This window comes from Girardinichthys multiradiatus, chromosome 3 (assembly GCF_021462225.1).
Source record: "Girardinichthys multiradiatus isolate DD_20200921_A chromosome 3, DD_fGirMul_XY1, whole genome shotgun sequence".
Classification (NCBI taxonomy): Eukaryota; Metazoa; Chordata; class Actinopteri; order Cyprinodontiformes; family Goodeidae; genus Girardinichthys; species Girardinichthys multiradiatus.
The window spans coordinates 43474613-43618791 of record NC_061796.1 but is presented as its reverse complement, the minus strand read 5'-3'; the positions used below and the strand labels follow the sequence as shown (position 1 = coordinate 43618791).

Below are 144179 nucleotides of genomic sequence, written 5' to 3'. Positions count from 1 at the left end.
GCTTCTGTGTTCTTTTTCTGTCTCTGCTCTGTTCTCTCAAACCCCCAGTCGGTCGTGGCAGATGGAGGCTCACACTGAGCCTGGTTCTGCTGGAGGTTTCTTCCTGTTAAAAGGGAGCTTTTCCTCTCCACTGTCGCTACATGCATACTCAGTATGAGGGATTGCTGCAAAGTCAATGCCAGTGACTGCCCACTGTTGCTACATGCTCGCCCAGGAGGAGTGACTGCTGCAAGTCACTGACTCGATGCTATGTGCTGGGTTTCCTTAGACAGAAAAACGTTTTAACCAATTTGAATAAATAACTGAATCTGACTGCACTGTTTGGTTGTTGGGATTGGTTGGAGTGCATGTGCCTGACTGTTGTGAAGTGCCTTGAGACAACATGTGTTGTGAATTGGCGCTATATAAATAAAACTGAATTGAATTGAATTGAACCATGGAAAATCATCAACAGCCAGAATGATGGGCCATATGCCGTGAAAACAGCTCTGGGCTGGGTGATTAATGGACCAGTAAGCAGATGTCAGGATAAGGATTTGTGTGTCACTGAAAAACAAGATTTTCTTGTCAATCGGATATCTGTATTGAACATTGAAGACATGCTGGTGAAACAATACAATGCAGATTTCCCAGAACCACAGTATGAGGATAAACAAGAACCATCCCAGCAGGACAAGCAGTTCATGCATGATGTAACTACACCAGTACAGCTCATTAATGGTCATTATTACATCAAGCTGCCTCTGAACAAGGCAATGACAAGGTAATAATGCCATACAACCGGGATATTGCTGTCCAAAGGCTTATCTCTCTAAAGAGGAAGCTTAGCAGAAACCCAGACTTTTGTCAAGACTACAAGGTTTTCATGGCCAACATACTAGAGAAGGATTAGGCTGTAAAGGTCCCAGAAGAACAACTTCGTCGCAGTGATGGTCGGGTATGGTTCATTCCACATCATGGAGTCTACCATGCAAAAAAGAAAAAGCTGAGAGTAGTGTTTAATTGCACTGCATCTTATCAAGGAGTTTCATTGAATGATGTATTACTGCAAGGACCTGATCTCACAAACACCCTCATTGGAGTGTTGCTCAGATTTAGACAAGAACCTGTTGCCATGATGGCAGATATCGAGTCTATGTTCTTCCAAGAGCGAATTCCAGCTGAAGATGCAGACTTGCTGCGTTTTCTATGGTGGCCGGATGGTGACATGACTAAAGAAGCCGCAGAGTACAGAATGTGTGTTCACCTGTTTGGAGCCACGTCTTCTCCTAGCTGCGCTTCATATGCTTTGAGAAGAACCGCTCATGGAGCCAAAAATATCTCAGCAGAAGCAACACAGGCAGTTATAAAGAACTTCTACATGGATGACTGCCTAAAGCCAGTGCCAACAGAAGAAGCAACTTGTAAAAGAACTGATGAGATTGTGTCAAAGAACTGTTTGCTATGCTTTGCTAGCTTCAAGGCTAGCTTTGACTAACTTTCCATTAATCAGAAAATTTTATAGAGCCAATTGTAAAACAGAATTCATGATTCTGATTGGTATATTAAACTAGACACAAAGACACCTGGAGAGAACATTTATGTTTGTGTTCATTTTTTCACTGAGTCAGAGCAAGTTACACATATATTAATGTGTGGGAATAAAATCATTTAAATAAATCTCTGCCTTTCAGATTTATTGTATTTTCCAACTTCAACACATTTAGTGAATTCATCATAAAAGCAGGACTTCTAACACTAAACAGAGACTTGATTTGAGCTGAGGTTTGAACAAGGGTCCATATTAGGAAAAAACTTTATTCTAAACAATGTAATGTTTTGTCATCCGCTTATTTACCCCCTTTACGAAAAACTGTTTATCTTCCAGTCTAGATAGATTTATTTAGAGGACTCTTCACATTCTGAGAATATTAAAACATGTCACCACTGCCCATGTATGCATCCATCTGATGTAAGGGGTATATACTGGTATGATTGTAAATGTTTATAATCAAATGTTGACATAACAGTTGCAAGAGTTATTTGGAATAAAGTCAATTACATTTTTAAAACAGCTTTTTTGAAACTCGTATCAAAAATGTGTTACTAAAATGTATTACATGCAACACTGAAAGGTTAGCTGCAGTGCTACAAAACACAAACCGAATGGTGACAGAGGTTCAAATGAGAAATTAAAACCACACATTGTCAACATCCTCATTTTTAAAAAAGCCTTCTAAATTCTGCAGAACTGGACTACTGACACATCATAAAAGCAGAAGGAGAAAGCAGACGTTTAAGGAGGATCTAAAGACAGCACTACAGTTCCCTATCAGCCTTCATCTGATGTCAGTGTTGAAACTTTAAGAAAATGGACAGAAAAGCTCAAAGTCTGGATGGTACGCATGAGAACCTAAATGTTTCTTTACCTGTAGGTAAGACATACTATCAGGAGGTTTTTGTGTCCAGTTGTACTATATTGTCAATCTTTTACTTGATACTTGTTGTGTTACTGTTTTTAAACAGAATATATAATTCAAATTTAACATGAGAGAGACATAAAACAATTACTAGTAGGAAAACTAAAAAATCTGCAAAGAAAAGTGAGGAACAACAAAACTAATTTATGATAAAAAGCCAAAACCATTTTTGTTTTTTAGGACATTTCTCCTGGATTAAACAAGGTATTTGGAGGAATTTGGATCTGGGAAACAATATAGACATTTATTTAATTCTTAAACCAACAGATGAATATACTGAATAAAAGCCAGAGTAATGGAAAGTGAAAATTACTATTAGTTGCTGCTCTGTTGTAACCTTCTTTTCAGAGGAACATTTGTATTTGATTTTTGTGTCTTTTAGAGGAAATTGAAGAACATCACTATGTGAATGAAGCAGTTGGTGTTGAGGAGAACGTGAGATCAGCTTTAGGTATGATAAGATGGTTTAATTAAATTGCATAATGTTAAGCATAAGACTTCTTTAACTACTAAATATGTCTAATGTTTCTGTTCTAGGAAATTACATTCAGAGTTACTGAATGACCCTAACAGTGTTTACGTTTGTTGAAATACTAAAACAGATTTTGTTTTAACTGTATTTTTATCAGGTCACAGGTTTCCTTCCTTCTCACAGTTTTCACCACTGCTAGCAGCTTATTGGCTGATTCTGTTGGTAGTTATCCCACTTCATATCCACTGTGAGTTCATTTTACGTTGCTTACATTTTAACAAAGCTATCAGGGAATATTAATTTCCACAAACTTCCTATTAAGCACTTCTTGTCACATGAGGTTAATGCTTTAACGGTCTTAATTTACTGGACTGTGAAAGAATCATATGCAGAGTTTTAATTGTGACAAACATGTAAAATGAGTCCATCCTTTTTTTCAAATATCAGTTTGAGCTGCAGGTTGTAACACCTGATAGAATATAAAATAATCAATTTACTGCAGATCGTTTCCCTATTCTTACAGATGAACAGCAAGTGATCAGCTCAAAGTTGTTTAGGTCACCACAGATAGAAAATATAACTGATAATTAAAATTGCATTAACATCATTAATGTGTTTATTTTTGTCACTGTCTTAGTTCACATTAAGGTTGAGTTTGAGCTGAAACTGCTAAAAGCCAACAGAGCAGCTCTGATGGCGAAAAACCAAAACCTGACAACAGAACTTGAACAAGTGAAAAACCAAATGGACAACCTGAAAAACATCAACAAAAACCTCACAGAACAAATGGAACCCATAAAGAAAACATGGAATGAGCAGAACATCAGTCGAGCTCAGTGGAGCATTGATGAATACTGTCGCATGGAAAACAACAGTATGTTCAGATCTCCTTTTGATGAAATATTACCCTTAATGATAATCATATCGGCCAGTCTAAATGTTTACTTGTTGATCTCTATTTCAGAGAGAACGTGTGTTTCTTGTCAGAAAGGCTGGCTACAGTATCAGTCCAGCTGCTATGCAGTTAATAATGTTGAACCTCAACATCAGAAAACCTGGGAAGAAGCACGAGAAAACTGCAGAGGAATTAGTTCAGATCTGACTGTTGTTGATAATGAAGCTGAAAAGGTAAAGATAGAGATGGGAAACTGTTTACATGAACTACAAACATAATTTCTGCAGAAACTGTTGGTCATATAAATGAAATAAATATGTTATCATTTTTACTCATTCTCCACAGGTGTTTGTTAAAGACATGAGTTGGGTTAATAACAGAATTAAAGGATACTGGATCGGTCTCAGAGTTGAAGAAGGGAAATGGAAATGGATCGATGGAAGTGATCTGACCAATCAGTGAGAGACACATTATTTATTAAACTTTATATAAAATAAATATATCAGCCTTGATCTAACAGATGTTTGTCCTTAGAACCTGGATGCAGCAGCAGTCTGCAACTGATGGTCAATGTGTAACTTCTCACCAGAACCAAGAATGGAGATCAGTGAGGTGTAATGAAACAAATGCATGGATCTGTCAGAAGAAGGCTTTATCTGTTTAAACATGAAATATTCAGATTTCTGGAGGATACTTGGAAAACCTTAAAATAAAATATATTTAATTTTTATTTTACATTTTTTTCATCTAAATAGTTATAATTTATTACTAATTATAATATAATTAATATTATATAATTAGATAGATTTATTTATAGTAATTGCAATAATTTAATCTGTGAAATCTTTTGCATCCCACCTTTAATGCACATATTTAATTTGTATACTGAGGAAGATACCAGAATGTAGAAAAAGCATCTCCCTTTAGGTGCCACTCAATATTTATCAATGTAAGACCTTTAAAATGCTTTTTGCAGTTTGTCAGACACAGTTGACTCTGCTTAATGTTTTCTTGTAACCTGCTCACTATGACTCCTGATATTGATCCTGGGCTACACAAAGAGGATCATAATTCATATGTTTATATTAACAGGAACAAGTTAGATCCATCAACACATCTTAACTGTCTTCAGTTAATATGGCGCTCTGCTGTAGGTCAGATTATTGTCTGTTTATATTAATTTACTTTTAAAATATTTACACAGTTACACACAGTTCTCCTAATTTAAAGCGGACAGGTCATGTCTGTTTCTCAAACTAAACCAAGTTTATTTGCCAACAAATTAGATATTAACTGAACATTTATTAATTTCTTTTTTATGCCAAGAAAATTAAGAAAACTATTTCATCATTTCACTACTGAGATAATGATTTTAACACTGAAATTTGATTAATTTTATAATTTCTCTCTTGTTTTTATTTATTGTTTTTTTTTCTCCTCATTGCTGCCCTCATGCATTGTTCTGAATATTTTGAGTTAATGCAGGAAGTTTCAAACAATAACATAAAAATAACAAGAAAAATAGAAGAGAAACATTAAAGAATTTTAGTTGCAAGGCTGTTGAAATTCTGCAGATTTTTTCATAATGATTAAGTACCTTCTTTAACAAATATTAATGTAACATGTCATCAACTTATTTTCATTATTGTCCCTGACTGAAAGCTAACTTTTCATTTTCAGTCAAGAGGTCATTTATAACAGACCCCAGTGAGGATCTTTGTAATCTGTCAACAGTTCATTATTTCTGTGAAACATCCTTAAATGGATCAATCTAATGTAAGCAATATATTGTATTGTCATCCAGACTGGTCTGAAATGATAATTCCCATATTTTGTTGAATTCATTATTTCAGAATCAGAATCAGCTTTTGTTTTGCCAAGGTTGTACAGACAAACAAGGAATTTCACTCCAATACACTTTGCTTTCAATAATAAAGAATATATTTTTAAATGTACATATATACACAATTGACTTTACAATAGAATATAAGGTGAGATCCGTCCAAGAATGCATGGTGTTGTTCTGAAATTCTGACTGTCAGGTGTTCATCAGAGAAAAAGCCTGGGGGAAGAAACTGTCTGGCGGCTGGTTTTAGCAGACAGCGCTCTGCGGACCTGAAGGCAAAAGCCTAAACAGTTTGTGTGCAGTGTGTGTGGGGTCTGCAGAGATTTTGGCTGCCCTTTTCCTGACCCTAGACCTGTATAAGTCCTGGATAGAGGGAAGTTCAGCCCTGATGATCATCTGCAAACTTCACAGACGGGTCCGCTGAGGTGCAGTCATTTGTGTAGAGGGAGATGAGGAGTGGGGAGAAAACACACCCATGGGGGGTGCCGATTGTTGGAATAATTGTATATAGATTTATCTTATATATTTCCTCTTTTTTAACTTTACTATTTGACCTTTATAACCTTTCATGTTGTATGTGTGAGTAAACATGTGATGAGTTGTTTGTAGGCAAGGAGGAAAGGTGGAATCGGGATGATGCAGTCACAGTGAGAACTCATCACAAGTATAACAGCTGATTGTGCTGAACAAAGAACGCACATACCTTAAGATTATGGAGTCTATGCAAGCTTTGTTTTGTACAAGATAATGGTGTGACCTATGTCACGTTGCTGCTGCATCTTCCCCCATCCTATAGAGCAGCAACGTTCATTGTAACTAGGGACTACCCTAAATAAAAAGAGGATCGGACAGATGGTTTTCAGAGCGGTAGGAGATTTGTAACTGAAAGTACATCTCTGTCCGTTCTCCTCGCAGCGAGTAAGAAACTAATTCTTTGTCTTTCTCTTCTTTTTGTGATGTTATAAGTATTTTAGGTTGTTTGAACCTGACATTTTTGGTCCTTCCGAGTCGGATTCCAATTACGCCTGAGGATTCCAGCGGGTTGGTGGACTCCAGTAAAGACCGTGCGCACGGCAGGCTTCATCAGGGAGACTCTCAGACCCTTTCCGGGACTGGACCTCGGCCCGCCCGCTGGAGTCTGACGGCTGACGGAACTCCGAGAGAGGGAAAAGACAAAGTGGTGAGTTTGGATTAAAAAGTGTGACGAATGACTGGGGGTCATTGCGTGATGTAAAATCCTGTGTATCCTAGGCCCTAACAGGTAAAAGTAGGACGGCAGAGTCCTGGAAAGTATTTAAACAAAAATACCGAAAATTCGGCGTTTAAAAAAAAAAAAAGTGTGAATGTGAGAAATGAATGGAGGATTTAAACCACTAGGTTTTGCCTCATACCAAAGCAGTAGGATTGTAAGTGACTAACTTTTGTGGATGCAAAGGCAAGATTCTCCACTCAAAAGAGTTGAAGTGAGAATTACCACAAAAGGAGATTTTTCTGTCACCCTACTGAGTAGAATAATCCAGCATTTAGAATAATACCCTAGGTATTGAAATACTGGACCAAATTTAAAAAAAATGTGAAAAGGGTGTTGGACCACTTGTTGCTGAATATTGGACTACTTGCACAGACACCAGGCCTCCTGCTGCTTTCAGCCATTTTGTATCCAGGACATGGCGGCTGATATGACATGCCCCAAGTCTGACGTCACAAGACGCTATATAGGAAGGCGGACATTTTTAAAACTCGCTTTCAGCTGGCTATCTTGACAAGGTTACAACGCAACTGGAGCGTCCTCTGAGAAGAAGAGATCCCACGTGGAGTCTTCATTTATTTCTCTCTCTCGTTGGCCAACGAACAATTCATAACTGAGGGTTCTGGACAAGGAAGGCCAGAAATTTCACTTTGCCGATCGAAGACGTGAGTTTAACACGTAACTACAAACACGGAGTTCGAGGAAACGAACCGCCATCGTGTTTCATCCCTAGTCGACTGCTGATGGTCAGCTCCTATTTTTTCCTTTTCGTCAAGAAGACCAAAGGACGGGACTGACCGCTCTCTTGGAGTGTAACTGCGGACGCGCACAACGCTTCAAACCCCCCCGTTTTCCCTCTCACACGCTGACCCAGAAGGAGGCTTCACCAAGTAAAACCCATCTTTTATTTAATCTTTTATTTCTTTATTAGAAGGCCTGGGCAGGGTCAGAGGTGTAGACCGATCAGAATCGCTGGTTAGGATCTCATGTGTTCTGAATGATATGTGCATGTAACCTTGCTTATTGAAACTTTGATGTGTTATGTTGATATCGGGAGCTGTCGCGTTCCCAGAGCTGCTTGTGTTTCACCATCTGACAGTCAACGTGGGTGCGTTGTAAGACTGGACTGTTAAAACGACCTCATGGTAAAATTCTCCATTTCCCTTTTGTCTTCAACCTCACTGTGCTAGATTGCCGCCAAAAGTTAGAATCCTTTGTGCTCAGGAGTTGGGGGGAAGTTTTATGATCAGGACATCACTGAGTACAGTCGGAGCTGCACTCCAAACCCCCCACTCGCCACCACACCACTTTTCATATTCTCATTCCTTCTTATGTTTTTGCCATAAACTGCTGGTTGATTCAATACATACCCACTGCCGTTTGTTGAATTTTGCTTAGTTAGATGTGTTACCCCTGTGTTTGTAGAACTTTGCATGTTAAGTAGGTGAAGATTAATAAATATTCACATAGATAAAGAGAGAGCGTTTTGTGTTCATTGTGTGCGAAAGTGATTCGTCAGTCAAAATAAGGTTAACGTTCCACATGTTTCGGCAGAAACGGTCGATTAAACAGTGACATCTCCGGCAATAGTTATTAATTATTACGAAGTATTTAACGGTTGTAATTGTCAAAGGCGTTGAGCCGCAATTACAACACCAGAAACATCTCTGGTCTCGATTCATAAATGAGGATTTTGGTTAAGAAGTTGATTTTGTCAGATTATGATTTGTAATTATAATTATTGATCAAGATTAATCAATCAATAATCATAAACCCAACAAGGGGCAAGTAAAAATAAACTAAATGATGAATTACAATGCAAAGACTGGATATTTATAGAAGCACAGGATCCAAACAAATTAAAATATTTAGATAAATGGATAACCACATATAATTATGATAGTCGATTAAACTCTCAAAAATTAGTTAATCTACAGGATGCAATAATTAAAAGTACAAAACGTGACCCAAGAAAAATGGAAAAAGAAGGTTATGAGGATGTAGATTATTGGTTAAAAGTAGCTAAAAGGAGAGAGGAAGGAGTAAAGAAGTGTAAGGAGGAAGAGAAAGAAAAGGAAGAAGAAAATCGTAGGAAACAATTAATGTTTCATAGAGCGGAAGATAATGAGACTGGGTGTGTCGGGGCTCGATGGAGACAACCAGGAAATGCAGCTATACAACCACAAGAAGAGCACGAGCAGGAAGAACAGATAGATGAGCAACGACAGGCACATGCAACAGCTGTATCCTCATCTATATATCCAGGCTTGCCCCTACAAGATCCACCACCTGAATACTGCACTCCACCGCAGACTAGATCTAATAATATCTCCCTAAGATGGTCCAGACAGCATAGGAAAACTTTTTCTCCAACTTTAACTCATTCCCCAAGAGTAGTCCCCACAGCTCCCAAATTATCTCATGACGAAAACTCTAGTCTAGCAGAAACATATCCCATGATACAGGTGGCCAATCCAAACGTTGGAAATAATCAACCACCTGCCATTTTGGTATATAGAACATGGACAATGGAGGATGTTAAAAAGGCTGTGGAGGGAGTAACCTCCCCCAGAGAGGATCCCATTCAGTGTGGAGGAGATCTTATCATTTGAATGGTGAGGAAGTTCAACAAGTATGGATGACAGTCACAGGAACTGACTGGCATTGGAATTTGGAATCCTATACACAATAACGCAGTACTTGCACATAATGACCAGGAACTAACAAACAGAGTGAGGGGATTAATCGATAGGCTTACAGTCAGATACAGATGCAGAGCTGACTACGCAGAAATAGCCAGAGTGAAACAAAAAGAGGAAGAACCTTTTGAAGAATATAGGATTAGACTGACAAATGTGTTTAAAATACATAGTGGTCTACAAGAAGATGCAATTAAAGAGAAGCCTTCCTCTCGTCATGCGGCTGCCAAGCTCTTATCTGCACTTTGGTCCGATCCAAACCCAGAACGTGATAATCCCTGCACAGCTGCTTCAGATGAGAAGTGAACCAAGGTTTACTATTATTGTATTTGCAGAAGGTCCTGGTCTGCACACACATGTCCTCACAGAAACTGATGTATGATGTCACCACCTCAGTAAATTGGTTCAAATCAGTGGCTGAAGTTTCAAAAAATGTCCAAACTGTGCAGTCAAAGCAGGCCTGGAACATCTGCTTTGATCAAGTATAAGTGATATTTTTAAACGGATCTTATTAATGATTAGTTATAAAATTAAAACATATAAACCTAAAAGTTGATCAGAAGGTGCACAAAAAGATGTTGTTCACAAAATTAATCATGACTCATGTTCAAAGCACAAAGCTAACATCACATTTGTCAATGAGCTATGAAATCAACGCCTTGTCTGTCCTCTTCCTCGTTCTTCTATAGAAGGCAACTGTCTTTATTACAGTCTGTTCACAGAACATGACACCTAGATGTGATGGATCTAACATAATCACTGGAGTTGGATCATTTAAAGTCATCAGACCCGCCTAATAGTTACATTCTTTCTTAAACTTAATTAAACTAACCTTCTAGTCAAGAGCACCAGTATTTAAATGTGCCACATTAGCAATGGAAATGAGTGCGGCGTGTAGTGGACTAAGCACGCAACCTATATATAGATGCTTGCTCCACGACGCGGTTGTCCTCGGTTCACATCCCGGCCTCAGTGACCTTTGCCGCATGTCTTCCCCCTCTCTGCTTCCATTTTCTGTCTCACTACTTTGAAAAATTAAAGGCCACTAATGCCGCAAAAAAAATCTTTAAAAAAAAAAGTGATATTTCTCCTGCTTTGTCCAAAACCAGCCTCTCCTATCAGCTTGCTAGCTAATCAAATAGCCTAGCTTATGATAGGATCACTGACAGGACAGATGCGAGGAGGGAAAAGGAGATCACTTAGGACTGAGAGGGCAGATTTTTCAAAAACCTCTGTCAGGATGTTATTGTCAGATATAAATCTAATTCATATTTTACTGACATTTTAGATTTGAGGGGAGGACAGGGACAGAGGAGGAGGATAGAGCAGGCCATGACCTTACTGCCAGCACCAGTACCAATGGGAGGGAAGGGGATACAGCATGTTTTAGTTCAGACCTTTTTCACTGCACAAAACCATGCCAACCACATTCTCAGTGTATAATAACCCAAACTCTTGCTAAATGGTCATTGACATTCCACCAGAAATTGTTTCAGGATTTCCCATGGCTACATTACAGTCCAACAGTTAGAGGAGTCTTGTGTTTTTACTGCAACAAAGAGTTCTCACACCAGACCTCTTTTGGACAAAAAGCTGATGTTGCTTTCATTAGTTCATAATTCAGAAACTGGAAAAAAGCCATTAAAAAATTAATGGGATGCCAAAGCTCTCAGGCCCACCGCCACTATGTAAGTGTGAGTGCTCATCATTCAAATCCAATCAGTGCCCACTTGTCCAGCACATGGGGTAAACAGCAGGAGGTGGCAAGGCATTGCTTAACGAAAATTGTAAAATTGTTAATTCTGTGCAACATGTTGTGAAACAGGGACAAACTATAAGAGGCCACACTGACATAAATGGTAATCTGCATCAGCTCTTAAAACTTAGGGCAGAAGATGATCCCATTTTGTTGAAGTGGTAAACAGAGCGTAAAACAATGTACACAAGCTCCACATTGCAAAATGAAATTCTAAACATCATGGCCAGTACTATAATTCGAGGCATCACAGATGAAATCCAGACTCTTCCCATTTTGCAGTTTTCACTTATTATTGATGGTACTCAGGATGTTACTGATGCTGAACAAGAGAGTGTCTGTTTGCGCTATGTGGACCATGACCTTCTCCTTCATGAGGAGTTTGTTGGGCTATACAGAGTTACTGAGACAACAGGTCAGGCCATCGCAAAGGTGGCAGCGGATGTTTTGTTGAGGCTTAATCTGCCAATGTCTGGTTTACGTGGGCAGACCTATGATGGTGCCACAAACAAGGCAGGGAAGTACACAGGTGCACAGGCAATACTGAGGAGGAAGCAGCCACTAGCCCTGTATGTACATTGTGGTGCACACTGTGTCAATCTGGCTGCTTTGCCTCCCCATTGATCCAGGACTACCTTTCTTGGGTCCACCAGTTGGGCATCCTGTTTGGGACGTCGGTGAAGTTCAAGAGTATGTTTGAAAACATCGCTACATCTAAAGACGCTCCTCTGACCACATTGAAACCACAGTGCCCAACAAGGTGGACTGTTCGAAATTCTGCTATAATAGCTGTGCTAGGGCAGTATAAGAGGGTACTCTGCAGCTTAGAGGAGATAGCCAAAAGTACATCTAATGCAGCCTCAACAGCGAGTGGTTTATTTCAGCACTTCAGCAGAGGAAACACTGTGTTGGGCCTCACACTTGCCTCTGCTGTTGTTGGAGAGCTGGAATGCCTTAACATTTCACTGCAGAATAAACTCAGACAGTATCTGGTATACAGGCTACAGTTAATCATGTGAGGTCTTCTCTTAAGGGAAAGAAAAATGACAAGAGCTACCTTGCACTGTAGGAGAAAGCTACAACATTGGTTGACTCAACTGAATCCATTGACCCCATTCAGGTGACACATTCAAGCCGCTTTGTGGGGAAAGCAGAGGATCACTACAGTTCTTCAAAGTGTTGGATAGTGTGGAGGTTCAGTTTTGTCAACGCTTTGACCAGATACGTCTAAAAATTCTCCAAAAGGTAGAGAATGCCCTCCTCACTGGGGAAGTAGATGAGTCATTAGATCAGTACCCTGAGCTGAACAGAGATTCTCTCTCTGTACAGTTGCCTCTCTTTCGCAACAAATACTCGTGTATCAGCAGTGTGGAGGCAGCAGAGGTTCTCAGGGGACTGCCAGTGGAGGTGTGGAGCTTGTTTGCAGCAGGTTGAAGTTCTCATCAGGATTTTGACGGTGGTGCCTGTGTCTTCGTGTGAAGCTGAGAGGAGTTTTAGTAGCTTGCGTCGGTAAAGACTTGGCTGCGGGCTACTATGGCCCAACAAAGACTCAACAATGTAATTGTCTGTAATGTCCATAAAGTAAGACTGGACAAGCTGGACATAAATAAGATCTGCCAGGAGTTTGTTGGACCCAGCGACACTCAAAAAAGTACATTTGGTTCTTTTGTTTAAAGTAGTGGAGCTTATTTTTTGTTAGTTGGAAATGTTTTTGTGCGATTGACAGACACTGTAATTTAGTTTTTCACAGACAGATTAAATACAGCAGATACACTGATAAATGGTTAAAAGATTTTATTTATAGGCAAACTGTTACAATGTAAACTTCAGTTGGCATATTTTGTGGCATAGTTGTAATATGTTGTTGAATTTTTGTTTGTTGACACTAAAATAAATATATATTTCTGAGGAGTTTGGTTTTGTTTGATTATTTTTGAAGGTATTTCCTTTAAAGTTTTGAACTGTGAGCTTCAATGTCTTCTAAAACTACGTTGATGGACTAAAGTGTAAATTACAGCAGGGTGCAAAAACATTCTGTTAGATATAATCATAAAGATGGACCATTGCTATCTTCCCCCTAATACCATTGTTGACATTGCTGATTGACATAGAAAAACCTGTATAGGGGTAAAATATGGACTAATAAAGAGCAATGCTATAACTACAAATATTACTTTCAATAACATAATTTTAACATGCTGAAAAATTGCCAAGGAGCAGGAAAGAGAGAGGCAGAGAGCGTTTTTTTTCAAGAATTACTCTCTGAAATTTATCTGTTTAGTGTGTCCCCTAAAATAAAATGGGATTTTCGCCCCTGCGTCAGAGGGTGCTGCACCTGAGAAGCCATAACAAACAACCAAAAAAATGAATAAAAGCCTTGGTAATACCACTCATAATGCTTTTCCTATGTAACACCATTTACTGGTATACTATCAACATGGTGCATTTCCAGAATGACATACTTCCGGTTCGGTCTTGTTGGAATTATCTGATAGATATTCTAGTCTCATCTATTCGTATTATTTTTATTTTTGACAATCCAAATCTGTTGATACGTATACACAAGACTTTCTCTTTCTGTCATCTGTCATTCTATCTATGCCTCCTTCTCACCTCAGTGCTGTTTTTAGAGCTAAAAACAGCACCTGCAACCCGTTTCAGGTTTGATAATTACATTTGCATATCCTCCTCCAATAAATTTGCACGTTTGGATCATTATCATGTTTTGCATATTCATGAAGGCAAACACTCAAAAAAGTTTGCACCCGCTGTTCTGCTGATTTTACAGACACAACCCGATTAGCCCCCTAGGTTGTAGATTAGCTTTGTGGATGCAAACAGGTTTGCTTGTGGTTTTGTACATGCAAACCATTTGAACATCAGGCCATGGAGTGATATATTGTTTGTTTTTTGTAATTTTGATGATTATGGCTTACAGATAATGAAAACCCATATTCTGTTTCTCAGAAAAATTAGAATACTGTTAAAAAGTTCATTATTGGACACTCATGGTGTGACACCCTAATCAGCTAATTAACTCAATTAACTCCTGAGCCTTTAAACAGTCTTTCACCCTGGGTCATCAACACAATCGTGGGGAAGACTGCTGATTGGACAGATGTCCAGAAGACAGTCATTGAAACCCTTCACAAAGAGGGTAATCCACAAAAGGTTATTGCTGAAGAAGCTGGTTGTTCACAGACTTCTGTATCCAAGTGTATTAACAGAAAATTGAGTGGAAGGAAGAAGTGTGGTAGGAAAAGGTGCAACAGGGAGAAACAGAGCCTTAAGATGATTGTGAAGTGAAATCCATTCAAGAATTTTGGGGAGCTTCACGAGAAGTGGACTCAGATTGGAGTCAATGCATCAAGAGCCACCATACACAGATGAATACTAGACATATGCTACAAATGTCACATTATTCGTGTCAAGCCACCCCTGAACCAGAGACAATGTAAGAAGCGTCTTATCTGGGCTAAGGAGAAAAGGAACTGGACTGTTGCTCAATGTTCCTAAGTACTGATTTTAAATGAAAGTAAATTTTGCATTTCATTTGCAATTCAAGGACCTAGAGTCTGGAGGAAGAGTGGAAAGGCACAGAATACACGCTGCTTGAAGTCGAGTGTGAAGTTTCCACAGTCAGTGATGATTTGAGGTGCCATTTCATCTGCTGATGTTGGTCCACTGTGTTTTCTAAAGTCCACAGAATGCAGCCATCTACCTGGAAACTTAAGAGCACTTTAGAGCGAATGCTTCCCTCTGCTGAAAGGAGCTGTATGAAGATGCTGATTTCTTTTTCCAGCAGGACTTTGCAAAATCTGGTTCAATGACCACGGTGTTCCTGTTTATGATTGGCCAGCAAACTCCCCTGACCTGAACCCCGTAGAAACTCTATGGGTTGTTGTTAAGAGAAAGATGAGGGACACCAGACCCAACAAGGCAGATGACCTGAAGGCAGAAATTAGCATACTTTTTAAAAGCCTAACATGTGTGCTTAAAATAAATTTTTTTGATTGGTCTAATGTAATATTCTAAATTTCTGACACACTGAAGTTTGGGTTTTCTTTACCTGACAGCCATAATCATCAAAAATACAAGAAATGGCTTGAAATATTTCACTCTATGTGAAATTAATCTCTATAAAATAACACTTTTCACTTTCTGAAATGACAAGCAATATTCAATTCTTTTGGGTTGTACCTGTATTTCCTCTTTTGATATGACTTTTAATAAATTAGCTCATAACATATATCAATGCATTTTTAGTTAATTGCGTGAAGGCAATAATGATGATGATAAAGACCATGTTAAACCTACATTAAATTATTGGTTCAGCTTTCTAACATCTAGACAGTGAGTGGAAGTCAGACAGCAGATACAGATTCAACATGTAGTCTCTATTACTTATTGTCCTACACAGCCAAGAGTGGAATAAGGAATTTCTTGCTGATGGAACCAAAACTAATCATGACTGTGGTCAGAACTGGAGTGGCAGTACTTCTACAAGAAGAATTTGACAATATACCCAAACAACTGTATTATTTTCTGAAAAACCCAAGTAAATATGTAACAAAACACAAAATAATTGGCTTTGAACTTACATTTTCTTTAAAGGATAGTATCTGTGGATGTTGTCTACTAAATGATAATTAAGCCAGCAGCTCACAGATTTGAAGTAATAAAACTGTAATAAGAAAAATAGTGCAACAGGTTTCAGGACATCAGAGGACTCTACTTGTTCTGTTTTGGAGCCACTTCCTCAATTTCTCTACAGCATCTGTCACATGGAGGCTGATTACACATATGTTTTGTCTGGTTTATTGTTATTCAACCTTATTTTTCTACAAGCACTTCATCAACTTCTGCTCTTTTTAGTACAGATATCTGATCTGGATCATTTTAGGGAAATTCTAATACTTCCACAATTTAATGCATAACTTTAAGCAGAAAAGTGCTGCTTTCAGTTTACACACAAATGTGTTTATTGATGCTCTTAAATTCAAACATGGTAATCAGATCTGTTCTGGACAGAAACTGTAGTCATAGTGAACTGAACAGTGAATCAAACACTTAGACATAAAATGCTTTGCAAAAATATTTATACCCTTAAAGGTTTTTCAAATTTCTCAAAAAAACACGTCTAAACACTCAAATCTGAAGAAGTACAGGTCCTTCTCAAAATATTAGCATATTGTGATAAAGTTCATTATTTTCCATAATGTAATGATGAAAATTTAACATTCATATATTTTAGATTCATTGCACACTAACTGAAATATTTCAGGTCTTTTATTGTCTTAATACGGATGATTTTGGCATACAGCTCATGAAAACCCAAAATTCCTATCTCAAAAAATTAGCATATTTCATCCGACCAATAAAAGAAAAGTGTTTTTAATACAAAAAACGTCAACCTTCAAATAATCATGTACAGTTATGCACTCAATACTTGGTCGGGAATCCTTTTGCAGAAATGACTGCTTCAATGCGGCGTGGCATGGAGGCAATCAGCCTGTGGCACTGCTGAGGTCTTATGGAGGCCCAGGATGCTTCGATAGCGGCCTTTAGCTCATCCAGAGTGTTGGGTCTTGAGTCTCTCAACGTTCTCTTCAAAATATCTCACAGATTCTCTATGGGGTTCAGGTCAGGAGAGTTGGCAGGCCAATTGAGCACAGTGATACCATGGTCAGTAAACCATTTACCAGTGGTTTTGGCACTGTGAGCAGGTGCCAGGTCGTGCTGAAAAATGAAATCTTCATCTCCATAAAGCTTTTCAGCAGATGGAAGCATGAAGTGCTCCAAAATCTCCTGATAGCTAGCTGCATTGACCCTGCCCTTGATAAAACACAGTGGACCAACACCAGCAGCTGACACGGCACCCCAGACCATCACTGACTGTGGGTACTTGACACTGGACTTCTGGCATTTTGGCATTTCCTTCTCCCCAGTCTTCCTCCAGACTCTGGCACCTTGATTTCCGAATGACATGCAGAATTTGCTTTCATCCGAAAAAAGTACTTTGGACCACTGAGCAACAGTCCAGTGCTGCTTCTCTGTAGCCCAGGTCAGGCGCTTCTGCCGCTGTTTCTGGTTCAAAAGTGGCTTGACCTGGGGAACGCGGCACCTGTAGCCCATTTCCTGCACACGCCTGTGCACAGTGGCTCTGGATGTTTCTACTCCAGACTCAGTCCACTGCTTCCGCAGGTCCCCCAAGGTCTGGAATCAACAATCTTCCTCAGGGTCCGGTCACCTCTTCTCATTGTGCAGCGTTTTCTGCCACACTTTTTCCTTCCCACAGACTTCCCACTGAGGTGCCTTGATACAGCACTCTGGGAACAGCCTATTTGTTCAGAAATTTCGTTCTGTGTCTTACCCTCTTGCTTGAGGGTGTCAATAGTGGCCTTCTGGACAGCAGTCAGGTCGGCAGTCTTACCCATGATTGGGGTTTTGAGTGATGAACCAGGCTGGGAGTTTTAAAGGCCTCAGGAATCTTTTGCAGGTGTTTAGAGTTAACTTGTTGATTCAGATGATTAGGTTCATAGCTCGTTTAGAGACCCTTTTAATGATATGCTAATTTTATGAGATAGGAATTTTGGGTTTTCATGAGCTGTATGCCAAAATCATCTGTATTAAGACAATAAAATACCTGAAATATTTCAGTTAGTGTGCAATGAATCAAAAATATATGAATGTTAAATTTTCATCATTACATTATGGAAAATAATGAACTTTATCACAATATGCTAATATTTTGAGAAGGACCTGTATATTGTGAATTTGTATCCAGCCCCCATTACACTGAGAGTGCTAAATAAAATCCAGATGTCAAAAACCAGATGTCTTTAGAAGTCACCTAAATACTTTACCATGCAACACCTCACATGCATATGTACAGTGGCTCAGAAAAGTATTAAATTTTTTCAGATGCTACATATTTTATTAGAATTGAATGTGATAGACCAACACAAAGTGGTATACAATTGTGAAGTGGAAAGGAAATTGTGCATTATTTCAAACATTTTTAACAAATAAAAAAGTGAAAAGTGCAGTGTGCAAAAGTATTCAGCCCCCTTTACTCTGAGTGCTATCCAGTGACTTCTGAAGTTGCCTGGTGATTGCTAATGACTAAATACACTCTACCTGTGTGTAATCTAATCTCAGTGCAAATACAGCTGCTCTCTGACGGCCTCAGAGGTTGGTCAAGGGAATACTGGGGAGCAAACAGCATCATGGAGTCCAAGGAACACACCAGACAGGTCAGGGATAAAGTTGTGGAGAAGTTTAAAGCAGGCTTAGGCTATAAAAAGTTTTCCCAAGCTTTGAACATCTCACAGAACACTGTTCAATCCATCATCCAAAAATGGAAAGAGTATGAACCAACTGTAAACCTACCAAGACAAAGCTGTCCACCTAAACTTACAGGCTGAACAAGCAGAGCACTGATCAGAGATGCAGCCAAGAGGCCCATGGTGACTCTGGACGAACTGCAGAGATCCACAGCTCAGGTGGGGGAATCTGTCCATGGGACAACTATTAGTCATTCACTGCACAAATGTGGTGTTTATGACAGAGTGGCGAGAAGAAAGCCATTGTTAAAAGAAAACCATAATAAGTTCCTTTGCAGTTTGCCAGAAGCCATGTTGGGGACACAGCAAACATGTGGAAGAAGGTGCTTTGGTCAGACGACACCAAACTTGAACCTTTGGCCAAAACGCTAAATACTATGCGTGGCGGAGAACTAACACTGCACATCACTCTGAACACACAATCTCCACTGTCAAATATGGTGGTGGCAGCATCATGCTCTGGGGTGCTTCTCTTCAGCAGGGACAGGGAAGGTGGTCAGAGTTGATGGGAAGATGGATGGAGCCAAATACAAGGCAATCCTGGAAGAAAACCTGTTGGAGTGTGCAAAAGATTTAAGACAGGGGTGGAGGTTCACCTTCCAGCAGGAGAAAGACCCTAAATATAAAGCCAGAGCTACAATGGAATGGTTTAAAACAAAACATATAAATGTTGTTGGGACCCCAGCAATGGGTTACAACATTAAAGGCCATTAAGAACTTTTCTGGAACTTTCAAAATAAATTGCATTAACCTACTTCCAGCACAGCCAGGAACTGTTTGAATAAAAACCCCACGTTCCAGACCTCTTCCACGCAGGTCGCCAGCGGAGCTGGAAGGAGAGACTGCACGCTAATGTCTCTTGCTGGCAAGCAGACATAACTCTTCAAATTGGATCCAGAGTGACTACGATCACATGCAACAAAGTTAAGTAATGATTTGCTGTTCAAGTATCCAGCATTTATGCATATAAAGGGTGTAATGAGATAAGCGTGACTTGACTTTTATTCTGAGGCCTCCAGAAGCAGCCCTAATCGAAGTAGATTTTCCCCACAGCCTGGAAAAGAAGGCCGGGATCACATTGCACGACTTCCTGCGTGTACGTCCAGGTAGCGAGAGCTGCAAGTTAACCCTTTGTTTACCCACACGTGGATGTTTTTCCTCAACACCCAGGATAACTTCTCCTCAGCACGGTTAACGTAAGAGGTAGTGTTTGGGCAGAGAAGATTAGGTTAGAGTTAAATAATCCAAAAGTTTGTTTATTGACGTTTGTTTTTGTTTGTGTTTAGAAACTCAGCGGCAGTAAATGCTACTAGCACTTAGCTAAGGATGTGTTCTGTGTTGTTTTTTTCAAAGTTAAGACAAACTTTATTTAAAGGGTGGTTTTTAAACACAGACCGGCCATAACGTGCCGTCCACCTTTAATTACCTGTAAATACGCTGATCTTTCAGGGCTTCTTCATTTTTTCTTGGTTTATTAGATTTCTAAGGCAGTCACAAATCCTGAGCTAGTAATTATTCCCCGAAATGCTCATTAAAACATGCATTAGATATATTGTCTTGAGTCATCATCAGGAAAAAGGACTTCTTAAAACAGGATGTTGCCTCTGCTTCTTGTAATGTTGTTTCACATTTCATACTCTGGTGAAAAACCCTGTTCCCCTAAACAAGAAAAATGATGAAGTAACACCCACGCTTTGATTTAACATTTATTTGACATTTACTGAAAGGTACTTGGATGAGTTCTGGGTTGAGCTGTATATGTCAATCTCTTTTTCTGTTAACACTAAGTACAAGTTAGTGCTCTATTAGGAATACTAAAAAAACATCTATATTTCCAGTTAGAAATTAGCATGTTTCTAACAACTAAACCTAATGAATTATTCTTTAATAATAATAAAAAATCTAATTACAAAAGAGTCAGTAAATAAAAAACATGGATCAAAATTTTGTATGATCCATTTATTAACATAAACATAAAAGCAGAAGTATGCAAATGAAGACCAATAAAAGGCAGACCTGCCTCAGAGGAAATGTTCACTCTAGGAGTCAAATCAAATTCAACATCAAGGTTGCAGAGATGGCAGAGGAGGAAGTTAGCTATGCTTCATTAGTTATCAAAAGCGAGAAACATCCCCAGTCAGAAGGTAAGTTCCTCTTATTCTGAATTAAAACAAATTATATTCTACAGCTCATCTTACTCTGCATCTTTGCTTGTGTGTTAATTCTGGTAATGCTTTTGTTATCTATTCTAGTCTCTTTGTTTATCTTCTGTTCGGCTCCTCATGTCCCAGTTATTTCCCTAGCTAATCAGCTTCAATAAGTTACTCCCTCTGTCTCCCTGCAGCCCTGGTTCACACCAGTGTCTCCTTGCCCATTGGCTTACACTCCTCTCCACTCTGTTCTTAAGCTCTCTGGTTTCCATTATTCACAGCTGGTTCCTTTTGTTTGCACCTCGTTACCTACCCTGTGTTTTTGCCCTGGTCTGGTCCTGAGTTCTTCCATGTCTGTTGCCTGGATTTTCATGTGGCTTCTGTTTTCCAGCTGCCTGAGTTCCTGTGCCTAGTCAGCTTTAAGTTTATTTTTTTATTAAACCTTTTCATCAATTCCACTCATTCCTGCATTTGGATCCTACCTTAAAACTCATCATGACACTTTGGGCTTAAGAGGCTAATATTGATTAATTAGTACGTATATTGATTCTTTTGTAATCTGCTGCTTACAAATACAGAATGTCGTCCAGTTCAGGATTTCATGAGTGCTTGGGCTAACTGTGTTTTATGAACAGCCTCCGGATGCGCTCTTTATGTTGTTCCCAAGTATCAGAATACACCATCATCTAAACATCATCTAAAGAAACAACGCAACCTTGCATGTCACCAAATACGTGATTCATTAAACGTAGCAACGTAGCAACGTTTCAAAGCCCAAACAGTATGACTGTGTAGGAGAATAAACCCGAACGCATTACAAATGCAGCTATTTTCTGTGCATGTTGTGTCAATGGAACTTCCCAGTAAGTGGGTCAAACTTACTGACCCAACCTGATCTACACAATGATCCATTCTGGAAAAGGAGACAAGTCTGGTTTAGTAACAGAATTTACTTTTTGGAAATGTTTTTGGAAAACTAAATGTGTTGGCATATTTAGGAACTAAAATACAGAGGGATGCTCAACTCGAAGAACTAGACTTTGCAGTGCCATTGTACAACATGTATTTCACCCCTGCATTAAGGTATTTGCGCTTTTCAATGTTTACTCTCTAAAAACGTTTATTTGGTTTGGCTTGTCCAACATCATTGTCGTGTTCTAACAAATTTGTGAACCTAAGTGTATCTGTCAGGGAATGGGTTTGGGTCAGACCAGCTTGCAGAGAGACACTCGGGAGCCGTGAGGTAAGGTTTCATTCCATGTTTATTTGTTGAATGCTCAGCAGTAGTGCAGGAAACAGTAAGCAAGACGAGCAGAACCTACAGGAACAGAAGGCAAGTAACTGGCTGGAGCTCAACAGGTGGTTAGAAGAGAGACAAAGCGACAGGGGACAAGTGAAACCGGCCAGTATATATACAGGGGAAGTGAATGACAACAACAATGGGCAAGAGAGAGGCAGGTAATCAGAGTGAGTGATTGCAGGTGTGCAGGCCAGGTGAAGGGAACTGAGGGAATTAGGTTGCTATGGATACTGACGGGGCTGGAAGCTAGAACACAGACATGGGAACATGCTAAACTAAAAACGGACCCATAACTGAAATAACTCTGCAAAGAAATAAATCAAGGAAGCTAGGAAGGATAATAAATAAAACCTAAAATAGAAACACACTCAATGGGGGGAAACTAAACCTAGAGGCCATGGGGAGAACTAGACTCAGGAAAAAAACAACTGGGTAACAATAACAAAAGGGATCTAAGGCCAAAGGGGAAAGGGAACTAATAACCTAGAATAATGCCACAAGAATAAATAAACCTAACTAACAATGAACAAGCACAGAAACACTAAGCGAGAAACTAAACAAGAAAAACCAAAGAAGTTAAAGGGAACTAATAATTATAATAACCAGAGGAGAAAAACATTCTATGTAACAAATAAATGAGAAAGCAACCACCAAGGGAACTATGGGCGAGGGGAGAAAGAACTACTAAAACTAGGGGGCAGGAGCGAGAACAAAACTAACATCAGGATGACAGAAGGAATAAACAAAGATAACTACTAAACCCAAAGGAATAGAAACACCTAACTGAAAAAGTAAACTAACACAAAGTCCAAAATGACAGATCTTGACAGTACCTGAAAATAAGCATAGAAAACTGTGAATCACTCTGCTAGTTGTTTAAGATGAGGTTCAGGCAGGTGTGATAACAAAACATCCAACTTATGCAAGGACTCAATGTTTAAGACAGCGCTATCCATGGTGCTAGTTTCATCTCCTGTATTAAGGCCTAAATCAGCAGTATGGGGTAAGAACGCTGTCAAAAACAATGTGTATGTAAAGACGGAAATGTGTGCATATTAGTCAATAGTTGTGCACAAGTAAAATCCAAAAGAGGTATTGTATATTTTCTCTATTAGAATACAAAATAAAATGTTACAGCTTCAAGAACTTACAAACACAAAGTTCAAGTTTACAGTTGTGGTTTATTCTTTATGAATACAATATGCTATAACAGTTTGTGAATATGATTTATTTTCTATGAGAATACGAATTTACATCAGCGACTTGGTGTCACGTGACCTCAGGCTGGTTAGTGGAGCATAGTTAGTCGATTCGCGTTGCGCATGCGCTGTCACACTCCTCACCGCCAGTAGACGTAGTGCCGGAATGAGAGATAATTCAGTCTAAAAGGAATATTAGGAACAGAGGGGAGATAGAGGGGAAATCAAGAGTATTATAAATAAAGCATTGTTCTTATTTTTATGAAATACAAAACTAAGACATAGAATATAGTGGGTGGAGTTATACAATGATGTACAGTAGGTGGCGGTATGCACCTCTGAATTTGTTGCGAAATGAGGTATTTCTGATCAGAGTTTGTTTTTTTAAAACTGCGAGGACCTTAAAACGTTGCCTGAAATGGAGATGTGATAATAGCACTCAAAGCTAGAACCTGACCCCCTGGCAAAAATGAACGTTCATCAGCACCACGGTCAAACAAAAACTTCCTTTTTTTTTCTTGGCGAGCTGACAGCTTTTCTTTTGTCAACTTCCGCACCGCTTACAGCCTATGTCTTATGCCATTTATAAATCAATCACGTTTTTAGGAGGCTCTGACTTCTTTCAATTGCCTACCACAGCTGCTAAAGGACCCTGAATGGTGTGTGTGAACACAGGTTCATTCGGACTAAAGGCTGGGCTCTCTTGAGTGATCCCGCAAGCAGCCAACATCAACCACAACACCCCTTCCTCCCAGTCTCTCCATGCCCAGACTCATGTGCCACGTTTAACACTGCACAGCGAAACTTAGAAGGAACAACTGCTTGAAAGACAGCATTTCCAACAAAACCACAGTGCAGTACCCATTTCCTCACTACCTGCCAGTCTTGGAGGAAGTAACCACCCTTCCTGTGTGTTTGTCACCTGTCGATGTAAATGCACGTTGATCTGGGCGCAGAGGAGCATAAAATGCATTTGAATCATCTAAGGGGCACTTTCATTCTCACTGAAAAAGAAAACGGTGTTGGATCAACAGATTATTTCCAAACAAGGTGTGATGAATCCTACGGTGGACAAGCTGGAGACAATCACACATCTCCATAAATAGCTGCGTAAAGTTGCCCGTAACTGTGGCATGATAGCTTTGGTACAGCTAGAGGATGAAAGATGTTGGAGGGAGACCATTTTATTCAGAGATCGTACTGACCTGCTGGCACATGATGATGTATGGCTTATCAGCCGGTTTAAATTGCCCAGGGCAATTATTATGGAGCTCTGCATGGAGTTGGCCTCAGTGTTTCAGAGAGAAACCAGGAGGAACCGTGCGTCTCCGGTGCCAGTTCAAGTTCTCACTATGCTGCAGTCCTTTCAACCGGAGCTTCTCAGAGGGAGCTGATTGACAGGTAGGGTATTTAACAGTCATCCCTAAATTGTGCCATCCCAGCCATATGGGTCGGTCCCATCCGTACGTTGCTCAGATATAGAAAGTTCCCCTAAACTGTGGCTCTCATTTGCAACGAGGCGCCGATTCTGAATGTAATCAGAACTATGGACTGCACCTGTACTGCTATAAGGGCCCCATCTGCAAGTGAATACGAATTCATGAAGAGAAACATTTCCATTCAATATATGCGCAACCTAAATATGACACGCTCATGTGTCTCACAAATGCAGTGGCACGTTGGCCTTCTCAGCTCATGATTCCTTTTATACTGTAACAATTGAAAGTGTTGGGAACAAACCTTAAGCAGACTCTATGTGAGATGTCTGGCTTCTAGGTGATTTTCAATTTTATTTCTATTTTTTAAGATTTAAAGTACTATTTCACATAGTGTGTGTGGTGACAGTCTCCCTAATATGAACATGTAAGGAATATTCACGTCATTATAATAATATCATTGAGCTGTAATTGAGCTTAGTGCAGCAGCTAGAGTGCCATGTGGATTTGATGCAGACATTGTAAAACTTCACAGGTTCGAGCAGACAACCCTTTATTTCAAGTCAGGTTTGAGTCGCTGAAGTCTTTGAAGAAGTTGTTTTGTTTTAATTCACTACAAACATCCCTCGTGATGTGCAGACACAGTCTCTCGTTTTTCCACCAACAGGAACCGGTTCTTTGACTGTCACAACATCGTTGCCATGGTTATTTGGACAGTGATATGTGACTTTGGCTATTTATACTACTTTGCATATGTATTTAGGGGCGGGGACCGGGCGGTCCGACGTGCAACTGCGCCAAATTCACCGTAATAATCATACACTTTGTCCTGAGAAACAGAGTTTAGTCTCTTACGCACATCCCTAGGGCAGCTAAAAGACTCACCTCTCTCATTATTAGTACCCCTGCTTGAGGCAAAGTACGACTTGTGCGTCAAAACAGTCAGCTGCAAACGCTGCAGCCACAGCTGCCGTCTCAGACTTTTGCTCACAAATGCCTGTAGCTACTGTGTCAGAAACTTAGTTCTTAAGCTGCTCCAAAACAACAAGCTCACACAGCTGTTCAAACGTCTTAACCCCAGCAGCTACGCACCAGCATGTAAAGTGTGTTTTCAAATCTCTTGCAACCTCTGAATGGCTCTGCCCAGGGGTCTTCCTACAAGATGTAAAACTTTGCCGATAAGCCTCAGACACCAGCTCATATGTTTTTAAGTTGGAGGAATCAATTTGGCATAAACCCGGCTATCAGAATCAGACAAAGCAGAAAAAAACTCTTGGGCTCCGCCCACAAGCACACATCACGAAAACCTGACGCATGATTCAGACCAGTCACGCACCTCGGCCATGCGCTAAATGTGTCCTTGTTGGGGGTGGCCCTGTGGGGAGGTTCTTGTTCTTGTTGGGGTTCACTGGGGGTGGGAGACTCATGGGGTTGAGATCAGGGCTTGTTGGGGGGTCGGGACTGCTCCGTCCTGGGGCGGCTTCGGTTGGCTGGTTGCTTTGGGCCATGTGGACCCCTCTTTTGTACATAGCCCCCTCTCCTGAGGTGGATGGGGGTTGTTGGGGACTGGGTTCGGGGCAGGGGGGCGGGACCTGGGCCGGAGTCACTCGGGTCTGGGCAGTACCGGCGCTGTCTGCCTGCCTCTGCCCCAGGAGGGAAGGGGACTACCTCCTGGGTCTGCGGGCTGGTTGCCCTGAGGGGGTACAGGCACCTGGACCTGGAAGTATAGAGTATGCATGGGGAGTGTGAGTGAGTGTATGACGTCCATTGTTGTTATCCTTATGTTGGGTGTGAGTGATTTTATGTGTATGCATGAGGGTGGGAGTGGGTGATTGTGACTGTGTGTGCCTGTTTTTTTTTTTTGGTTTTTTTTGCGACAGGTTGGGTCTTGAACTGCTCCCTTTCCTGGATCAGCTTCCTCCCTGCCACACCGCCTGCTGGTGGTTGGAGTCTCTGCCCACTGGTGTACTTGTGGTTCTCGGTGTCCGCGGTCGGGTGCTTTGGTGTGGGCTGGCTCACTCCCGGTGGCTGCTTGCCGGGGCCTGGCCCCCTGGGCTGTGTTGGGCCTCTGCTTGGGGGGTGGTGTGTCCCGGGGTCTTGGGCCTTTGGGTCCATGGCTGGATCTGCTCGGGCGTGGACGGCTGCCGGCGGGGCCTGTAGACTCGTCGCTGCGGCTCCCTGGGGCTTCTGCACTGTCGCTGCTGGGTGGTTCCCCTGGGACTCTTCACTGCTATTCTCTGGGGGGGTTGCGGTAGTCCCGGCGGTGGTTCTCCTGGGGTTCTTGTGCTTTGGGGGGCCTTTAGATGTCTGTGGCTCGGATCTCCTCAGTGTCCGTCCAGGGACCATGGGGCAGGCCTGTGGGTCCTCACAATCGCTATTGCATATTTTTGTGGAGAAACCTTGTATACAGGAGCGCGTCCACACCCATACTCACAGGTGTTAAGCTTCAGGTGTTGATAGATACACAGATGTTCTATATTGGGCTGCACCTCTCACTAAGTACATTTTACATTCAGAATTACCGTGTACTATTTTGTTAAAAAAAAAAAAAACAGCTGTAGGTGTATAAGCAAGCAGGGTGTAATCTTGTATTCTCTTTATCCTTCTTTCTCTCCTCCACTCTTTCCTCCTTTTCTCCCCTTTTTCCCCATCTCTCTCTTTTTTGAGCTTCATTTTTCCTTTTCATTTCAGTCTCCGTGTCCGTAACAATTGAAATATTCCCAAAGAAGTTTATAATAAAGTTTCTTTTATAAATATCAAGCAGAGCTTTAAAGCATTAGCTGTGATGCTCTGCTTGTGAAAGTAAATCTGTTGGGCAATTTCTTGGCACTCAGACAACAATTCTGAGCGATACTCTGCCGAACAGGACACGGTAAAAAAAAAAAAAAAAAACACAAAAAATGAGTCTGGACAACACTCATTCAATTCGGGAAACAAATGTAGATTCCCAATAACACCAAATGACACATCGACATTAAAAGAAGCAGCAGGAGAGTGTGCTGTGCACTTTGTTAATCCAAATCTATCTTTGTACACTCAATCTCCAACTTGGTTTGCTCTGTCTCTAGTTGTGCTTATAGTTTAAAATCGTCATGCTCCAGCTGCAGTAATAACAACACGTGTTCCACAAATATTAAGCCAGGCGGCAATGTAAGTAGGTGTAGGTGCACTACGTTCAACAAATGGTGGCTTTAAATCTTCTTTTCCAAACAGAATTGCTACCAAAATAGCCTTTATGTTTTTCTTAGAACAACATCCATCATTCTCAACATTATAGTACTTACCTATTTCTAGGTTATTAGCTGCCTATCCCAACTTACCTAAATAGACGACCCCAAAAAATATCACAGAAGTGCTCCCAAGGTAACTGTGCAAGAACAGTTAACACTAATCGCATCCCAGTAATACTATCCAAAATCAAAAAGATGAAGCTCAAAGGGGCAACACCACTATGTCTATACCCGCCGACCAAAGCCTGTAAACGATATGAACAAGTGCACAAAGTCAACACTTCATTTACCTCAATGAAGATGATGAGGAAAAATACTGCTCCAACCCTGACACAATCAGGACAGACCACCAAACAATAATCTAAGCCAATAAAGTACATTTCCCAACTTAAAAGGAAACGCACCCAACAAAGAACACTCGGAAAGGGAAATCCCAACAAGACGGCAATCTGCCGATAACAAGCAGGTTCAACCATGCCAAGAAGAAAGGAAAGCTAACAATTAAATTAAACCCAAAAGTAACTAAACATTTAAATGGTTTTAATATCTCTGATCTTCAAATGTTTCAGTTAAAAATGAGAACGAGACCGTGTACGATGAAGTGAAGGTGGACAAAGAACCAGCTCAGGGTAAGTAGAAATGAACACAAAGTATTTCAAGGTAAAGTTTACAAAAATATTAAATCTAGAACAGCTTCCCAGTTTCTATTGTTATTAAAATGAATAGATTACACTTAATGAAATGTGGATCTCATCTTCAGGGGTGAAGTAATTTTTTTCAGAAGAAAGATACTCAAAAACCTTCAAAGGATTTCAAATATTTTTTTAGGACTAAAACTCAGAATCCTACCCAACCGTAACCATGTTCTGATCAGGAGGAAAAAAATCATCATCATGCAGAAAGAAAGATGTCTGGGTCATTTTGTTAAAAGTTCAACTCATTCCCTTATATTGTAATGAAGTGCTGCCATTTTATCCTAAAGCTTATTTGTATCTAAAAACAAACCATTTCGTAGCCATGTACTTAAGCAGTGTGCTTGATTTTTATTTCCTGTTGGCTATTGAATATGTTGATACATTAAGAAGATAAATGATCAAAGAAATGATTATCACATAGTTTTTAACTGTAGATTATTTTTTAAGAGTTTACCTGAAGACCCCGGTTTAGGTTAGTTGACTGGTCCTATATTACAAACCACATTTTCTTTCCCAGAAAGGATCAGGTCCAAAAGATTAATATTGCAAATGTATTAACTAATAAAGGCCCCTGGGAGATTTTAGGTTTCATGATAACAGAACTTCTTGTTCTTGTTCTTGTTGCTAAACAACTTAAAGTTTCAACCTTTTCAGCTAAATCAGCGGAAGACGCTACATATGCTGAAGTGCAGAGGCAGAATGAAAGAGTTCAGCAAACTTCTGACAAAACTGGTAAGTTAAAAAAACAAAGAAAAAGTATGATTTACTATTAAAGTTTTCATTCAAAAAACTAGTTAGCAGTTTATGTTATACATCTCTATATCAGTGAAAGAAATGAAATATTGCATACACCTGCAGCAGGAACAGTCCAAATAATCCAAATGACTGAGCTTATTTCAAGTCTGTATTCATTAACTTACTCTTTAATATAATAATGCCAATTTATCAGAAATCTACATATGATATCTGTTAATTAACAAGAAATATCACTACTTCTGCAAATATTTCTACTACTGGCCAAAATTATTTACACCCCTAGCAGTTTAAGATTAAAGCTAATCTTTTAGTTTTACCAGATGTTTCTTCTAACAGGATGAAATATTAAGGCTTGGTAGTGGTCAGGGCCCTGATTTAATCTGGTAGAGAATTAGTGGAGGGAGCTAAAGATTAGGGTAATGGAAAAGAAACCCTCCAACCTTAAATACTTAAAGATCCTCAACAAAGATAAATACCACTGAAAACATGCAAAAAGCATTTTTAGAGATGCCTGTCTTATTTTCTATGAGGACGAAAATGTTAACTCAATAAAAATAATTTCAAAAGGTAAATCTGCCAGGAGTATGAATTATCAAAATCTTCAACATCTTCAACAATGTCCATTATTCCCTCTAAGGGAGGTTAATGCTTGTGTTAACATTTTTTAAAAAAAGGCTTTTTTCTGCTGCTTCAGGTTTTAAAGTCCATCTTTGTTGTTTTAATCTCTGCAGGACTTCTGTCAGACAAGGCAGCAGAAAGATGTCGTCGCTATCAGCTGCTGGCTTCCTGTTTTGGGACTCTCTGTATCATTTTGGTGCTGAGCATCATTGGAATCTGTGTTTATCGTAAGTGTGTAAAAAAGAAAGCCATAAATGTAGTTACTTCTGTATGACCACAGATAAAGTTCATTCTTGGAACAAAACAAATTTAAAATTGGAATTACGATGCAACGTCTACTTCTACTACCTCTACTGCTTGTACAGGTTATTGTACTGCCTATTCCTAAATCAGTAATTGTTACCTTAACAAGAATGCATATATAGCTTCCAAGGAACTTTGAAAGAGTTGTTCTTTTATGACACAGCTAACCTTTGTTTAAGTACCAATTTAAACGTTTAGATTGGAAAATTCAGGGAGATGGAATCAAACATTGTCACAAATCTTTTTGACAGAGCTGATTTGTTTGAGAATACAACTGAGGATTTACAGCAGACAAGAAATGGCTCTCTGATGTGATGTGCTGAAATTAAACTGTAAAAATCCTGTGTTGCATAACCACTTATTATCTGTTAAGAAATTATTTGTTTATTTTGCAGTTGCATCACTTCCTAATAGTGGCGTAAGCAAGCTGGACCAACTGAAATCCAACCAAACAGCTCTTTTGGAAGAAAACAACAATCTGACAAATCTCAACAACAAACTCACAGCAGACTTTGAAAACTTGAGGATAGATCACAGCAACCTGACCATTCGGTTTGACAGCCTCGTAGAAGCATTTAATGTCTCAGAAAGTAGGATAGCCAACCTGACAACAGAAAAACAGAAGCTGGAGTCAGAGAGGAGAAATCTTACTGAGCAAATACAAAATCTGGAGACAAGATGGAACAAGCAGAACGTCAGCCGTGCTCAGTGGAGCATTGATGAATACTGTCCCAAAGCAAAGCGTATGCCATATCTCACAGATTATTTTCAAAATCAGCAATAACAATATCATGATGAAGGTCTTTTGTTTCCTACTCAGTCTCTGTTGTTTCAGAACGCACATGCAGCCCTTGTCCTGATGGATGGCTTGTCTTCCAGTCCAGCTGCTATTTAGTAAACAACGCCGGGACTCTTCATAGGAAAACCTGGGAAGAAGCTCGAAAAGACTGCAGAGAAAAGAGTTCTGATCTGGTTGTTGTTTTTGATGAAAGTGAAAAGGTAATGAGAACCCCCAGGCATGATCCATATGTTCCCCGAGAGCTTGAATCGGATAAATATCTCTTGATAATGCCCCCTTGCTTTCTCACAGAGTTTTGTCAATAAAAACAGTTGGGGCAGCTCACAGACTGAAGGATACTGGATTGGCCTGAAAGCAGAAGGCAACAAATGGAAGTGGCTTAATGGAAGTAACCTGACTAACAAGTAAGAGACATATATTCGGTACTTCATATGATTAAATCAATCATTCTTCTTCAAATTTTAATATTCCATCCCCCACAGCAACTGGATTCCCCAGAATGCAACTGATGGTCAATGTGTTATTTCTACTGAAAACCCAGGATGGACATCAGTGCAGTGCAATAAAAGACAACAGTGGATCTGTGAAAAGGATGCTTTGTCTGTTTAAACCCTAAGTAAATGTTATCTTCTACTTTCCTTTATCTAAAAAAACTGTGAAAATGTAGCTGTTTATTTTCTTAGCGGTAAAGGGTAATTTGTCATTAAATTTAAATATGTTTTCATTTTGCTTTGCCTGGTTAACAGTTATTGCATTTTGGTGTCAGCAGATTGATGTTGCTCTGTGTCCGCTAGAGGGTGCTACATTTCTGTTAGATGAAAGTTAAGTTGACTGTTTTGTTTCAAGCTTTTCTTTCTGAGGGACAAAATAAGTTGATGTTTTCATTAATTTGCCTAAATAAAATGCAAAAACTTTATTATAATTTAATTATTATTGTGACAGTGACAATAAAGGATATTCTGATTCTATGTTTCCACATTTTTCTAGAATAATGTTCATTGACTTGTTTGGTTCATTTAAAATTAGACCTTTCCACATGACAGAGAAGTGTATCCTACGGAGGCCGCGAGGGGACATGGGGGAATTTTTTTTTCTTTTGCGTCTGGCTCGCAAAAGTTGTTAATCACCTTGTGAAAGCTGTGCATTTTGGAACAGCAGCACAGATGACAAACTGCTCACAAAACAAGCAGCACTGATATGGCATTGATACGGAATATTTGTCATATGCAGGTTAACACGCAGTCAACAATGCGATTAAATGCTTAGGATAAGAAGAACCATTCAACTCACCATAAAAAACAAAAGTGGCGTGCAAAATAAATATAAATAAAGTTCACATCATGCAGAAGCAATAAGCAAATAAAGTGTCACAGATGTGGTTTTGTGCAGTATTATTGTCCAGAGTTCAGTAGTTTGACAGCTTGTGTGGATAATAACTGTCTTTAAGTCTGATTGAAGATAATTTTATTTAAGGCCAATTTCAAAATAAAACTCAATAAATCTCAAAAATGGGTGTAGTGTTTGTTCCATTTTTGCTGTTATCTGGTTTGGAATCTATGCCATAAAGTATTGCGAGATAACGGAAAGACTATTGCGTGAAAACGGAAAACGTATTGCGTGGGAACACAAAAAGTATTGTGAGCGCACGCAAAAGTATTGCGTGGGAACGCAAAAGAAAAAAAAAAAAAACAACACATGTCCCCTCGCGGGCTCCGTACGGCTCCTTCACAAGTTTAAAACTAAAATAAAGAAAAAAATTCTAGGTGCATTTTTAATTTTAAACAGACCTGTCCAGGGTGTACCCCACCTCTCGCCCATAGACTGCTGGAGATAGGTACCAGCTCCCCCGCGACCCACTATGGAATAAGCGGTAGAAAATGACTGACTGACTGACTGACAGAAAGACCTTGTAAAATGCTCATATTCCTTAAACCATTTTTACATCTAGTGATAGATCAGCACAAAGTATCACATGGAAGGAAAAGAAGGCATGCATTTCAACATTTTTAATGAATAAAATTTGAAAAGTGGCATGTATTAGTAATTAGCCCCTTTACTCCTTTACACTTATCATAAATCTAGTGTCCAGCTAAGTGCTGTTTTATATCAGTATCACATATAATGAATATAACATTAATAAATATTATCCAAAACATTTATTGTACTTGGCAGATTTATCAATGGCTCAAAAAATAGTTGATCAGAGAAATGTTGCAGAAATATACTTACATAAACATACATAAAATCTGTGTTTAAATTCAAAGAGTACATTTCTAAGAGAAGGATGAATGTGTATTACCATATTAGCAGAAGGTGTGATCTTAAAAGCTGATGCTGAACAGAAACATGCTTCACAAGTTTCTCAAATCACTTTTACAACTGATTTAAAAGTCAATATTCCATTTTGTCTTGAACAAATTTTTACTCCCTATTAACTTTAGTTCAATGTGGTTCAGATTATCAAAATATATGCAAACTATTTTAATACAGTAAATTGATCTGATCATTCATTTTATGCTTTTGATTTTGTTTTACAAAGTCATTACTGAGTGGTAATGTTACCTGTTAATGTTAAAAACTGCCAAGTGAAAGAACAATGAATCAGTTTTATTTAAAAGTGACAATGCACATTAGGTAATGTGATAAAACCCTAAACGATAAATAAAATAAAATACACATTAAAGCCATCAACAACTAAGAAAAAATTACTCAAAACAGACATTTCAGTTAAAATAAAAGAATGAAGAATCACAGCTTAAAAGTGTTCATATATTTTATGTTCCTTTACATATTCTGTTAAAGATTAGCCTTAATGACTGAATGTTAAGACTGTCTTAAAGCTGATGGTAAAATGTTCAAAACGTACGATCTCTCGTTGTCAGGAGAATTTGTCCAAATATTCAATCAAATCTAGTGATTGACTTTGCTGAAACAAAGTCGGTGTCCCTGAACGCAATTTACCTAAATAAAGATCTGCTCTTGGGCGCGATTAATTTTCCAATATAGTAAATAGAATTTTTATTCATATTTTTTTCTAATCACTAAAATAATTTCTTAATAATGCAACTATAAATTGTGTTAAAATATACGAACAAAAAATTTGTACAAGAACAAAATTAAGATGTCAATTTTTCCCACTTGAGTTAAACGCAGCAAGATACAGCCGAGCCTGAGACCTCTATTGCGGCTGCGCAAACTGTTTTCCCCGGAAACTCCTCGGTTGTTTTGATGTCGGTTTGTGTAGTCATTTGTCATAAGCTAGAACTTTTAACTAGTCTTTTTCTTGTGTTTTGGTGGGAAGGACACGCAGAATAACATTCAGTATGCAGAGTCCGAGCTGATAAAGGCAACCGTGTGGTGAATGAAAGCGGACATAAGACTTAAAACAGTGGTTAGCTGTTCTGTTCGCTGGCTAGCAGAGAGCTCGTTACTCTATCATTAAAGTTTGGTTCAACATGGATTGTACGGCGCTGGAACTTGATGGCGTCACATTTGCCAAAACTGCTGTCACCTATGACCAGAATGCCAAATATAACGAGGCTGTGTTTTATTATAAGGTAGGTGGCGATTGTTTTCACCTAAACAGCTGCTGCTTGTCATGGTTAGCATTTAGCTTCGTTATTCCTGGAGGTAAAAGTCCACTTCCACTGATACACTCGAGTCATAATTGCATTTAAGAATCAATTACGTTTCAGTTATTTATTTGTCATGTTGTGGTAAATATTTTCAGTAGTATTAATGTTGTTCTTGCACGCTGTCATTTACTTTATGTTGTTTTGTATAAACCACCTTTTCTCTTGTGATTTGTGTGCTATAGGAGGCAGCCCAGGCTCTGATCTATGCTGGCATGGCAGGGTCCAAACTGGAAGGGCTGCAGGACAAAGTGAATGAATACTTGGACCGGGTTCAAGCCCTCCACAATGCAGGTAAATTCACCTGAAAAGTGTCAAAGATTGTGCGTTTCTGTTATTTCCCCCTGTTCACCAAACCAGTGGATTGTTTTTGCTCTCCATGCACACTCCCTCGTTTTCGTACCTTTTAAACATTTTCATATTTTGACACATTACAACAACAAACCTCAGTGGATTCTGTTGGTATTTTGTGTGATAGATTAACAAATACAAAAATGAAAAGTATGACATGTATTTGCATTGGTATTTGTTGCCCCTAATACTTCATATTTTGTAGAACCACCTTTTCTTCTGCAATCACAGCTTTAAGTCTTTTTGGGTATTAACTGAGTAATGCATATCGAGAAGATTTTCCATGTTTATCTTTTCAAAACTGCTCAAGGTCAGTCTGATTGGATGCAGAGCATGTGGGGAACATCACATTTTAGTTCTTGCCACAGATTTTCACTTAGTTTTAGGCGTAGACTTTCACTGTGCTAATCAAACACATTGATATCATTTGAATTAAACCGTTCTGTTGCCCTGGTCACATTTTTAGGGTCATTGTCTGCCTGATAGGTGAAAATCTGCCCCTGTCTCAATTATTTTGCTGCCTCTAGTAAGTTTTATTCAAATGAGCTTATCTTCCCTTTCCCTGCCAAAAAACCATCCCTTTGAGGACAATGTGTTCAAGAAGATGTACAATGTTAGTTTTCCACCACACATAATGATTTGAATGTTGGCCAACAGGTCCATTTTGATCTGACCAGAGCCCCTTCATTAATGCTTGCAGTGTCCCCTACAGTTCTTGTGGAAACTGCAAATTAGACTTTTTATTGCTTATGATTCCTACAGCGCTTTGAGTGCCTTGGTGCTGAAAAGCGCTATATAAATAAACTTGACTTGACTTGACTCTATCCCCTCTTCCACGTAAGACGGATCTGTAGAATGCGCAACTAATAGTTTTTCTGTTTACTGATTCCCCCACCCGAGCTGTGAATATGTGCAGCTCCTCCAGAGTCACCACGGGCGTCTTGTCTGTTTCTCTAATAAATGGTCTGTAACACCATAACCAAACACGGCTTTAAACTTCTCCACATCTTTATTAACTAATGTTCTCCAACAAACCTCTGAGGCCTTCAGAGAACAGCAGTATTTATACTAAAATAAAATAGCACACAGGTAATTGGTTGCACTAGATTTTATTTATGGATATCAGTGTATCAGGTGCTAAGTAAAAGTATGAATACTATTTTAAAGCACCGTGCATGTCCGCGTCTACTGTTTCCTAGTAATGTATTCACAGCTTTATATTCATTGACTTTAAACCCTTAAAATTGACAAAAAATGTGTCAGGTTTGACCTTTCATCCAGTCTCAGAGTTCATTAAATGTGCAGATTGTTCATTAAGTTTGGTCAAATATATTAAATATGTTTCCTATTTATCATTAACAGCTTTTCTTGTGTCTCTTTGTTCCTTTTTGTATTTTTTTCTTTATTTTTCTCATCATAGTTTCATTACTTTTAGTCTACACTGAGATGCTAGTTTATCTGTAATAGGTATAAAATTGTTATGGACTAATACTTTCTGGGCTAAAGAAATGCTCTGGCATTAGATGTTTGACTGTAATTTTCCACAACTGTCCATCCCCTGTGGGTGGGTCTGTGTTCACTTGAGTGTGACCACAGACTACTGGAGTATCCATCTTGTTGCACAACTATTGAACAGAGTTTAGTTGTGTGTGTATAGCTGTTAGATGTTTATGCAAGTTTCCTGTGAACTTCAGTAAAATCTTTTTCTAAACCCTTTTTTTGTCAAATGCCTTCAAGATGTTTTATCAAACACTACAAATGATTAAAAAATGGACCTTAAACACTATACTTTCCCATCAGTTGGACACCAGTCCAACCAATCTAGTTACAACAACTTCCTGATCTTTACTTACATTGAAACTTTAACCCCAGTCCAGTCCCAGAAGAGTGACCCGCTGAAATCCCGCCACCAGGTGGATCTGGAGCGTGCCCACTTCCTGGTTACCCAGGCCTTTGAGGAAGATGAGAAAGGGAACGATGATGAAGCTATAGAACTCTACACTCAGGCTGTGGAGCTGTGCATTAAGACGGTATTTCTCCTTTTATATAAATGTTTGTTCTTCTCCCAGTCAAAGGTCAAACTTTTCTTACTTTATATATTCCTTCCTTTTTTTGTCTTTTTCCCATAAGTCAAATGACTCATCAGACCAAACTCTTCAGACGAAGCTGAAGCAGCTGGCTCGCCAAGCTTTGGACAGGTCAGTTCTGGTGCTGATATCTCCTAAGCTTAAAAACGTTGTGGCACCTTCAAAGCTGTTGCTCTAAGTTAGTCAGAAGTCTTTCAAAATGTTTAACAAAAGTATGATCGATATTTAAAATTCAATTTGTGTTGTATGTTGGTTGTTTGGGTCCCCTTAAACTTACTTTCAGCCTCTTTTCTGCTTATGAATCTTTGCACAAATGAACTTTGCTAAAAATAAGGATTTATTAAGTTAGATTAGTTTTGAAGAAGGAAAACAAACACCAAGGGTTGGTTTGACTGAGGGTCTGTCTGTATGTTTTCTATATTCTTTTGCAGAGCTGAAGGTCTTAAAGAGTCGCAGTCCAAATTGAACTCAGCACAGTCTCAGGACAGAACAGGGCCTCCAGGAACAAAGTCCAGCTGTGGTGCTGGTTCTGGTGGACCGGTTCGTCAGTTTTCCCCCCTCGGGCCAGACTTCTCCCTCCACGACCGACCACAGCCTCAACCAATCAGGGCGGTCCAGTCTAGTGAGCCCCAGGGTCAGCGGTACACAGCTGAGGAGATCGAGGTCCTCAGGTGCGATAGTTAATTTAACTGGAAGTGCTCTTTTGCATCTAAGTATTATGAGGTAAAGTAACCAAATATTAAGTCTCATAGGGTGGGCAATATGTACTTCAGATTTTATTGTGATATTTTGTGATACTATTGTGATAATGATAAAAAACTATAAGTTTTTTGCAGTCAGATATCTTTGGCTGTGAGTGCATGGCACAGCAATCATAGCGCCACAAAGACAAATACTGCTGTTGAAAACATACCTTTTAAAATAGGCTTCTTTAGGACTTTAGTTACATAAAGAAGTGTGTTTTTATCACTCAATTTAATCTTATTTTCAAATGTTTTAGATATTTATTGACTGTTTTTGGAGTTTTCAAACATCATTAATTAGAATTTATCATTGTCATGATGAGTCAAAATACTTCTAATAAGAAATGTTTTACAATAACGATAAACGATGTTAAATGCCCACTCCTAGGGGCGGTGCAGGGTGTAGAGGTAAAGCAGCCGCTCCATATACAGAGGCTATAAGTCCGCGATGCAAACATTTGCTGCATGTCTCCCTGCCTTCTCTCTCTGCCTGTTTCCTGTCTGAATACTGCACATAAAGGCCAGTGGTGACACAACAACCTTAAAAAAAGATAAATGCCCACCCCTAATGTGTCATTCATGCTTTTAATGCATATTCATTTGTAATTGGTGTTATCTGAAGCCTAAAACTCTAGGTTCAGGAAGGAGCTGAATCCACTGAATGGATATGAATTATGATATGATTTCTGCAATCAGTTTTAGTGTCTGTTCTGCTTACCTCTGCAGGAGTACATCTACAATCAATGGTATTGCCTACGTGCCCTTCATGAGTGTGGACCTAAAGGAGCGATTTGCCTTCCCTGTACCTTTCTCGTGAGTTTTAATGCTTATTTTCACCTGTTTAAATATAACAGTAGCATTTTAGATATCTAGTCATCAGGTCTACAGTGTAAAACTTTATACCAGTAAACTAAAACTGAAAACAGTTTCTGTATGACGAGCAAAAAAAGCCAGTCCTCTGATTCAGCCGGTTTCCCCACATAAAGATGTTTCTCTGATAAGAGAACACGAAACATTTAAACCAATGTCTGACACGCAATATAAAGCACACTGTAGGCTGGGTTAAAAAAAACTACCATTAGTAGGATTCATTGAGTCCCCAGCCTGTCATCTGAAAATTCTGGGATGTATACGCAAGACTGTGTGGGTTCAGTAATTTTATTAGTGAAATGGTTACCTTAATATAGTTAAAATCATATAATTTAGTAGAGAGAAATATATCTTTGAGTTTATAAAAACATACATATTTCTAGATTAATGAATAATGACTTGCTAAAAACCAGCAAACGTGCTGCAGGAGACAAAATATGTGCTTTGCTTTAAATTACAGACTGACTGTTGCTGAGACTAAAATTATCCTTAAACACTAAACAGGATACCTGGATGCCATCTATGGAGAATCAGAAGCTTTGGGCCACTTTAACTATTCAGAATGTAGATTTAGGTTGGTTTGTTGAACAAAGCCTTTGGCATCTGTTTCATTTTAACTGAACTAAACATTTTTCACAGGGACAAAACTGGGAAACTTGCTCTGTCACCCAAACAGAAAGCCATCTTCTCTCGCTGGGTTCGACCTGATGAGATCTGCAATAATCCCACCATGATCATGTCTGTGTCCAGCTTCAGCATCAAACAGGTCAGAATCGCAGCTGAGTCAACATTTACTGTTACATTGTTAGTATAGAAATCTACGTCTCTGATCTTGTTTTATTTCTTCGTAATAGCATCTATTTTTTATATGTAATGTCCAAATTCAACCAGTAGGTGGTGCAACATCATCACAAGTAGACATTATTATGGAAGAACAGAACCAAAGTTTTAAAAGACAAAGCACAGTTTAATGTGCCACACTGAAATAGGTTTTGGTTGTACTGAAAACAGATGAAAAACATACACAGCTTCTTATAAAAAGAGATATTTGATAGATATCTACAGTTAATTGCATATTTCTCCCTGTATTACCTGTGTTTATGTAGACGGTTGTCTCTGACTGTTCGTTTGTGGCCTCACTGGCCATCAGTGCAGCTTATGAGAGGCGCTACAACAAGAAACTCATCACCAGGTACAAATGTAGTGAACGCTTGTCACTGAAACAGCAGATCATCAAATTTTGTGTGCCATAGCTTCCAGTTCACGTAAAATATGAGTGCAGAACTTATGAGTTGTGTTGTCTACTGCAGCATAATCTACCCTCAGAACAGGCGAGGGGAGCCGGAGTACAACCCCTGTGGAAAGTACATGGTCAAACTTCACATCAATGGGGTGCCCAGAAAGGTTTGACTCCCAAACAATCCAGTTTAACACAAAACTATGAAGGAAGAACATTCTTCATATATCAAGCTGATGGGATTCCAGTAAAACCTATTCTACTGTATGTTGAAAGGAACACATAGATTGTTTCAGCAGCTGTAAAACAGCCTAAATCCAGGCATGAAAACGGGTTTAAATCAGAGTCGTCAGTCTGGTTATAATTATTATGCTTATATATTTAACATTTAATTAAATAATAATTCAGTTTGTTAAGTGTTGTCCTGTGAATACCAGCCCAATAAGGCGGTGGTTTTAGGACAATGGAGAACACGGTGAAATGAGCTCTGGCGTTGCTGAACAGCAAAACTCTGCTCATACATGGAATAAATTCACATACTTTTTTAAAATACAAAGATTTATTAACAAAAAGCATCAAGCATATTTCAATTAACAAACTCTTTACTATACAAGAACAATCAACTAAAACTACCAAGCAAAATGAAAAAAATAAGAAAGACCAATGAACTCTGTATGAAAAAATAAATCAAAGATGGTTAAATACTATGGTAAAGTGATGCAACATTAACATTCAATGTTATTTATGTTTGAGAACCAAGGATTATCTTCAAGAATCTGGAAATGAGGTTAAGTTAATCTTGGAACTAACTTAAGTAATAATTGGTATACCTTCAAACAACCATTCACAATGCAAGATCAGACAAAACATTATTTTAATAAAATAATATTTCAAAGAATGATTTGCTCAATAAAAAACAACCTTCTGGTTGACTAATTCTCAATGGTGTTTAATTGGCTGTCTTTATCTAGTACAATAATATGTAAAGAAATATTAAGTAAAACAATAAAATAATATTTAGGTAAATATTATTTCCTAGATTGAAAACAACCTTTCTGGATAAATGATTCCTAATGGACTCATAAGATAGCGGCAAGTCAGGTGTTACCTCTGCCTTGACCGCTGCTAGCGGTTTCAGCTAACACAGTAAAGCCCATAGCTTCCTTAAAGTCGAACATGTACCTTCAAATACCATTAATACAAGGATCAAAATGCATAAGCGTTGACCTTGCATTATGGCTGATCTGTGTTTAAAACCACCCTTTAAATAAAGTTGTCTTAACTTTAAAAACACAACTAGTCTGCTAGCAGCACTTAGATAGCTGAGTTTCTCAACACAAACATTATTCTTATGTTATTCCAAACATTATTCAGATTATTTCGTCCTAAAGTAATTATCTCTGCCCAAACTCTACCTCTTACATGAACCGTGCTGAGGAAACGTTGTCCTGTAGGCAGCGAGTTGAGGAGCGAAGCCAACCGGTCATCCACGAGTGGACTAAACAGAGGGACTAGCGTTGCAGCTACTCTCAGTAGCTGTGGGGGGTTGGCTGTTTAGCCGGTCCGGCTGAACGGTTTGACAAAGGCACGTTGCAGGTCCTTCAGTGTCTGCTGTGTGGGGGGGTAGCTCTTGCTACCTGGGCGTGCACGCAGGAAGGCGTGGGATGCTGCAGTCCCATTGTCCTCTTTCAGGCAGGGGAAAACTGCTTCTGTTAGGGACAGGGGCTTTCTGGTTGCTTCTGTAGCCTCAGAAAGAAGAGTCAAGCAATGCTAGTCTTACTCACTTCCTTTTTGTATAAATGCTGGATTATATGAGCAGCAGATCAATACTTAACTTGTAGTTGCTTTGGATCCAAGGATTCTTCAAAGTAATAGCCTTATCCTCGCCCGTGGGTGTAAAGGCCTTTAGCTGATGCGTTTGTCTCTCCGTTAGAGATGGCGAGTGGAAGGAGGAAGGTGTTTTTGGGTCAAAGATTCTTGCTCTGACTCCTCCTCTTCCTGGGCTGTGTTAGGAATAGGTTAGTGTGATGTTGCAAGATGTAGAAATGTTCATACATGTGTGTACAGTTCAGAGTCCATGTTCATCCGTGTTGTAACCCATAGCTGTGGTCCCAACAGTTTACTAAAAGTTAAATCTCAAATTGTTGGTGTCTTTCTATCAAAATGTACTCAACTGACACGGTATTCACAAATTTAAAGATAAAATATGTATATTTTTCATATTACTCAAATTCTTCCACAGATTTTTCTTGAACTGGCATTTATTTTTGGTTTAGGTGATTATAGATGACTACCTGCCAGTGGATCGTAACGGGGAGCTGCTGTGCTCCTACTCCAGCAACCGGAATGAGCTCTGGGTTTCCCTGATAGAGAAGGCTTACATGAAGGTGATGGGTGGCTACGATTTCCCCGGCTCCAACTCGGTGAGTGGGTGGGGCGGCTGGAGTACGGACTGGGGCATCAAACTGAAAAAACTCACAAATTGCTGATATGAAATGCTTACACTTTTTAGTTAAGTGTTAAAATGGAAATAGTGTTTTTATGTATTCTAGTTGGATCTTATATGCCTCAACTCTGTGCACAAACATTGTATGTTTTTCAAGACTAACATGTCAGATTTTTATTTTATATAGAATATTGATCTACATGCACTCACCGGCTGGATCCCTGAGCGCATTGCTATGCACTCTGACAATCAGTCTTTCAACAAGCAAGACACCTTCCGCATGCTCTTCCAAAGGTGATAACACACAAACTTACACAGCCACACTTCAGTTTCATCTGTGTTTTACTTCTGCAACACCTCTTCTTCTGTTGTTTAACTTCCCTCTCTTGTTGCATGGCTCCCTCTGCGTCCAGATTTCACAGGGGTGATGTTCTTATCACCACGGCAACGGGAGTGATGACTGAGGAGGAAGGGGAGAGATGGGGTTTAGTGCCCACACATGCCTATGCAGTTCTTGACATCAGGGAGTATAAGGTTAGCAGTATAAATTTATTATTTTCACATTAACAAATTGATAGGAATGGAGAGCATTGAGTTTTAGGACACTAGTGAACATTTTCGTTTTATAACATATCAACTTGCATGGCTACACAGCATTTATGGTGTCTCAGCAGCTACAGAAACATTAACTGTGCTTTATTGTGTCTGTTACATTCGTAGGGAATGCGTTTCCTGCAGCTGAAAAATCCATGGAGTCATCTGCGGTGGAAGGGGCGCTACTGCGAGCGAGATGAGAAAAACTGGACGCCAGAGCTCCTTAAATACCTCAACTTTGACCCCAAGACAGCACAGAAGTTTGACAATGGTATGCTCCTCCTACTGCATACATAGAAATGCCTTGTCACCTGTCAAAAATGAAAATGTCAGGCTGGAACATCGCAGGATGTGAAGCATCCTTTATCACCTTGAAATTAACAGGAGGTTTTTATTCGGTCAGATAAAGTTTATTTACAGCACTTTAATACAGCCATGTTTGACACAAAGTGCTTTACAGAGGTTAAAACAGAAGGACAGACATTAAACCACTATAGGCACACTCAAAGGCAAACAATGATACAAATAATAGTAATAATATTGATAATAAGACTATGAAGATTTAAAAGAAATAGTTCATTATTCAACACATAATAGTAAAGTTTGCTTCAGAGACAAGCTTGAAGAATTACTTTAGAAATGCTAAGACTAAGGCAACACGAGCTCATACCAGTAAAATTATATACACTATTGCTGTATTCCATTTACCTTGGAACTGGAATCTGGAGTAGATGTACAACTAAATAAATGTTAAACAGAAATGAAGAACTGCTAAAAACACTTCTCTAGATGTGAGGAGCAGCCATCTTGAAATCCTAACTAGGGTTAGTCGGAGTTTCAGTTGAATTTTACAACTAGGAACTGGGAAAGTTCCATTTCCCAGTTCTTCTGGATCGTAGCAAAAAATTGCTAAATCTATTCACTCACTCATACAAATGATTGAATTCAGGTTTTCCAATCCCTTTCATGATCACAGGTGTATGAAATGCAGCATCTAGGCTTGCGGACTGCATTTGTGAAAGAATGTGAGACATTAGTGAACATTTGTGAAAGGCTGCTTCTAAAGTCCATAAAGACATGGATAAGATTTTACTGTGGAAGAACAGGGCACCTCTAGGATGAATTAGAGCAGAGACTGTCAGCCATGCTGTCTTTCCTGGGAGAACTCCCCATAAAGCCACTCGTAAACCTTGTGGAAAGCCTTCCCAAAAGAGTTAAAGTTCTTATAGATCTAAAAGGTGGCCTGACATCATTCAATCCTATAGATTAATAAAAAGAAGACTATAAAGTTCATGTGTGTGTAAAGGCATGGGACCCCATATTTTTGACAGTATATTGTACATGCAGAAATAATAAAATGTGGCTTTAGTGATGCAGTGGGAAACATTATTTCCCTGAAATCCCTGTTAACTTTACAACTAATGACAAATCCTTGTTATGCAGTTTTCCTGTTTCGTTTTCAGGTGTTTTCTGGATTGCATGGGAGGATCTTTGTCAGTACTATGATGTCATCTATCTAAGCTGGAGCCCTGGACTGTTTAAGGAGTCCTCCTGTATTCACAGGTATTATTGTGTGTTCTTTACACATCATACTTATGTTTTTTCTGCATAAATCTCTTTACATGTTAACTAGAACGTTTAAAATTATGACTTTTTATGTTTCTGAACTGTCAAATTGAATTCTAAAGCCTCATCGTAATGGTCTGCCCATGGAAGAGAGGGTCTGCAGTCCTGTTAGCTGTAAAGATAGTGGTACCAAAGATAAACTAGTGGGACTATTTTCATATATAAAACATATGAAAGATGTCATGTTGGGACATCAGAATATAGCATCAGCATGCAAAAATGGCCGATGTATTTTGCATTAGTGGTTTTTTACTCAGAGGACTTAAAAAACGAGAATGAAAAAGTATTGTCTTTGCTTTCTAGCCTACAACCTGTTTAAATTAGGAGCCACGATTTTGACAAAAGAAATCTGCTTTAAGTGAAAGTTCTCTTTTTTTTTACCACCTGCAGTAGCTGGGATGGAAAGCAGGGACCAGTTAAGGACGTTTACAGTCTTGCAAACAATCCTCAGTACAAGTTGGAGGCCCAGTGTCCAGCAGGGGGAGCCGCTGTGTGGGTGCTGCTCACCAGACACATCACTGACAAGGTAAACACTGAGCAACGTAATTCAGTTTTTTTATATAGTGCCAATTCACAACACAGATAATGATATGTTTGTATTTTATTTAAGCCTATTTGCTGATGAATTTTGTCTGTTTCTGCAGGACGATTTTGCTCAAAACAGGGAGTTTATCACTCTGGTTGTTTACAAGACAGATGGCAAGAAGGTTTACTACCCGGGTGAGGTTTGATTGGACTCCTAGAAAGCTTTTTTTCCTTGCACCGCTGAGCTGTGATAATGTGCAGATAAATGGCAGCAGACTTTCATCGGTTGCACCTTTACGTGTATCCTAAAGTCAAACAGTCAGGTGTCTTTAGAAACAGTCGTCTGTTAGAGAAAACCACCAAACATACCTTTTTAAATAGACACAAATAGTAGAATTAATTAGCACAAATCCAATTTCAATAACATTTAGGGAAAATATCCATGATTGACAGAGTGCTGTTGAGTTTCTTATTATTGATCACTTTCCTTCCCTCTGCAGCTGACCCTCCTCCTTTCATCGATGGTATCCGCATTAACAGCCCTCACTATCTGACCAAGATAAAGCTGACCTCTGCAGGAACACACACCTTCACACTAGTGGTTTCTCAGTATGAGAAGCAGAACACCATCAACTACACTCTGCGGGTGAGAACCTGTGCTTTGAGGCTTAATACTAAGGCTTGTTGCCATTCAGTACAAACATATTTGCAAAGTAAAAATATCTCATTTGTGTTCCTTGATGGTTTTAGAATGTTCATTGTTTTTGAACATTGAAGATTTGTATATGAATTCAAATGAATATTTACAGAAAAACTCAACATAGGAAGATTAAAATCAATTTTTGTGTACTTAAAATTAACTTTTAAACCTTTTGTCGGACATTGAAAAAATCACAAACACAACGACCATGTACATGATTACATGTCAGTTTAGATTTTAGCACGTCTCCAGGCATCTAGGCCTGTATAGATGGACTGAACCGTAGCAGCACGTCTGAGTAGATTCGTTTTCTGCTCAAATTTGGTTTCCAGCTCAAATGGAAATATGGCAGTAATCTGACGTAAAGAAGGCAAAACACTTGAATTTTGCTACACTGGCTTGCCATTTAATTACGTCAATCAAACTTATCAGAATATAAGCCTGCAGCAGGGGTTCTCACATCAGGAGACCAGCCAAATAATCACTGTAGTGAACAGTGGTGAACCCTGTCTGGAAATCCCTGAAACTCTCCTGTCAGATGAAGCAAGCTCACAAAAATAACATTTCTACATTCAGCACTGAGAAGAATTTAACTTTTTCTTTTGTAAATGTATTAGTAGCCATTTAGTAGCAGCGACTCTTTTTTCCCACTTCCATCTTCTCACTGTGAATTAAAATCCTCCTTTTCTACTATTCAGCCAAACACGCGGCGCTGAAAGATGCCAGCTCCTTGAGGCTGGTTGAGGGAGTCGAGGTCTTTTAAATGTTCTACTGGGTGTGCACGCGTGACCCACATAGATGTTTCAAGTCATTCATAATTAATGGTCTTTACTCTCTCGCTGCAAGATGCTCTTTGGAGATCTGTTTGTGCTGAAATAACTCATCAAGAAGACGTGTTTGCTGTAAGATTTGCTTACTGTTAGTGAGTGCATGTTACACCGTTACAGCTGCTGTACTCACCGTAGACTTTATCCACAACAACTCCAGCTGCAATCAGTTTCTGCTCCACGTCGTTGAGAGCATAACTGATTAAACTCCCTCTTGTTAAGAGTTTTCAAAGCAGGACACTTTAGATTATATTCTTGCAGAAAGAGGCAAACATTCTTAGAGAATCTTCATGAATAAACTATGAATCAACACATAACTTTGGGAACTTAAGAAGGTAAAGATCAGGAAACATGCAGCTTGTGTTTTTCTTGTATGTTCAGTCTGTTGCTTCTGTTATAGAAAAATTTGCATCCAAACACTGATGATTGTCACTCAGAATCAGCTTTATTTTAATCTTGCAAGAGAGAAGGATTTTACAGCATTGGAGATGTGTTCAGTAGTGCTGCCAAATCGTTCTGACTAGACAAAGCAAAGGTTCTCCTTATAAGCTACAACAGTTTTCCAGGTAACTCTCATGAGACCCAGAGAGACGAGGTCCCAGACATAATCTTAACAGTGTGGCGTACATATTATCTCACACAGGTGCAAACAGAAGGCTGAGAAACCATTACTCTAAGACTAAATAAGAGAAGAATGGAACAACACTGAGGGGTTCTAATACTTTTGTCAGTTCTTGTAGAGAATCAAGGAGCAAATCAAGCAAAGCATTAAACATTTCTATAACACTTCCTTTGTTAGATACTCAGCAGTGACCACAAAGTAATTTCATTTACTGCAGTAATTGGTTTTTATCTTCATGCAGGTGTACTCTGGATGCAAATTCACCTTCGCCAAGATCCCAAATCCCTTCACCCACACTAAAAGGGTATATTATTCATGCAGTCTGGTAGTTTGTGATTTGTTATGCAGCCTGTGTTGTTAGCATGGACAACATTTTTACTGATGCCCACCCAACAGTCTAAAAAAGCAGATTATCTTGGTGACTCTGTCCTCAGATCAACGGCCAGTGGAAAGGACTCAGCGCTGGGGGTTGTGGAAACTATAAGGACTCGTACAAAAACAACCCCATCTACCAAATAAACCTGGAACGGCCCGGCCCACTGCTGGTGGAGCTGCGTGGATCCAGGTCAGGCACATACCCCAAGATCTTCTATAACATAATGAATAATTGCAAAAAGAAGGTGTACCTCCTTCTAAGTTTATAGTTTTATGTTTCAGGACACAAAAATGATCTGTTCAAATGATTCATGACGTACTTAAATCTAACTTAAAGTATAGAAAAACACACAGCTGATTCAACACTCTTATTGTTTATCAGGAAAATCCAGTTCAGTAGCTTGTAGAAATAGTTTTAGCAGTCTTACGCATCACCGAGGAGACATTTTGTTTGACCTTTTGCTGAATTTGATGGGATGCCCTCTCCTGGTAGATTGGAAGATTTAACAGAGTTGCTCAGTTTAAATGATCAAAAATCAAGTGCTTTAAATTAGCAGCACCTGCTTGATAGTTTCCTTCCTAAAAAGTTAGGAAGTTGTTTTTTTTATCACACATATCTTTCTTTAGTAAATAATAACAGCATAAATAATTAAGATGTTTCGGGGTGTTTTGAACCCTCTTGGTTAGGATTAAGGATTTTGTTTTTCACCACAACTGAATGTAATCTTTTGCTCTTCAAGATATGACCTGTGCTGCTACAGTCATAAAGTATTTGTCCTGTTCTTTTTTTAACCTCTTAATCTGAGTTTGTGATGTTTTACCACATTAGCTTAAAGATTGTAGTAAAGATTCTGTAGTGTTGATGAACAATGTAAAGTACCATGATTACCAGACATAGAAGAGCGATAAAGGAGACCCAATGACAGTTACAGGTTTAACAGCAGCACAAACAGATCTTTTTGTCAGCTAAAATATTGTCTGTATAACCTTGAACCTTTTGGCTGTTTGGGTGGATCAAATAAGTTCTGTATTCTGCCACTCCAAACTTTATTGCAATTGAAAAATACTTTGGTTAATGTGTCAAATATTGCTATTTGATAAAAATGTTTTTTTACTGTATATATGCCATCAGTATGTGTTAAAGTTAGCGATTTTTCACTCTCCCTGCGTTTTGCCTACAGGCAGTACAGTGTTGGGTTTGAGATGGTGGCCGTGTCGACGGTGGGGGATCCAGGACCGGCTTCCTTCCAGAAGAAGAACAGTGGAGATTACAGGTACAGTAAGCCTCATACAGAAAACATCTACCAATAGAATCATGTTTACTTACAGAAAAGTGCAATAGAAACAAACCAAAATATGAAGTTGAAGAAAAAGAATCAAGAATGCTGACATAGGTTGGTAGGTTTGCAGGTGGCCACACACTGTTTCAGAAAAGGATTGATCTGTGAGATATTTATTAATAACCTAACTCTACTTTAAACTTCTCCACATCTTCATGTCTGACCCGTCCTCTGTTTTCCTTGGTCTTCATTGTGTTGTTTGTTCACTAATGTTCTCTAATAAACCTTTGAGGCCTTCACAGAATATCTGGTTTTTTCTTCAATTTAAATAAATGACACACTGATGGACTCTGTCAATAACTCAGTGGTGCCTGAAAGCAGTTTGATGCACTAGACTTGATTTGGGGGGTGTCAGACTGAAGGGGGTTAAATAGTTGTAAAGAAGATTTTGGAAACCACAAATTTCCTTCCAGTTAATGAATACTTTGTTGGTCTACTAAAATGTTTGTGGTTGTGCGTGACAAAACATGAAAACGTTCAGAGGTTACAAAGACTGGAAACACTGTACCGGAACTTTGAGTTTTATAGAAACCTTTTCTATCAGAGTCCCAAGAATAAGTACGGTATGTTAAAATAAATAAGAAGGAAAAACAGAACATTTCTCTCAGTGTATTTAGTCATGGGGTTGTCCAAGAGCTCTGGAGATGGATCAGCAAAGTTCCTGACCAAGTCAAGAAGATAACCTCAGTTTTGACCTTTTCCACGAGACATTAAATACAAATAGGCGTGAAAAGGAGAACTAATGGCTCTAGTATGTGTCATCAGGCACTGTTTCCTACTTCTCTCTCTAGGAAATCATAGATAATGTCACCAAAAATTTAGATGAAGCTCTAGTTCAGGTGTAACACCTTGTTGCCACCCAGCAAAATGATCTGAATTATAGTATTTAATTAAAAGGCTGTTTTTCTTTCTGTGGTTTCAAAGATGCGGATTCTGCTACATGGAGCTGGACCTCGTCCCAGCAGGCATCTACAATGTCACCCCCACCACCTTCCTGCCCAAACAGGAAGGACCCTTCTTCTTGGACTTTGCCAGCACTTCACCTCTCAAGGTCTCCCAGCTCCAGTGAAGATGGAGCAAAAGACAAAACAGCAAACAGAGAATGGCAGGGAGGTACTAAAGTGAGGAAGGCATCATGGGATTTTCATTAGACTGCAGTTTGAGTATGAATGAGGGAATGAGAGCTTCATAAAGCTCAAAGTAACCAGAAAGTGACTGCTACTTCACTGTCCATGCCTTCACACAGTGGAACCTCTCCAAATTTAAATGGACAGATGGTGGGTATGAAGGTCTTTGACTGAACCAAAAAAGTCACATAATTCTGTGAAAAATAATGTTTTGATAAACTATTGTTATTGATAATATAGTTTAAAGGCACCAGAGATTGGCATGGAAACACATAACGACAAGTCCAAACGGGCTAAAATATATGCATACATCCCTTCTAATATTTGGATAAATTAATCTTTGCAAGTTTCAGAGAAACTACGAACATTTTTGTAGCCACCAACAAGTTCCTGGCGTAATTCTGAGTGAATTTTGGACCCCTCCTCCTATCAAATTAGGTAGAGCTCATAATAACTCAGTTGGGGTCCTGGCACAAGTTCAGTGGTCTTCCCAAAAGGTTACTGTTAGCTTGTTTTATCCTTTCCAAAACCAGTTCTGATTTGTGTTGGGGGTCATTGTCCTGTTAGAACACCGATCTGTGTGCTTTTTTTAGATGGTTACCTGTCCATTTGAGGTAAAATAAAATTTAAAAAAAGTTTTTCTCCAGTTTTCGTTAATCTAGGCTCTTTGCGCAAAATAGCTGCATCACTGACCCTCGGCATAATGCTGCCACCATCATGCTTGACAGTTAGAACGGTGTTCTTAGGCTTGATTTTTCCAGACATACTTCTTACCATTGTGGTCAGATAGTTCAGTCTTTGTCTCATCTAAACAAAGAACCTTTGTTAAGATTGCAGATGGCTTGTCCATGTGGGTAACTGCTTCTAGTTGAGCCTGAAGTTGACGGTTTGGAAGCAGAAGCTTCTTTTATGACGGTAACCTCTTAGTCTAAGGGGATATTAAACTCACGTCACTGTGATCACTGACTGATGCTCCACGATCTTCTCGTCTTTAAACCTAAGTCTTGGTGGTTCTTTAGGTGTTCCTGAACATTCTAACGAACCTCCTTTCATCTGAAATTTTGGCACAGATGCTTGATATTTAGAGACGACTGGATGTTCCAGCAGGACAATGATGCCTAGCGTTTAATAGGTTTTGGAATTCCCACTGAATAAATTTACTCAGATTAAATGTTGCATTTTCCTTCAGTGTGAGATTATCCTACAATTAAAGATGAAGGATTTTTCACTTCTATATCAGAGGTGTCTATAAATGTGGAAGTCGCAGTATTTGTCATTGAATAGAAGTGTTAAATGATGCCAAGTTACTGAATGTGTCCTAACACCAGTTTGGTTCTGATGTTCCCGAAGCTCATTAGTGCAGAACCATGTGAGTAAGAGGTTGAACGACTTTTGCTTTCATAGAATAAATAAAACATGTTTCTTTGAATGAGTTATCGAATCAGTCGATAACTGCTGCTAACAATATCAAGTACATTGAAAGATGGTCGCATGGCAGGAAACTTTGTTTTTCCTCAAAAACTTGTGGTGGTTTTTAAACTCAGGAGCAGCACAGGGAATCCAGCATGGTGACATCTGAATGATTTGTCAGTGTGGTGCTGAGTGAGTCCTCACTGCTTCACGCAGGCATCACTGTACTGCAAGTGCTGTATCTGATTGTTCGTGTTCATGTGAAAATACTTGTTGAGAAACGTCTTTACTGCCAAGTACTCATACTCTGTTTATTTTTACTGTGCTGCACTGTTTGTATCAAACTACAACAGTGGAGGGAATTAAGATGTAATTTTCTCTCAACCCAAGAATCAGCTGATCTGAATTCAGGATTTGTGTTTGGTGTCACCTTTCAGCAGCCTGTCAGATAAATATCTGCAGCACACCAGCTGAATAAGTGCTGGATCAGTACTACAAGATGCTACTAGATCTCACACAGTGATCGCTTCATAAATGAGTGAATATTTTCAACTGCTTTCAGTCTATTTACAACACATGGTCAGTCGGGCCAACCTGAATCACTGTTATTAAACTCACTGAAGTTTTATTTTTAACTTTTGAAAATGGTAAACTTGGATTTGGGTCATGTTGTTGCCTCCTAAACTTTGGTGAATTTAGTTTGCTAAGGTTTTGTGGAGTCAGTGGCGTTCATACTAGGATGGCCTCATTCGCTCCATTTCACCAAAGCATATTGTTTTATTTTCCAACAATACTTCTAAGTGGATTTGGGTTTTATTTCATTTTCAAGTAAAAAGCTGAAAATGATCCGACACTTGGGATTATTGTTTACTCAGGAAAATGTTTGAAAAATTGAAGAATCACATCATCACATACTTTTACTTTGCTTTTATTGCCAATTAAAACCCCAAATTTAAAACGAAAGTGCTATAAATACAGAGCAACCAATCATATTTCAGCAGTTTCTGCACAAATGATTTTCACATCCTTTTGTTTAACGGTGAGAAACAACATGATCTTTAGTCTGCATGAAACACTCCTTTCCATTCAGATTCATTACATTACATTGAACGCTGTGCATCAAATGTTGACTATATTATTCACTATTGAGCATAAAAACTGATTTCTGTTCATCACAATTTGCTGCAGCTTTGCATTCAAGCTGTTGGGAAGATTTAAACCCATATTTTTTCCCATAATGACTCTCGCAGTACTCTGTGCCACCGTGTGCAGCGGTATGACACGTTTACTGGAGGCTTACAGTAAACGAACTGTTGGTTGGTGTGTTAACGGGTAAAATGATCTTTTTAAAATGTGTCTTTGAATCATCCATTACGCAGAACGTCTGTGTACCAGTTGATAAATAATTTATTGTCATGAAAACCATTTTTCTCTGTCATTGTATTTCTTTTCCAGCCAACTGATTTAAAAATGCAGCAGGACAATCTTATACCAACTTGTTGTATGAATGTTGATAGAATGTTTGCAGAACTTGCACTAAGTGTTGGGTAGACTGATGTGATGTACTTAAAGTTTAAATACAGGGATATATTATATCAGTTTCTATCTCCAAGTTAATCATTACAGATTACGTCCATTAAGTTAATATTTTACTGTCTACTTGATGTAAACTCCCACATCACTAAAAGACTTGTCATTTTTAAATCTTTAATATTGCTTTAGATCAGTAAGCTTCAGCAGGTGCTTCTCATCCACAGCTCCTGCTATGTCTGTGCTCATTCTCCTGCTGCATGACATAATCTTGTTTCAAAAAGAGAAGCGTCGACCAGTTTTGTGGACGATTTCAGATCTTCAGATGTTTTGTAAAGCTTTGACCCACCAAATTTAGTCTATTTCATTGTTACCTGCAAAATCGGCAGTGTGTCAAATACTTGTTCTCCTCACTGTATGTCTGCACATGTAGAAATATAGAAATATAGGTTTCCTTTTACATTGACTCAAGCTTCCTCTGACGTCATCCTCAAACCAATAACTGATAATAGGAAAAGTTAACTTTGAGTTTTTGCACAGTAACAACATCCACATCTAAGAGAGGAAGTTGTCACTGTGCCTCTAGTTTAGCTGGTAGGAAGTATCTAGTTTTTCACACTGGAAACAGTCCTGATTTTTCCACATGCTGTGATCTCATTTTTTACTGTAGAATACTTTGGTGCATGTACGAGTTAAAATATCTAGCTCTAAGGTCCTCAGCGTCTGTGGCATCTAAACAAAACCCTCCACTTTCATGTTTGACAGCTGGTGTAAGCTGCTTGTGTTGAAATGCTGTCCGTTTATTTTCTTCAGATGAAGTGATGTGGAATACGGCCAAACATCTCCACTTTGGTTTCATCCTATCACAGCACACTGTAACAGAGGTCCTGTTTTTTTTTTTTCAGATTGCAACTTTGCAAACTAAAGCCAGGCTAACTTATTCTTTTCAGAAAGAAGAGGCGTTCCCGCTGGTACCCTTTTAATATGTGTTCAATCATTTACAAATTTACCCGTCATAGACATTAACAAGCGACCTGAGAGCTGCAGAGGGTCTGCAATTTCTTGCTGAGATATCTCCTGGGAAAAGTTTGAACTTGTGAGTAACTGGTGAATGGTGGACTTCAATTTTTAAAAGGTTATGGGTCACTTCTTGAGGATTCTTCTCTAATCTTTGGTACTGAGCTGATACAAACCTTGGTTTTCAAAGACGTGGTCACACTTGCCGATGTTTAGTCTATCAAGTGAAACTGATTCGCTGCACCTGTGACCCATCAAAAGAAAGGCCACCTGCTGTACTCTGTTTCGATTGTTTCCACATTCTCCCATAGTTTAGTTTAAATATCACAAATAAATCACAGCTAATTGTGCTGACATTCAGCTTAAACAGTAGTGTTCCTTTCCTCTGTACCTTTTGGATGTTCACTTCTAGCTGTGAAGCAATTAAAAATCCATTTTCCTTTTTTTGCTTTAGTTGATATAAAAGTTATAGATGCCATAAAACAGCTGCTGACATCAAGTGGTTGCAGCTGAGGAGCCTGACAGCATAATGGAAGTTTAGAGTTTAATCAGTTTATTTCACATGCTGACGTAAATGCTGTTGGGTAAGTTCATGATTTTTTTCTGGCATGTTTATGTTTATGTTACTGCTTGTCACATTTCCATTACTCTACACTCCAGTGGCGGCTTGTTTTTACACCACTGTATGTGACGCTTGGAACCCATTCAGTGAAACACTCTATACACTGTTCTCTGGAGATCTGTTGCTTTGAAAGTGGGGGACTCAGCATCTGCAAACCCTCGTTCCGTGATTTTCATTAGTTCTACCACTTCATGTCTGCTGCTCAGTCAGTTCCACTTTAATACACTATTAACAGCTGATTGGATTATTTAGTAGGGAGGAAATTGCACAAGTGGACAAATTGCACATGTGGCCTTATGTCAGAGCACCAAGCTGCAATTCACTGAACCTAATGTTTGTAGACACAAATACCCCATATACTATGTTTTAACCCTTTAAACTAAACATGTATAGCACTGTATTTTCTTTGTAAATAGAATCAAATTACATGTGTTTGGCTGCCGGAGGCCAGGCGCAAAGGAAGGGTTAATTTAATTTTGGGAGCCTTTGATGTCCACAACAGAAACCCAAAGGTCAACTTAAATAACCAAGAAAGCGAAGAGCTGATTGTACTCTGAGACACTTTTCTTGGAAATAGAAACAGTTTAATCTGCTGACGTGTGGATAGAATTATTTAAATCTATTATGCCAGTTTTCTTAGTCTGAATCTGTTTGTGTTTAGCCATGTAGAGCAGAGCTGCAGCGGGAACAAAAAAACTTTTTGTGTTGAAGGTCTGAACTTTAGTGTTCCCACTAGAATAGTTGGAGCTTCTGTAAACCAGTGCTATGTGCTGGCTGACTGAAGAGAGATTGTCTTCTACCCATTAAATAATCAAAGATAAGGACTTAATTTAACAGAAAGGTTTCTTGGAAAGTTCTTGCTCACAGGAAAGATTCTGAAAATGAAACTAATTTAAAAGAAGCTCAAACTTAATTAGCCTTTTATTTGTTCATGAGTTAATACTCAGTACTTGGTAGGGGTTCCTTTTGCTTGAATTACTGCATCAATGTCACATGGCCTGGATGCTACCTCCAGACTCTGGGACCTTTGTCTCAAAATGAAAATGAAAAAGTTACCATCATTTTCACAGAAGACCACTGAGGAGCAAAAGTACAATTCTTAATTTTGTTTTCTTAGTCTATGTAAAATGTTTCTGATGCTGTCATGTTTTATGAGTGGCCACACTTTTTCCTTCCACTTAACATTCCATTAATATACTTGGAACAGCCTGCCTATTTAGAGACAACCTTTGGTGCCTTACGTGGGTGGTGAAGCGGTGTCAGTAAATTTGTGCATGACTGTCAAGTCAACATTCTTCACCATTGTGTTGGCTATGAAAAAACATTTCTGATAAACTGACTTTGGGTTTTAACAGAAGTAAATTCTTCAAATGTATCACTCTAGCTCATTTTCACTTTTTGAATTGAATCACTGAAATAAATTCACTTGAAGGTTTAAATTGTGATAGGAAAACTAAAATGTTTGCACAGTTGTCTGAACTCTGGGAGAAACATTTAGTGAATCTTTTTGTTCAGTTAATTTAGATTATATCCAGACTCTTCAATCATAGGATAATGGTCATGCTTCTACTGCAGGAACTTTCCAGGAAGCAGGGTAGGTTTTCTGGGGACATTACTCCTTTGCAGGGGAGGTTTTTATATTGCCCACTACATTCTCTTCTCTCTTTCGTGCAACTTGTTCCCTCATATATAAATGGATTAGAAGAACAAACCTTCCCAACTTGTCAACTTCTTTATTCTATATTCAAGGTAAATTGCACAATTTGTGATTAAAGTATACATGTTTACCAATGTCTTGTGCACTGAGAAATCTAGACCACGAAGAGGGGTAAAATACAAATAAGAAGCTGAAGCTTTCATTTTGCTGATCTGCAGTTTGTGTCCCAGAAACAGTTTTTTTTTTTTTTTTTACATTTTAACATCAAACACAACATCGTAACACAACATTGTCTTATAAAACAGGAGCATCGTAGGGTATAAGACTAAAGGCAAGTTGTTTTTCCTCTACTGCATCCCAACTTTCTTTAAACGCTGAGCTAAGCAGCCTTCTGTGTGCCATTTAACTGTACTAACTGCTATATATAATTCAAGAGCTGACTGGTCAGGTCTAAGTTTTATCTGCAGGCAGTTGGTTTGTTGCTTTGTAATATAAAATGGAGAAAAATTGTACTTATTTGTTTATTACATAATTTACCAGAGTTTGCTACATCTCTGGTATGGGAGTCCATGAATGTGTCAAGGCTGTAAAGAAGCTTAATTTACACCAAATATTTCAAGTTTCTGTTTGACCATGAAGTGTGGAGTTGGACTACAGAAGTGAGAAGTATTTTATAAACAGCCCAGAGGAGTTCCAGTAGTTTTTAGTTCAGAAAGAGTCTCTGCATAACCACAGTTCCTCTGACATGTTCTCCTTTTGCTCCTCAGACTCTTTTGACGAGAACATCCGTTTGCCCCGGATCAGTCTTCTGGGGACAGTTCTCCTTGTTTTTGGTGTTACCGACTCGAGGACGTCCCAGGTTGAGGAAGCTGAAGCGTGCCTCAAGGCTAAAGTTCTTCTTGGCGTTGATAGTTGAGATGACGTTTCCAGTCGGAGGGTTGTCCAGATCTCCCTCTGCACCTTCAGCTCTGTCACCTGCAGTAAAGAAAAAAGTCAGGTTTGAAATGGCTATATCAAGGTTTAATGATAAAGGAAAGAAAGCTTTAGTACATGATTTTCAAAGAAACATCAGAAATAATTCAAGAAATTTACAATCCTGGAATCAGACATTTTATAAAGTTCTACTTAAATCAACAAACATTCTTATTTTCTGGTTTGAATTATTTTAAGCAACATGCCAGAAAACGTGCGGGAATAACTGGAGGTTTGAGCCGCTACAGTGTATGGATCACAAAGCAGCCAAATGCCCCCCTCTCCCATCTGTTGCTGTGCACTGCTAAATCAGCTGGCTAAAAGAAGACTGCTAAAGTTTTCACCTGCTACAAGAAAAACAAATCTGGCTCAGTCAGGCTACCTGAACAGATAGCCTGACTAATATGCATCTGTTAGCTAATGTCAGCTTGTTATAAATGGAAAATGGACTGAACTTATATAGTACCTGTCCAGTCATTTTGACCACTCGTCGTGCTTTACACTAGAGCCACATTCATAAATCGATACGCAGATCGGTAGGCAACTTGAGGTTAAGTGACTTGCCCAGGGGCACATCGACATGTGGTAGGAGGAAGCTAGAATCGAACCCACTATGTCTGCTCATTGCCAATATTCTGTGCAATGAGCACTTAAACTGCTCCTAATTTCAAAGGTGTTTCATATTTTTACTTACAGGTCCTTCTCAAAATATTAGCATATTGTGATAAAGTTCATTATTTTCCATAATGTCATGATGAAAATTTAACATGAATATATTTGAGATTCATTGCACACTAACTGAAATATTTCAGGTCTTTTATTGTCTTAATACGGATGATTGTGGCATACAGCTCATGAAAACCCAAAATTCCTATCTCACAAAATTAGCATATCATTAAAAGGGTCTCTAAACGAGCTATGATCCTCATCATCTGAATCAACGAGTTAACTCTAAACACCTGCAAAAGATTCCTGAGGCCTTTAAAACTCCCAGCCTGGTTCATCACTCAAAACCCCAATCATGGGTAAGACTGCCGACCTGACTGCTGTCCAGAAGGCCACTATTGACACCCTCAAGCAAGAGGGTAAGACACAGAAAGACATTTCTGAACGAATAGGCTGTTCCCAGAGTGCTGTATCAAGGCACCTCAGTGGGAAGTCCGTGGGAAGGAAAAAGTGTGGCAGAAAACGCTGCACAACGAGAAGAGGTGACCGGACCCTGAGGAAGATTGTGGAGAAGGGCCGATTCCAGACCTTGGGGGACCTGCGGAAGCAGTGGACTGAGTCTGGAGTAGAAACATCCAGAGCCACCGTGCACAGGGGTGTGCAGGAAATGGGCTACAGGTGCCGCATTCCCCAGGTCAAGCCACTTTTGAACCAGAAACAGCAGCAGAAGCGCCTGACCTGGGCTACAGAGAAGCAGCACTGGACTGTTGCTCAGTGGTCCAAAGTACTTTTTTCGGATGAAAGCAAATTCTGCATGTCATTCGGAAATCAAGGTGCCAGAGTCTGGAGGAAGACTGGGGAGAAGGAAATGCCAAAATGCCAGAAGTCCAGTGTCAAGTACCCACAGTCAGTGATGGTCTGGGGTGCCGTGTCAGCTGCTGTTGTTGGTCCACTGTGTTTTATCAAGGGCAGGGTCAATGCAGCTAGCTATCAGGAGATTTTGGAGCACTTCATGCTTCCATCTGCTGAAAAGCTTTATGGAGATGAAGATTTCATTTTTCAGCACGACCTGGCACCTGCTCACAGTGCCAAAACCACTGGTAAATGGTTTACTGACCATGGTATCACTGGGCTCAATTGGCCTGCCAACTCTCCTGACCTGAACCCCATAGAGAATCTGTGGGATATTGTGAAGAGAACGTTGAGAGACTCAAGACCCAACACTCTGGATGAGCTAAAGGCCGCTATCGGAGCATCCTGGGCCTCCATAAGACCTCAGCAGTGCCACAGGCTGCCTCCATGCCACGCCGCATTGAAGCAGTCATTTCTGCAAAAGGATTCCCGACCAAGTATTGAGTGCATAACTGTACATGATTATTTGAAGGTTGACGTTTTTTGTATTAAAAACACTTTTCTTTTATTGGTCGGATGAAATATGCTAATTTTGTGAGATAGGAATTTTGGGTTTTCATGAGCTGTATGCCACAATCATCCGTATTAAGACAATAAAAGACCTGAAATATTTCAGTTAGTGTGCAATGAATCTAAAATATATGAATGTTAAATTTTCATCATGACATTTTATGGAAAATAATGAACTTTATCACAATATGCTAATATTTTGAGAAGGACCTGTATTTTAGCTATCAAGATTATCAATACATTTTCTAGAATAAAATATAACAGTAATGTTAAAAGCAAATTAGGTTAGCGCAAAAAAGGCTATTTGATTTTAGAAGTTTTTCTGTAACTTTCTAGTGTAAATAATGTAAAAATGTAAAACTGGTATTCTTCCTCCTAATTTTCATACAGTGAGAATCTCAGACCAGCCCAGGCTTAAAGCTTAAGTTTTTCTCTTTGAAGTTTTTAAGAAACTGGACTAGTGGCACCACAGCTCAGATATCTTCATTCAAACGAACTGAACGATTGGCTCTATATAAATAAACTGCACTGACATAAATTGAATCCAATAGTTTCTATTAATATTTTAGACACTTTTCCAGAAAATTAAACTATATACGGGTTTATTCTCCCCATCACCCACCTCTTTCCAGGTCACACTCAGGTGATGAAGCCCCGCTGCACTCGCTCCGAGGCCCGAGCACTGGTGAGATCAGGCCGAAGTCCGATAGTGACACGGTGCTGGGAAGGTCCAGACTGCAGGGCCGGGACACAAGAGCTGGGGAAGACGTGGAGGAAGACAAGGAGGGTGTGGGTGACGGAGAGTCAGATGAAGATGTTCCAGAGGAGGTTGAGGAACTGGCAAAGGTGCATGGTGACAGCAGCTCCTGAGGGCTGCTGGGGGTTGAACCGAGGCTGCCGGTGGACCGAGTCTCTGAGTCTTCCTCTGACATGATGCTGCTCCCCCTGCACGGTTCATCGTCGAAACACTCCGAGGCCACTGCAGGAGGGAAGTGATGGAGGAAGGACACGACAAGAAAAAGAAAGCTGCTATTAATAGATGTGAGAGCTGTCACATCCTGTCCAGATGAGGCGTCTCATTTTCCCCACATAAATCAAAAGCACATGAATGCACAGTCAGTGTCCCAGCTTATTTCAAGCCTCACGTTCCTCTTTAACCCGTAATCAGTGTCTGCTTAAACTGGGCTGCTGTTACCATGGTAACACACTAATCTAAAGGCCACACTGATGGGATGCAAGAGGGATATTCACATTGTGTGAGCAATTTTTCCAAACCATGTGATCTGAAACAGGCTTTACAATTTTTGTCCACTGGTCTCTGAAAAGGAGGGAGCATTTTTTGGGAATCCCCTGATAACTTTACTGCTGAGTTAAAGTTTCTCTGCAGCTTGGATGAACCTCAGCTGAAATATTCTTGGCTTATCAGAAAAAAAATTTTTTTTTCAAGATTTGGGCTGAATCCAATTTCCTAGGGTCATCCATACACTCTCCTAAAAGCCGAGTCGTTTTACCTTCCCCCATAAACAACTGGGATGCCCCACTGCTTACAGAAGTAGGGCTAAGATTAAGCCCGAAGGAGTAAGTGGGATTCCATCTAAACATGAATGGACCGTTAAAGGTGGTGGAGGTTTTACTGCTACAACTAATTTTACATTGTTTATCTTCAAATACCACTGGAAAGATTTACAAGTTGCTACTGTCTCAGTGGTTTTCTCATATACTGTAAATTCTGTAGAGACTTAAATCATTAACCCCAGAATTCATCAACTGAAATTACAGTGAAGTCCTTGAGGATATTTTTCTTGTTACAATGTAACTCAATACGCAACATGTTTATTGTTCCGGTGACCAAAATAATCCATAGTCTAAAGAAAGGATGCCTATTTAGTTTTTTTTTTTTTTTTGTTATTGAGAAGATTTTCCTTTTAACTCTTAATTAATTTGTACTGCGATTGTAGTAATGAATGCTTAGTTTGTTAGAAAATGTTTAGCTTTTTTTTTCATGTAGTTGTGATATTTTGGATCAGGACATCTTTATGAGAGCAAGCCCTGACAAAGAAAGTTGCTCTTTTAAGCAGCTTTTTTATGTTGATCTCTGTTTCTTAGATCCTTATCAGATGTTGAAAGAATAACAAAGTCTTTAGAAAGGCAGAATCACTGTCTGTAATAAGAATCTGTCTCCAGCCCATTCATGGAAAAGATTCAGGCCATCTCATAGAAAAACATCTCTACAAATTGAATTTCTGTAGCATGCACAAAATTAACTTTATATATTTGTTCGGTTATGTCTAAACATATAAAAAGCCAACAAGTGGGGCAGGAGAAAAGAAGGTTTAACCTTTACTGATCAAATTGTTGTTTACAGGAAGTAGTGAAAGGACATTGACATCTTAACTCCTCAAACATTTCTTTCAAACTTAACAAAACCTCACTGGATATTCCGTCTGACTCTATCTTGAAGCTGGAAATGTCGTCCCCAGAACTGCTGTCCCCTTCAGCCCCAACTCCCGGTCTGCGAGGTCCAATCGTGGAGCTCCTGCGGCGCTCGTGGATTTCATCAGAGATCATCTCTAGGTTCTTCAGAGCTGTCCTGTACTCTCCTTTGGCCTGAGACAGTTTGGCTTGTCGCTCATCCACGTTCTTTTTTAGGTTCTGGAGGTGAAAAGATGAGGAAGAGGAAACTTATAAATGAGGCTACAGGACAGAAATGCTCATCTCTGAACTGTGCTGTGGACAGACTTAGGATCAGATCATTATGAGTGAAAATGGCAAACCTTCTTTCTTGTTTTCTTGGAACAAATACATTACAGAACTGCTTTTTGAAAGTAGCGTTGTAGCTACGCGTTTAGCGTTGTACAGGATAGATTTAAATAGACGTGAAAATGTTCCTGAAACTAGTCACCATTTCATGATGTCACTTGCTTCTACAATGCAAACAGACTAGCATTTATTTTCCTTTAGCTGAAAACAGTACTTTGTGCTTCTCTTCTGTAGACCTAAATCAAACAGAGCAATGACCTGCAACTGTAATCGGGTGATTTTTCAGCTTGACCGGTCAAGAACAGCAATTGGCTGGTTGGGAACTCAAAAATACAATCTTAATCTGATCAGTGAACACACCATACCTAGGTGCTAACAGGTTGCTTTAACAACAACACTACTTTTGGTAACAGAAAACAAAACAACAAAAAGACCTTAGTCTTGTTTTTACTGCCAACTCCTCCATGTAACAAAGTATTTTAGAGTGAAATTTAAGATAAATTTGCCCAAAATTGGATATGAACAAGTTGGATATTCTGCCCAGGTATGTAAGAAGCTATTTAATAGGAAATTATGTTGTACATGTCGACACATGCCTACCATTCATTTGGGCTTTGAGAGAAAACTAAGCTTTTTGAACAGATAACAGGAAGGCTGAATAGAGCACATCAAAGTTATCCCTTTGGGTTTTTAAACTCAGTCATAGAAAACAATTTGGAAATCTTAGGGTTAGGATAAGGATCAACAATCTCCAGAATATACATATAAATTAATAATGAGCACTCATGGCCAGAAGGCTAGATAAATATTTTGAAAACTTTTCTAATAATTTCGTATAAAATGAAATCACTAAAAATCTGTGTCTGCAGGTCAAAGGTTTGCAAAACTCAAAAATCAACCACAAAATGCTGATCAGTGCATTTTTGTTGTTAAGGTTTTATTTTATGTAAATGTGCATTAAAAACAAAAAATAAAATCGCCTCAAATTCTGGCCAAGTTATTGAATCCAGTAGAAATGTCACCCAAACCTAGGAGTAACATTTATGAGTGTATTAAAATTTAACATCACGTACCTCCAGCTGCAGGTAGTACTTTGCCTTCATCTCAAAGTAGGGCCTATGGAGGAGAAGTTAGGGGAGAGTAGATTAGAAGGGGGTAAAAATACAGTGATCCCAGTGAAAAGTGGTACCCACATCACCATGGCAACCAGCTGGAGGAGAAGCAGACAAAGCCACTGTGATGTTGGATGAGCAAGCAATGCAAACAAATTAACTCCCTTCCGAGGCAACTCACAGCAAGGCTGCAGCTTCTAAAACAGATAGTCTGGATGCATGAAAAATAAACCAAACATAAATATTTGGCTTTAATTCTGAGTAAAAATGAGTAATATCCGCTAAATGTTTTTAAAAGTTAAATATCAATCAAAAATGTTCCTTTTTGGGGAAAATGTTTAGTTTTCACATCATCTACCCTATTTAGCTGTTTAGCAATACAGCATTTTTTTCTTTAAAAAAAAAATTTTATATTTAATTTGTTTATACATTAAGTTTGGATTTTGGAGCAAATTGGTGAATGATCTCTTGGTTATAAATGCAGAACCGAGATGGGAAACTACCTGCTTTATTAAATGTAGCGCTGCACTTTAACTGCTCTGATGCATGAAAAAGTAACTACACAGTGGTATACTGGTGAATGTTTTAGCAACTTACAGCAATAAGGTCCTAAAATAAATGTTTTAGTTATTGGATTTGTTGCTTTAGGCCTGTATTTGGTGAGCTGCTGCAAAATATCTCTATAACAAGCAAAAATATTTTTATCATTGTAAAAAACAAAGAAAAAAAAGAGATCTTTATATTCCCTTTGCTTGTCCAGACATGTCCTGCCATCCGCGGTTTCGCTGATGCATTGTGAGGGGAGGCTCATACGCCCTCCTCCTCACTCTGAACTATGTGATGAAGATAGAGGATACAACAGAGGGTCTTATGCAACATTTCAGGCTTAATCAGGATCAGTTGTTAAGACACCAAGAGTTTCAGGTCTAACCGCCTATATTACTGCAGAGATGCAACAACAAAAGCAAGATTTTAGGATACAAAACAAGCTTTGCTGCTGCTAGTTTTACATTTTAATATTTTTAGGTTTAAAATACAATTTTGAAATTTGAATTTAAAATTTTTGACATTTAATCATGCCACCAAAAATCTGTATAAATTTGTTCTGGTTCATTGCCTTTGTCACATGAACAATAAAGTCTTTACTGATGGAACTGGTCCTTCGGACATTTCCATGAAACGTCACACAGCAATGAGATTTTTTATGCTATGATATTTCCTATCATGTGATTTGGTAGTTTGTTGCAACTTGTGACTGGACCACATTTAGTCAAACTTCCTCTTTTTAAACACCTGTTTACAATCACCGGGCTGCTTCCATGGGATTTGGGTCGACAAGATTTTACTGTTTTAAGAATATCCACTTTCAGCATAAAAGAGAAGCACAATATAACCTCAAACCAAACATAGAAAACTCAAACTGCTTACATCTGGTTCTGCTTTGTCCCACTACCATCATTACAGTATTTTACATAAAGCCCTTAAGTGTCTCACTAGAAGACTAAAACGGGTTCTGATGTATTGATAGGATAGACAAGGAGAACAGATTTATGGCTTGTTCTTTGGTTTCAGCAGAACATTTGGCTAAAATCAACCTCAAACAGTCAAGCCGTGCACTGACAGTCTGCTTGGAGGCTCTGCAGCTCAGCACCATGCTGTGTCCACATGCTGGACCAGCAAACGACAAGCTGCCAGAGTACATCCAGGCTAGACCATCTGAAAATACCACTGTGGGACTGTGACAAACCGGAGTTCAGACAATAATAAGCATTTCCCTTTAAATTCCTGCAAAGCCCTCATCTAGTTTTCCAAATAAAATCATCACTGCCGCCACTAATTTCATAGTGCTGAAATCCTAGCGCCATTAGTTAAATAAATTCAATATAAAGACATAGAGTTTTGGTAGAATTGCACTGAAAGCAATATATGAATCAGGGGGAATAAACGTATTTCTGATTAGGGATGAAATAATTACTGGTTTTAATGATAAGGAATATTTCTCAAAAGGGTTAAAATAAATAATATAACTAAAGACCACTGATCATAATAATCATAGTTATAATTACATTTATGCTGGCACCTTCACTGCTAGTGAAAAAACTTGTATTACTGACAGTAATACAAGTAATACCAAGCATATTTGGTCCCTGCAGCGGACCAGGTCTACAGTTACCTGTGAGTACTGTAACAATTAGATGACGTCTATGTGAAGAAAAGCTGTTAGCAAGGACCCCCTGCTAAGTCCCGTTGTGATATGAGCTGAAGAGGTTACAATTTGTGAAAGAATTCACTGATGGGCCTAAAGAGAAATGGAGAAAAATGTTGTGGACTAAAAAGAGCAACATTGTTCTGTTTGGATCTAATGGCTAGAGTGGTACAGTGTTGCGGTTGCATGTTCTCCTCATGCATGCATGGGTTCTCTCCGGGTACTCCGGCTTCCTTCCACAGTCCAAAATATATGACTACTGGGGTAACTGGCTACTCTAAAATGCTTTTAGGTATGAGTGTGTGCGTGGTTGTTTGTCCTGTATTGCCCTGTGATGGACTAGCGACCTGTCCAAGATGTACCCTGCATCTTGCCCAATAAGAGATGGAAATAAGCACCAGTTCCCCCTGAGACCCTGCAAGGAAAACTGGGTATAGACAATGGATGGATAAAATCAGAATACAAAATTTTCATAGTTACAAATCTATTTCTGACAACATTTTAGTATTGGTGTTGTGTTTCGTTACAGAATTTCATGTCAACTGTTCCTCTGAGGAGCCGCTGGTTTAATTCTAGATCGTTTGCAAAACAAAAACAGAAAAAAAGGACAGAACATCTGGATTCTTTTTAGACCATCTAAAGCTCTTTGGGGTACGAAGGCCAGGCCTTGTTAAACGTTGGCACCAGAGTATCACTGATAGAATTTAATGTGTTTCCAAAGCTCCAGACTGAAGCTCTTACTTGGACTTGCTGATGGTTCTTTTCATTTTCTTCTCCAGTTGCTTCATGCAGGCGACGGCTGCTGTATATTTCTCCGCCGTCTCCTTGTGTAAAAGCTCACTCTTTGTCTTGGTGTGCTCCGCCTCCATCACCTGCAAGAGCCAATCAGAACTCACTGTTAACCATTCACCTGTATTAATATCTTAAGATATTGATCTGACATTTTTTCTAAGACCAGCAATAGAAATCAGTGTTGCAGGACTAAATCCACAAAAAATTGTTTTTAAACTGCATGGTGTTTTCCAAATTTGATTTTCATGAATCTGGCTAAAACAAAGACAATATGTTCTCAAAATCAAAGCCCAATGGTCTATGCTTCTCACCCGCTGTGTGGCGTGGTTCAGCATCTCCTGCCAGGCAGAATCGAACTGCCGGTAGTCCTCCTCCAGCAGCCTCTGCTCAGCCAGGGAGATGGTTTCCTTCGCTGCCCGCAGAACCTCAGTGGCTCGATGGAAGTCATGAGTCGCCTTCTGGGCCTCCAGCTGGGCCTTTGGGACAAACAGGGAGAACTCTAATATATTTCTGTCTGTCTAATATCAAACTTATTTATAAACCTTTTTGTTATCATGAAGAAGTTGAGTTTATTGTTGACACTAAAGCAAATTTTAAACAATTTATTGTGTCATCACATCCTGGCTAAATTATACCTATAGAACATTTTAAACAGCTACATGTATTTTCACCAACAGTTGGGAGTCGTTCAGTCATTAATTTTAATTTCATATCAACGGAAGAAAATTCAGCTTAATTTAGTCTGTTTATTAAACACAGACAAATATCATCTAAAGGTATCTTAGAAGACAAGCCTGTCTGATTCAAGTCCAGAAATAAAGAATCAGGTCAACCCAATGCGGTCCAATCATACAGATTCAAATTCAACTGCATACATTCCAATATGAATCCCATTATAAAACTATACAGTTGAATTCAGTTCATAGTGTCGACTGGTAAAAGGTTATCTAAGGAGGCTAAGCAAATTGTATTGAGTCTTTGCAGCATGTTGCGACATTGACTTTACAACATCTGTATGAACACACAGTGAATATGCATGCAATACTGAGTGACGTCAGCAGCCGCTCTTCCTCAGCTCCCTGCTGACCGAGCTACCCAGCTTGTTCGGTAGGGGGCGCTGTGCACGTCTGCATTGCATTACATTGCAAACGTGCCGAGAAATTGATTGAATTGCAGCAGGGCCGAGCTCAATTTGTGGCAGTGGCAGGCAGAACTGGTTCAGGTGGCATCCTCGTGGCAGCCTTATGGCCTGGGACATCCAGCGTGTATTTAAGCATTTATTTATAATTTTCTGTGAGTGATGATTCAGGATAGCCGCTCGTGTTCTATAATAAACCAGCTGTTTGTGCAATAAATCTTCGTCATCCTTTCAACACGTCACACATACACATAGTGCTATTTATTTTCCATGTCAAGTAAATACAATCACCTTATATTATGGGTCTAAAGCTGTTTATTAAATAATAATCAATAATGACATCATTATTTAAAGGTAACAGGCTATAACAACAATGACATCCCGTTTGCCGATAATCAGCATCAGCTTCCACAAAAAACAGCGGCAACCGCCGTGGCAAGCTTTTACGGCCGGTCTGGCATCTTCTGGCATCCTCGCGGAATCCCCTGCCACGGAACTACCAGTTCTGCCTGCCACTGCCACAAATTGAGCTCGGCCCTGCTGCAATTCAATCAATTTCTCAGTACGTTTGCAATGTAATGCAATGCAGACGTGCACAGCGACCCCTACCGAACTTGAAAACTCACCCATCAGTCCTCAATGACTATAGACTTGTTGCCCTGACATCTCACATCATGAAGGTCCTAGAGAGACTCCTGTTGGCCCACCTGAGTAAGCAAACAGTAAACTATCAGGACCCCCTTCAGTTTGCTTATCGCTGTGGAGTTGGAGTTGAAGATGCCATCATACACCTGCTTCAACAAACCCACTGTCATCTGAACAAAGCCAGCAGCACTGTGAGGATCATGTTCTTTGATTTCTCCAGTGCATTTAATACAATCCAACCTGATTTGCTTTGTCAGAAACTCCAGAAGACTCAGGTGGAGGCCTCAACAATCTCCTGGATCAAAGACTACCTGACAAACAGACCACAGTTTGTGAGACTGAAGGGTTGTGAGTCTAACCAGGTAGTCAACAGCACAGGAGCACCACACGGGACTGTACTCTCACCATTCCTTTTCCCTCTGTACACCTCAGACTTCCAGTACAAGACAGACTCCTGTCATCTGCAGAAATACTCAGATGATTCTGCAGTCGTGGGGTGGATCAGAGATGGACAAGAAGCTGAGTACAGGGAGCTGGTGGACCGCTTTGTGGCATGGTGTGGAAACAATCATCTCATTTTGAACGTGACTAAAACAAAGGAGATGATTGTAGATTTTAAGAGAAACAGGAATAAGTCAAAAACTATTTCTATCATGGGAAAAGAAGTGGAGGTGGTGGAGGAGTATAAATACCTCGGTGTTCACCTGGACAACAGACTAGAGTAGAGATGCAACTGTGAAGCCATCTACAAGCAGGGACAGAGCAGACTGTACTTCTTGAGGAAGCTTAGGTCCTTTGGTGTTTGCAGCAAGATGCTGCATATCTTCTATACATCTGTTGTGGAGAGTGTGATCTCTTCTGCCATCATCTGCTGGGGAAGCAGCATCAGAGCCAAGGACTTAAAAAAGCTCAACAAGCTGATAAAGAAGGCTGGCTCTGTTCTGGGGACTCCTCTGGAATCTCTGGAGATCATTGTGGAAAGACGGATTCTTCATAAAATGAAGAACATTATGGAGAACCCCGAGCATCCTCTTCATGAGACTGTCCTACAACAACAGAGTGTCTTCAGTCAGAGTGTTCTTCGGATCTGCTGTAAGACGGAGCGCTACAGGAGATCCTTCCTGCCCACAGCCATCAGCATCTACAACGGCTCTTTGAAGAAACCTTCATAATATGAGCTAAAACAACATTTAATTTCCCTTTGGGATTAATAAAGTATTTTTGAATTGAATTGAAGCTGGGTAGCTCGGTCAGCAGGGAGCTGAGGAAGAGCTGACATCACTCTACTGCACCCGCCGCTCGGAGTACTTTTTCGTTTTTGAGTTCTGGGCAGTACTTTGCGGGCAAAGCACGAAAACAAAAAAGCAATGTCTGCTTTGTTTTCTTTTTGATTATGGCATAAAATGTGCAATTGTGAAGAAGCAAATGCAAATAGGATGATTGATTACTAATTTTATTTATGGGTAAAACAATGCAGCCACATTTTTAAAATGAAAAAGCATTTCTGGGAATACTTTTTCATTTTCAAATTTTACATTTCAAATTGAATTTTGGTATCTATTTGCTGGGGTACATTTTGAAAAATAAATCTCAAATGTCTTTTTCTTTTTCATTTTAATTAAGTGAAAGAATGAGCAGTCTTGAATAAAATTAAAATGCAAATAGGATGATTGATTACTAATTTTATTTATGAGTCAAACACTGCAGCCACAATCTTAAAATAAAAAAGCATTTCTGAAAATGCTTTTTCATTTGAAATATGGTAACGATTTGCTTCCATAAAAAACTATATAATTATGTACAACTAACAAAAGTTGCTCAAAGGCAAAGCTCTTTGTTGCCTTATTTACACGTTGCATAAAACGCCACTGACTTCCCCTCCTGTGTTTCATGCGAAACTGTAAAGCCACTGGTTTTCATGCTGCAGTTACAAACACAAGGCAAGATGGCTGTCGTTCTCCCAGGGAGAAAGGAAGCCTCATCAGTCACAGCATACCGCCATCCTGTGGATTCACAGGCCGAGAAGGTTTCATATGGATCTGCAACAATCACTCCATGCCACTGGTGAAATTGCACAGATAATGTGTTCATAAATTGCCAATATAAAGAAAAGACAGCATCGCTTTTTGTGTTGGCAACTTTACTTGCACTCCTATTAGCACTAAACTGTGTTTTATGTTAGAAGCTCTAAAGGTAGAACAAGAAAACAGTCTAGATAATAACTCAGCATCATGCTGCATCATACTTCTCAACAATACATGGTACTCTGACTACATTGTGAACAAAAGATAATCACTTCTAGTTAATAAGGTGAATAATGCCGATAACGTTGACTTTAATTCAGCATAAATTAGTGGCCGAAAAGGACCGCATGCAACAAAACAGGCACAAGCAGAGCATGCTGTGTCCGCAGATATAAAGAAAGTACATGATGTTAATGTGCTGAATCATCACTGATGTGCTGCAAAGAATCCTGCCTTATCTGGCTCAGAAAAAAAAGTTTGAGTTTACTCTGCAGTGACACTGCAAGGAAATGTATTTTTTCTACGCTGAAGCAGGAAAACTGTTCATGTTGAAGGTAGAAAACTGGTGTTATCTGCGATGCTCTTTCAGGCTTTTAAGCAAACCATGCATGTATAAACACTTTGGTGAACGTCGAGTCAGAAAATGCCTTGACTGACCTCCTTTGTGAAACAGAAGAGACTCTGCTGTATCAGTCAAGACTTGTAAACAAGTTTAGACCAGATGCAGGTCATGCAGTTATTTAACTCCTGTATGATTTGGCCTGAAAAACAAATCTGTAACGTGGCACAGCAATCTTGTAACGATTTCATGGAAACCTCTCCAAATCCAATTATTCCAATCCCACACTTATAGCACTAGTATGCATGTAGTTGATCTTTTTATTGTTTTGTTTACTGGAATCTGATGCAGTCACAGGAAACCATATTTCGAAGAATATTTCCTTCCCCAACTGTCAACATCCATAGATTCTGAGCCTCACATCAGCTCGCTCAGTTGAACTCTGCAGACAAGCTGACATCACCACATGCTCACTGTAATGTCATTATCTACAGGCATCGTCACGCCAGCACAGCCAGATCCAAACAACCCCTGCCTTGTTGTAGTCATGGACATAGCTTTGTTTTGCACCCACAGCCACAACTTACACAAGTCAATAAGACTGGGTCACTGTTCTAATTTCTATAGAATGCAATTTTCAGTGTATATGCATTTCTGCATTATGGGTTATTAATGCCTGTTAGCAGATAGATTTCAGACAGGGTTAGGGGTTACATATATACATGTAATTGTATGTATAATGGAATCTAAGACAAATAAGTGCCATGTTAGAGGCAGATGGCCTGACAAAAAGCTTTCTGAGATAATGAAGTGTTATATAAAAATAAATCACTTGTTTCCACACCACTATAATTTCTTATAATATACAAACTTTGCATCCTATTTACTCTGGCTATACTGTATTCACTACTGCAAACAATAAGAAATGAATTGATTCAGTTAACTGAATTTGAATTGAGAGCTGTTTGATTTTTATCTAAATTAAATTTTGTTTTTGTTTTTTTTGTTGACCTCAATTAGACTGATGTTTGAAACATGGATGAAATTTATAATTGAGAACTTGTGATTTTCCAATTGGCTTCAGACTGTATAATTTTTAATTTTCCTTTTAGTTGTAGTTGTAACACAATCGCCTTGCTGCCAAAGGTTATTTTTTGGGTGTCAAATAATAGAGGTAAAAGAAATGTAGTCTTGTAATCCCTCTCTGCATCCTGCTCTGTTTCCACATTGCCCACAATAAACTCATCTTTTATGCGTCATGTCGACATCCGTCCCACCCGCTGCCTCCCTCATTCTGTCAGCACAGACATGAAAAAAGCAAATGCCCAATCACACTCCATATAAACAAATTATCTATTATTGGCCCTTCTTGCAATAACACAATGAAACCTTTCTTCGTACTTTTCGTTGATTTACAGTTAATTCGGTTTGAAGTGCTGGATAATTTCATACAATCGTTGCAACAAATAAACCCATTTACTTTTTTGTTCCGCCTCATCATCTTCGCCCTACTTCTCACTCTCTACAGTGTCAACAAGACAGCCAGAGGCAAAAGAAACATCAATGCTGTCACCAGCAGCAAGTGTTCAAAGACTACACTCACTAAGTAGGACGCTAAGGAAAGAATAGGAAAATGAAAGAAGCAGTAAATAGGAGACAACAAAAAGATGCAGAAGAAAGAAGCAAAAACCTTTTACAGAGGTTTATAAACATGATCCATTTTACAATGTCCTGAGATTAAGTCAACCACAGTAATGCCCAAAACCAGCGAAAATCAGGTATCATACTTTTTGACTGTGCCAACACACATGTAAAGTTCAACAGGAGTGAAACGGGTCCAAATTCTAAATAAATGGGCCAAAGGAATTTCAACATGTACCAAGAAATACAACAAATTCTCGAACATTTCTCATGTTCCTTTAACTAACTTCAGTAAGGCTTTATATTTTAAAAAAAGCACTGCTACTTCCTTTCAGGCTCCATTTTGCCTACAAAGGTGTTGTTACCACAGCAGATCGGTTCTCGTTTTAAACAGTGAGATAATGTTCAATACTGCACTACTTTGTGACAATAATTTCTGTCCTTAGTGATTATCTCTTGATCCGTCACTTCCAATATACATCCCAATTTATCTTCCTTTAAAAACAATCTGAAATTGATGCCTAAATCTGTTTCTCCTCCTTCATTTATGTTAAATGCTCCCCTCTGCCTCCCTTTTGTTTTTTAGTATTACTACACCTTCATCCACCCGTTTCCATCGCAAAAGTTTAGTTTTTTTGTTCTCGTCTCTAAAAGTGACTCAATCACTCAAAATACACACACACATTTTGAAAATGAGCATAACATGCAAGACTAAATAATTAATATATGATGCGGCTATTTTTCACAAACTATAGATTAACTGGTCTAAGAAAAGCACAGACCAAATCCAAGGTGCAAATATTTATGGTTCCAAAATGCAACCGAATCCAGGTACAACAGATCTGGCACCAGTGTGATGAGGACACATATTCTAGAGCTTGCAGCATACAGAAATTATATTATAATCTCACAAGTATATTAATTATATTAAATGTTTATATTAATAAGTCACCCTGACAATAGAAAAAAGATAGACAGTATTTTCATGAGTGCAGAATGTTGAGATCCAACATCACAGGATATCTGCAATGAAATCTAACAATCCGACCTGCAGCTGTGGTACAGACTCCCATGAGGCTGGTTAAATTTAAAGAGATTTGACGCTGCACATCATTTCAGCCATTTTACACCTTTTATTGGCCTAAAAGTCTTTTATTACAAATTTCATAGAAGACGAACAGCAGGAGGACATCTGTCAGGGCTGTCCAAGAAGGACTTTCAGGAAACTGAGGCTTTAGATCATAAAAAAACTTTCCTTTGACCTTCACATGATTTTCATATAAACAGAACCAAGACGAGCTCAGACTTTAAACACAAGTCATCTTGGTGAATGCACTGCTTTGTATTTAAAAGTTTGGATGCCCTTTTATAATAAACAGCTAATAGCAGGACTTATTGGACCAAAACAACGGGCTACAAATATTAGGACAAATAAATGTTTGTAATAAATAATCAGGGCAATGAGGGCTGGGAGAGTGCTGCAGTGTAGGCGAGGGCACTTGTTTCCAAAGCAACCAGAACTGGCCCATTTCATAGTAAATTTGATTATCTTCATCCGTGTCCTCAATCAAATGTGGGAATTTATTTCCACTGAAGAAGCAGCTCAACAAGAGAAAATTCAATTCAATACATCAGCTGAAGGCCAGTGCTAAAAATACTGCCTCTCTGCCCTCATACCACTCACTAACCACAGTAAAAATAATTTTAAACGCAGTGTTTATTCCAACATGAAACCGAATAAAACTGCCATTGGCCTCGATCTGAGAGTGCTCTGGGTATGAAGAAGCTACTGAATTCAGCAGCAGGGAGGGCTGCCTCTGCTTCTGAAGTCCACTTCATGCTCTTTAAACACCAAATTAATACAGATGTATGTTCGAGCTCAGAGGTGGGAGTGCTACAATTGTAAGTTCAAAGGAAAACATTAGAGCATTTGTTTTTGCTCACAGCCAGCACAAAACCCCACCACAACTCCAATGGCTGCAATAAAACAGACACTGTCAGTGGGTTTGCTAACAATGAACTTCATTTCCCTAATGTTTAACAGCTTTAGGGTGGCTGCCAGGTCTCTGATGCACCAATACAGAACATGGACACTCCAAACATGTTAATGCACCATCCCAGGAGGTCAATGGAAGAGCAGATGGCTCTGACCTTCAGCTTTGTCCAGCCCCCTCCCATAAACTTTCAAATCCCTCTGTTATTGCATCCATCCATCCATTTATTCATTCGTTTCACTCCATCCATCATCACTCTCATGTACATCGGCACTACCAGAACATTTTCAACAGCAGAGGAGGGATGTGTATAAACAGGGAGGAGGAGAGGAAGGAAAGTGGGCTGCTAAGTTAAAGGAGACAAAGGATGAGGATTTACAGGGTGCATCATTTTAAACAAGACCAACATGTAGAAGTTAACGTTTAAGTTTCACTTTGTCTCTGATGTAAGAAATTAAAAGTTTAATTAAATCGTCCATCAGATAATACCCATGCAGCATTTTATTTGTCCTTCTGAAGCTTTCAGCAGTTTTTTCTGAAACAATGTTAACAAAGTCACGATGGTTAAAACTACCAAGCAAACATGAACCGCTGCTTCTGCTGGATTCCTTTATTGTTTAGGAAAATGTTTATGTGTACGTGTGATGCTGCATTTATAGTATAGTTTTCATAATAATGAGCAAAAGAACTTTTTAACGTTCTTCAGATTCAGATGTTTACATACATGACGTCAGTATTTATTAGAATTGCCTTTTAAAACCATATGACATTATGGATTTACATCTACAGGCTTCTGACAATAGTTTGCTGGAATTTTCACCCATTCCTTCCAATAGAACTGATGCAACTGGGTCAAGTTTGTAGGCCGCTTTGCTCACACACAACATTTCAGCTCTGCCCATAAATGATCTATGGAGCTAAGATCAGGGTTTTCTGAAGGCAACTTCAAAACTTTGATTATGTTGTCCTTAAGCCACTTTATAACTACAGTAACTAGGTGGTATCTTCAGGGCCATTGTTCATTTTAAGAATTCATCTAAGCCCAGATTTCACATCCTGGATGTTGTTTTGAGGTGGTGCTTTAACATTTCCACTCTCAAATTTTGTTTTCACGTTGGTTTTGATTTCTCACCACAAATAAAAATGTAAACTAAAAATTTGCACTTTAGGAAATGACCGAATTAAGATCAAGTACTTTTTCATTTGCAAACAAAAACTCCTGATAATTCATGTTAAAATTAACATGCCTGGAAATACCTGGAAATAGGCATCAGTTCAGCCTTGAGCCCAACTCCAAACATCTACTTCAACTGAACCTTTGTTTAAATTTCTACTATTGGAGACATATCCCAGTGAGGAGTTTTTTTATTTGTTAAAAATACATCCAATCAATGTCCAACTGGACTTTGAGAAGTGTAGTTTTTCCTTTACTATCTATCTCACCCAGTTTCTCATAGGACCCCTACCATTCTAACTAGCCTGACTTACTGCTCCTCACTGACAGAGTCAAAGCAATTCAAACTAAGCCTGACCTTTCTGCCCTTTCTTTCCCATTTTATCTTCTTGCATTTTTCTTTTCCATGTTCTTCCGAAGCTGAGGAAGATCTTCCTATCCCAAAATCACATGCAATCTCCTTAAGTTTAAACCTTAGTCTATTCTTTCAAACTTCACTTCCACATTTTTAATAGTATATCTGCTGAGGTCCCAGATCCGAGGAATGATTCCTGTGGATACCCAACCTCTGACAAACTGACAGGCCAAGTTGCAGTTGACATAATGTATGATAAAAAAAAAGTACTTTATCATACTAAATGGGGTAGGATTTCAGTAGATTTGCGTGTTTGTTGACACTTTTCTTCTGCCAAATGGAGCACCAGACTCTCACTGACAGATGTCTTCAAAATGATCCTACTCCAAGTATCTCTGACAAGATATAAACAAAACCCGCAAACTCACTGTGTGAGGCAGCACGACTGAGTGGGTGGCTGACTTCAGTTGGATTTCTCCATAGTAAGATTCATGAAGAGTGGTTGAGTCGTTCTCGGCCAGAAAATCTTAGCCTTAATAACCCAGAACACCAGCTGATTCATTGCATCTCTGTTCAATCGCTTTCACAGCCATAAGACAAGCAGCAGGGGCAGGAGGTGTGACTACAAAATGTAACACCTATAATATAGAGGCAACAGAGAGAAACATTAAAAAATTGGTTTAAGCACTTTAATTCTGAACAGGCAGGAAAAGATGAACATTTTTAACTTTACATTCTATATTTGCTGCAGGAAGTGTGTGTTTGCCTACTTTTCATCCTAAAGTGACTCATGAGAACGGAGTTGGAATATCGAGTCCCATATATATTTCATTATGTTTGAAAAAAAAAAAAACTCTTCTACTGAATGTTTAAACTGAGATTTCACAAACTCAGCATTTAAAACACATGCATATACTCAGCAAACTTAAGAGCTTTGCTGCCCTGACCCAATTTCATCATGACTAATCAAGTTACCTACAAGTGCACCAACACCCCTCCCCTTCGGACAACCTCAGTAACTTTCATAAGTGCAATCAAATGGAAGAAATCGAGCTCAGAGCAGTTTACCTTAAATGTGAGAGACAATTTATTTCTCTGGAAAGGTCACAAGCTTGATTCATTGGAAATGTATTAGTTTGACCCAAAAAGACCATAACAAAAAAAAAGTTGCACGATTGCTGCAGCACATAACTGTTCATGGTAACATTCAGACTATCATCAGTTACCATTACAATGCAGGGTTTTTCCAGCAGAGTTGTTCCAGTGCTTACCTTTAACTGGTTCTGGAAAATAATTTGTCTGGCTTTCCACAGCTAATTGATTGAAACCTCATCATTGGATGTATAAAAAACCCCTTTCATGTGTTTTACTCCCCCACTGCTGTATTTTGAATTTTTATAGGCGATCAATGTGCAAAGTGTTTAACTACAGAAACCCTTTTACTAATCTCAGCATCCCTGCCATTAACACAACCTGCTGATCTTATGAGGCTGATAGTGTTTAAGAACTTAGTTGGAAATTGTACCAATTGGTTCAGTTCTGACCAACTTCAGCTCTGGTGGGTGATCCCGAAATAAATAACAATTCATGTTTTTCAAGGACAAATAAAATTTTTTATTAAAGGTTTGCCCGTACCACTATGCATCCTTTCTCAATGTTTTGTTTACTTTTAGTCATAGACCTTGACACTTGTTCAAGCAGTTGGTCCAGTGGTGTCAAAATACAGAACTGAAATATGATGTATGACAATGGCTGAACACGTGCCTAAGGTCACCAAAACACGCGACATGGTGGGGAACATAGCCCTAGAGGTCACATGGCAGGATAATGGTTTACTGCGATCAAGATATCAAGGTGGAGAATTACAACCACAGTGATTCAGAACAAGTCTGCATATTACTGAAAAAGCAATAGGAAACAAGCAAACAGACAAAAAAGACAAAAAATTCAGGGTCCCCACCTCAATTTGCACTCGCAAAGTAGTTTAGTAGTTTAGGGCTGGAATTGGCGTGACACCAGTTTAAATATTTAGAAAAGCTGTAGATACATCTCTATCTACATTTTTTAGCTTTGAAAACACTTCATTTTTATTGATTAGTTGGTAATTACATCTATCTTGTAATCCACTTTAATGAAAGCCCACAATGACAAGTTCATATTTTATGTTATCCCCATTAAGCAATCCCCAAAAGTGCATTTAAGATGTCCAAATTAACAAATGAGTTTCTTTGCTTAAGGTTTTTATTAAGTATCATTAAGAAGCATCTGAAACTCCCCAGGCTTTAGAATAAATAAATAAATAATAAAAGGTCTGCATGTATTAGAGAGACATTTTGTTTTGCACAACTGCCTAATGATTCATACACAAATGTGGCTGCCACATGGCCCAATAAAAGGAAAAAAAAGAAATGTGATAATATCCAACCCTCTTGTGTCTTTGTTTTTATCTTCCATCTAAAATCAAGGTCAGGCTGGCAGCTTATTTCCAACACTGTGACTCTGGGGTTGGTGGGTGACTGTCATCTATCTGCAGCTATTTAGCTTCTTAGTAACTAAGTAAAAAGGTGAACAAATATAACACTGTCTGTGTGCATATATCAAAGATGGAAATAAGACAAAGTTGAAATGAAATTAAAGAGGAAAAAGAACAAAAAGAGACAACACAGGACTAAAGAAAAAGAAATCATCTGGGTAAGGTAAGTACACAAGTGGATAAAATGAAAAAGGTAAACAGTGAATGATAAGCACTACAAGAAGTCTGTCAAATCCTCCAAAACAAAGGGTGAACTGGCTGAGTAAAAGAGATATAAAATTTCCATGATTCAAAAAGGTCAGATTAGTCAAGCTTTTGGTTCCTATGGTCAAATACAAAACAAAGTGAACGTAAAACAGCGGCTCCATCACTGGACCTCTCAGAAGGCAACACCAAAGCTGATAAGCAGAACCAAAACATCACACTCGGCTTAACTGTGAAATGAGTAAAGTGTGAGAGAAGAGCTAAAGGGGAACCACGACAGTCACTGTTCTTTACTCTATTTTTAGTTCTGCAATCATTTAAGTACATGACGACAACAGAACTGGGTTTAGTTTTGTCCAACTGTGACCTGACCCATTTACAGGATTTTCAAACTTGAAGCAGTTTCATAAAGCAAATTTGTCACTTATTGAGAAAACAAAATATGTTTTGACCCAACAACACATAGCTGCTGTTAATCGAGGTCAAAGTGTCCCAGGAATCTACTTCCTGTCACACAGGAAGTCTTCTTTTAGGTAAGAACGCAGGTAAACATAGGAAAACAAAGGAAAGTCCGGCTAACATTCAGTGACTCATAGATCCATGTTAGCAGCTGCAGTATTTTTATAGAACCAGGTAGTTCTGTTCAACAAGGTACTGCAAACATTCTTTAGAGAGTGTGGTCCAAATTGACATGATAGCGTCACACAGATGCTGCAGATTTGTCAGCTGCACATCCATGAAGCGAATCTCCCGTTGCACCACATCCCAAAGGTGCTCGATTGGATTGAGATCTGGTGACTGTGGAGGCCATTTGAGTACAGTGAACTCATTGTCATGTTTAAGAAACCAGTCTGAGATGATTCGTGCTTTATGACATGGCGCGTTATCCTGCTGGAAGTAACCATCAGAAGATGGGTACACTGTGGTCATAAAGGGATGGACATGGTCAGCAACAATATTCAGGTAGGCTGTGGTGTTGACACGATGCTCAATTGGTACTAAGGGGCCCAAAGTCTGCCAAGAAAATATCAACACAAATACGGTCATTAGGACATTGAGACTTCTTTTATTGATTTTCTAAACTACAAGCATTTCATTGGTCACACTGCTTTCATTAATGTTGTTGCAAAAATAACTTTGCTTTGGACCTGCCCCCAGAAAAAGTCTTCTCTGGTGGACATTGAGTCAGCCAGTTGATTCTTTAATTGATCTAAGCTAAGCCTGGTAAACAGCTAGTTTTATACAAACACGTGTTGTGGTGACATCAAAATTCAGAGGAGGGAAAGTAAGGAGAATGATGACAAAACAGTACTTCATATTAGACATACGCCAAGAAACTTGCTGTTTACAGGAACCGGTCGATTTTTACCTTTAACAGCGAGAGGCCGGTCAGAAACTCAGAAATCCAATCTTTTGCCAATCAGTGAACTCATCATACTTAAAAGTCACCAGGTTGTACTTATAACAATGCTTTTTAGTCTAGAAACTTGGCTATTTTCAGGCCAGTGTGGTGCTTAAGATGAGGTCAAAGGATAGAAATAGATGCAAGAAGCTATTTATAAGAAATCTGTTCTTCTTGAACATGTGTGTAAAGTAACGCGGATAACAGGAAGGCTGAATGAAGTTGCTCAGTTTTTTTTTTCTTTTGAGCTTTTAATTTCTGTCTGTCAGGGGGCAGAATGAAAATCTCAAGAGTTAAGATAAAGATCTATGATCAATCAATCAATCAATCAATCAAACAACAACACCTTGCATTGGCCAGGGAGCTTTTCAAAATAAAACAAATAACTACAGAGCACAATAAAACAAAACATTGTGTCAAGTAAAAACTAGACACAAACAAACATGTTAAAATTATTATAACACTAAAAATCAAATGTCAAAAGCCATTTCAAATAAATAGGTCTTAAGTTTAGCTTTTATATTCTCTATGCAATACACACGGACACTATGCATGGTGCAAATTGGGTCATCATGAGCCAAGTTTTGTTTGCATCAGAAAGTTCTAATGCTCTCCATTGTGTGTTCTTTCAAGGGCAAATCGCAAATATTTTCTACTCTTGGAACCTCTAACTTTTGGATTCTCATCCAACTCAACTCCTTTCTAAGCTGCAGTTATGCAAAATGTTCTTTCCTTCTGAAGTTGCTGCTTTATATGAATATCTAAGGAGTGAAAATAAATATGGAAACCAGACCAAAATAAAACTGGGACAGCAGGTGACCCAACAGGTGAGAAGGAAAAATGACACGTGTGTCCTGTTGAGAAACTGGGAAGAATTTCTCATTTTAAAAAGTCTATTCAGGAAGCACTTCATGCACAATGAGTAAGAAATTTTATTTTTTATTTAGCTGTTATTTTATACAATACCAATAAATGATGGAGGAATTAGGAATGCAAGTAAGCCATGTGTTTGAACTTTAAGCATTGAGAAGCATTAGTATTCCTCCACAAAAATTATTGCTGCCCAGAAACTTCATAACTCGTCATTTAACACTGAAATGTGTATTTTATTCCTAACGGTGGCAGACATGCATTCAGAGGAGTTTGTTTCACGGGCTAAAAGGAGGCACGAAGGCAGAAAAGAGGGAAGTTAATTCACCTCGTTTCTTCACAGAAACTGTTTCACCACTACCTGTATTTCAGCACACTGCTGAAAATGAGCACCCACATTCAGAATGATCATGTAGCTCCATTTGAAAACATGGATCCTGCTGATAACTTACCAAAATGGAACGTTTCTGGAAAGGAGAACCACAAAACTGCACAACAAAACCTTTAAACGTCAGTCAATTCCCGTGACAGAGCGCCAGCTGCATGGGTTCTTATTGAGAAAGGCAGGTGGCTTCTTCCCTTTTATTTACATACATCATACACACACACACTGAAAAGGGAAGTAGCACTTTGTTTAAAATTATTAGTTCAGCCACATCACTACCTGAGTATAGAGAATTTTAGTGAACCATCACAATGAAGGACGTGGTTTCAGTTCAGCAAGAAACAGTTAAAAGGGTAGAGGAGAAATGAATGAACTAAAACTCTCCTTAGGGCTGTTTGTTAGCCAGAAATTTGAAAACTAGTTGTGAACTATGCAGCTCAACTAAAGGGACCGCTGCCCTGATTAATTATCTAAAGAAACTTGTAGTTAATTGCTGTAATATAGAGCCACTTTTATATCAGTAAAAATCTGTTTGGAGACTTCACTTGAGTTTTTTAAACATGTAACAAGTTTAAAAATAAGCAGCCATTCTAGTTGGAAAACATGTAGGCCCCGAATTTTGAAAATTTGTTCTGCAAATTCAGTTTTATCCCTTTTTTTCTGAAAACTGTGTTTTAAAAGATCAACTCATTTTATACCTATAAGTGTTTGGTTACTTTTGTTTAATAAATGAATAAGAGCTGACTGGTCAAGCATAAACACACAATCTACTCCACACTTAAGACAGTTGCACGTCTGAGGCTCTTATTGCTGAAGGTTTGATGGACGTGGCATTTCAGTTCCTCTGCTGTATTGACGCTTTTGAGAAAAAGAAATACTCTATATCTGTGAAAGATTTCACAGTAGGTGCCTTATAATGTTTGGATAGTTTTGAAGTTTTGAGTATTTAATGTAGAAAGCCTTGTTATTATTTTGTCAGTTCTGGTAAGTGTTAGCAAACTTTCAACTATAATGCAACAGCTGGTCAGATAAATCTGACAAGCTGATAAGGTAAACAGACAAATTGGACCATTATCGATGTTAAAATTAACTTGCACAGCATTAGCTGCAGACAAATTGAGGCAGCAAGTTAAGGATAGATTTTTACATGTTTTTTACATCAGTGAAAATAAGAGTGGGTGAAAAATCTCATGCATTGCAACGGTGATTTCCAGGTTTGCTCATTCACCTGAAGAATTTGTTGAAGGTTCACAGCTTCCATGTAGGGACTTGCTATTTGGAAAGGGAAATGCCCAAAAACATAGCAGTTTTAAATGACTCACCTGTCTGGTCAATCTGCGGGCCTCCCAGTAAGGCTTTGATTCCTCCACTGGTTTCCCGATCTTCTTCACCAGCTCATCCAGCTTCACCGTCGCCTCCACCAGCACTAAGCGGAACTTCTGCCTTGAATCCTGAGAAAAAGAAAGAAATACAACATTTAGGGATTTCAGCTGAGAAGACTGAAATCCATAGAGACGGATTTATCATAACAAATAAAAAAAAAAACAAAGCGTTTCTTTTAAATTATTGTGGATTGTTATTATTGTTATGATTGTTATTGTGAATTTTGGGGACGTTACAGTGAAAGCCCATTAAATTCTATTTATCGTTTAATCTCAGATAATCCAGGAGAAACTGGCTGGTTGACTGCAATTCTTTTAAAACTAGATGGAACCAGAGCATTTAAAAAAATTAAAAGTTATTTTTATGCTTTTTATATCAGGCTTATGCTTTCTAAACCAAGTTACCTGATTTATTTTCATTAAGGTCTCATTTAATTAAGACATTGTAATCATGGTCTAAACAGATTATAACCAGTAGACAGACACAACCGTTTGTATGTTGCCAACAAGGGAAGATATAGAAGATAGTGGGCCCAATATGGAGCCCTTGGGGAACCCCAAAACTGAGTGGCTGCAGAAGTGGAAAAACACCTTGAGGTAAAATAGAAAAACTCCTGCCTCCACAGCTGTTTCAGAACTGTGGACTCTTGCTAGATCTTTTAAGAAAATGTCACCACTGACCTTTAATCCCCATTCTGTTCAGGTTGTAAATTTATGAGAGGGAATGAAACTGGGCCTTATTGGTGTCTCCTCCATTAGTCACACCAAGTAAAAACCAAAGCACCCAAAACTACCCATTTAAAAATTAAGCTGTGGAAAAACTATACTCAAATAATACAATGAAAACAATAGCTCAGACAATACTTTAATTTATTGTGGGCTGAATGATCACACTATGTGTCAGATAAAGCTGAGACAGTTTTCATGAAAACTAAAATAAAAATCCGACCAACACCATTTTGTTGTGAGCAGTCTGAAAATAAAGCTGTTATTGATCCAGCATCCTTAAAAAAGAAAGAAATGTTTTCTATCATGAAGTACTTTGTTAAAATGATCCATTAATGGACATTTCTAAAGCTTTCATCTTTTAAATGTCCTCATGGTTGTTCAGTAGATATAAACACTAATGAGCGGTCTAACACACAAAAAATAGAGTAATAAAAAGAAGAGGTTCAAGACTACTTAAATTTACAAGGTAATATTGTTTAGCTTAAGCATTTTTAAAAATCATAAAATCTGACCCAGTTTTAACCATTGTACAGCCATTTATGCATGCAATGGAGCCACAGCCTTTTCAACATTTCACCAAAGACACACATAAGTAAGGATATGTACATCCTTTACAGGTCCTTCTCAAAATATTAGCATATTGTGATAAAGTTCATTATTTTCCATAATGTCATGATGAAAATTTAACATTCATATATTTTAGATTCATTGCACACTAACTGAAATATTTCAGGTCTTTTATTGTCTTAATACGGATGATTTTGGCATACAGCTCATGAAAACCCAAAATTCCTATCTCACAAAATTAGCATATCATTAAAAGGGTCTCTAAACGAGCTATGAACCTAATCATCTGAATCAACGAGTTAACTCTAAACACCTGCAAAAGATTCCTGAGGCCTTTAAAACTCCCAGCCTGGTTCATCACTCAAAACCCCAATCATGGGTAAGACTGCCGACCTGACTGCTGTCCAGAAGGCCACTATTGACACCCTCAAGCAAGAGGGTAAGACAAAGAAAGAAATTTCTGAACGAATAGGCTGTTCCCAGAGTGCTGTATCAAGGCACCTCAGTGGGAAGTCTATGGAAAGGAAAAAGTGTGGCAGAAAACGCTGCACAACGAGAAGAGGTGACCGGACCCTGAGGAAGATTGTGGAGAAGGGCCGATTCCAGACCTTGGGGGACGTGCGGAAGCAGTGGACTGAGTCTGGAGTAGAAACATCCAGAGCCACCGTGCACAGGCGTGTGCAGGAAATGGGCTACAGGTGCCGCATTCCCCAGGTCAAGCCACTTTTGAACCAGAAACAGCGGCAGAAGCGCCTGACCTGGGCTACAGAGAAGCAGCACTGGACTGTTGCTCAGTGGTCCAAAGTACTTTTTTCGGATGAAAGCAAATTCTGCATGTCATTCGGAAATCAAGGTGCCAGAGTCTGGAGGAAGACTGGGGAGAAGGAAATGCCAAAATGCCAGAAGTCCAGTGTCAAGTACCCACAGTTAGTGATGGTCTGGGGTGCCGTGTCAGCTGCTGGTGTTGGTCCACTGTGTTTTATCAAGGGCAGGGTCAATGCAGCTAGCTATCAGGAGATTTTGGAGCACTTCATGCTTCCATCTGCTGAAAAGCTTTATGGAGATGAATATTTCATTTTTCAGCACGACCTGCCACCTGCTCACAGTGCCAAAACCACTGGTAAATGGTTTACTGACCATGGTATCACTGTGCTCAATTGGCCTGCCAACTCTCCTGACCTGAACCCCATAGAGAATCTGTGGGATATTGTGAAGAGAACGTTGAGAGACTCAAGACCCAACACTCTGGATGAGCTAAAGGCCGCTATCGAAGCATCCTGGGCCTCCATAAGACCTCAGCAGTGCCACAGGCTGATTGCCTCCATGCCACGCCGCATTGAAGCAGTCATTTCTGCCAAAGGATTCCCGACCAAGTATTGAGTGCATAACTGTACATGATTACTTGAAGGTTGACGTTTTTTGTATTAAAAACACTTTTCTTTTATTGATCGGATGAAATATGCTAATTTTGTGAGATAGGAATTTTGGGTTTTCATGAGCTGTATGCCACAATCATCCGTATTAAGACAATAAAAGACCTGAAATATTTCAGTTAGTGTGCAATGAATCTAAAATATATGAATGTTAAATTTTCATCATGACATTATGGAAAATAATTAACTTTATCACAATATGCTAATATTTTGAGAAGGACCAGTATAGTCATTTAGACCAGCAGCCTTCTCACATCCTGCCATGTGTTTTTGCTACAACTCGTTAGAGCTGGGTATGGTATTTGCCTTCAGAACTCTCTAAATTCTTAGAGGTATAGATTCAACAACCTTTGTCAGAGATTTCCATCCATAATGACATGATAAGATCACACAGTTGCAGCAGACTTGTCACAAACATGTCCATGATGATAATCTCCCATTCCATCACACCCCAAATGTTTTCTGTTGGACGGGGACCTGGTGACTGTGGAAGCCACAGGAGTACAGTGAACTCACTGCCATGTTCGAGCAACCAATTTGAGAGGATTTAAACTTTGTGACAATATACTGCCACCACCGTGTGGTAAGTTGGATCCGCTGGAAGATGAGAAAACTGGACAGACTTGGCAGGCCCAAGCACATAGTGAGGGTCTGCTGGGAACATCTGGCGGAGCCCTCGGCCAGGGATGTATTCAACTCCTACCTCCGGGAGAGCTTTGACCAGATTTCTGGGGATGTTGGAGACATAGAGTCCGAGTGGACCATGTTCTCCGCATCCATTGTCTTGTTGATGCTGCTGCCCGTAGCTGTGGCTGTAAGGTCTGTGGGGCACTGTTGCAGCGGCAATCCCCGAATCCCGTGGTGGACACCGGCAGTAAGGGATGCTGTAAAGCTGAAGAAGGAGTCCTATGGGCTGTGGTTGGCTTGTGGGACTTCTGAGGAGGCTGACTGGTACCGTGAGGCCAAGCGTGCCCCAGCCCGGGCTGTGGCAGAGGCAAAAACGTAGGCCAGGGAGGAGTTCGGTGAGGCCATAGAGAAGGACTACCGGTTGGCCCCGAAGCAATTTTGGCAAACCGTCCGGCGCCTCAGGAGGGTGAAGCAGTGCTTCGCTAACACTGTTTACAGTGGGGGTGGGGAGTTGCTGACCTCGACTGGGGACATTATCGGACAGTGGAAGGAGTACTTCGAGGACTCTCAATCCTGCTGTCACGCATTTTCTGGTGGAAGCAGAGGGTGGGGACTCAGGGCTAGACTCTTTCATCACCCAGGCTGAAGTCACCGAGGTGGTTAAAAAGCTTCACAGTGGCAGGGCTTCAGGAGTGGATGAGATTCGCCCTGAGTACCTCAAGTCTATGGATGTTGTGGGGCTGTCATAGTTGACACCACTCTTCAACATTGTGTGGCGGTCGGGGACAGTGCCTCTGGACAAGCAGACCGGGGTGGTGGTCCCCCTTCATAAGAAGGGTGACCGGAGGGTGTGTTCCAACTATAGGGAGATCACACTCCTCAGTCACCATGGTAAGGCCTATGCCAGGGTACTGGAGAGGAGAGTCTGGCCGATAGTCGAACCTTGGCTTCAGGAGGAGCAGTTTGGTTTTCATCCCGGCCGTGTAACACTGGACCAGCTCTACACCCTCTACCGGGTACTCGAGGGTTCATGGGAGTTTGCCCAACCGGTTCACATGTGTATTGTGGACCTGGAGAAGGCATTCAACTGTGTCCTCCAAGGGGGGTGCTCCAGTAGTCCGGAGTTGGGGGCCCTTTATTAGGGGCCATCCGGTATCTGTACAAGCGGAGCAGGAGTTTGGTCCACATTGCCGGCACAAAGTCGGACCTGTTCCTGGTGCATGATGGACTCTGGCAGGGCTACCCTTTGTCACCGGTCCTGTTCATTGCTTTTATGGACAGGATTTCTAGGTGCAGCCAAGGGCCGGAGGGGTTTGGTATGGTGACCAGTGGCTTTTTTCTCTTCTTTTTGCAAATGATGTGGTCCTGTTGGCCCCTTCTAGCAAAGACCTACAGCATACGCTGGGGCTGTTCGCATTCGAGTGTGAAGCGACTGGGATGAAGATCAGCTCCTCCAAGTCCAAGGCCATGGTTTGCGACTGGAAAAGGATGGCTTGTCCTCTTCAGGTTTGAGGGGAGTTCCTGCCTCAAGGGGAGGAGATTAAGTATCTCGGGGTCTTGTTCACGAGTGGGGGAAGAATGGAGCGGGAGATTGACAGACGGATCGGTGCAGCTGCCGCAGTAATGGGGTCGCTGTGCTGGTCCGTTGTGGTGAAGAGAGAGCTGAGCCAAAAAGCGCAGCTCTTGATTTACCGATCAGTCTACGTTCCTACCTTCACCTATGGCCATGAACTTTGGGTCATGACCGAAAGAACAAGATCCCGGATACAAGCCCTGAAATGAGCTTCCTTCGTAGGGTGGCCGGGCACTCCCTTAGAGATAAGGTGAGGAGCTCGGACATCCATGAGGGGCTCGGATTAGAGCCGCTGCTCCTCCACATCGAGTGGAGCCAGTTGAGGTGGCTCGGGCATCTATACCGGATGCCTCCTGGACACCTTCCTTGGGAGGTGTTCCAAGCATGTCCCACAGGGAGGAGGCCCAGGGGATGACCCAGGACACGCTGGAGGGACTATGTCTCTTGGCTGGCCTGGTAGTCTCTACTGAGTCTACTGCCCCCACGACCCAGTCCCGGATAAAGCGGAAGACGATGAATACGAGTACGCGTACGACATTATACTGCTGTGGTCATAAATGTTTGGATCAACTCAGTAACAATACTCCCATAAGTTCGGTGTCAAGAAAATATATCCCGCACCATTAAACCTCCAAAAGGAGCCTGATCCATTGACAGACCTATGCTTTCAAGTTGTTAATTTCTAAATTCTGAGCCTACCATCTGAGTGTCTCAGCTAAAGATCAAGACTCGGGAGACCACACAATGTTGTTTTAATTCTCTATTTCTTATTGTTCACATTTAAAGAGCCTGCCTGAATGGTAGCTTTATTTTCCTGTTCTTAGTTGACCAAAGTGGCACTCGGACTGGTCTTTTGCTGGTGTAGCCCATCTCCTTCAAGGTTTAACATGTTTTACATTCAGAGATGGTATTCTGCATACCTTGGTTGTAACGAATGGTTATTTTAGCAATTGCTGTCTTTCTGTCCTCTCAAATCAGTCTGCCCTTTCTGTTCTGACCTCAAGGCATTTTGGTTCAGACAACAGGTGCTTAGTAGATATTTTCTCTGTCCCATACCATTGTCTGGAAACCCCAGAGATCGATGTTCAAGCAAATTCCAGTAGATCACCACTGTCTCAAATACTCAGACCAGCCAACCTGGTACCAATATCATGCTACATTCAATGTGACTTAAATCCCGTTTCTATTCTGATGCTTGTTGTGACCACATTTAAAAGCCAAAATGCAATGGAGCTATTCACATACAAAAAAATTATTTGCCAACTGTGTTAACAAGCAAGTGTATCTAATAAAGTGCCCAGTGAGTGTACATTAACAGACTATAAAAAAATAAAGAAAAATTTAAGTTTCAAAGAATGATCTGCTGTGTAAATTAAATGAAAGTTAAATGTTTTTAAATAAATTTGTCAGAACAAAAACTACCTAAAAGTCTACTTAAAGCTCTTAGGTGCACTATGGCGCATTGGTTTTGGACTCTACTTGACAGGATTTCCAGCAAAATAGTGACTAAGAGAGAGTAAAGTGCTGACCTAACAGTAAGAAAATAGGAATTGTGACAGTTTTTAACCTTGGTCATCCACAGAAAAGGGAATGCAATTTCAACAATATCTGGGTTAAAAGTGAAACTCTACAGCTTTTCATTAAAAGGTACAAGTCAGCACTTCAACCTCTGACTAACTGTTAACCCAAAAGGATGGAGTACAGAGTCAGAAAAACATTGCACTGTAAGGTGCATGAGAAACAACATATCTATTTAGAAAGAACTTTAAGGTGCTTTAAAATTATTGATCTAAAATAGGAATTGCAAGAGAAAACTACATAAACCAAAAAACAAGTTAATATAGCAACAAGCAAACAAACAAATAACATTCAATTAGGTATTAACAAACAGCATTGTCATTTTAACCTCTGTAACTCACTAACTGTACGATTTATCTAAGATCGATGCAGCTTGCAGAGAAGAGTACTTGTCTCTCCACTCAGGATTCAGATACTGGAACTGACGCATTTCAGCTTCCAAACATTCAAAGCCTGATATATAAAGCTCTGCTACTTTTGGTTGTTGAGTCGTATTGATACCCCAAACAATCAGCCAACACATCAGCAAACATAATTTTGTTTTGAGTTTAGGTATAACCAGGACATGCAAATGCTGACAGGTTTGTTGCCACTCCTGGAAAATATATGTAAATAAAGTTAAGAAATAATGATTTTAAAACAGAAATCATTGTTGGCACAATTACAGGTACCCCTGTCATTAGTACTTTGTACCAGCCCCATAGTACAAATAAGCCAGCACTTAGCTTTCTCCTACCATTCCTCTTGGCACGGACTCTCGTCCAGAGTCCGGGCTCCTTTGTTATTTCCTCTTACCTTAAGCTCACTTAGTGTATGAGCCACAACAAAAGGAAGAGTGAACTGAATCAGTAGCTGACTGAGCAGCAGACACCAGGGCAATGCAGATGTTCTGTTATTTGTAGAAAAGTTGTTATTATAAGAGATGAACATTTCTGTTCTGTTCTAACCGAAGTTACATCACACCTGTCCAGTCACACCTACCACTCAAAGTGCTATACACTAGAGCTACATTCACCCAGTCGCACTCATAAACACTCACACATTCATGCACTGATATGCAGATCAGTAGGAAACTTGAGCTGGAATTGAACCCACAACTTTTGGATTGCAAGACAACTACTCTTCCCACTAAGCCAGCTGCCTCAAACCTGCTAACAAACATCATGGGGTCTTCTGGAGTAGCAGTGGTATTTATGATTACAAATCTAACAGGAATGGACTGAGAATGATCATTGTCCTTAATTGAATTAATTAATTATAATATCGCATAATGAAACGATGCTAAACATATATACTGGATAATATAGCCTTTAAGAAGCTTTTTAGGAGCACAACAATTTTTTTCTGCATCAGCTCATGGCTCCTTTGATTCTACCTACTTCATCTTTCTACAGACAGAAGAGCAGGCATCAATTCTATGATTTTCTAAAAAACATTATTTACATTTGGGAAGAAACTATAACCTTAATTCACATCACTAAAAGCACAGTAGTCATTTATAGATTAGGGATCTGATGTTGTTTGCCTGTTACTGTTGAATTGCATAAGAAAACATCGTCATCAGTATGTCTGCAACTCCATTACTGTAAATCTTCTCCAGCTTCACAAGGTGCTGATACTGACATAAATACAACACTGCAGCAGAGGATGTGTCATAATGGACATACAAATCAATGTAAGTTTTTGTAAAGTTCCCGTGGGATCTTTTGTTTCTATCATGTTTGCTGTAATGTTATTCCCCAGGTTTGGCGACACCTCAGAATTTAAATACCCCAAAATAAAGTCGGGGACACATTTGTTCTAAATCCCCTGGATTTTTTACAGCCCTGTCAATGTAAATAACTGTGTCCAAATGAATTCTAAAATATCCCGGAGGCTAAATGTTCAAAAATGAGACTACAGACAAACTATACATTCAAATAGCTGGTGATCACAAAGATGAAAGAATGCCCAACCTGCATGTGAATGGTAATCATGCAGAGGGACAACAATGGGACCCTCTGCTAAACTTAAGTATCAGCACCTTACTATTGTGAGGTAAAAGAAACAGTTAAGTATGATTAGTTTCTCCTGAAAGATCCAGCAGATCATCAATTCACAGGATTTAACATGAAGCTTTCAGTTAAACATTTTTCACATTTTAAGCTAATACCCTAAACATTCTACGATTTTGGTTTCTGTTGTGATCAAACATCTTCGGCTAACTTTTATTCACATCATGATCTAAAGCTAAAGCACATCAGTCTCATTTATACGTAACAAGTGTCCATTGATTTAATTTATCTTTTGACATGGAGGATTTAGACATAAAAAAGTTGTAATAACTTTAGCAACTTGCCAGCATTGCAAACTTAAGATGCTAATATAGAATTCAGATATCATCACGTTGCGTTCAAAAACAAAAGAAGCTCATTCCTGTTTCTGTTCTCTGTCAGATTCACTAATGATTTTTCTTCCCATATTGTGTAGCATCACAATAACAAAATAGTTGCAATCCAACCAAGCGATCAAAGTAAAACTATACAAGTCATTCAAAACAGAACCCTGAAAATATACAAACTCAAAGTTCTCTTAGCTGCATGAGAAATGCCACATACTGCACAAATTTGAACTGTTATCTCTGTGCACAATGTTACTGACCTACAAAAAAGTTAAGTCACAAGCTTTTACCAGGATTTAATGGGATTCAAAGATCAGTGAAGCATTCTTGTTAAAGGCCCTTTGGTCCAATAAAGAGTTTGTGTCTGCAATATAGATTTTGGTCCAATCTCCACAAGACTCAAACTTTTTGTGCAATAGTCACAGACACACAAGTTAGAATTTGCCATTTTATTAATTACAAAATGACAAGAATACAGCTGACTGCTCAAATTACAATTTGCAGAAAAAGTGTATGAACCCATGCAAGATAACAATAAGATACCCCCTGACGTTATATAGTAAAAGGTCATGCTCTCAACACCTGAACCGTAACATCATCACACCACACCTCTGAGCTCGCCTGTGGTTGTACATGACCATGAAAAAAACAACCCAAATATGGTACCGTTTGACCACACAGTCTGCTCTAAGTGATGAAGGTTGTTTATGTCTATCTAATATATTCTTGGAATGATGTGTCCCACACTATGCTGAAGTTGTGACTGTTTCTACTTTATAAGTACATTCTGCTAACCCCGCTGGTTTATTTTGTTCCTTAGCCTACTATTCAATTAAGTGCAGTTTCTGAAAGCTTGTTTTTGATCCTTTAAAAAAAAAAAGGGGGGTTACAAAAACCCACAACAACATACCCTAGTTCACAACACAACACAAGTTTGTAAACCTGCTGACACAAAATAAAACTCTAACTTTACGGCTTGCCCTGACGACAGAGCAAAGGTCAAGCTGTTATTCAACATAAGAAAACTGCTCTGTGGACCAGCAGTTGGACTTTTAGGGACAACACATCTCTGAAGGGACCAGCTCAGAGAGATCCTGTAAACTGTCAAACCTGTGGCCTTGAGCTGCAGAAACAAAGCCTTAGCTGATGAGAAGTGAAGGTAAACACAGTCACATCCACTTTTAGCCAAAAACGTGCAGCATTTGTGGCTCTCTGCACGTCAATGAACTGACCTCAAGCTCCGTCTCACATCTGTTGATGTCGTCGGTGGATTGGTTTAGTTTCTCCAGCTCCCCCTAAAAGAGATAAGAGACCATAAGTAAACTGCAGAGTGGAAACGGATTTAAATACCTGGAAGCAAAGAAAAAAAGACAGACAGGACAACAACTAACAAAAAACAGGAAGAATTATGGTATTCTGATACAACTACAAAGCGCAAAGCGTAGGCAGAAAAATCTGGTCAACTCACTGCCATAGAATCATATAAATAACAAAGGTGGGTGTTGTATGAATATTCAGTATTAAAGCTCTGGTCCACCATGACAAAGCAGAACTGCCTACTAGAGATGCACCAATCAGACTTTCTGGCCAATTCCAGATTTTTACAAATTTTTTATTAACACATATAGATGCTGATATGACTACTGCAAACTGACATATTGTGCAGTTCTAGTGCACAAAAATAATGATAAGCAAAGCAATAGTTTATATGAAAAAATATAATAGGTAGTTGCTAAATATGGATTATGTTTAAAATAAAATTATTCATCTAACCAATCTTCTCGGTCTATAATATATGCATGGTAAGTGCTTGATTGGTGATGATGCTACTGGCTGTGCTTTCCCCTCAAAAATAGCTTTTTATTTGCTTTTGTAGGTTGCAGTTTTAAGAATGTAACAGAAACATTATCGTATCCAGAATATCATTCAATATCTCTTCATTCCTGTTAGCAACAAAGCCATGGTTGTTTGTTGAAGTCCAACATAATTTCAGAATTTTGCAATTTTCCAAACTTGGATTTGCAAAGTCCTCTGTCTTTTTAAAAACCATAAACACTAAAGTTTAGTATTAATTTATGACAAATAACCAGGCTTTAAATATGAAACCTCCAAAACTTACAGGATGCATGGATGATGGATAAACAGATGGATGAACTGACAGACTAACTGATGGATAAACATACAAGCTGTTCCTGGCTAGATAGATCTCCAGTGGTCACTGGGTGGAAAACATACAGGACAGGTCCCCAGTCAAACAAAGGGCAATGCAAAGACACACAAGACAAACATCCACTGACACCTAAGGAGAATTTAGAGAGACCAGCTAGCTAACATGCACATCTTTGGACTGTGAGAGGAAGCTGGAGAACCCAGAGAGAACACATGCATACAGAACATGCAAACTCCAGGCCTGGATTAGAACCCATGACCTTCTTTCAGCGCCTGCCTGCAGCCTAGTATTATTAGAAAAATACTACAGTATCATTGCTTTATTTCTGTAAGCTTGACTTTTCCATCAAGATTGTCTATTGAAATATAAGTATAGCTCATTCTGCTTCGGGGGAAGTTAATGTGTCTTTAATCATCTTGTTTATTCTTAAATTTACTTCTTAAGTTTTGCTCATGAACCAGCTGTAATATCTTTGAACAATAAATTACATCCTATAGGTAAACTGACCCTCAATTTAGAAATGAAAACCGAAAAACTGCACATATTTAACCCATTAAAACAAATAAATACGCTGATTTAGAGGTTGATTTAATCCTGGGTTTTGAAGGCAGCTACTGGGGACACAGATGCCAAACATTAACCCATGAAATTACATAAATAAAAGCAAGGAAAGGGAAGACACCTGTATTCTGGGGTCCACCTCCTCGTCCTCATAGTCAGCCTCGTCGTCTGACCTGTGCTCCATCTCTGTACGCTCCATGAGGTGAAGGAGAGATGCCACAGCCGAACAAAGACTCGTCAGAACCACCAGAGACGCTGCAGACTCATCTGCCTCAGCTGGCCGCCACCAGCTGCGATCACCGCTTCAGACGTGAACCATTAACCTAAAATAAACGATTTTCATGGAGGAACATCTTTGTTTCTATCCGTCTAACCGCACAGCAGCGTCTCACTCCTCTCCTCTCTGCTCTGCTCTGCTCTGCTCTCCCTCCGCTCTCAGATAATGAGATGAGTTGACCGGAGAGCTCTGCTTCGGACCGGGACCGCCCCCTTACAGCGAGGCAGTGGACTGTATGAGGGGTGATCAGTGCCTCTGCGCGCTGAAATAACTACAAACATATTATCACTATCCCTAAAATCCTCCCAAATCTTTTTCTCAAACCTAAGCTGATATTTTGAGAGCAACTCGTCTAGTTTCATTTTACAGCACAGTGTTGCCAATTCCTCAGTATGTAAAGTGGTTATTGGCTGACTGCTTGGCTTAAATAGAATTGAATAGAAATATTCTTTATTGTCCTTCATAGGGAAATACAGGTGTTTCAGCAGCAAAGTGACAGAAGGTAAAAAAATAAATTAATTTAAAAAAGAGACTTACAGCAAGGGCAAATTTACAGTAAGGAAAAGAGGATTCAAAGAAATGTAAACTAAATAGGATACTACATTATCACCTATTCTAGGTGATAATTTAAGATATGTTTGAAATGTGCCAGAATACTCCTGCATAAAAAATAAACAACCAACTGCTATTTACAACATTATGGAAAAAAGTGTGCACAATAATAGCAGGGATGAAAACAATGTACTGAGTTTGAGTTTGTTGGGAGCAGTGATGGTTGAAAAGTCTAACATTTACTGGGAGGAAGGACCTGCGACAACACTTATTTGTGCACCTAGGTTCTTCAACAGCTTCATGCATGGGATGGGAGACACATAACATTAATATTTTGCCATATGCATGTAATTGTAATGGATGCTGTAGGATAGAGGAATAAGGTAGCATGCAGGCAAAAATGTCGTAAAACCCACTCTGAACATATGAAGAAAATTAAGTTCAATCCTCCTTCTTTTTGGGTCCAGCAAAAGTGGCCCAAGGGCTGCCTTTAAGTCCTTCAGGAAAGGAAATGGGGGCTGGGATTGATAGCAGCACCTGCAGGTCATTTAGATGGGTAAAAACAATACAGGATGTAATATACTAAAAAAATCTCCAATAACTAAATTTGTCACTAGATGCTCTTTTGAAGAAAAGTCATGATTCAACAAAGTCACAAAGTAAACCACACTGTTTAAAGAAAGCTAATTGTTGTGTGTAAAGTAATACTGAGAAAAGCAAACCAAACTGCTGTTTCTTAGGGCCCCCAAGCTAGTGGAGGGACTATGTATTGATGACTCTACTTTTGAATTCTCTTTTTTTCTTAAAAAATATAATTTCTATTTATGAAAATACAAAGAAAATTTCGTTAGAAGACACGTTTCCCTGCAGCAACTTTTTTAAAGGAACCAAGGTTTTTTTTTTTTTCTCTTACCCCAACTGCAGGAACTGGAGTTAAATAAGAATAAAAGAGAAACCAGAAATGGCCCTGATAACAAGTTCTCATTGTATATTGCTTACCCTGACACAAAGGTGAAAAGTTGTAGTGGGAGGGTGCCGACTGTTATTTGCTAATTTAATATTCCCAACCTTTTGTTTCAGTCATACACCAGTTTAAACTTTCGACAGTTTGTTTTTTCCCTTTAACTTCAAATGTAACAACAAGAGCAGATGGAGTAAATCTCACAAAAGAACACATTTACATCATCTTGGTTTGGAAAATGGAAATTCTTTCATGTGAACTTCCTGGTTACTGAATAAGTGTCATGTGTACATGTGAGGAGACTGATGTGACACCATTTCCTGCAATTATTAAGAAAATATAATACATTCCTTTTTATGTGTTACTTCTAAGTTGACAAAATTTTCATGCTGATTCAAACACAATAACCATGTTCAGAGCTCTGGACTGGAAAAAAGCACATATAATTTAATTACAGTCAAACATTTAACTTAAAACTATTCCGCAGTCATGGGTTGTTCTTCTGTGGCATAGTAGCCGTAACTTCCACTTGACTGATTTAGTGAAGTACTACGTGGACCACATTTTGGCTTCTTGGTTGCAAAGGACTGGTTAGTTTGTGTGTATTTAAGGTTTTTTTTGTTTTTTTTTGTTTAAAGAAACTGTTTATTCAATTGTTATTTTCTCTCTGAATTAGATGCAGCTCTTGGATTAATTTTACAAGAATCTCATTTTTAAGCCCACATATGCTGCATATTCTTTGTTTTTTCATACCTAAATTATTTTAAATTTAAATGAATGTGAATTTTATCTTTGTATTTGGTTTTATCAAAACTCAACTGTCTAGGGATTCATGGTGAAAACATTTGAAATGATCTTTATGTAATTATGCTTATACATTTGCTTCACTGCATTTCATACTTATATAACAGACTTGATATACTGAGGGGCAGGACAAGCAAAATAAACACAGAATCCTAATAACTCCAACTATAAAGGATAATGGAGTAGATTCCTGAAGAAGTGGGCCCCCTTGTTTGCATTGGTTGGTAACTCTTTTATATTTAACTTTCATTCCCTGCGCACATCAGAGGAGATAGTACTGAGTGCTCAGAGACTGAAAGACAGGAGCCTGAGGTGACTTTTTACAGGTTGCATAACCAACATCATGTGCCTTCACACCTCAAGGGCAGATACTAATAGGGGTGCTCAAACAATCCAGATGCTTAGAAGCATGTCCCTGAAAAAGGCCTCAGCCATTAGGACTATCCACTACCTTATCTATGGGAGCATGTGCAATCACAAATTTCTAATAAGAGGGGCATGATGGTTAGCTTATAAAGTTATGTGTTGGTTTATAGTTTTAAGTCTGATTAGGTGGTAGTGCTCCTCACTTCAGTATACTACATACTTATGTTTTCTTTTACCCATCATGAACAGTATTTTATGACAATGTGCATGTTTTTTCTCAATTTACTAAATTCTATTAAAGGCCCAAAGTGCATGTTTGTAATGCAGGGATAAATTAACTCTTATCTTTATCTAAATTGGTAATTATTAATATAGATTCTGCTATGATGGTTGGATGGATAGGTGGGTGGGTGGGTGGATGGATGGACGGATAATAGTTTGAAAACAATAACACATTACCTGGGTTACTCAAGTACCATTTGAGTTCAAATGAATGATGAATATTTATTCCTTATGCTGCTGTCCTACTGTTTCTCATCTTGCCATGTATGTTGTCTTATTGAAGGCATGTGTAAAACTGATGACATGAACAGGATTTTGTGGCATGCTTTTCATGTCTATGACATATTTGTGTTGCTTCCGATGTGCTCATGTCCTGAATAGTGCATGTAGACTGGAATCAAGGGACTGGAATTGATTACTTTTGCTGTGTCATAACGGCGTAAATTAGTTTTGCTGTGATGTCACTGTCTCTTGTTTTTTTTTATATTTAATGATCAACTGACATTCTGGGAATTAATATTTTAATGCTACTCAGAAGTGGTCAGACACAAATTTGTCAAATTGATTTGAAAGTAGGTCATGTTCAGTTTCAAGTACCCAGCTCCACCGGTAAGAGTACAGACAGCATAGCAGAGAATGAGATTTAATAATTTTATTATTTGACTCACTGGGCTTTCTACTGATTAGGAATGGTCTTTGTTGTAGTTTACTGATGACAGTAGAGTTTCAGATATCCACCTCAGTTGTTAAAGACGAGCTTAGATTTTCCTAAGAAAACTGAATTTAAAATGTAAGATTTTGAGCGCAGACAGTGACTCGCAACTCCCTGTCATACAAAATGCTGGCTGAGACAGAACAAGATAACCCCTGAAGCCTGAAGAATATCAGCATGTTTGTTGCTCTATGGGATTTTGGTGATTTGTTTGAATAACAGGATATGTTGAAGGGTTTTAGACAGGACAAAACAGTCTGCAGTGTGCTGTCATTGATCATAGTGCTTCACCAAACTGAGAATGTACTGACCTCTGAGCAGAAAGGTCAGCAACATAAAATTCAATAGGCACACAACAGTCACAATCACACGTAAGCTAACTTGAAAATAGAAATATTTGAAAAGGAAGAAAAAGGTGTGAATTTTACTCAAGAAGATAATCCTAAAATTATATTATATATATATATATATACACACACACACACACACACACACACACACACACACACACACACACACACAATGACAATGAAATTGAAAACACCTGGTTTTAGACCACAATAATTTATTAGCATGGTGTAGGGCCTCCTTTTGCAGCCAATACAGCATCAATTCATCTTGGGAATGACATATACAAGTCCTGCACAGAGGTCAGAGGGATTTTAAGCCATTCTTCTTGCAGGATAGTGGCCAGGTCACTACGTGATACTGGTGGAGGAAAACGTTTCCTGACTCGCTCCTCCAAAACACCCCAAAGTGGCTCAATAATATTTAGATCTGGTGACTGTGCAGGCCATGGGAGATGTTCAACTTCACTTTCATGTTCATCAAACCAATCTTTCACCAGTCTTGCTGTGTGTATTGGTGCATTGTCATTCTGATACACGGCACCGCCTTCAGGATACAATGTTTGAACCTTTGGATGCATATGGTCCTGAAGAATGGTTCGGTAGTCCTTGGCAGTGACGCGCCCATCTAGCACAAGTATTGGGCCAAGGGAATGCCATGATATGGCAGCCCAAACCATCACTGATCCACCACCATGCTTCACTCTGGGCATGCAACAGTCTGGGTGGTACGCTTCTTTGGGGCTTCTCCACACCGTAACTCTCCCGGATGTGGGGAAAACAGTAAAGGTGGACTCATCAGAGAACAATACATGTTTCACATTGTCCACAGCCCAAGATTTGCGCTCCTTGCACCATTGAAACCGACGTTTGGCATTGGCATGAGTGACCAAAGGTTTGGCTATAGCAGCCCGGCCGTGTATATTGACCCTGTGGAGCTCCCGACGGACAGTTCTGGTGGAAACAGGAGAGTTGAGGTGCACATTTAATTCTGCCGTGATTTGGGCAGCCGTGGTTTTATGTTTTTTGGATACAATCCGGGTTAGCACCAGAACATCCCTTTCAGACAGCTTCCTCTTGCATCCACAGTTAATCCTGTTGGATGTGGTTCGTCCTTCTTGGTGGTATGCTGACATTACCCTGGATACCGTGGCTCTTGATACATCACAAAGACTTGCTGTCTTGGTCACAGATGCGCCAGCAAGACGTGCACCAACAATTTGTCCTCTTTTGAACTCTGGTATGTCACCCATAATGTTGTGTGCATTTCAATATTTTGAGCAAAACTGTGCTCTTACCCTGCTAATTGAACCTTCACACTCTGCTCTTACTGGTGCAATGTGCAATCAATGAAGACTGGCTACCAGGCTGGTCCAATTTAGCCATGAAACCTCCCACACTAAAATGACAGGTGTTTCAGTTTCATTGTCCAACCCCTGTATGTGTGTGTATATATATATCTATATATATAGATATATATATTCCACATCTCATGTTGGTATACAAGGACAAGGCAGATTCAGCATGTTTGTGTTGATAAAAAGCATACATCAAAACTCTGGTGAAATGTAGCTTGCTTGGTTTATTTCTGCAATTTGTAATATTTGCAATCTCAGAAGTGGAACTTTCATATGTCTTTAGAGAGAATAGCCCTGAAGGAGAGTGTCAGCTAAATGGTTAAACTGAGAAAAGGACTGTTTTGTGAGTTGTACATACCAGTCAGACAGTGGTGGCTTTCACAGCTTACGAAAAGCAGATTGTATTCTGTTTAACTCAATTAATTCTCACTCCCGTGAGACAGTTGTTAAAGTGGCTCTGATAAGCACACAACTAAATGCTTCGATTGTTTGGAAAGAAAAGAAAATCAATGTGAGAGTAAAGACGAAAAAAAGAAAACAGTAACTATTCACTGGAATCACTTTTTCTCTAGTGATTCCAGTCTAGAGTAAGATAACCAGGGCATAGTTTTACTAAAAACTAAAACATTAAAACATAAAAGCACTAATTATATTAATAAATCCTGTCATTGTTACCAAGAAAGAGAGTTTTCTGTTTTTCATAAGTTAAAGTTCCATGATGTTGATTTGGTATAAATTGATTTAATTTACCTTTTTTCCTTTTCAGAAATAAATTGCAACTCTGATGTTTTGTTGATCTGGTTCTGAGAGGTGCCATTTGCTCCTGATCTGCTGCAGAATTAGCAGAGCCAGTTCTTTAAGAATCGTGAAAAGAACAAGAGTACGAATGTGTGGATGTAGCAGCTAAATCATTTTCTGTTTTTGTTTTTGCCTTTTCTGTTGTCTGCTAAACGTACTACTTTTCTACTTAGGTAGATGTTGCTTATAAGTCTCTTGTTACTATTGTGGATTAGTTCTTATTCACTGGATATTAATATTAACATAAAACATGTTGAATGTTGCAATGAACAACATGCACAGTTAATGCTGTTACTAAATGTTACTGAGATATATTATTCTGAATCTTGTGCTGTATCATTAACCTTGCTGCACGGCTTAGAATCTGACCACCTCGTCCCCACCTTTTATAGCTACCCTGTCAGCTTCGTTTTACTGCAATTGCAGCCTCAAGCTTTTTAGGGAAAGTCTCTGCTTTGCACATCTGAAAACTCTTGTGTCTTTTTTGCAGAATAGCTCAAGGTTGAATAGAGCCTCAGTGCCTCTAAAATATGCATTAGGCCACAGCTGTTAAACACGAAGGCCAATGTCCTGCACCTTTTAGCCACTGTGGAAGGTCCAAAAAGCCGTTCGCAACCCCAGTCATTGAAATATGAAGAAGAAATAAGCAATACCACCCTCTAGTGGTAATCAGTAATTAACACAGCACGTTAAAACTGTTAACCCCTACTAATTTTCATTTAAGATTTTGAGTTTAGCACATATTTGGAAGGTCTTTATAAAAGGGAGTCTGACAGGAATGCATACATACATACACATCACAGTGGTAATTTGTTTTCAACACTGGAGTCAGGTAAGGCAAAGCAAATTTATTTGCATAGCCCCAGACAAAAGGTAATTAAAAGACCTTCACAGAAAGACAAATAACAGGGGATGAATGACTGTAAGTAACCATTTTCATGTGGTGACACTAAATTATAAAGTTATATTTTAGTTACAATTCTAGAATTGTGCCGCTCAAGGTGGCAGCAGGTTGGAGTAGCTACAGTATGTTACTGTTCATTCTGATTTATCCTTTTTTGGGAACTCAAATTCCTCTTGTGGTGGATACAGTTGATTTTTTTTGGATGATTGTCCTTTTCGGTGTCAGATGATGTGCAGCTGGGAGGATTTTTCCTAATACTTTTCTACTTTTGGACATTTGTTATGATGCATTGCCATGGCAATGGGGTCGTTTCTTACAACCGGGAGCAGCCGATTCATATCTCAATAGCTCAAATAATACTTCAACTACAACCCCAAATCCCTGATGAGTTGAAAAGGAGACACTGTGGATGCAGAGTAGGAGCAAAGAGAAGAGAGAGAAGGAGGAAGTTCAAACCATCTCTTCCGTCGATTATGATGGGCAATGTGAGATCGTTAGGAAACAAGTTGGATGAACTCCAAGCCCTACAAAGGACCCAGCCAGAGTACCGGGCATGCAGTATTATGTGTTTTACTGAGACATGGCTGCAGGATCATATCCCAGACTCCAGCGTCTCTCTACCTGGCTTTCTAACCATACAAGCAGACAGAGATTTAAAGAGGAGCGGCAAATATAAAGGAGGTGGACTGGCAGTACTTGTGAACAACAGATGGTGTAATCCAGGACATGTTACTGTGAAGTGTCATCTCAGCAGTCCAGATATTGAACTGTTAGCAGTAAGTCTTTGTCCATATTATTTACCCAGAGAGTTCACCAGTGTTGTTTTGGCAACAGTATACGTTCCACCTTCCTCTGTTGCCAACTCTGCATGTGATACCATCAGCTCAGTTGTTGCTAAGCTACAGACACAACATCCCAATGTGTTTGTGGTAATATCTGGTGATTTTAACCATGCTTCACTCTCTGCTACACTTCCAACATTTCAACAGTTTGTCAACTGCTCTACCAGAAAAAACAAAACGTTGGATTTGTTTTCAGTAAATGTCAAGGACTCATACATCTCTACAGAGACCTTCTTCTGACAAATCAGATCATCTTGTTCATCTCTGCTCGAAATATAAGCCCCTTGTTCAGAGACATCCTGTAATAAAGAGGACTGTGAGAAAATGATCACAGGAAGCTGAAGAAGCCCTGTGAGGTTGCTTTGAGGCTACAGACTGGGACGCACTGTGCCAGCCACATGGAGAGGACATCAATGCCATGACTGAGTGTGTAACAGACTATATAAACTGACATCCCCACCAGAACCGTGAGATGCTTCGCCAATAACAAACCCTGGATTACCAGTGACCTGAAGGACCTGCTTAACAAGAAAAAAAGAGCCTTCAGAGAGGGAGACAGAATTATTGAGGAGTATACAGAAGCAACTTAAAGTCAAGATAAGAGACAACAAGGAGGTGTACAAGAAGAACCTGGAGAGCAAGCTCCAGCAAAACAATATCAGAGATGTGTGGTCAGGGATGAAGAAGATCACAGGCTTCAAGCAGAAAGAAGACATCCCACCTTCCTTTGACCCACAGCTTTTCTGTCACACCTCAAATGTTTTATCTTCCACCTCAGCCATAGACCCTTCTGCTTCTACATGTTTGCCTTCAACCATATCAGAAGATGCTGATGCTTCCTTTGCTTCTCCCTGTGTGTCTCAAGAAGTCAAGTGAAGATGCAACTGGAGAGACTGAATCGGAATAAGACTGCAGGTCCAGATGGTGTCAGCCCTAGAGTCCTGAAGGCCTGTGCAGAGCAGCTCTGTGGGATTCTGCAGCACCTCTTCAACATTAGCCTGGCCCAGAAGAAGGTTCCGGTGTTGTGTTGTTCCAGTACCAAAGAAAACTCACCCATCAGTCCTCAATGACTATAGACCTGTTGCCCTGACATCCCACATCATGAAGGTCCTACAGAGACTCCTGTTGACCCACCTGAGTAAGCAAACAATGAACTATCAGGACCCCCTTCAGTTTGCTTATTGCTGTGAAGTTGGAGTTGAAGATGCCATCATACACCTGCTTCAACAAACCCACTGTCATCTGGACAAAGCAGCAGCACTGTGAGGATCATGTTCTTTGATTTCTCCAGTGCATTTAACACAATCCAACCTGATTTGCTTTGTCAGAAACTCCAGAAGGAGGCCTCAACAATCTCTTGGATCAAAGACTACCTGAGAGCACAGTTTGAGAGACTGAAGGGTTATGAGTCTAACTAGGTAGTCAGCAGCACAGGAGCACCAAAGGGGACTGTACTCTCACCATTCCTTTTCACTCTGTACACCTCAGACCTCCTAGACAAGACAGACTCCTGTCATCTGCAGAAATACTCGGATGATTCTGCAGTTGTGGGGTGGATCAGAGATGGACAAGAAGCTGAGTACAGGAAGGTGGTGGACCGCTTTGTGGCATGGTGTGGAAACAATCATCTCATCCTGAACAGGACTTAAACAAAGGAGATGATGTAGATTTATTTATTTATTTTTTTTCTTTTTCACCGTGTCCTGTTCGGCAGAGTATCGCTCAGAATTGTTGTCTGAGTGCCAAGAAATTGCCCAACAGATTTACTTTCACAAGCAGAGCATCACAGCTAATGCTTTAAAGCTCTGCTTGATATTTATAAAAGAAACTTTATTATAAACGTCTTTGGGAATATTTCAATTGTTATGGACATGGAGACTGAAATGAAAAGGAAAAAAGATGCTCAAAAAAGAGAGAGATGGGGAAAAAGGGGAGAAAAGGAGGAAAGAATGGAGGAGAGAAAGAAGGATAAAGAGAATACAAGATTACACCCTGCTTGCTTATACACCTGCAGCTGTTTTTTTTAAACAAAATAGTACACGGTAATTCTGAATATAAAATGTACTTAGTGAGAGGTGCAGCCCAAAATAGAACATCTGTGTATCTGTCAACACCTGAAGCTCAACACCTGTGAGTATGTTTATGGACGCGCTCCTATATACAAGGTTTCTCCACAAAAATATGCAATAGCGAGTGTGAGGACCCACAAGCCTGCCCCATGGTCCCTGGACGAACACTGAGGAGGTCCGAGCCACAGACATCTAAAGGCCCCCCAAATCACAGGAACCCCAGGAGAACCACCGCCGGGACTACCGCAACCCCCCCAGAGAAGAGCAGTGGAGAGTCCCAGGGGAACCACCCAGCAGCGACAGTGCAGAAGCCCCAGGGAGCTGCAGCGACGAGTCCACAGGCCCCACCGGCAGCCATCCACGCCTGAGCAGATCCAGCCATGGACCCAGAGGCCCAAGACCCCGGGACACACCACCCCCCAAGCAGAGGCCCGACAGAGCCCAGGGGGCCAGGCCCCGGCAAGCAGCCACTGGGAGTGAGCCAGCCCACACCAAAGCACCCGTCCGCGGACACCGAGAACCACAAGTACACCAGCGGGCAGAGACTCCAACCACCGGCAAGCGGTGTGGCGGGGAGGAAGCTGATCCAGGAGAGGGAGCAGTTCAAGACCCGACATGTCGCAAAAAAAACAAAAAAAAAACAGGCACACACAGTCACAATCACCCACTCCCACCCTCATGCATACACATAAAATCACTCACACCCAACGTAAGGATAAACAACAATGGACGTCATACACTCACTCACACTCCCCATGCATACTCTATACTCCCAGGTCCAGTCGCCGGTACCCCCTCAGGGCAACCAGCCCCCAGACCCAGGAAGTGGTCCCCTTCCCTCCTGGGGCAGAGGCAGGCAGACAGCGACGGTACTGCCCAGACCCGGGTGACCCAGGCCCAGCTCCCGCCCCCCCCGCACCGAACCCAGTCCCCTAAAAACCCCCATCCACCTCCGGAGAGGGGACTATGTACAAAAGAGGGGTCCACATGGCCCAAAGCAACCCGCCGACCAGAGCCGCCCCAGGACGGAGCAGTCCCGACCCCCCAACGAGCTCCGATCCCAACCCCATGAGTCTCCCAACCCAGTGAACTCCAACAAGAACCTCCCCACAGGGCCACCCCCAACAAGGACACCGATATCGAACACATCCCCCCGAACCCAAACGCCACAAATCCCCACCCCTACAGGGGCACACCCCCACAGGTGAACTCTGTGGCCGAGAAGCCGATGAAGCCACACCCACACAGCGCAAGCTCCACACACAGCTAAGAACCCCCGCAGCCCCCGGTCCCCCACCACACAGCACGGTGCAACGGCAAGGCAAGGGCCCTGCGCAACGCCACCCCCGCCCACTGGCGCAACAGGGTAGACCCCACCCAGCACCGCACCCACAACCGAACCCCCGACCCCACACCATGACGGGACAAACTCATCCACCAAGAGGTCCCCGGCCAGCGGCAGGCACCCAGGGCCAGTGACCCCACCACGACCCCCTCAGCAACAAGAAACACTACATCACTGCCACTGCAACGACCGCCCAGGGAGAAACACTATCCAGCTCAGCTCCACCATCGCCGCCCAGGCGCTCCAAACACCAGTGACCCCACCCCCTAGAAGTGGACACAACCCCTCCACCCCACAGGCTGCAGCCCCTCGACGCCACCCCCCAGTCCACCACCCCGATCCCCCCTCGGACAAGACAGCCAGCAGAGCAGCATACCTCCAAGCCCACCCAACCCCCCCAGACAGTGCCAGCAGCCCCAGCCCACCAGTCCACGAGAGGGATACATGCACCAGCTGGGGACCTGGGCCATGCAGGCCAACCGCTCCAGGCCAAGCACAACCTGCCAGCCGTCCCGGTGCAGTCACAAGACATGCTCCGCCGCCCCACCCACCTGACCGCCAACCACAGCCCAGCGCCCGACCCCGGGTCAGGACCACGGGCACCCCGCCAACCCCACCCCCAAACCCGGGGGCGCCCCAGCCCGCCGGCCACCCACACCCCCGCATGGCGCACCACGGCCATGCGGCGGTGCGGGTGGCACCAGACAATCCCCAAAACCCGACCCAGGCCCGATTAGAGGGCCCATTCCCTCTCCCGGCCTCCGACCACAGATAGGAAATAGCGAACGGGGGTGTGAAAAGACCCCAAGCCTGCCTCCGCCAGCTCAAATGTGGTGTTGATGCATGTTGTTGTAGTGTGCATTTAAAAAGAAAAATGGTGGGGAAGAGGGTCTGCCCCCCCCCGAATTCTAAACCCTCAATGTCTACATGCAATTATACCCTTAGAGGTGAGCGCAGGCACCAGAGGTTGATGATGTAGATTTTAAGAGAAAGGAATAAGTCAAAACTATTTCCATCATGGGAGAAGAGGTGGAGAAGTATAAATACCTTGGTGTTCACCTGGACAACAGACTGGAGTAGAGATACAACTGTGAAGCAATCTACAAGAAGGGACAGAAGAGACTGTACTTCTTGAGGAAGCTTAGGTCCTTCGGTGTTTGCAGCAAGATGCTGCAGATCTTCTATAAGTCTTTTGTGGAGAGTGTGATCTCTTCTGCCATCATCTGCTGGGGTAGCAGCATCAGAGCCAGGGACTTAAAAAAGCTCAACAAGCTGATGAAGAAGGCTGGTTCTGTTCTGGGGACTTCTCTGGAGATCATTATACAAAGAAGATTTCTTCATAAAATGAAGAACATTATGGAGAACCCTGAGCATCCTCTTCATGAGACTGTCCTACAACAACAGTGTGTCTTCAGTCAGAAGCTTCTTCAGATGTGCAGCAAGACAGACCGCTACAGAAGATCCTTCCTACTATAAGAATTATAATTATTGATTAATTAATATTTATCAAGAAATATAATTTAAAATCATAATTTGAAAAAAAAGTATTTCTTAACCAAAACTCATTACTTCCAAATAGAAATCAAAGATGTCCTCTGGTGTTGTGATTATGGGCTCAAAACTCTTTAATTACAATTAGCTATTAATTATTAACCAAAACCACAAAATGTCACAGTATTCAACCGCTGCTTAGTCAACTGAATCAACAAGGAGGAAACTCATCTCCTTTGAAAATAAAACCTCTGTGGGTTTATCACATGCACCGGGTGTCGGCGAGGTCTTCGATCAGTATATGAATCTTCTGACCTCCTTGTATCATACAATTTCCAGCTTTCAAGCTCTTCCGGGAATGGCCTTGTGGAGCAAAGGTTCACCTGTGAGCTTATGTCTCTCCAGCTATGGGCTTCCGTTGCGTCGTCCTGTGAGACTCGCTGGAAATGGCAATGAAACTATTTTCTGCAGGTTTTACAATCCTGGGTGACGTCAGAGTAGCGATGTCTGTTGAGCTGGCATGTTCAACAGTGTGACCAAAATGGATGACTCCAACACTGCCCACAGCCATCAGCATCTACAACGGCTCTTTGAAGAAACCTACATAATGAGCTACAACATTTAATTTCCCTTTGGGATTAAAGTTTTTTTGAAGGACATTGACATATGCATTGTAAAAGTTGTGGTAGCTATACCCTAATTTTAAATTGGGTTGTAGCTATTGAATAAAAGTGACCTGAGATTAGAACCTTGAGGAATCCCACATGTTATGATATTGTATAATATTTGTTCACTCAGATTTATAATTACCAAATGACACAATATGTTGCCTGTCAGCACAGCAACAGACAGTCACTTTTCTCATCCATGAATCACTATATTACAATGAGCTGTGTCAAATGTAGCACTGACATACAGTAATACGAGCACAGGAGGTTTAGACGATGTTGAGACATATTTAAAACCATCACCAATGTATTCTCAGTGCTGTGGTCTAAAGCCCGAATGGAAAGCACTAAAGAGATTTTTTTTTTTTTTATGAAAACAGAGTATATTTGTTGATAAACGGCCTTTTCCGTTTTCTACCAAATATTTTATAATAGGAACTGGCCAGCAATTACCCATTTTTGAAACAGCCAGATTTGATTTGTTTTAAATCTTGTGGGAACCTTGTAGAAGCAGCAGGTCAGGTATTTAAAGATTACATATCAAGAAGAATTTCTGCTCCGATATACAATCCAGTAGTTTAAAATAAAATTTAAAAAAAATTTTAAAAAAATGGTTGTGTCAACTTTTTACTACCACTTTCCCTACATCATAGTTTTATGAGCCATTGTGAACTTGTGAAGCACAGTTTTATTTATTTCGAATTCACAAAAAAAACAAAAAACTCTACAGCTCCTCTGCTCTCTAAACAAGCAGAATAATTAAACTGCCATTTCACAGTCAAGAAATGATCGTAGTTAAGAAATGAGTTTGAATAAGTCTCTACATGAATTTTAATTTGAAAGCTTAAAGAGTGAAAAGATTTAACAAACATGTTAAGCACATTTTTACTTCATTGGGAAAAAAGAAACTAGTGTGTCTTTTTCTCACAGAGCCAATGGTAGTGTTGGTTGCAGTTGCCCAATGACCAATTGTTCGCACAAGGGAGACTTGACTTAATGTGAACACAATCCTTATAGTCCCTGGTCCCAGTAGAAAGAGGATTATTAGGACTGCAAAAAAAAAAAAAGTTAAATACAGCTTATGCTTAAATATCAGCAAAAATTTTCTATGGCATTCTTAGGCATATTTGGATTTTCAGATGTGTGGGATCACACTAAATAAAAACAAGAATCAACAATTGTCCCAAATGGTTTATAAGCCTTGTTGTGAGTTCAGTAAATACTTTATGACCATAGGAAATATTATGAAAAGCACATATTTATCAGAAATATAATCATACAAGTAATTTTAAAAAGTCGGACCAGGATAAATTTGTTGAAAAAAAACCAAAACAAACAATGTTAGTGGGTCCATAGAACTTCAACACAGTTTCACCAAGTGTCTGAAAGCAATATATACACAAGGACAATACACTGTCAGTCAGTTTTACCTATAGCTCAGACTGCTTCCATCCACCCAAGTCGGGGTCCTCGTCCAGGAGGGATGCGAGATGATATGCAAGCCGATCCATATGTTATTTGCTCCACCAAAATAAACCACAAATCTCTGTTTGGAAAGAACTGTAGCTGAAATGCTTAAATCATGTACATGTTCTCAAAAAAAAAAAAAAAAAAAAAAAGCTTAGAGTGATATCTGGCCTGTTATCTATATGGGACAGAAATCATGTTATATACACCTAATGGCTGCTTTATTAGGTACACCTGTTCAATTGCTAGTTATTACAAATGGTGTATTAGCCAACACATATGCAGCAACACAATGCATTTAGGCATTTAGTAATGATGAAGATGAGTCGCTTTAATTGAAACGGAGCATTAGAATAGTAATGATGTCTGTGTATGTCATGGGTTTGGACCAAAATGCAGATAGACACTGGGCAGCAGCATGATTAGAGATATGGTTCTACATTTAATGAAAAAAGGTTTCCAAAAACGTACATGTTTCCAACAAGATAGTGCAGAGAGTCAGCAGAGGAACAGCAGGGTAGTTAACGGGAGGAACCAGCAACCAGTAATGAGAAACACTGAGCTTTTAAACTGAGGGAAGTGAATGAGGAACAAAGGAATGAGAGGCAAGGCAATCAGCAGGGATTAGAGACAGGTGTGGACTGGGTATGCAGGGAGGCTTAGGAACAGGTGGAACTGATTACAAAACTAAACCATGGGGGAAAGGGACAAAATAATAAAACGCAGGAAAACAGATCTAAGAAAACTATAACAACATAAGACATAAGAATCTGGAAAATAAGAACTAACAAAGTAACCTGAAGACATAAAGGAAACCCTAATTGAATAGGTAAACAAACCCAAACAACTAATGATTGCTGAAATAAAGCACACATAAGAACACAAGAATTCAGGAATAAATAAGAAAAATAAACTAACAAACCCCACAGAACAAAAACGCAAACCAGAACCCAAAATGGCAATTGAAATCACTTTGTGCAATTCATGGTCGTTGGTGCAAGAAAGGTTAGTCTAAGTAAAGTACCACAAAGAAATAAGGCAGTTCTCAAGGCAAATGAGGGCATAACCTTAGTACTAGCAAGGTGTACCTAATAAAGTGACCAATAAATATTTATTCTTGTTCATGACTTAGAACACATGGAAACCATTTTAATCTTTTAAACAGGTTTTTATGTTTATAGGTTTAGAAAAATAGGCAAATTGTTAGATACCTGTTCTATTTCATCATTAACAATCACAAGATGAGCTCCTTGGTTCTCACAGCTTTGATTAGCATGTCGCCAGGTTTTTGCCTCAGAAGACAGCTGATAACAGCTTGACCTAAATCTCTGCCATCCAGTGGGGCATGTTGGGGTGTTTGTTACTGCAAATCAGAAAATGTATGTGTTAAGACAATTTAAGGAAGGACTCCAGAGGGGCAGATATAGGATGGAAAGTTCAATGAAAAACACAAAAGGTCAACAGGTCATTTTTGTCATGTCTTCACAACAGCTAGACTGAAAAACCTGAAAAAGTTAATGCAAAAGAAAAAAGGAGAGTTTCTAATTTTATTAAAATATCTAAACCAGAATCTCAGTTTAAATAAAGGAACATCAACACCATCCAAGCAGTCAAGCAGTGGAATTAAACTTGAGATTTTCATTTTTGGGAAAAATAAATAAATCAGGAAACCTGTATAATTTTATAAAAAATAAATAAATAAATAAATAAAAATAAAAAATATATATATAATGCATGTCCTTTTTATGTTGTATGTTTGCCCCTTACCTGCCGTTTGAAGTTTGGATAGCTGATCTTCTAGCTCTTTGTTTTTTTTGGCCAGCAGACTATTCTCTTGATACACCTTGCCTTGGTCTTCCTTTATTACCTTATTCTCTTGTAGCTGTTGATTTTTCTCTTGTACCAACTTGTCTTTTTCTCCATTCAGTTGGATGTTCTCTTGACTCAGTTTGACCTTATCTTGCTCCAGTTCTTTGTTCTTCGCAAACAATTGATTTTTCTCTTGAACCAGCTGATGTATTTCTTTAAGATGTTTTTCTTCCTTTAAGATCATGGCTCTCATGTAATCTTCTGATAGCAAGGTGACATTGCAGGCTGAGACATTACAGACTTTAGAAAGCCCAACTGGAGGAGCAAAGAAGTATTTATAGCTTTTTAAAGAAATGATGCAATCCTTCAGAAAACATATATTGTCTTTCTTAGCAAAAATAAAACAAGTGTATGAATCACAGTTTCAGCTCAAGCATGGAACTACATTAAAACATAGTTGAAACATATACAAAAACGCACACTAAATGAGCTCCGCCAAACACTATTTGCAGTAATTAAAAAGCTTCTGGCATAATTCATGCTTGATGTTTAACCACTCTTCTTAACATAATGGATTGAGTTTAATTAAAATAGTTGGACTTCTGACCTGGAATCCACTTTTGATCATAGTCCACAACATTTTAATTGGGTTGTGTTTGGGGGTGTCAGAAGGCCATTCTAGAAGAGTCAGCCTGCTATATACATTGTAGAATAAGTATTAATGTGGGTTTTTGGGTCATTGTCCTGTTGGAATAGTCAATTATATCCAAGTTTTAAAAATCTGACCAAACCTCTGCCTCTCTGATGAAAGGAAATTGGTTCGGATGTTCAAGAACAACCAATGAAATGTGAAAATTTAAGCCTGGTGGTGTTGTAGCATTCACCATGGACAGCAACTGCTGGGAGACCTGCATCACTGTCTGCAGTAAATCAGATCAACATCACTATGTGTGTTGTATATGGAGGAAGTGCCTACTCCTAGGTTGGTACCTTGAAGTTTCACTGAAATTTACAATCACCCACATTTCAAATACCTTTTATAAAAGGGTTTTTGGTCAGAAGGGAACAATTTTGCCATTTGACCCCAATAGTCCGTTTTCCATTGCTTGTGGAAAGCTTTTGAAAACCCTGGGGGTGTTTCAATACAAATGTACCCTAATTTAACTCTTGTGGAACCTTAATTTCATGGGCAAAATGTCTTCTTATTGTGTAGGTCTTCCAGATGGTCTTCCAGAACTGTTAAAAGGGCAAGGTTGTGTGTAGCAAGGCTTAGCCCAGCCAACAGCTATAATGGTGGTGGTGAGTGTACAAAGCTACTACTTTAATACAATTAATTTGTCAGAAAAGTAGTTTAAATAATAAAATTTTAAATAATGATTTAAACCTTTCTTGTTTACATTTACTATTACTTGTCAGCTGAAACAAAAACAAATTTATTGGCTAAGCGTCTTTTAAAAGGAGTAATGCAGTATAGCCAAACACTATTTGTTTGGCTATACTTTGTGTGTTTGTGTGGGTGACTGAGTGTAAAAATAAGTGTGTTTGTAAATGGCCTGCACTTGTTTAGCACTTTATCAAGACCCCAAAGCACTTTACACTATAACCAGTCATCCACCCATTCACACACTGACAGTGGTGAGCCTCAACGTAGCCACAGCTGACAGAAGCAAAGCTGCCACACAATTGCTGCTACTGAGCCTTCTGACCACCTCCAGCAGGCAAGTTGGGTCAAGTATCTTGCCCAAGTACACAACGATTGACACAGACAGAGCAGGGATTCGAACTGGCAATCCACCAGTTACAGGACAAACTCCTACCACCTGAGCCACAGTCACCCACATTACCCTGTGTAGTGGGTGTATGTGTGAGTTTGTCCCTTGGATGTGTACATCTGTAAGTGGGGCGAGAACGGTATAAGGCCTGCAATCCACAGTACCTAAGATCAAGAAAAGGCAGGCAGACCCTGCTACGAAGGCAGCAGCAGTTCGAGGCAGCCGGACATAAAGCATCACAGCTATATGCCTACACCAGAAGTAGGTTGCCAGCAAGGCACAGGAGCATCTGCCCCTAGGCCTGAATGGCACTAAGCCCCCAACCGAGCCTCACTGCAGCATTCGGAACCCATAGGGACCAAGGTAGGTGCACATTGAATTTCCAGCCCCCAAGAGGTCAAGAGGTAAGGGACACCCACCAGAGCCCAGCACAGCCCCTGCAGCCCTTAAAAAGCCCAATACACCTTCAGAAGCCATAGGCCCACCACTCTAGAACGTGGGCCAATTATCCAAACACACAACACCCTACAAAGGCAGACAGCCCCTTGCTAGACCCCCCATAGCATCGTCGGAGACCCCCAGGCCATCCCTACATCCCCAGTCCCCGCCAAACTGCCACAAAGTCCATGGCGGAAGCCAGGGGACTATGCCATGCCCCCTGAGGACCGCCCACCTCTGACCACCATCACCACCATGGTGTTTGTATGTGTGTCTGTGGTAATGTGAAATGTTGTGATAAATGCAGATGTGTGTGTCTAAAACTGGGGTTGTGGCTGGGGTGTACGAGACCCCACTGCTTATTCACACCAGAGTTTCCCCCACTCCATCTCCAAAGACCTAAGTGTCTGGTCCCACCAGCGTCCACACCAGCCCCACGCCAGCTGAGGCAGTGGGACCCCCAGGGATTCCTAAAGACACCATGAGGGAGCCACCACAGTGCAGGACACAGGCTGGACAAGAGATGTGAGCTGACCATCACAGCCCAGCACCCAGAGATCCACCAGACCAGCCAGGACTACAGGTACCACAAAGGCCCCGGCAGGTGCTCCCAGCCTCCAGGCCTCTACTGTCCACACAGACATACCTAAATCTTCCAACCACCCCAGATACTATTCTGGGGCACCAATAGCCCCACACCTCCAGTCTACCAAGCAACAACCATCATGGCTCCTGGCATACCCACTGTGCCCGGGAAGTGAAGGTGGCACACCCCACGTGACACACAGGCAGCAACAAAACCAGAAGCGATAGCACGCCTCAAGGAGCACTGAGGCCCAGCTCACTGGAACCACCTATACCAACCACACCAGCCTGTTCTGTTGGTTTTTCTTACCAACAGAATACAGGATTCTTTTTACCTGGGTAAAACAAATCCTGGGGCTATAAATACCAGGGGTTTCCGTGGAAAAGGGGCTTCTGACAACAATATGTTGGTGGCTAAAAACAATGTGCAACTTCTAAGGGGCACTTAACCAAATAATAGTCAGGGTGTATTCATGTGAAAGACATAAATATATAATTTTTAGCCAGTGTGGATTATTGAAAATCAACAACAATTTCAAGCTTGGCTGCCCAATTATTATTTATTAAAAAAAACACTGAAGTTGTATGCTGTGTATTAATTTGAAAAAAGAACCGTTTTCAAAAAATCTTTTAAAGCTGCCGAGTTCTATGAAATACATGCTTAAATAAAATAAATAAATGGACATTTTTTTTAATGTTGTGTGGGTGCTGTAATGAGGAAAGTGTGTGCTCATGCTCACCTTGTTGTTGCAAAAAAAAAATGTTGAGAGCTGATTGTATTATACACAGCAGTCCAAAGCTGACTCCAACAAGCTGAAGGAATTTAGATATTCCTGCAAAAAACATCCAGGACCAAATGTGTTCATTTAAGACAAAACTCTTATTTAATTTTCTTTCACTTTTTTCTATCCGGATTTGGGCCACTCAAAAGGGTAGCTTTATTTAAGGCATCTAAATTGTTTTCTATTGTCAGATGTCCAGTGGTTTATTGGTATTTTAACAATAATAATAAAACACAATAAAAACATATTTTTATTATTATTATTGATTGCTGTATGATTAAATAAATCATTACATAGATAACTACTACGTGTTCACATTCTTATCATTAAATGTAATTTCATGTCTTCAAATATGTGATAAATACAAAATTACTTTTTCATTTAACAGTATATTGAGTGGTTGATGAGAAAAACGCTCTATATAGATCTTAAATGTTGTAAAATAGCATTATGAACTTTTAGCATTATGAAGAGTTTTTAAAAACATCTCATGTTGCTCTAATAACCATAGGTATAAATTTCTTTCTTTCTACCAAGCCTGTTATGTCTTAAACCAAGAGCCATACTCCAAAATGGATAATTATCATAGAAACTGAAGAAAATAAAAAAGATATTCTCACCTGGTGGAGACGTTTCTCTAGCCTCTTCCATCCTTCTTCTGTCAGCTGCTTCATTCACAGTTTCTTACCTCCATTCTTATTACACTGAAACTCTTGACACGATGCTTAGAAAAGGTTCTGTCTGTGATTTGATTGTTCTAGTAGCTGAAGTCTCTCTGGACTCAATGTGAAGTCTTAAAATTGTCATTTCACATTTATACTTGTTGATTATGGTGTGGTACAAAAATGACATTTGTGTCATCAGAAACAGGAAACAAAAACTTAAAAATATAGAAACAGGAAATAAATATCAGTTGACTCACAGGAAAGGTAGCAAACTGCTCAAATAATGTCAGATTTTCTCTTGAAACATGAAGTCCACCTGCTGAAACAGAGTCATTTCTATTATATTGTGTCAGCACTATTTTTCAGCTTAACATTTTTTTTATCAACTGTTTTACATTGTTCAGGTACTGTAATGACAAATCTTAATTTTCCTTCTGTCTTGGTCTTTAAATAATACATATATTTACAGTGGCTATTTGAGACTTTTATACAACCCATGGCACAAGATGTTGGCTGTGACTCACTCTTTCTTGTCAAGTAAAAACCCTTTTAAGTTCCAACCAATCACACATCCTCCTGTTTTAGTGGTTTAAGTGTGCCATTCTTTATTGTTTTATTCAAATTTCTAGACTTCTTTTTACTTTTATAAATTGTCAGAGTACCTTGCCTGCTTACTGCCTAATTAGGCTTTAGTTATACTATTTTAGTAGTAAATCTATATGGGCTGAGGAAAAAAGTAAAACTCACCAATTTAAACTGAAAACTAACTGGACGGATTGAGAGACAGCATTCACACTGGTCTACACAAAAAGCAGAGAATTATTGATACTATGACAGATATGAGGCATAAACAACCTCTAAGGTTAGGAAAGGTAAAGTCTGGATTCACAAAAATGATAGAGTTATTCTAAAGAAATAAGTAAAACATTTAATGTTCACTGGAGTATTTTGACTGCACGTGTAGAGCAGCAAGGATGAGAATCACTTTCTCTTGGACCATGATTCCTAACTGGAAAAAAGTGGAATCCCATCATAAATCGCGATCCCAGCATAAACAGAATGTATTATATATGAACTTGCAGCAGTGCATGCACAGTGAAAATGTTTTGTAGCCTAGCAAAGCACAACTGTTCCAAGAAATACAGATTAAAGTATTTATTTTTATTGATTATTCTTAACTTTTTTAAGTTTAATTCTGGGCACAACACAAACTGTCTTCATCTGAATTCTGTGTTAGTGTGATGCTTGTAAAACCTGTAGGTTCTCACTGCAAGCAGATGGTACCTTGCTCTGGCAGCTTCAATAAATCCACTACTTTGTCACAAACCTTTTTAAAATAAGCCATTTATTAGGCACGGCAAGTCAAGTTTATTTGTATAGCATATTTCAGCAACAAGACAATTCAAAGTGCTTTACATGATGACAAAAACATTTTAAAAAGTACATTGCAATAGAATGATAAAGGAAAGTAAATAAAAGTACAGAAAAGTGGTACTACAGGTTTAAATAAATGACCACAACTTTCTTGTAAACGAATCTCATGCAGGAAAAATTCAATTATTTAACCAATTCATTAATGGACTCAGTGCTATTTGGGCCATATTTTTTCACCATAAAATCAAACGTTTCTCCCTGGGGAGGAGATGATTCCTTGGAACCCTTCAGGCCCATAATGTGCCTGGGTAATGTGGGAATATTTCTTTAAAACTTGTCCACGTTTGAACCAAGAGTTAGAGCTTTCTTGGTGCCATGTGACCTTCCCCCTAACTTCTTCCAGGAGAGCCCAGCTCAACCACAGTCTGTCGAGGAGGGGTCTTTTACAGTGAACTGCTCTCACTCTTTTTTAACAGTGGTTTGATAATTGCTGTTTTTAAGGCCTGGGGGAAGACACCTGACAAAATGGGATGAGTTCATTATTTGAAACAAACTTAGTTGATGTACAATTTCTTCTAAGTTCTTGTAGTTGTTTGGTAAACTGTGTCATTTTGTCCAAATATGATTCGGTTGGACACAGCATTGATGCTGGGCTCAATATTGATGTTCAGACAACTCTAATCTTCTGAATTTTCTCAGTAAATAAGCAAATTCATCACAGGCCTTGTTGGAGTTTAGATGCTACAGAAACATAAGGTTTGTTAACCAGTTGACCGTAGCAAACAAGGCACAAGCATTATTAATGTTTTTGTTGATGATTTTAGAAAAGATTCCTTTGCATTTTTCAGTTGAAAGCTACATCTGTGAACGTTCTCTTTATAGATGTCATAGTGAACCTGGTGTCCAGTCTTTCGGCATTTCGACACTCCCTTTTTTCACTTCTTACTGGTAGAGCATTTCTCCATGGATATTTCTTCTTACCAGAGACAACCATCGCCTTAATGGGAGCAATGGAATTAATGTCTGAAACTATAGAATGGGACTTTTCTACCAGCTCAATTACTGAGTTACAGGACGAAGTGGAAGAGCAAACTTGGTTAAAGGTTTCAGTTGCACAGTGCTTAAAAAAGTGTTTTCATAATTTCTCTTATGTTTCTGGCTAATTGAGTCAATGGAAATGGTGCTTTTGAAGATCTTGGAAATGTTCAGGTCCTTACTGATGATTAAGTCCAAAATATGTCCACTGTGTGTTGGCTGTTTAACATGTTAACCAAAGTTTTTAAGTGTATGACTTAGTTATTTTGTCCGTTTGTCTTGAGGGTTGTCAACATGGATGTTAAAGTCTTCCACAATGATTAAACAACCGTAATCAACACATTTCACAGACAGGTCATTAGATGGACCTTTTATGCATCTATTGTTCTCTTAAGACAATGGGCCACTCTGTTTGTACCAGTAAGAACATGCATGCAATCAGATGAACATCAGGTGCTATAGTTTTTTATTTTAACTGTCTTAAGCAAAAAAAAAAAAGTCATATAGTTACACCCACCCATTGGGGACATGAGTGAGTTCATGTACTGGTTTGACTGTGAGCCAGTAATAATGATTAACTATTATTCAGAAATAAAAGCTGGAAACATCTAATTGGGTAAATTCTTGAGTTCACACATTACCTTTTTTGTCCATTATAAAGGGCCAATTATATAAATACTTGTTCTTTAATTCAGTTCAATTCAATATGTTTTATGGCACTATTTAACAATAAATCCTCATTCTACTGCACTTTACAAGAAAAACAGATCAAATTCATTTCCAGTTATATAAAAATAACCAATGAATCAAAATCATCAAAATAGATAGACTTAAATGAAGATTTCTTCTCAGATATTCACGTCTTCAGTGGAGTCGAAAGCCACTGGTGTTCATCTCTTTTTCACAGATCCAATAGAATTTTTCTATACAGGTGCCCATCGACCAAGGGCTCATGCATGGAAGTCTCTGATCAATGTAAACACAACTTTGGACGAGACCAGTCCAAAACTGAGGTTTCGGGGTGTTTGATCCACTAGAAATATAAAAGACAAAAAGATAAATGGAATGTATCTTCACAGGGATACATCATAATTATATGGGATTTTTAAAAGAAGTGACTTGATTTATGTGAATTTATTAATGGTCTGTATCTTTAAAGACATATTCACCATTGAAGCATAACAAATAATGAATCCTGGTTACATTTTTTTGTAGGTGTACCATTATATATTGATAAATGTTTTGTTGCTTCAGGTGTGCTTTAGTGAGGTCTAAGTAGTGTAGCTACTTAGACTTCACTTATTTAGATTTAGAACAAGTATAATCTAAGTAAATACTGAGTACCAGGACCTTTACAGACTTATTAAAACTGTAGCACAAAAAGGCCTTGTCATTTAGACTGATATTGCTGTGCAAAGCAAATAAAGAAAAGAAACCCCTTTCTTGTCCCTATATGCTGTGCAATGAGTTGAATATTGCAGTTTAATAATGTTCTATGTTTACCTAAAAGTTGAAATTCTAAGTTTGAAGTTTGAGAAATTAACAATAAGGTCATCTTAAGTCAGAATTTTGTCTGGGACAGTTGATGGTTTTTGATTAATCCAAACCTCAAAATCCACCTTACAAAAAAAAATTTGTGATAGCTGCCATAAGAAAAAACCCCTATATCTGTCTCAGTCACACACACACAGTACCATTCAACCTACTGTAGTAAAAATAGGGCTGCAGTGTTGGATGGATGGATGGATGGATGGATGGATAGATAGATAGATAGATAGATAGATAGATAGATAGATAGATAGATAGATAGATAGATAGATAGATAGATAGATAGATAGATAGATAGATAGATAGATAGATAGATAGATAGATAGATAGATAGATAGATAGATAGATAGATAGATAGATAGATAGATAGATAGATAGATAGATAGATAGATAGATAGATAGATAGATAGATAGATAGATAGATAGATAGATAGATAGATAGATAGATAGATAGATAGATAGATAGATAGATAGATAGATAGATAGATAGATAGATAGATAGATAGATAGATAGATAGATAGATAGATAGATAGATAGATAGATAGATAGATAGATAGATAGATAGATAGATAGATAGATAGATAGATAGATAGATAGATAGATAGATAGATAGATAGATAGATAGATAGATAGATAGATAGATAGATAGATAGATAGATAGAAGTTACCCATATTTCAGCAGTCTTCCATCTACCCCCTTCAGGTACCAAATTGAGGTATTATTCTCTGTTTCACCGTACAGGCCAATCCAGATCTTTACCACTCCTCCAATGAAAGGTCTCTGTTGGAAAGGATCATCAATGAAACATGTACATGGTTACAGTCAGCATAACATTCAACCATAAATAAGCTGATGAAGAGCCACTGTTCAATTTATTCTGAACAATTTTACATTTTTTCTTCAAAGTCAACGGATGCATCAGAAAAATGCCCACATAATTTTTAAGCGCACTGACTGATGTCAAATATAAATCACAGATCATTCATCCACTACATTTATCCTTTGAGAGCACTAAGAAAGCGAATTGAATCTATTTAAATTTCCACATATTTGAACTGATAAAAATACCTGTTCCGTCTCATCATTCAAAATCATTAGTCGAGCTCCTTTGCTTTCACAGTTTTGTTTGGCATATTTCCAGGTATTTGTTTCAGTAGAAAGCTGGTAGCAACTTGACATAAACCTCTGCCATCCCAGGGGACACTCTAAGCTATTTAGCTCCACTAAAAAAAATACAAAAGGTAAAATTAGATCAAAATAAGGTATTAAGGTGTTGTGCTTCAACCTTTTGATGCAAAAATAATGAGTCAAAGTACATCATGGAAACTTGCAGGAAACACAAATCAAGCAAACGGTTAATTTTTATAGTTTAAGGAGAAATATCTTCAAACTAGTATATGGTTGACTTGATCAAGTATTTTCATCCCCGATAAGAGTTGGTGACATTTAACATTAAGTATTTGCTAATACAGAGTCTCATTCCCATACCTTCTTTTATTACAGCACATAATGTAATTGCAGACTACACATTATAGGTATCTTTAAGTTGTGTCATGCATGGGAATTGTTGGGGATTTAGGGATGACTGGAAGATGTATACTGTTTTTCAGGGCAAACTGTGGATATTTTATTGAATAAATGCAAAGTGGCAATGGAAAGGAGAGGAGTTTAGCTGTTGCACACAAGCAGACAGTTCTTGCAGCCTTTAAATCTGTGACAGCCCGATCTTGATGCCTGCTTATTTACTCACCTTAAACTTGACTATAATGCCCTTGTCTTTGCTTTAAGAATAATGATATGATCTTAAGACTCATGCCATTACCACCAAAACTAATTCCTAAACTGGGTTTCATTGTTTACGGGCCAGAGAGAGCTGTTGAATTGTCTTTCAGAAATGTATAGCTCAACACAGATGTCTTTAATTTGCTTCAATCAGCCAATGTTGTGAAACAGAGTCCAGATTTTATGAAAGAGGAACATCAGACTCGTTTAACTGCATCATAGCAAAGATCTTTTATTGGCCACATGGTTTTATTTTGATTTGATGACTGTAGAATTATGAAAATCGACAATGAGTGAATGTTTCTGTCCCCTTTTCCAAGAAAACATCAACTTTTACTATATGGACGTTATTTGGTATTACTTTATGTTTTTGACCGTACAGTATTGAATGTGCAGTTTTAAGGGCAAATGAAAAAACTCACGCCAGATTCTATCTGCACTGACAGGATGGTAAGAAGAGGGTTAAAAACGACATCAATAACAAATGTAGTCTAAACAGGCTGTTTTTCAGTCAAAACTTTTCTCTCGTGTTGTTTTCATTAGCATTCGTTAGCATTTGTGAATCAGAGTAGATACTGTAAGAATGCAGTCATTATAAAATGCAGTTTATGTGAACAAACAGAAACTGAGAGAATAAAACAGAGTTAAGTTAAATGTAGCTTATTAGAAACAACTAGCTACCAAAACAAAGACATTACTGCAACCTATCTTAATAGAAGTTGCACTCCCAATCAATCTGGGAGCAGTACTGCCAGAAATAAGATGGTGTTGTGTATTTGGGGTTTTGGTCGCCTGCCAATGTAATATGTTCCAGGTAAGACTCTGTGTTGACATGGACTTCGTTGAGCAAAGACGGATTTTAGTTTAACCAGGCCCATGTCAATATTACAAATTTATGCATCAGATCTAGAGGATCAAAGCCGAATGTATAAGAATGCCAAAAAACAATGTTCACAGCCCCTCTTTATAAACCTTTCAGAGAGCACACATACTTTCCCATATTTGGTCATCTCCAACATTCGTTTCTAAGTTAGAAGGCGTCTCAGTCAGCCTTGATTCCCAGGATGTTATACTTATCACAGAGAACCGTTAGTGTGCTCCTTGCTTGGATACACAATACCTATTAAGAATTACTATGTTATGGCAAAAGATTCTGCCTCCTTGCAGTCAGGCATCTGTTTTATTAGTCGGACACATCATCCCTTTCTCCTAGTTCGGGTTGAACTTGTGATGAACTTATACAAGGGATGAAACATGTCAACCCATAATTTATGCAAACTGCAGGCACTACAGTGGTTTGGTGAAATGTCTGACACATGATATAGTGCTCAGATAAATAATGCTGAGTCATATGCTACATCCCTTTGGTTTGGTAGTGAAGTGTAACTGTGTCAGCTATGCACCTTAGTGCTAAAATAGGATGCTGTACCATGGCTCCGGCAGCTTTTAAAGGTAACAAAGTCCCATTCTCCACAACAGCAACACACTGGTCATCAACAAAGATAAATTCAAGCACTTGTTTTTTAATTAGATTGTTTATTGCTGTCCTTTGAAAGCTTATCTCTTCTCTGTAAGGTTTCCTCTGAGATGTGCCATTTCACCAAAGTTAGCTGGGTGAATTTATATTTGTCTTTACAGCTCTTTTACAACCACCTTGAGAAATACCTGAACTTTTAATTTTGCAAGTTCATTTATTGTTTGAAAATAGTTTCAAACTGCAGACATGTTAGCAACACTCTGACATTAATCATACTAAAATACAATGATAGGGACTGTGAGTCCACACCAGGTATTGCATCAGGACATCTCTACTACAGGTAGATGAAAAACTTGATTGTATGTACATAGTAAGTAGAACATTAATTATATACCAAATAGTGTGACTTAATATTCAGTAATTTGAGTCTGGTTAAAATCATTGCCAACCTTAAACCAGTGATTCAAGAATGTAGAACATGTCTCTTTTAAAAGTGTTCGATAAAAGATTACTCACCTGAATTTATCCTTTTCTGAAGTTCTGATATCTGATTTTCTTTCTCCATGACTCTGTCTTCCAGTTCTTTGTTTTTCTTTTCTAGCAAATCCTTCTCTTGTTGTAATTTGCATTTCTCTTGATACATTTCACATTTTTCTTGATTTATTTGTTTGTTTTTCTCGAGCAGTTTGTTTTTCTCCTTAAGTAGCTGGTGGCTTTGGTTAAGATACTGGTGTTCCTTTATAAGACATTGATCTCTCTCTGAAAAAACATTTCTGACTTCTTTCAGCAAGGTAAGATTGCATGTTGAGACATTCAAACAGTTTGAAATTCCAACATGAAAGCAAAGAGACAGATTTATAGTTTTTAGTACAACTGAAGAAATGTCAGCCCAAGAATAAAATGAGGGTACAATTAACAATGTCTTATCTGGTATTGAATAAAACCCTCAATCAACAAGTCATATATACTAAAAGTATTCAGACCTCTTGACCTTTTTCACATTCTATGATATAACCAAAATTTCAATGTTTTTTTATTTAATGGGACATACATGGTGAGAAGAACATAAATTAAATACCAAATAGTGGAACTCTATTAATATTCAGCAATTTGAGTCTGGTTAAAATCATTGCCAACCTTAAACCAGTGATTCAAGAATGTAGAACATGTCTCTTTTAAAAGTGTTCGATAAAAGATTACTCACCTGAATTTATCCTTTTCTGAAGTTCTGATATCTGATTTTCTTTCTCCATGACTCTGTCTTCCAGTTCTTTGTTTTTCTTTTCTAGCAAATCCTTCTCTTGTTGTAATTTGCATTTCTCTTGATACATTTCACATTTTTCTTGATTTATTTGTTTGTTTTTCTCGAGCAGTTTGTTTTTCTCCTTAAGTAGCTGGTGGCTTTGGTTAAGATACTGGTGTTCCTTTATAAGACATTGATCTCTCTCTGAAAAAACATTTCTGACTTCTTTCAGCAAGGTGAGATTGCATGTTGAGACATTCAAACAGTTTGAAATTCCAACATGAAAAGCAAAGAGACAGATTTATAGTTTTTAGTACAACTGAAGAAATGTCAGCCCAAGAATAAAATGAGGGTACAATTAACAATGTCTTATCTGGTATTGAATAAAACCCTCAATCAACAAGTCATATATACTAAAAGTATTCAGACCTCTTGACCTTTTTCACATTCTATGATATAACCAAAATTTCAATGTTTTTTTATTTAATGGGACATACATGGTGAGAAGAACATAAATTAAATACCAAATAGTGGAACTCTATTAATATTCAGCAATTTGAGTCTGGTTAAAATCATTGCCAACCTTAAACCAGTGATTCAAGAATGTAGAACATGTCTCTTTTAAAAGTGTTCGATAAAAGATTACTCACCTGAATTTATCCTTTTCTGAAGTTCTGATATCTGATTTTCTTTCCCCATGACTCTGTCTTCCAGTTCTTTGTTTTTCTTTTCTAGCAAATCCTTCTCTTGTTGTAATTTGCATTTCTCTTGATACATTTCACGTTTTTCTCGATTTATTTGTTTGTTTTTCTCGAGCAGTTTGTTTTTCTCCTTAAGTAGCTGGTGGCTTTGGTTAAGATACTGGTGTTCCTTTATAAGACATTGATCTCTCTCTGAAAAAACATTTCTGACTTCTTTCAGCAAGGTGAGATTGCATGTTGAGACATTCAAACAGTTTGAAATTCCAACATGAAAAGCAAAGAGACAGATTTATAGCTTTTAGTACAACTGAAGAAATGTCAGCCCAAGAATAAAATGAGGGTACAATTAACAATGTCTTATCTGGTATTGAATAAAACCCTCAATCAACAAGTCATATATACTAAAAGTATTCAGACCTCTTGACCTTTTTCACATTCTATGATATAACCAAAATCTCAATGGTTTTTTATTTAATGGGACATACATGGTGAGAAGAACATAAATTAAATACCAAATAGTGGAACTCTATTAATATTCAGCAATTTGAGTCTGGTTAAAATCATTGCCAACCTTAAACCAGTGATTCAAGAATGTAGAACATGTCTCTTTTAAAAGTGTTCGATAAAAGATTACTCACCTGAATTTATCCTTTTCTGAAGTTCTGATATCTGATTTTCTTTCCCCATGACTCTGTCTTCCAGTTCTTTGTTTTTCTTTTCTAGCAAATCCTTCTCTTGTTGTAATTTGCATTTCTCTTGATACATTTCACGTTTTTCTTGATTTATTTGTTTGTTTTTCTCGAGCAGTTTGTTTTTCTCCTTAAGTAGCTGGTGGATTTGGTTAAGATACTGGTGTTCCTTTATAAGACATTGATCTCTCTCTGCAAAAACATCACTGACGTCTTTCAGCAAGGAGAGATTGGATGTTGAGACATTCAAACGCTTCGAAATTCCACCTAGAAAAGCAAAGAGACCAATTTATAGTATCTGGTACAACTGAAGAAATGTCATCACAAGAATAAAATGAGGGTATAATTAACATTGTCTTATCTGATATTTAATAAAACTCTCAATCAACAAATCATATATACCTAATATATCCGTTTTGTCTCCCACATTGTTTTTAGCCTATAAACCAGGGAACAGAGGTGGATTTAGTCATACTGGGGCCTTGGGTGAATTACAGGCATGGGGCCCATAGGATTTTGTTTCATTGCATTAATTTTCCATCCTTTTCACTAAGGCATACATGTATTTTATTGTGTTATTTTCCTAATCTATCCCTTTCTTGCCATTTGAGTTTTCTGTAGAGCAGTAAGATCTTGTTTTGTTATGGTTGCCTTCTCTGATGTTACTTGTTGTTTGTGATAGCTGGAGATGCATAATACAATAAGATAGAAAAAAATATTTTTAGATAACTGTGTCCCTAAGGGAATTTTTACTTAATTCATTCATGAACACAACTGCTTTATAGTGTACAATACTCTCTAAAAGTATTCAGACCTCTTGACCTTTTTCACAATCTATCATATAACTCAAATTTTTTTTTTTAATTGGTCTTTCAACAAATTTTCAACTTGATTTAGGTTTTGAATTTGGGTTATTTGAACGCATTAATATGCTTTAATCTAAACGGACTTGGAGTGTATATGTATATGTCATTATCATGCTGAAAATTCATCTTTGCAGTCATCTCAACTCCTTTACAGCCTTTAACCTTTTTCCAGAAAACTGTATTTAGCTCTGCCCATCATCAACTCTGACCAGCTTTCTTGTCCCTACTGGGGTGGTGGAGGCGTTTTATATTGGAGATGTTACTTTCAGCGTAATGTACACCCACCTGAGCTGTGAAGCTCTGCGGTTCCTCCAGAATTACCAAGAGACTTTTCACTGCTTCTCTATTTAATGCTTGCTTTTAAGCTGCACTATACTCTTTCCATTTACAATTAAATAGTTTTATTATTCTAAGTTACAGTCTCTTGGTATTGTGGAGCCACCAGCAATTTCCTAAGAGTTACATCCCGCTCTGTTTTGACTAGTCAAAAATCTTCACAGTGCAAACAAAGAGATACATGGAAAATACACCCTCAGAAAAGTTTCTACTGAGAGCAACAGCAAAACTGCTGCTAGGAAGGGCCCCAGAGCACATGTGACCTTCAAGAGTAAAACAGGGTGCAAAAAGGTATAGAGAACAGAACACTGGATCCTAAGAACCTCAAGGCACTCATATCAAATCTTGCTACTGTGAAAAGTATTCAGGATACGATGCAAGGGGTCCTGTTGGAGGGTGAGTTCTGATACTCACCACATTCATGCCAAAGGTAAACATTGAGAGCTGCTTGTGTGATGCACAACAGGAAAAAGGTGACTCCAATCAGCTGGTAGATATTTGATCTTCCTATTGGAGAAGCAAAAAGCACCCCTTGCATTAGATTTATAAATCTGGTGAGGACTAAAACCATACTGTCTAGCTGCGTGTCTACACATCTTTAGGTTTTCATTTTACGGTAGTGTTGACAGATTGGTTAGCCATAGATCAGCCACGAGTAGGTACTTATTCTCAGAAGGTTAGTGGTTTGATACCCATAAATTCTTCAACAGGTCAGAGTTTGAATTGGCAAGACAACAAAACCAACACTGCCACTTGTATGCTTATTAACATGCATAAAACAGAGACTGCTGTATGAATGTGTCTGAATGAGAAATGAAAAACAATTTGAAGTACTTAGCAACAGTAAAGTACATGGCAGTGATAAGGTTTCACTCACAACACGTGTAATTCATACACTAATATACAAATGAGAAATGGGTAGGCAGCGGTGGTTTAACAACTTTGTCCAAAGGTATATCAACATGTGGCAGGAGGACGTTGGACTCAAACCCACAACTCTCTGATAACAAACAGAATACCCTCCCCACTGAGTCAATAAACTGAGGTCACACATAAATAATAGGAATAAACAGAGTGCCTTTATAGTTTTTCATAGGGCTAGTTTGATTTTGAAAGCTTTTTCCTTTCAAAAATGAAAGTATTTTTCATCATTACTTAGGTTATGTTTATCTGATATTAAATTTTGTTTGATCTCTATCGTTTAAGTGTAACAGAAAAACAAAAACTAAAATAATCTGTAAAGGGTACTGTATACCTTTCTTATAATCAATGGAAAAAAAATCTTCATTGACATTACAGCAATTTAACTATTCATACAATTGTTGAGCAGCTTTTTGGATGTCTCAACTGGTATTTTGAGTATTTGTCTTCATTGATAAACTCCAAGTCTGAGATTCAAGTCGAGACACAGATTGGCCAAGACGTTCAATATAGAGAGTAGAATTAATATTTCTGCAAACAAGCAACCAGGGCGCCTTCACTGGCGTATAGTGTTTGTGAGATGTCTTGTATTTTATGCTTTACCTCATTTGAATATACTGAAAAGAACAGATGAGATAAAACACACCCCTGTGGAACATCTGTGTTTAAGACAAGACAGTCAGAGAAAGTTAATGCAGTCTCATTGTAGGCTGTCCCTAAAAAACTGTCTAATCAAATCAAAGAGGAGCTGAATATAATTAATTGGTCTAATACATTGAATAAACCTCATTCAGAACATTAGGATTGGCATTTTCAACCTCCCAGTTACTCCAACAAGCAAATTGCTTTTGATCCATAAATCCAGCTACCTGTGATGTGAGTTATTTACTAATTAAACAAACAGGGCAATAGCTCTTAATTTAAAGATTTTACATGAATTGTTTCAGGAACTGATACAATTTTACAGAGAAAAGGCTGATATCTATTAAAATTCAATTATCAATTTGAGCTGAATAAAGCATTAATTTAAAAGCCTAAGTTGTATGTTAGCTTAATGTTTTACATATGTCTGTTTGCAATAAGAACCAGAAAAGGTCAAACAGGAACAAAAGAGGTATGAATGAAGTATGGCGTGATAATGTGTGTAAAATAGAAAAAGTTCAGACTAAACAAGTTATCCTGAGAGAATGTAAACATTTGCAAGTCAAGTCCTGAATAAGAAGAAAAGCTGGCAACAATCAAGAAGCAGATCAGGCCCTACTGGTGATCCGTCCATTGCATGAGTCAGTCTAGACACTTTGCATTTTGCATCTTACAGCAAGACCCATATTCAAAAAACTCCTAATTACTTTTCAATTGAAAACAAAAGAATTGAAAATTCTAAACAAAAAAATATATTAAGGAAATTCTCACCTATTGAACATCTACCCCTTACCGTCTCCATCCTTCTGTCAGGTAGTGTGTTTATATAATGACTGCTTTCCATCTTTCATTCCCTGATGGGTAAGAAAATGGTAAGACGTTTTGCCTGAGACTTGTAGTCCAGGGCTGTCACTATAGTGGTATTATAGGAGGTTAAAGTCACAGCCCCTTATGTATGCCAGCTGATTACAGTGCAGTGGAAAAAAATAGGCTTGCATCACCAACACTAGTATAAAAAATTGTTTTGCTAAATATATTCTATGGAAATAAAATGTGATTCACTGTCAGGGAATACACCAAACATCCTACTGTTTGTTTAGAAACATGGAAGTAGGCTGTGGTTTATACGTTTATAGAAGCAGCTTTTTCAGATTAAATATCCTAGAATGGTCAGAAAAGTAGTACTGTTTAGAAAATAGAAAAATAGCATCTGTTTTAGACCTTAACTTACAGTTATAGACATTTTGGGTAACAAGCTGCAGACTCTTATCAAAAAGAAGCTGGGTGATATTAACAGTAGAAAACTTTCCCACTACCTAGGTACAAAACATGTTGGCTGTAGGTGTGAACTTTCATGCCATCATAGAGACGTGATGATAAATTTATTGCTCCTAAAAAAATACATGTTGTACCACACAGGCGGACATGTAGAGCCCCTTATGACTTCATGTCCTGACCGAAAGATATTGTAGGCTGTTTTATTTCCTTTCATATGTGGTGCAAAACTCTAAACATATTTAATCTATCACAGTTCAGGACATAAATTACACATTAAGTAAATGCGCAAAAACAAAGCAAACAGCCATATGTACATCAACAGATGACAAAGAACAAATATGCATCAGCTGTAAATGCATGCAGCTATGAAATCAGACAGAGTAGGGACTGTTTGTTGAATTATGCTTGCATTAAACCATCGTCATGAGGTTTGTAAATGTTATTGCTGTATGATTACTGTTAAGCTGTTCAGGCTTGATGGAGGTCCTTCTTGTAGATCCAAAGTTTCTGTTGGATGGGTGCAAAAACTTGTTATCACTCATGTAAAAACTTGTTGCAAGGCACCTGCACTATGCCTTCCTCCCTGTGTGTGTGAGATCATTGTTATCTTTATGAGAACCAGCCTCCTTTCCGTCTCACACACACACACACCCTGTCTGAACTGTCTGTTGAACTGTGCATATAAATAAAGAGATAGGGTGTCAAAAACTTTGTAGTTTCACTGCAAAGTGGGCTACCCTTGCTGCAAGTAACTATGACTGTATCGTTCTTACCTCTGAGTTGACTAAATAATACCTAACAGTTTCCAACTCTCCAATGGTGGCAAGCCATTCAGACGATTTGGCATCAGACAGCGATGAAGTCAGTGTCAGCTTTGTCATTAAACTATTTCACACGGAGCGCGTAGTAGCTTTCCACACCACATTATATTACGTTGGCTCTCTTTTGTTTAACTTGATAATTTCTGTTTCTCAACTTTAAAATGTTCTGATCTTAATATTTGTATTACACATTAGTTTGAAAGCTGCATTCTTCCTCTATCTTTTTTCATGTTTTGTTATTGTGGTGGACCCAGGAGGCAGGCACAATCATGATTCAATTGAATTTATTTAATATTTGTTAGAAAACACACAGGGAAGGAACAGACTTACAAAAACAATGTGTTATATAGTACAGTGGCCAGGGGGTGCAAAACACTTTTACAAGTACCGAAACAAATTTACATTTCAGAAAACACTTTTACATTTCAGAAAATCAACCGGAAAGGGAATGTACCAACGCCGAGGCTGACCCGGAAGTCAGCCTCAGGGGCTGCATCCTTCGAAGGCTGTATTTGTAGGCCGATTACGTTACAGCGCGGCGACGAAGGCTGTCCCAATTCATGAATCATTCCGAGCAAATGCTGCCGACAAATGTGTCCTTATTTTGCCCGATTTGAAGGATAGCGGATTGGTCAAGCAGGGGAAGCCATGGCGGACCATAGCAACAAAAGCTGTGAGTAAATTGTGGAAAATTACACTTTCTGTGACACAAATTAACTTCTACAATGTTTTTAGTGCGGGAATATAACTATGTAGACGTGAAATATCTGCTTGATTTATCAAGACATCGCTTAATTTCAAACGTGCTCCGACGTGTTCGGAGTTTTCCGTTCCCGGCATAGTAACCGGCTCGCCTCGCCAGCCCTACCGGCGGTGAGGCGAGCTAGCCCGGTAGAGATCTGACCGGACTATCGGGACTAAGCTCCCGCTGACAGTTATCACAGTGAACGTTTAACACAAGTGATTTCTAACAGTTTATGTTATTATTTTAATTGTTACTGAAAATCGATTTAACATTTCAGGTGATATTAAGGTTAACCAGAATAAATGGACAGTTTTATGTAATCCAACTGTATCGCTGGAGAGTGTGATTGAGAATAAATAAGCTTTTCAATATTAATTTTTAATGAAGAAATGTGCTATGTTTTAAAAGTTTATTTATAATTCAGTTAGCATTATAATTTCTGATTCCAGGTAAACCCGACGAGGAATACACCTCCAAATGTAAGTGAATCTCAGTAAAGAAGTGAAAAGTTTGAAAGAGCTTGTTTTAGACATTTGCATATAAATATTTTAATATTTTCTTCAAATTAAGACAAATGTGAAATCAAAAAAGGCTTTATTTTTGCTCTGATGTTAAGCAAGATGTATTTGTTTTCTTTTTGGTATTTTCATATTTTTTTTAGGGACAAAGCAGCAGACGGGCCAGTTTATTAAGGTCAGGGGTAAGAACCACCACCTTTTTACTGGAGCTAAAAACTCAGCCACCGTGGCTTGGAGGTACAATAACAACATTCTTTGCAGTCGGTTTCTGTCCAGTTTCAATAACTCCTATTTTTCTAACTTTCATAAATATCCATCCAGTGATTAACATACTTATTTCAGTTTAGGACAATTCTGGAGAAGATGGACCAACAGGGGAAGGTCACTCCCTTTGCAGGCCAACTCAATGTGGGACAATTTGAAAAAAAAAAAAAATGTAGATTATGTTCAGAAGTTCTCATGTCACACACAAATAAAAAAATATTTCTAAAAGTCTTGTTGGTTTCTCTGTTTAGTCCATTTTTTATTCCTTCTAACTTTAGGATTTTAAGTATCCAGGGTCAGGATGAAAAGCCCACTGCTGCTACTTGGCCCTGGTTTGTCCTTATGGATGAGGTGTTGGGACAGAGGTCTTCCACAACACCTCCTGTCCTAATTGCCTCCATCCCTGAGGACACTCCAGGGCCAAGCGGAGCGGTGGGCAACCAGATGGAGAAGGAAGACAGTGAGCCAGCAGGAAGAGGTCAGAAAGGAAAGAGGGACAGATATGAGGAGATGATGGAGTCGATCAGGGAGGACATGAGGGCACAGAGAGAAGCAGAGAAGAAGAGGGCACAGAGAATGGACAGACTGTTTTCCAAAGAATGGCACCAAAATAAGATGCTACATAAGAAATATTAAGTTTTGTTCAGATTGTTTCTTAAAGTTTTAAGGTGTTCTAATAAATTTCAAAATTGTTTTTGTCACTAATGTTATTTCCATTTGATCTAACAATACATCAACTTCATTTAAAGTTATAAACAGAATTTATTATGAAAAATACAAACAGCACTTTAAACAGAATGGGGGAAGAAAACATTCAAACAGATCAAGATTACAAAACAAAAGGCATAAAATAAAACTATGTACAAGTATTTACAACGGCGACAGCAGGATCAACCTGAGTGACCAGTTCCTGGAAAAACATCTTCAACAGAACAAAGACGCAGATGTCTTTCTGAACAGAAAGTCTGGCGGTGTGGCTAAATCTTTCACAAGGTCAGAGACTTGGATGGGATGCTGCAACTGAGACCTGTGGTTAGTCTTTCTGGATGGTGAGTGAAGCATCACACAGCAGATGTTTGTGATGCCACTTTCTGCTGTCCACAGTATCGTCCATCAAGTGGGTTTAAAGGGCTGGCTGAATTGACGGCTGCCACATCACTAAGAGGTAATCGGAAAAATGCAGAATTCGAAGATGGTGCTCACAAAATATTACAATTAGTTATAAATTGTAAAAAAAATTTCTGAAATGTAAAAGTGTTTTCTGAAAAGTAAATTTGTTTTCTGAAATGTAAATTTGTTTTCTGAAATGTACATTTGTTTTCTGAAATGTAAATTTGTTTTCTGAAATGTAAATTTGTTTTCTGAAAAGTAAATTTGTTTTCTGAAATGTAAAAGTGTTTTCTGAAAAGTAAATTTGTTTTCTGAAATGTAAATTTGTTTTCTGAAAAGTAAATTTGTTTTCTGAAATGTACATTTGTTTTCTGAAATGTAAATTTGTTTTCTGAAATGTAAATTTGTTTCGGTACTTGTAAAAGTGTTTTGCGCCCCCCGGCCACCATAACATAGAGCGACAACTAGGAGCAAACTAGCAAGACATGAAGCTGTAGATTGGAGAGTCTGACCATGCAGGAGCAGGCTAGGAGAATGATGAGAGTGATTAATGGGACAATGGAAAGGTGAGCCTGATAAACTGGATGAGGAACAGCTTCCCCAACAGTGGAAAAGCTTTAGCAGAGGCATTAAGGCAAAACGTACCAAAGTCATACAGAAACTATGTGCAGCAGTAGGCGCTGGAAAATGCTGCTGTCCAGGTAAAAGCGATGGCTTTGAGGAAGCCGCTATTGCTGCTGCTCAGGGGGAGAGATGGCAGATAGTCAGGGCTTTTGACTCTTAATTGAAAGACTGTGGCCATAGCAACACGGTGGACGGACCCCTGCAGAGGGAGTGTGGGGCTGCTCTGAGGTGTGACAGCTGAACCCAGCTGGAGGCTGGTACTGGGCCAATGAGGTCAGGTTATGTGGGGTCATCTGTGTATAACAAGGCTCTGGGACATACTGGAGTCATGTAATGGGATGTTATTGTTGAGTGTGGAGGCATCGAGAAAAGTCTAGACTCTGGCAGCCACGCCTTCTAGTGTGAGAGTCAAGCTTGTGCCCCACCAAAAAAGGTGAAAAAGGCTCCTGAAAATCTTTAAAACTAAGACATGCTCTCTTCTGCCTCACAGAAACCCAAACAGTGATTTTCTCTGCTGTTTCAACATTAGTAATGATTTCAGTGAAATTATTAGAGAAGAAACTGGAAGTCTCCAGTAGCTCTCCTGTTGAGGTGCCTGAAACTGTTTCCTAGTTCAGATCCAAATGGTTTAAAACTTTTCAAGATGATAGACACTGGTTTTCTTTGTTAGCTTGTCCTGATAAATATTCCGATTTTATTTAAATATTTTGTCAGCTTTATGCAATCATTATCAATAATATGTGTTCTGAAGCTTACTGTAAAGTGTGTTTGGAGGTGCTGAAGATAGGTACCCTATAGATATAAAAACGCTGAAGTCACATGGCAGAGCTGAAAAATACCAACTTCAGTGGATGAAGTTATATTTAACTTGCTCACATTTTTCAATAAGGCTGATAAAAGCTATTAGGTTAGCAGTTATCAAGTTAACTTACTTAAGTTATTTTGTGTAACACAGGTATAAACTTTAATTTTTAATTAATTCTAAATTAAACTTACAAAAATATGGTAAAAACCTGATCGTTCCCATCAAGGTAATTACAATTGCAGTTATTTGACATTAAAAGTTAAAAGAATGTTTGATTTGTATGAAGCTTCAACAAATTATTTATTAACACTGTTGCAGAACGTCTTGAGTATTTTACTAAATGATAAAATGATCTACACCTGATTGACTGTCTGTGACCAGCAGGGGGATTTGTTCTCACATGAAGCCTCCAGAAAAGAACCCTTTTGATGAACCCCTAGACTGGAAGGCCCCAATGCTTCATGAAGCCTCATTTGGGCATCACTACTGTTCTCCATATGTTAATCTTACATTGCTATCCTTGTATGTATGCAGATTTTCTCATTACATGTTAGTATACAATTCTCTACATGTGCTGTTACCTCCTCACCCGTTTGCCTATGTGTGCACATCCAGCAAGGCCTGTCCTCTTAAGGTATTCTTTACAGTCAGACATAATTTACTAAATATCTTTAAACTTTTAGAATTAGTTTTGTGGAAGTTTAAGTGTGTTTTTAGCAGCTAGAGAAAAGTTTGCTTGGTTAATGTTGTTTTGGAATTTGTTTCTGCTGTTCTGTTTTACTGTTAGCTTGCTTAAGTTAAAGATCAGTTGCATTTGTTTATTACCTGATAAGATTATGGGTTTTATTTGTTGTATGTGTTACTGCTTTTGTGCTATGGTTTCCCAGGAAAAGGACATTTAATTTCAATGAGACATTTTTTTTTAATGGAGTCAATATGCAATTAAAAGACATAATTAGTATAGATATAAAAAATATATTTAGGTTGGTTGAAGTTGGGATTCGAGGAAACTGAAAAAAAATCAAACTAAATGGTAGTCACCTCTAATATTTAGTTGTTTTTTTAATCAAACTAAATAGTAGCAGTAGACAAACTGTACTGTGCCATATGTTTTTATACTGAACTGTCTCCTTTCAGTGCATGAAAAATTCAGTTAATTATGAGGCAGGTAACTACAATAAAAAAAATGTGTTATAATATAAGGCTAAGAGTTCAGTTTACAAAAACTGCAAGCAGTAAATTTAGTTCTGCAATGGTGACATTTAAGAAGAGCAACAAATGCAAACAGTAGCGATATGAATATAGAGCCGGCTCTTTCATGGTCAGAACAGATGCATTCACACTGCTGCGAGACAGCAGAGAGTTGCACAACCTCCACCCACACAATCAGACCCACTTCTACACAAGCAGCCTGCAGAGGTGATCTACCTCACAAATGTGACGTCTATAACGGAGTGTGCTATTTCTAACATGTGCTTTCAACCAACTGCTCATTTCATCCTGTGTGCATCCTCCCAGTGCTCAAAATGGTGTTCTTTACTGGACCTACACTCCTGTTGTTGATGACTTTGAGTCTGTTGTCTGCTGAAGAAACTGGTTGGTAATTTTTGTATTTAAATTAACTCTCACACTGTATTCCTGATAAAGGACAACTAGTGTCAAGCCTTGCAAAAATGTAATTCTAGTAAAAAGAATGAGACCAAATAATATTGTTAAAATAAAAAGTTTAGAAAGGAAATTACCTTTTGAATATCTGAAAATTACCAAGAAACTTTGATACTAAATGTTCAGAAATGAATTGATCATTTATAAACATAGACTGAAAACAACCTAGGTTGAACCAAAGTGCTCTAAACAAATATAATAAATGTGGCAAAATAAAAAAGATGAGGAATATATTAAAAGAAAGCAGAAAATAACCAATGAGAATTTTGAATTAGGAAAACGTTTTCCTTATATTTGATTCAGCCACTTCTTTCATATGAACAATGCAGAAATTACGCTGAAGTAAAACACCTTTCTAAAGCACTGTGAATTGCTTCAGAACCTTTTAAAACTTAGTAAAAACCATACGTTTACATGGACTTTATTAATTTAACATGTGAGATGAATTAAAAAAATAACAGACATGTGACCAAATCTTTAGGCAAACTTAACAGGTCAATATTTTTGACCCGCTGCAAATATGTGATTTTCTTATTTGTGTGACATTGTGGTGGCGTACCTTCTCTGGGTTATATTTTGTATAAAAACACAGAATAGTAACTGTAGAAACCTGGTTATGGAAGGTTTTGACAGTCTGGTGATGCCAATTTATCAAGTTTTAAAACGTTCCAGCAGGTGTTTCTTCGTGAGATTATAAAACGTTCCCAGTCATCAGTAACCCTCGTGCAAATGTTCTTTAAAACTTTTATAACTTTAGCTCTACTTTATTTCCCTTTTGTAATATAGAGCTAATTCAAAAGAAATATAATACCAAGGCACTTTTGAAGAAAAAGCATTCAGATAAGTGTCCAATAATACAGAAAAACATAAATTTAATTCATATCAGTGCAAGAAAAACCTCCAACCACTACAGGGCATGTTTTTATTATTTTCTATGCAGTGGAGGATCTAAATCATTTAAAGATTTCTGATTGTCTTTTAATTGACATTTTACAAAACTTCCGATTTAATAGGAAGCTATTTGAAAACTAACAGCACAATCTTGTCTACTTGAGTTTAACCCTGCGGTGTCCCCGACCCAATAAACCCAGATTGCTGCTTGCAGCAGTTCTGTGAAAGTGGTCTAGACTTTGTGAAGAAGTATAAGAGACGCTGTAAAATGAAAGTGTACCAGCCCTCTCATCCAGAAACACTCCTATTTTGGTGGATGTTGGCCCTGGTAGCAAAATATTTTTATAATTATGCCCAAGATAATAAGTAATATCAAAACAACTGAGTTTCCAAGATTTGTTGTTGTTTCCAAATCCACCTTCATTCCCTGTTCTGGTAATATCCTTGTAAGAAACAGCCACTGAAATTCCCCCAGTGCCCCTTTTCCACCTCCCAGTAGCAGCAACCAGTCAGGCTCTCTTTGCTTACAGCCTGAAGCCAGTCAGTAAATCTCTCCGGGTGATTGGACATTTCTCTGCGCGACTGTCTTGGACCTTATTGCAGGTTTCTGCCACAGCTTGTGTCACACCTTTAAAATATGCCAAAGTAAGGTTATTGATAATGAGAGACTCCACAGATTCACTGGGATTTTTCAACAAAGAGAAACTTTGTAAAAACTGAATATGGTCATCAGTGTGTAAGAACTGCTCCAGTTTAGCCTCCTTCTCTCGCAGCTCAGCAATTTTCTCCTCCAGCTTCACCTGATGTTCTCTGACACGAATAATCTCTGCTAAAGTACTGGGATCTGATCTGTTTCTTCAAAGCAGAACTCCTTTTCTCGACGAGATGAACTAACGCATTAAAGATCCTCTCTAAATCCTTGACTGCTTCATCAGCAGAGTGATTAATATCTTCTCAATATCTCTCTCACTGTTAAAGATTACTCGGTGGACTTTTGTCCGAAACATCCCAAATTCTGCCTTTCTCTCTTTCCTTTCTGTAACAGCTGAGACGGTCATGGTCTTTGTGTTTGCCCATCAGACAAAAAATACAGATGGTCTGCCGATCAGTAGGCCAGAAAAATCTTCATCACCTCCTCATGGTGACAGCTAAAATTCTCCTGCAGGTTTCTTAAGGGTTCAACAAGCCTGCGCTTTTCAAAAGCCGGAGAGTCATAGTGAAGCTGAAGGTGGAACTCACAGTAAGACACCCGACATCCCAGACAGGACGTCAGGGCTTTGAGCTTTGGGTCGGTGCTGGAATCACAGGCCACGTCTTCCAGTTTAGCATTGTGATCTAGTGCTAGAGGTTCAAATCCTGTTTTTGTTGTAGTTGCCATTATGTCAGCAGTCTTACCAGAACTTGTTTACCTTGTGGTTCATGGTTTATGCTGGAGCCTCCCTCGCGTGTGAATCTTTGTGGAAACAGGAGGAAAAGATCAGCTGTTTGCAGAAAGATTTCAAAATAAAAGCATGAAAGTTGATGAAGAAAGTTCTTTATAAAATTACAATAAAACCTTAACTTCTGTTGTTTTTTAACATTCTCCTGGGGTTCATATTAATCAGTTTACTTGTGTTAATTATTAACCATGAAAGTTACACATACAAATATTTTATTTCCTTTGGACAAATGCAGTTATCAGTTACTTCTCAGTACAATGGTGTAATGAACGTTATCGGTAGAGTCATTAGAGGTTTTTTCTTACGACTTTATTCTCTTACTGCAGTAATAGAAAAAACTAAGTACACCCTATGATTCAACATCGTGCAGAAGCACTTTTAGCAGCAGTTACTTAAAGCAACTAGTTTCTACATGACTGTTGCACGTTTGCATTGTTGAGTAAGTGTTATTGCCCTCTCTTCAACATTATTTCAGATCATTGAGGTATGTAGTCATTTGTCCCAACACTGCACTACAATCGGATTGAGTTCTGGACTTTGACTGGGCCATTACAACACCCTAGTCATTTTGTTGAAGATTTTATGCTGTTTTTGAGATCATAACCCGATTTTATCCAAACTGTAGGTGTGTGACTGATGTCCTCAAATTTGATAATAAAATACTTACTGCATGGTATGCAGAAAGGTTCATGGGTGGCACAACAATCAGGATCCTGTGGCTTTAAAACAAACAAAAAATCATCAACCCTCTGCCGCTATGCTTAATGGTTTGTAACGTGTTTGGGTATGCTGTTATTCTGTGTGACATTTTATTCAAACATTGCACTGTGCATTGTGACCAAGCATCTGTAGTCTCAACTATCCAACAGATATCTAACAGATATTGGAACAATGTCCAAGAGACATTGTTGCAGAAGGTTTGTAGTCATTTAGATCATGGTTTGCAAACCTAAGTAGAAAAAAGGGGTATTTTCTGGCAACTGTTTCAAACAAGCCATACTTGGTTTGTCTTTTCTAATGTACTGTCATGAACTGTAATATTTAACATGCTAACTTATCTCAATCTGAGGTCATATTGCTGTCTTTGCGTTCACACAAACCTGTATGCTACAAACGAGCACTAACAAAATTAACAAAATCTTACTTTTACGGAGGTGGTCACACTTGCTGGTGATCTATTCTACACTGCTCAAAAAAATAAAGGGAACACTTAAACAACACAATATAACTCCAAGTAAATCAAACTTCTGTGAAATCAAACTGTCCACTTAGGAAGCAACACTGATTGACAATCAACTTCACATGATGTGCAAATGGAATAGACAACAGGGGGAAATCTTTGGTGATTAGCAAGACACCCTCAATAAAGGAGTGGTTCTGCAGGTGAGGACCACAGACCACTTCTCAGTACCAATGCTTTCTGGCTGATGTTTTGGTCACTTTTGAATGTTGGTGGTGCTTTCACACTCGTGGTAGCATGAGGTCATACAGGCATGTGTAGGCCACACACAATACTGAGCCTCATTTTGACTTGTTTTAAGGACATTACATCAAAGTTGGATCAGCCTCTAGTGAGTTTTTCCACTTTAATTTTGTGTGTGACTCCAAATCCAGGCCTCCATTGGTTAATAAATTTGATTTCCATTGATGATTTTTGTGTGATTTTGTTGTCAGCACATTCAATTTTGTACAGAACAAAGTATTCAATCAGAATATTTCGTTCATTCAGATCTAGGATGTGGTTTTTGAGTGTTCCCTTTATTTTTTTGAGCAGTGTAGTTCATCTGATTATCAGCACCTTGCTTCAAGTTTCTGTTTAAAATCTTTTGAAGCTGTAAAGGCGTCGTTTTTTATTTTTATGTGATTGCAGTGACAGTCATGGACACGTTATTTTGCTCCTGATTGTATATTTAGTGGAGATAGAATCGATTATGCCTTACGTTTGCAAAGAGAATAAAGAAGGCTCATTATGAGTCTACAACCAGATACAAACCTCCTAATAATTCATGCTTTCTCTTCTCATGTTACAGATTACTTAGAGGTTGTTTACCCTCAGACAACCTTCATTGCTTTTACAGGATCCTCAGCCAAACTATCTTGTGAGGCAAATTATGACCCTCAGAAGTGTGGAATGGTGCATGTGGTGTGGCATGAGATCGCAAAGAATACTGAAAAAAGCATGGAGCTGACTGACCCTAAGCGGTACTTCACTACAGTCAACGAGACAACCAACGACACAAAGAGACGCAGACAAGTCGTGACTGAGATTATCAGTGTGACAACAAAGGACAAGGGTCGATATCAGTGCAAAGCTACATGTCTGACTGGAGAGCAAGCAATGGGACATTTCATCACTATCGATGTCAGACGTAGGCGTAACAGAAGTTCTTCTTTCCTTAATTAGATCACAATAACTATCTAAAAGAGTTAAAATATATACTTTGATCTGAAAAAGGACATTTTACACTTTATATGCCCCCTAATGATTTGTTTTCGTCTCTCTATGTTGCAGGTAGAGGATTTGCTTGAGCTGCTTCTTTTCCAAAAGGATGAGAAAAAAATAATCATGGGTCATCATATGTCTCTCTGAATCGTCACTTTTTTATCTAATTAGATCAAACTTTATTCTTCTGCATATAAACATTTTTCTGTTTTTCTATATTATTACCTAATGTTACTGCTTCACCTTCTCAGTTGGTAATATTTTATGAATCTCCCCTGGCCTTTAATATGCTTTTATGTGTAAGCAATACCAGCAGATTCTCTGCAAAGATTAGGTCCAAATATCACGTTAAAATGAAGAAGATACACTGTTTTTAGAGAAACTATAGGAACCGGGTTGCTGATATGAATAGCATCTTACATAAGGAAAGATAGTACATGACGCACAAGTTGTGGAAAAAAAAATAAGGCAAGGTCTTTCGGGAAGTTCACACAACAATAACAGAACATTACGTAACACACACAAAAACATTTATCACAACCAAATCTCAGTCCTCTCTGACCTGGTCCGAGAAATCCTTCCTGATAGCTTCTAGGGTTTGGTCTGCAGCAGAACTCACTAGCTAAACGGGAGCCAAGTTTCCAGGGGAGGAGAGTTCATGAAGTGCCATTTAACCAATCAGAGGGAAACTTTGGGTAATATGAGTGCTATCTTGCATTAGAAGGCCAATGTAAAATGTATTTGTATTTTTTTAAACTTAGACCTCTTTAAATAAAACAATTTATTACTATAAAAATCACCGTGGTTCTTTTCACATAATTTTTTTAAACATCACGATTGCACTGAATACACAGTTTCAAACTCACAGGTTTTAACTCCATCAGTTATCAGGAGTTAAAGTTATGCCTAATCCCAGATAACGTCAAAGCATTTTGAATTCCTAAATTAGAAAAATAATTTTAATCAAATAAAGACTTGGACATGTATTGGTTGACATTAAGACAAAATATTTTGAGCATAACAAATGACAAGGTCATGAGCTTCGCATATTTTGTAGATTTCAGGATGCCGACTGTGTTGAATAAGAGGTTTCGAAGGAACATGGAGAATAGCAGTTCTTGAAAGTGAAAAGTCAGATCTGAGGTGTTCGGGTGCACTATTCTATAATTCAAAATCCAAAACCTCCTGTTTTCATGGGATAGACACATGACTAAATGTTAAAGCTATTGTACACGTCAGAGGATTTTTACTCTTAGCCATTCTTCAAAACAGGAAGGAGATGAGAAATGCCATTTAAATGAGCAGATGTGTGTTAATCTTTGCAAGTCAGAAAATGGCTTCTTGACTAAAGCTGCTGATACCTACAGTCAGGAAACTGAAACTGTGACAAACAGGACCAACATGAGAGCCCAGGCTTATCTTGCCACCACATGCATTGAGGAGGATAGTAATGGAGGTAAAAACAAAAATCTTAAAAATTGTTAAGGCTATTATACATATCTTCACTACAATTTAATTCTGGGTGTGCTGTGTATCATATTGTTTAGCAGCATAACTCTATTGAACAAAGATAACCAACATGTACCATGTAGATATAGATAAATTAAATACACAAAACCTTGGTTTAAAAAACCACAAATAAAATAATTAGGAGAGATGCAACTTTTCTAAAGCACTCTAATCAATCTATAATCCACTATACGTGTTTTTTGAAGACAGGAGAGCTCCTGGCAAACTGCACAACATACTAGTAATAGAAGTGGAAATGAACCAGTGACTCATAAACAAAATATGCTGTTAATTTCTTTATTCACTTTCTTTAATCTGCCAATCTGTTCGCCTTTTTTGGTAGAGAAATACTTTTTCAAAACCGAATTATTCATTAGTCTTTCTTCACTTATCAGCCTATAGATACTTTAACTGTAACGGTTCTGCTTCAGCTTGGGGGCAAACAAACCTGAAGGTTTTAAATCCACCCCAACTTTCTCACCTATTTGCAGCACAGTATGTTTGCGAAGAGCATGCAAGTCAAACCACTAACAGGAAACTGTATAACTTACTGGGTCTTACTGTGGAGTCCTGGTTATAGCATAATGCATATTTTGTTTGTGGCACAAAACATTCAGACATTCAAGTATTTTAAAAGAACTTTAACTTTTTGTCTGGATATTGTTTGACCAATCAGATGAATATCTCAGGAAAGATACTTTTTGCCAAATATGTGCAAAGAATAGTTAAAATGAAACATAAAAAAGCTCCAGTCTCCTATGACTGACTGGGTTAAAGCAGGTAAGGGACATGTATGAATGTTTCACTTGCTATGTTTTTTTTTTTTATTGTTCCCATGTTTCCAAAAACAGAAAATTCAAAGTGGATAAATGCAACATTTCATTTTTCATACATAGATATCATCTGACGGTTTTAAAATGCTTGAGGTTCTTCTGCATTTAAAACTAGTTGGTCAAATAAAAAAAGCTATGCCTGTGTTAGGTGTTAGTGGAAACTTCGCTGTTGCTTTTCTAACCCTGAACAGGAAACCACATTTCGATCATGTTAAAATATACTTTCCAGAGACTCCACACTGCTTCACCTGGGTGAACTTTTATCAGCAACTTACAGCGAGAAATATCAAAATGATTGAATTTTAAATTCAAAAATACTTTAATATTATGCAGAATTATTTAAAGAGCCATTGTAGATGCTGATGGCTGTGGGCAGGAAGGATCTCCTTTAGCAGTCTGTCTTACAGCAGATCTGGAGAAGCCTTTGATCCAAGAGATTGTTGAGGCCTCCACCAGAGTCTTCTGGAGTTTCTGACAAAGCAAATCAGGTTGAATTGTGTTGCTTCTGTGTACTCAATAATTCCCTGTCTCCCTCTCTGAATGCTCCTTTTTCTTGTTAAGCAGGTCCTTCAGGTCACTGGGGATCCAGGGTTTGTTATTGGGGAAGCAAACAGCTAAATAGCTAAAGGTGGCACGTATACTATTGCCAAAATAACACTGGTGAACTCTCTGGGTAAACACACTGCTCAAAAAAATAAAGGGAACACTCAAATAACACATCCTAGATCTGAATGAATGAAATATTCTCATTGAATACTTTGTTCTGTACAAAGTTAAATGTGCTGACAACAAAATCACACAAAAATTATCAATGGAAATCAAATTTATTAACCAATGGAGACCTGGATTTGGAGTCACGCACAAAATTAAAGTGGAAAAACACACTACAGGCTAATCCAACGTTGATGTAATGTCCTTAAAATA

General features: G+C 39.0%; 6 protein-coding genes and 1 long non-coding RNA gene across 9 annotated transcripts; 4 read left to right on the top strand and 3 right to left on the bottom strand.

Annotated features, from left to right (window-relative positions):
- Positions 1 to 2240: 2240 nt before the first annotated feature.
- LOC124866419 (CD209 antigen-like protein E) lies at positions 2241 to 5783 on the top strand. Of its 2 annotated transcripts, none has more exons than XM_047362208.1 (7): positions 2241 to 2378; positions 2842 to 2910; positions 3089 to 3178; positions 3569 to 3805; positions 3896 to 4059; positions 4172 to 4284; positions 4361 to 5783. In XM_047362208.1, exons 1-7 carry the CDS (start codon positions 2351 to 2353, stop codon positions 4488 to 4490), a joined length of 831 nt encoding a protein of 276 aa, XP_047218164.1. In that variant the 5' UTR covers positions 2241 to 2350; the 3' UTR covers positions 4491 to 5783. The 2 variants fall into 2 exon arrangements, with proteins under 2 accessions (XP_047218164.1, XP_047218163.1); XM_047362207.1 differs by having other exon boundaries at positions 2280 to 2414.
- A 24936-nt stretch (positions 5784 to 30719) lies between these two features.
- Positions 30720 to 32176, top strand: LOC124866154 (CD209 antigen-like protein E; the record flags this gene model as incomplete). The annotated part of the gene is made up of 4 exons (XM_047361830.1): positions 30720 to 31152; positions 31245 to 31408; positions 31500 to 31612; positions 31691 to 32176. Coding segments are annotated over 4 exons (837 nt in total), but the record flags the coding sequence as incomplete, so codon positions are not given.
- Positions 32177 to 34419: 2243 nt separating this feature from the next.
- On the top strand, positions 34420 to 53145 carry capn7 (calpain 7). The gene is made up of 21 exons (XM_047360397.1): positions 34420 to 34765; positions 35026 to 35134; positions 37064 to 37221; positions 37322 to 37389; positions 37710 to 37949; positions 38748 to 38834; positions 39531 to 39657; positions 39998 to 40083; positions 40202 to 40295; positions 42405 to 42551; positions 42762 to 42868; positions 42988 to 43108; positions 43295 to 43439; positions 44632 to 44731; positions 45185 to 45320; positions 45439 to 45514; positions 45820 to 45965; positions 47710 to 47772; positions 47903 to 48033; positions 49025 to 49117; positions 50108 to 53145. Exons 1-21 carry the CDS (start codon positions 34664 to 34666, stop codon positions 50250 to 50252), a joined length of 2481 nt encoding a protein of 826 aa, XP_047216353.1. The 5' UTR covers positions 34420 to 34663; the 3' UTR covers positions 50253 to 53145.
- A 3461-nt stretch (positions 53146 to 56606) lies between these two features.
- Positions 56607 to 94871, bottom strand: sh3bp5b (SH3-domain binding protein 5b (BTK-associated)). Its single transcript, XM_047360398.1, has 9 exons — positions 94522 to 94871; positions 92902 to 92964; positions 82723 to 82851; positions 66788 to 66952; positions 66426 to 66556; positions 63440 to 63482; positions 62039 to 62258; positions 60229 to 60585; positions 56607 to 57521 (listed from the first exon to the last, which is right to left on the bottom strand). The coding sequence occupies exons 1-9, from the start codon at positions 94597 to 94599 to the stop codon at positions 57310 to 57312; spliced, it is 1398 nt and encodes a 465-aa protein (XP_047216354.1). The 5' UTR covers positions 94600 to 94871; the 3' UTR covers positions 56607 to 57309.
- A 16746-nt stretch (positions 94872 to 111617) lies between these two features.
- LOC124865461 lies at positions 111618 to 115767 on the bottom strand. The gene is made up of 3 exons (XR_007037605.1): positions 115650 to 115767; positions 114988 to 115080; positions 111618 to 111767 (listed from the first exon to the last, which is right to left on the bottom strand). It is a non-coding gene; the product is annotated as an uncharacterized LOC124865461 (long non-coding RNA).
- A 1304-nt stretch (positions 115768 to 117071) lies between these two features.
- LOC124866196 (interaptin-like) lies at positions 117072 to 125684 on the bottom strand. Of its 2 annotated transcripts, none has more exons than XM_047361882.1 (7): positions 125495 to 125684; positions 124806 to 125066; positions 124117 to 124377; positions 123429 to 123689; positions 120722 to 120876; positions 120321 to 120433; positions 117072 to 119136 (listed from the first exon to the last, which is right to left on the bottom strand). In XM_047361882.1, the coding sequence occupies exons 1-7, from the start codon at positions 125619 to 125621 to the stop codon at positions 118968 to 118970; spliced, it is 1347 nt and encodes a 448-aa protein (XP_047217838.1). In that variant the 5' UTR covers positions 125622 to 125684; the 3' UTR covers positions 117072 to 118967. The 2 variants fall into 2 exon arrangements, with proteins under 2 accessions (XP_047217838.1, XP_047217839.1); XM_047361883.1 differs by having other exon boundaries at positions 124806 to 125048.
- Positions 125685 to 133509: 7825 nt separating this feature from the next.
- Positions 133510 to 141709, top strand: zgc:174945 (uncharacterized protein LOC793867 homolog). Its single transcript, XM_047360399.1, has 3 exons — positions 133510 to 136071; positions 140501 to 140839; positions 140983 to 141709. The coding sequence occupies exons 1-3, from the start codon at positions 136002 to 136004 to the stop codon at positions 140997 to 140999; spliced, it is 426 nt and encodes a 141-aa protein (XP_047216355.1). The 5' UTR covers positions 133510 to 136001; the 3' UTR covers positions 141000 to 141709.
- Positions 141710 to 144179: the final 2470 nt, after the last annotated feature.

Excerpts from the sequence above, each read along its gene's own strand:
- LOC124866419 (XM_047362207.1), top strand. The coding sequence starts at position 2,351 with ATGGACAGAAAAGCTCAAAGTCTGGATGGTACGCATGAGAACCTAAAT. Across the intron at positions 2,415-2,841 it reads AAATGTTTCTTTACCTGTAG|AGGAAATTGAAGAACATCAC; the intron begins GTAAGACATACT and ends TGTGTCTTTTAG. Across the intron at positions 4,060-4,171 it reads TTGATAATGAAGCTGAAAAG|GTGTTTGTTAAAGACATGAG; the intron begins GTAAAGATAGAG and ends CATTCTCCACAG.
- capn7 (XM_047360397.1), top strand. The coding sequence starts at position 34,664 with ATGGATTGTACGGCGCTGGAACTTGATGGCGTCACATTTGCCAAAACT. Across the intron at positions 38,835-39,530 it reads GCCTTCCCTGTACCTTTCTC|GGACAAAACTGGGAAACTTG; the intron begins GTGAGTTTTAAT and ends CATTTTTCACAG. Across the intron at positions 45,515-45,819 it reads CAAGAAGGTTTACTACCCGG|CTGACCCTCCTCCTTTCATC; the intron begins GTGAGGTTTGAT and ends TTCCCTCTGCAG.
- sh3bp5b (XM_047360398.1), bottom strand. The coding sequence starts at position 94,599 with ATGGAGCGTACAGAGATGGAGCACAGGTCAGACGACGAGGCTGACTAT. Across the intron at positions 92,965-94,521 it reads AGGTGGACCCCAGAATACAG|GGGGAGCTGGAGAAACTAAA; the intron begins GTGTCTTCCCTT and ends TATCTCTTTTAG. Across the intron at positions 57,522-60,228 it reads TGAGTGTGACCTGGAAAGAG|GTGACAGAGCTGAAGGTGCA; the intron begins GTGGGTGATGGG and ends TCTTTACTGCAG.
- LOC124866196 (XM_047361882.1), bottom strand. The coding sequence starts at position 125,621 with ATGTATCAAGAGAAATGCAAATTACAACAAGAGAAGGATTTGCTAGAA. Across the intron at positions 124,378-124,805 it reads TCAGAAAAGGATAAATTCAG|TCAGAAATGTTTTTTCAGAG; the intron begins GTGAGTAATCTT and ends TGCTGAAAGAAG. Across the intron at positions 120,434-120,721 it reads TGAATGATGAGACGGAACAG|AGACCTTTCATTGGAGGAGT; the intron begins GTATTTTTATCA and ends CCTTTCCAACAG.
- zgc:174945 (XM_047360399.1), top strand. The coding sequence starts at position 136,002 with ATGGTGTTCTTTACTGGACCTACACTCCTGTTGTTGATGACTTTGAGT. Across the intron at positions 136,072-140,500 it reads GTTGTCTGCTGAAGAAACTG|ATTACTTAGAGGTTGTTTAC; the intron begins GTTGGTAATTTT and ends CTCATGTTACAG.